Source organism: Opisthocomus hoazin, chromosome 9 (assembly GCF_030867145.1).
Source record: "Opisthocomus hoazin isolate bOpiHoa1 chromosome 9, bOpiHoa1.hap1, whole genome shotgun sequence".
Classification (NCBI taxonomy): Eukaryota; Metazoa; Chordata; class Aves; order Opisthocomiformes; family Opisthocomidae; genus Opisthocomus; species Opisthocomus hoazin.
In genome coordinates this window covers 17,997,455-18,141,633 of record NC_134422.1, presented here as the reverse complement: position 1 = coordinate 18,141,633, position 144,179 = coordinate 17,997,455, and positions in this window count along the sequence as shown.

Sequence of the window (144,179 nt, the reverse complement as noted above, 5' to 3'; positions counted from 1 at the left end):
CTGGGCTCAGAGGACTGCAGCACCTTGGACGCTGTGGGGAGCATGGTTTGGTTTTGGCTTGTTGCATATTAGCGCTCTCTACTCTTTGATCAAAGCTGTGACCATTGGGCAGCCTGGCCTTGGAGCATAAATGTAATAAGTAATGGTGCACCTGTATGTGGATTGGTATGGCTGAGTTCATCTCTCACCCTACTGTGCTGCAGGATCCCTAATGCAGGCTGTATCCTCCTTCTCAACACTTCTTTTCACCAGTGTGGCAGTAGTTTCCGATCTTTGAGATCTCTTCCCTTTGAGCACACTCAGTGGAAAGGACCTAAGGCTTTTGGAGATGCTAAGGATGGGGCAGATGGTGAGAGTGTGACGCACAGACAGGCAGATTGTGTAAGCTCGTTCATTTAGGGAACCACGTTTAAAATAAAAGGCACTTTGTAAAATAGGAGGGACTGGAAGGTGGGGTTTGTAGGACCCACATCTGGGTCCTTGATTGCTTGGTTTCAGAAATACAAAGCAAAGCTGTTAGCAAACAATAGACTATGAGCCCTTGTCACTCACCCCTCTGTTTATCCTGAGAACAGAGACATGGAAACTTTCCCTTTCTGTTATTGTTCCAGTGGAAACACTTTGCCCCTTTAGCTTTCATCAGAAAGGATGCAGCAGGCATCTAATTAAACCTCCACACAAGCTCTTTTCTTTCCTAGCCAAAGCTTTTCCACTGCAGCTTGACTTGACTGGAAGGAGCCTTTCTGTCCTGCCTCCATGAAGCCCTTGGGCTGAGCCACTTGAGGGAAGGCTGAATATCTCTCATGAAGGGCTTTTTTCTGTTTGGGTGTGCTCTGGTGCTACTGCTGCTTCCCATGCTTGGCCTCATCCCACTTCCTTCTAAAAGGTGGTTCTGCTCTGTGTCAGAAGGGGACAGGGAAGGGCAGGATGATGGGTGCTTGACCACTGGCAGACTACTTTGGTTTCTCAGAAGGCATAGGTTCCTGGTGATACTTCTTCTTCAAAGGACATGTGGTGTAGATGCTCTGATGGCTATTTAGGGTTGAACTCCCCTCAGACATGTTTCCCTTTTAAGAGTAGGATTCAGTTGAAGATGAACACTCCCAGCTGTTGGTGTCTAGATATGATGGAGCTTCCATTATGGAAGCTGGCTGAAAGTGACTAGCAGGGTTAAAAATTACCTGTGGCAAAGCAGGCATGCATGACACCAGTCATGTTTCTTGGGAAGTCAAGGTAACAGAAGATGGCAGGCAAGTCCTGGCTATGATCTATGGCTGCATGGCAGAGGTAAGGATCATTGTCTGAGATGCCTTTACCACCGTCCTGCAGGCTTGGAGGTGATGTACTCTGCCCAAGCAGAGCAAAATCATGGAGATCTTTTACTCTGTGTCCACAGGGACACAAGGGTTGTTCTGGTTCCCAACTCAATGATTGCACAAGTGGTTTGGCTGATGCAGTTAGTCATGAGAGTTGGGGCTGTGTTTGCATTGCATGCAGGACAGAGTGGACACCCGAAACTTTCAGGAAGGTGGTGGCTTGCAACGCAGCGAAGTGCAGATGTCCAAGTTTGTCATGTCTCCTGACGGGGCTTGCAATTATACTGCAGCACATCTGTATTTGTAACCTCAAGTCTATCTGCGATTGTGGATCAGCTGATGCCTGTGTTATGTGACCACTGGGATGGAGTGTGCTTGGGAGAAGCAGATGGCGAATACTCAGTACATAAGGAGGACTGGAGTTTGTACTGACAACCTTGGCAGGTTCTTGAGACAGGTTTTGACTATACGTGTAGAAACAGGAAGCTGTAAAATTTTTTGGCTACAGAACTGGACTGTGGAGGCTCTGGAGAGCTGGGTTGTGTTCTTGGTCTGGCTGTTCCTCCTGTCTTGTTGGAGACACTTCTTTTTAAACGTGCTTTGCCTCAGTTTGCCCTGGTCTACTCTCACAGTCAAATTGCAACCATTTTGACAGCCTTCCTCACTGGTGGTTGTGATCAAGATAGAGACGTCTGCCAGCACACACCAGCTGTGGCACTCAAACCAGATGGCCTCTGTTTGTGTCCTTAAATCAGCAAACATTTTTAGAAGGAAATAGGCAACACATTATCCTTCAGAGAGACTACTGGACCCCTTCCAGGTGTAGCCAAAAGCCATTCCCCAAATCCTTGCACATCTCAAGGGCTAGCTGGCTGACTTTCATTGCTCCTCAGATGATCTGACGGTTCCTGGGTCTCATCTGATCACACGTGCTTCCTCTGCCTTTGCTGGGATCCTATCCAAGACTGGATGACTGCAACATCACAAGGACATTGATAGGAAACCTTGTCATGGGTCTGGAGAGTACCAGCCTTAGTTTTAAATGGGGCTGACGTATCTAGATGGAGGCACAGCTGGGTCAGAATCTGACCCCTCTGAGAGGCTCCCATGCTTGGAGCAAAGGTGAACATTCATTTCATTCAACCCAACACTCCTGCTGTGAGTTCAGCAGTGTGGCAGGATAAACAGTGAATCAGAAACATTTGGAGCCAGGCAAGGAATAAGGAAAGTAATGAGATCTCAGGCATCAGTGGAGGGATCATCCTGGGAGCCAGGGAGGAATTAGCCCCTTCCTCCATTCCTTTTAGCCACACGAAATTGGCCAGGTGCAGTGTGGCAGTTTATTGCTTTCCTCTGAGGCATTAAGTTTTGGCTGCCATCAGAGAAAGGATATCAGCACACTGGTTTGGGATGGAAATCTCCATTCCTGTCAGTGGAAGCACCAATATTTCATTGAGTAAGAATGTACTGGGTCCAGAAGAGCTTTTGCCTCAATGAATTTGCTTTTCCCAGGAAAGGTCAGTCTGAGGGGAACAACCATTTCCATCCCATCACTTTATACCTGGCTTTCTGCTGGATGAGTGGCTGTCAAGCACAGGGGCAAGCAATCCCAAACCTCAGTCGTCATCTGATCCTAGTTAGCCACCTTAGCTATGAAACTGATCCCCTTCGGCTCCTGGTGAGGGCTGTATAGACACAGCTAAGCTCAGTCGCCAAAGATTCCAATGCTTTGAAATACCTCTATCATAATGAAAGATGTCTGTGCTTATATTCTGGACTCAGGGTTCAGGCCAATGAGAAGTTCAGGACATAAGGGAAACCACTGACTGGGTTTCCCGTTCTACTCTTCTCGCTTTCTTTGGCTGTTTGACCTTCCTGGAGTTTGTTTGTTTGTTTTTCTTCTGTTCTGTGAATCACATTCAGACTTGGTGTGACTGTAGGAGCTGATAGAGTTACTCCCAGGTTGAACGTTAATTTCTTTAGTTTTATGTAAAGAAAGCAGTTCATATGCCCCTAAGTCGAGGCTATGTATCTTGCTTATGTGTTTTAGTTCAGTGCTTTAAAAAAAAAGGCTTTGCTGGAAAATGCAAGATGAGTCAGATGAGTGCTCAGATGATTCATTTTCACTGCAAAATCCACAGCTCTTGACTTTTCCTCCCAATTCTGAGCTCCCCTTTTTCTTGGTTCAGCCTTCCCCAAAATGCATGGCAGAAAAATCCCATTATGTGAGGTGTCCTTCCTCTCATCCTGGAGCTATCTGTGCTAAAATCTCACAGCAGACCTAGAGGGAAGAGGAGGAGGAGGTCTTGTGTAGAAGCTGTGATTTCTGAAGCCAGATTTGACCACACCACATCCATTTGGTCACATAAATCAATTCTACAACAGTCCTGCCATATCACTGCAGCTGAAGTTTGACAATCTAAATTGGTATGATGTTGTGGTATTCTCTCAGAAGCACAGTACACTAATGGAGGAGTTTAACCTGTTCAAATGCATTCTGTGGGAGCAGCAGTAAGAGGATGGAGACCCTAGAATAAAGAAGGGGTTGTTTTTTCTTCTTTTCCCTAAAGTAACTGGATCTGCCTTGCTATCACCAGGAGTATGGACTTAGAAGGAATTACGGAGACATGGTAAGACTCAGTGGTATGTGTCCTGTGCATAACATGGAAGATTTCTCTGGTGCTTTGGGAAAAACTGAATAATTCTGACCTGAAAAAAATTGGAAAGTAACCCTGAAAAAAGCTGTGTAGCTGCAATCTCCGCTTTTCAGCACTGGGGGACAGATCAGTTCCAGGCAATCTTGCCCAGAGAAGGAGCCAAACCTCAAAGGCTATCGGCCACATGGTTCTGGAAAGCCACAGAAGTAGTATTGATGCTACCATTTTGCAATGAGGGGAGGGAGGAAATAAAAATATTTTGGGAGATGGGTTGTGAAAGCTGAAGGAGGCTTTTTCAAGCAAGAAATTGCCTGACCGTGAGTAAAGATGGAAGACTATCTCACATTCAGAATCCTTTTTGCAGAACTACTATGTTCAGGCTTCCTGAGAGAAAGGGAGTAAATTCCTAATTGTTGAGTTAGAGGTTAGGACTCAAGAATTTGATATGAACTGGCTCAAATGCAAAATATGTTTTCAACAGCATGTTTTCAACAGCAAGTCTGAAAACCAAGTATCAATTCAATAGCCAGTTCTACAGGACTGCACCAACCAGCGTTGTGCTGCTTGTATTACCCTCTGCCCCGACAGATTTCATTACGTTTCCAAAGTAGTATAGCTCAGGAGCCTGGTTTTCCACTTAGGCAAACAGGATGTTGAGGTGTCCCAACAGTTATGAACAATGAAGCACATACTGTCTACAGACCCTGCATAAGACAGCGGTAGTCTCTGCATCAGGTCTCATCTGGTCTCCGGTTGTCGATCAGGCCACCACATCGTCCCTGCAGATGTGGTAGGTATTTGGGAGGGGAATGTGAATATTTGAACTTCTTGCCCAGGGTGAAGGGTACACGTGTGATTTAACAGGGAACCACAGGTGCATTTTTTGCAAAGTGACATTTGAGAGACTGTTGTTTGCCAACAACAACAGACCATGATCTGGTCCAGCTTTGCCCTTGTCATTCCCTGCTGTTCAGATGCTGGGGAAAGCAAGACCTTCCAAGTGAGGATTCAGTAAAGACAACAGTGAGGCAATTGTGAAATGAAATGCACCAGTGTTTCTGCAGTGAGGACAACACAACTGCTTCCATAAAAACCCAGGAGGTGTGCCGCTGCTGAATGCTCTGGCCAGCTGCCGCTAATGAATCATCCAGCTCCTGGATCAGTCCCATGAAGGGGAAGGAAAATGGATCCAATCCAGAGAGATCTTGGGAGTTCATTGCAATGTGATAACCCTGTTTACTACTCTAAGAACTCCAGAAGTTCAGGAGGTGCTGGCAGAACATCTGCTTATTGCAGGATCTTGCCAGCCACTCTTTGGAGATACTAGCTCTGTGCTTCATTTCTCCATTGAGAAGCCTCAGAAACAGTACATTATTATATCCTAAGGAAGACTAAATGGGTCTAGGAAGAAGTAACTCTGCTTCTCTTCCCAATAGAAACTCAAAGCTCTGCTAAACTTTCAACAAGTTTTAGCTCAAGTAATTCTTCCAGGGCAGACCAGGTGGATGCTGTAGGCCATATTGCCCTTATGGTTCCTCTTTTTCTTTTTTTTTTTTTTTTTTTTTTTTTTTCTTGCTGGTCCACCTACAGAACATCTGAAATTAGTGCAGAAAACACACGTGGAAGGTCCCCGACTGGACCTGAAAACCTTCCCAAGCACAAGTAAAAAGTTTCTGGTGCACGTTTTCTGCAGGAAACAGATATGGAGAGGAGGTGAATAGGGGTGAAAATAATCCTGTGGTTAACCAAAAGAAGGTAATACAGATGCCCTGGAAATAAATGAAAATCTTGGTTGCACAGTTACTGTTTTACAGCTACCCAAGGGTAGGTGACCACCCCACCATGCCAGGCAGCTTCCTTTACAGATGTCTCTGCACGCTAGGCTGGGGAAAAGGTCTTTCTGGGGCCTTGGCTCTAGCTTCACATTCCTGCTTTGCTGCAGACAGCCTGCAGGTCCTCCAGCTCCTCTTTTGAATCTGTATGGATACTAAAATGGGCTGGGGAATGGAATTGAACCCTGCAGCCAGATGACACAGTACGTGTTTGTGCAACCAAGATCTTTTATCTCCAGAGATGAGGGGGCTGTATCCAGCCTTTCTCCTGGGAATACTCCTGGTTTGTGGCTGACATTGTCTGGGCAGGTGTCAGTGCTGGGAGCTGGGCCCTTTGGGGTTAACTGTGCAGTGTCTAACCTGCCCCAGCAGCGTGCAGCACCTGCAGGCAACACTGCCTAAGAGCCTTGCTCTGGCCTCATGCAGGACTGGTCAGCTGCCTGCACACTGCTGTTGTGGTGGAATCTCTTTCTAAGTTGCTGGCCTTTAATTTGCGACTAGGAGCTGAGAGGTACAGGCTAGGACCCTGGCTGGGGACCATCCTCAAGGTGTTATTATGAGCTGTGTTGCCTGCTGCAGCCATGCAGTGACCAGAGAGACATTACCCTGCTCCCAGGGAGATGCTGGTGCAGAAACAGAGCTGGGACCAGAAAGCGAGCTGCCTTTTTGTCTCTGTCCTACTCTTGACCACTGCTCATTCCCCAGGGATTGTGGGGACAGGATGAGCCCACAAAAGAAGAGCTGCAAAAGAGGCATCATCCCCCATGCCCTGAGAAGCAGAGCTGCAGTGGAAGCCCCTGGAGGGGCAGGGAGAGCCTGGTGCCACGGTGATGGGGAAAGGCAAGGGCTGGTTAGACAGGGCTTGACCCCAGTCTCATGTCCTGTAAGCCTCAAGCCAGAGGGGATGCCATGCTTCACCAATAATGTGTATCCCCTTACCCTACTGCCAATGGCCAAGGTCTTGCTTACTCCCAGTCTGCTGAGGGTCTGGACTCCTGCCAGCCATGGCTGCAATGCCAACCCAATGCCTGTGGGCACTTTTTCTCTCTTGGGGAACTTCCGGCTGGAGGCAGGGACCCCACAGGAAGTTTCACAAAACCCAGGGTGACACAGGCCGGCATGCGCTCCTCCCTGCCCTGCAGCCCCGGAATGGGATGCTGGAAGCCTTGTGGCTCTGTGGCTGTTTTGGGGAGCTAACATATCATTTAAGGTCAGCCCTGGTGCCATTTGGAGAGGAGCTCGTATTTCCTAAACTGAAACAGCGAGTTCTCAACATAATTACAGGATTAAAGGCATGTTCTGGGGCCGAACACATGATTTATAAGCAAAGGTTGCACTTTCAGTCTGTTTACAAGGTGCCTTTGGCCCTGCTTAACCCTTTCTTTGCTGAAGACAGGCAGTGATTGTGTTAGTCTTATGGTGCTCATGCATGATGGAGAGATAGAGTAGAGGGGTGGTCCCCAGTGGGGATGGATCAGTGAGCTGTTAGATGTGTTCATGCCACTAAAGTGAGAAGAATCCGTTCTGATTTTCTCCCCTACCTGTAATAGCTGACTGAAAATCCAAAGCTGTAGCCCCAGCAGAAAGTCCCCAAACAGATCAAGTTTTAGCTGAATGTCATTTATTTTGCTGAAAATCTCTATGGTGTTCCTCGGTTCTTCCTGAAGGCTTTCTATGTGGTGGTCCCTGAGCAGTAAGGTTGGAAAGGACGCTTATGAAATGAGTCCTGACATGTGGCAGAGAAGCCAACCCTGGAGAATTTTCTCTGATTCTTTTGTTCAGTCCACCTGTTTGAGGTGAAACCAAAGCCTGTCACACAGGAAGACACCCACAAGCAACTGCAGGCCAACAATTCTAGGAAGCTAACTTCATAGTCATGACTATCTCTCTTCACTAACAGCATAAGGATCTACTGATCCTATAGCTCTGCAGAGAAAATGACCATGATTTTTTGTTGGTTTTTTAGTGCATAGCATGTGCAATGATTAAATGAGGCATCAAGAGCAGGCCATCTGAACATGGGCCCAGTTTTGATCTGAAGACTTCAAAGGATGGAAAATCTGTTGCAGTCCTAATGAAGTTATTCCAAAAGTGAGGGTACAGTATTCAAAATTTACTTTTTATATCCAGAAAGGTGTCAGATTTAATTTCCTGCTGCTGGCTCTAGGGATAACTGTCCCAATTCGCTGCTTACTATAGCATTTCTTTAAGAGCTCTGGTGGATTCAGAGCTACCCACAGCCTACATCACTGTTACTTTAGGTGGAGCTGCACTTGTTGAAGACCTATGGGTTATATTTTTCCAAGCATGTACGTGGACTAGAACTGACAGTGTTCTTTATGTCTAGTTTGTAATTTTCTATTTCCAGCTGGTATGAGATACCAAAGCTGGTATCAAGTATTTTGCTGCAAGTCCGGGGCTGTGAGTTCAAATTTTGTTTCACAGTTGCGACAAAGTCTTCCTGCCAAACTGTGAGCAGAAACGTACCTTGTTGCTCTGACTGGGCAGTCAGAGGTGGTGGAGGATGATGTGTCTCGTGAATTGGGCATGCATGGTGTGGAGTACTCTATGGACATAGTACTGGCCATAAATGGATTATAAATTTAATAGGCAAAGAAGGTCTGAAAAGAAATATTATCCACAGTTTCCAAGTGGAAAGGGGATTTCTTTACATTCCACAAAATGAATTGTGGCCCAGTGAGGAATGGACCAGATTAAACTCAGTCTTGTGTCACCATAACCAGATGACCCATGATCCAGGACTGCAGCACATGGTGTGTGCAGACAGACAATGAAATGTTCTGACAGGAAAGTCCTGTCCAGGCCAGGTAGGCCGGACACCAGATGGCAAGCAAAGAACAGCTATGCCAGGATTTTCCCCAGCAATTGCTTGCTTGCTTCTTTCTGTCTCTTCAAGATGGACTTGCCAATTCTACATTGCACTTCTGGAGCTGCCTCTAGCCTCATGGAAGAAACATCCCTGCCCTTGCTCTGGCTTCCTCTGCAGTATTTGAGGAACGGGGACAATGTGAGATTGTGTATAAGCAATGACCCAAGAATCAAAAAGGAGAGAAGAGATGCAGGCCTGGGAATTCATGTGAGCACTGGACCAAATCGATGTCATGCTCCAAATGTGAGAATTTTTGTGTGGAATCAATGCCTACTGCATTTTATAGTCTGCTTAATGTGTGTTATTTTCATTGTGTCCATGCAAATGGAAAGGATTTATGGAGCTGGGAATCCTTCACATTTTTATCCAAGATAAAGAGCATTGTCAACATGAGAGAGGGGACTGTCTCTTTCACTTTCTCTATTTAGATTGTTTAAGGTTGACTAACAGACAACCCAAAAGTTGGATGCAGGCCCCAGCATCCAGTTCACAGGTGGACCTACCATCTTGGGGGTGTGTTTGTTGTGGGAGCAATATAGACCTAGATCAGGTCACGTAGGACTTTATTTGGAAAGTTGCAGCATTAAGCTGCATCTGTCTGGTCCCTGAACACCTGGCTGGGGATACAAGAGTTTCTCAAGAATTCGGAATTTGTCCATTCTTGGCTTAAGCTGTGGCACTGCTCAGCTATTTTTGTTGGCTTGGCAAGCCTTCACCACCTAGCCACCCATCTGTTTTGTTTCTATAGTACCAATGCCCCTAGTAACTTAGAGTACCAGGTTGCAATGTGGAAGATCTAGACTTCTAGGGAACCATGAAGCAGAGCAGATGAGAAACCCTATCATTTGTGTGCCATGGCAATGTTGTCATTACCACAAGTTTGCAGTAATGTGTCCATCTGGCTCAACTCCTTGGCTGCTGATAATCAGCTGAACTGTGATAGCTGGTTGCATGTGGAAATGGGTTTTAACAGGGTGGCATGTGTGTATCTATGCACATATTCTCTATGAATAAAAAGGAAAGTCAAACTGAAAAAAATGAAAAGTTGTTCTCCCAAAGGTGGTGAGTATGCAAAAGACATAGGTTTTACAGTGAATGTCCAGCTGCATACACATTCCTAGTGCAATGATGTGGTTAGAAGAGCTGACAGAATCCTTTGAGTAACAGAGGCATGAAGGAACTCTGCTGATATTACACCAAATAAAAATGAATTGAGTGCTCTGCTTGCAAACTCAAGGTCAGGAGATCAGAAATACCTGGAAACAGACTTCCTATGCAACATTCATTTGGACATGGTGGAGTACACTTTTAATTTTTTCTTTGTTTTGTGAGGTCCCGGAACTACTTGGTGCAGAGTGGACATTGCTCAGTGGTGTACATTTAGTGCCCACCTCCCCTTGGGTTCAGCTATAGGGTGAGTGTTTGGCAATGCATTAACCCAGCACCTGAGTGTTGCCAAGGGATTGCCAGGAACCAAAGAGAACACATGATGATCACTGGTGAAAGCTCTTTTTGATGGACTTACCCAGCTTGAAGCTTTCCTATCCAGGGTGCCATGCATTTCAGCTTCCAATTACACATTTCTTACTCCATGATGTTGACAACGTGATGTTGTACAGGGCCAATATGTTCATTCTCTGAACATGAGAATGAAATGGAATGGCTGCAGTTTTTAGTGGTGTGGGAAGAATCTTTCTACAGGATAGAGGAACCCAGACTCCCTGAGTTTCTTGTGTCTGAGAAAGGAAGCTTCCTACCTGGAAGGTGAAAGCTACTACAGCTTTCCAAGATTCCTTGGCAGGAAGGGCCCTGCCAGCAAGCATGGCACAGAGGTGCAGAATGATTATGTCCTGGATAGCAGCGAGACCTGCTATGCCATGGGGACAAGCCCCAGTGCCACTTCAGTCTTTCTGGCAGGGACGTTTCGGAAGCCTGCTCTGCCTGCAGGGTCCTGATATGCTGGGGAGCTTGCAGGCTCTCGGGTGGGGTAGTTGCTGTGATTGTAGGAGGGGCAGAGAAATGATTCTGTGGCTCAGCTGCTAGTCTGGGTCTTGGCAGCGGTGGGTTTATTTCCTGGCTCTGCTGCTGGCTCCCAGCAGGCAAGGCTTGCAGTGGCACACTCTATAGCTCTGTTCCCCAACTGCTCATTGCATGGTATCACGTTATTTTAAAACCCCAACCCGGCTGCAGTAAAATACCTCATATTACATGACAGCCCACAGCTTTGCTTGTGTCTTCAGAGGGTAATTTGCAAGGGGACATAGCCCCCAACCAAACCCCGAAGTCCCTGGCCTCTCGATGTGGGAGTCTGAATCCTGCAGCTTTCATGCAATCAAAAATGAGGTGCTGCAGCAGTCGAGTCAGCAATCCTTGATAATGCCTTTGTGGTAAAACTTTCCTCTTTGCCCAGAGTTTGCATAAAGCCTGCTCAGTACTGAAGTCCCATTTAATGCCACAAAGTATAGCTTGAATTAGACTCAAAATGAAGCTTAGCCCCTGCTGGGATGGGGTACACAAGATCTGGGCTGGTGAGGTGGGATTCTCACTGTAAGTGCGAGAGAGATGGCCAGTTTAGAGGTTCTTATTAGTAATCATCGATCTGGAGGGGACACTGAGGAACCTGATTCGTTCCATTCCCTGCTCCTTTGTCCTTTTGCCTGGTACTGTTTAAATCCAAAAGCTAAGAGTAACATCCCATACCAGCAAGTTTACAGTCTCAGCGAGATACAATAGGTGGATATGGAGAAATAAAAAAAGGCACAAGACTAAGTGATCTCAAGGTTTCTTGACAATCATTGTGATCATCTCAGTCTTGGAGGAATTTAGGGTAGGATTTGTCAGGGCTGCTGGTACAGCCACACCTGGATCACAACGCTTGGCCATGGACGTTCTTTTGGCAAAGGTATGTAGCCAAAGTGAGAGGGCAGGCAATCAAAAAAATCTGGAAGTGAGCAGAAGAAACTGGAACAACGAGGAGAAAAATCACTAGATTGCAGGACAGCTGGCTGGGGAGAGATAAGACAGAAAGCTGTGCTGTGAACGAAGGACATAACCTTATTCAGGAGGTACTGAGCGTCCAGAGGAAAAGAATATATTTGAAGGAAGAGGTGGCATAGAAATGTGCCCTGGTGGCACAGAAAATCTTCCTCCACTATGAACAACCATATGTTGAGACAAGGATATTTTTGCACCATGGCAGTACCTGTAAACCCTAAATGGAACCAGGGGCACTTTGCAGCTTACACTGGAACATACTAAGGCTCTGATACTCCCACGTGTGAGATGTAGCCCCATCAGTGTGGAAGAAGGATTTGGGAGGGAGCAGGCTAGGTCTTCCCGACACGCACCCCAAAAACCTGGCCCTACCACACTGAGTCATAAAGAAGCTGAGAGGTCTGAAGGTGAGTAAAAGAGTTACAAAACTTTAGCCCAAGAGACAGAATCAGAAAACAAGTCTTCAGCCATTACACTTTCTGCAGAAACTCTCTCTTTTTCAGGGAACCACCATCATTTGAGTTATTTTAAGACAAGACTGGATTGAGCTCTAGGAAATACACAGTAAGAAACTGCCCCAGGACTGGCAGGGAAAGATGCCAGCATGTAAAAGACTTTTTAGTAAAGTTGCTGTTTGTATGGATGTTTATATTTCCTTGCCAGCCCTGTGGACAATTAAGAAAAGGCTTGGCTGAGATGTGGGCTATCATTATTGGTCTAGACGCTGGACTGGCTCCACATCATAAAAATCTTAAAGATGGAGAGAGCTGTATGAAGTAGTCATTTGCAAACTGTAGAGAGTGTACTGTAAATTTATAAATATGACCGTTGAAAGAAAAGAAGGAAACAACCCTTGTGCCTCCATGGCCAATGGCTTCTTCAAGTGGTCACATGTCAGTCACTGGGAGATCAGTTAGCAGCTTCACTCTCAATACATGTGCTTCCACTGAAAAAGATAAAAAAGACAGCAGTAGCTCATTTTTTTTCCTCTGGCTTGGTTTTGAAAGCTTGTTGAGTCTCTCTGATTCCTGTTGCTGTCAAATAGTGCTTAACACTTCCAAAAAATTGCTAGTACATTTGCTGGAGCCTTGGCAAATGTCAGGACTGTTAGGTCTGACCACTAGAGAGGGGGTTGTGTCTTACCTCCATGAGCCCAACATCTAACTACACAAGGTGGAGGAAAGTTGGAAGGAGAGGCTGGAGGGAAGTGACTCATCAGAAGCCACTCAACCATGTTAAAGCACTGCTGGGGACCAGCAGATAGATCTGAGATAACTGGGAACCTGATCTTTTCTCCCCCACTTGGCCTCTTATATGGCTTTGGGGAGAGAGTTTTGTTAGCACTTAATGGTGAAATTCTTGGTTCAGAGGCTTTTTTTTAATTTCCTATTTCCACTGGGCTGGTTAGTGAAACTTCCGCTTGGAGAGACATCCAAAATTTGCCTGGGGTGAATGACGTCAGCCTGATCTCATCTCTGCTCATTTATTTGTACAGGTTATCTCTGGCTTTGGTCTTAAGTCATTCAGATAATTGCACACATTCTCCTTCAGGACTCAGGAGTTCTGCTACCAGCCTTGCCAGCAACCCTACTTGTGTTATCTCCTCATTATTCATGCTAACAAGGAGTGGGAAGAAATAAACTAGGGCAGACTTAAGCTCATGAACTGCTTTCTCGCTGTCAGACTCTCTCTAGGTCCTGTCCTGGTGCCACTTTGTCCCAAACAGCTTTTACAGTGCTTGTTTGCCTACACACTCTTAACACGATACTTGGATCAGGGAAATGGCCTTGGTGGGTGGCTCCATTAATGTTAGGATCATGTATCTTAGGTATATGTTTCATTAACCTACCCTGTAAATGGACTTTGAAGTCACCAGGTTATCTGAAAATATCTTGCCCTCTGCATTATGATTTGTGTCTTGCCTTGTTCCCTCAAGTTCCTATCGATGTTATAAAACCACTGGGGTAGAGATCCCCTTTTTAGATTGGTTTGTGCTAGACAGAGATGTGTTGTGTATGTATAGATGCAAGCTCTGCCACAGTGGAAGTACGAACAGCCTTGACCCACTTCTCAGACCCATCAGGTGGTAGGACTTACTCAAGGATTTCATACCAGTGTCTTATGCTCCTTTGACAGGGATGGTTAGAAGCAGGGGAAGAGATTTCGTAAGAGAAATAAGCAGACTGGAACTCTCCAGCTGGGAAACAAGGTGGCCAAGGGAGGATTTTATAGATATCTGTAAAGGCAGAAAAAGTATGAAGGGAGCAAACAAGTAAGCAAACAAATATAAACCCAAAAAGCTCCCAAAGTTAACCAAAGGAGCTCATTGCCACAGGAGACTATGAAGGCTAAAACTTGGCATGGGTTCAGAAACTAACTGGGTAAATTAAGGGCTTTTGAGCACAAAGCCACTGTCATTAGTCATTAGAGAGTGGTAGAGTGTTCCAGGGAAGCATCACTGTGCACTTGCCTTTCCCTTATATTCTTCCCTGGGCACCTGTTACTGCCTAACTTCGAAGAAAAGATATTGGGCCCTTTGGGCTGATCGGATCTGGCTGTACTCGTGCACTAATGAAATCAGTACAGTCCCAACCATGCAGCGACTGCTGAGGGTCTGGCCCAAAGCGTGGTCTGCAAGGTAGCTTGGAGCAAAGCAGGGAAATCAGATCTTGCTTGCTTAAAATCAAAACCAGGCTTAGAAAGCAATCCCAGAGTAGGAGCTCTGTTCTCCAGGAAAGTTTCCAAAACCAACTCCTGGCCTTGGAGAATAACATGGCAAACCACCAATAAATAAATAAATAGATAAATAAGTAAATGCAAAACCTGTGAAGAAAGCTCCTTGAACAAATGGCAAAAATATTTCCAGTTTTCAGGCCACCTGCTTGTCATCTATCACTTAAAAAAAAATGAATATTCTTTAAATATTTATATGGAGAAAACAGACCCACCTTCCTGGGTTTTCATGGTGATTTATACTGCGGCATTTTCAAGGTCATCCATTGCCTAAATCCCCTGTCTGTCTGAGGCCTGTGTCCTGCAAGGAACTCAATCCCCATGATCGTCTAGATTAGAAGGGGTAGGGCTTGTTTCCATATGTGTTTTAGTGCTGGCATCTGAATTTCAAATGAATTTGCTGATTCCTCAGTCTGTACTCAGACACCAGCATTCTCCTTTGGCTGCTTCAGTGAAGGTTTTTATGTGAAGGGTTTTCAGTTGAGGGGCTTTCAGTGGCAATATTCTCAAACACACATCTTGGAGTCACATTTCAGGCTTTTACGGCTGGCTCATAAACTCTCACTGTGGGTTGGAACTTGATACGTTCAAGTTGTGCTTCTCTTCCACAAGGAAAGGGGGCTATATTAAAGGAGTCTTGCCACTTCGGGGAATCAGGAATATTTGCATCCACTGGTGGTTTACTTGTTTGTTTGGTTTTTGACCCCAAATTAAGAACATATAGAGGTACATAGAGACATGTGATGCTTAGCATAGGAAAGCTTGGGATTAGTTAATAGGGAATAGAATGTTTAGACTGGAAAGATTCATCACCTTTCAGGAATGAAGCAAGAAAGTTTGGGTAAATTGATCTCTTGAGATGACTGCAAGCACAGCTTTGGCAACCAGGTATAATACTAATAAGTTCTGCTGTCGTCCATGGTAGGTCTGCAGAGTCCTAACATGGTCATGGACCTAGAACAGGTCTAATCAGTTTAAATGTCTCTCGTATTCAGCCTCTACTGGAAAATCTAGAGGTTCCTCCTTCTCTAGCATGCACAGGGTGTTCACAGACCAGGCTTTACCCTGGAGCTCTCAGCAAATGGGGAGAAGGGCATGGCCAAATTCAACTGTATGCTTAAAACCCTCTGTTGCTTGTAGGATTTGAGGTCGACACATGGAATGTTGAAGACAAAACGGAAACCGTATCTGCATTGGTTTCAGACAGCACTTATCATCTTGATTAGAAAAAACCCAAACACTGTACCAAAAGTTACCTTGTTTCATTCACTCAGGTAGAAAACCTAATGGAAGTGTAATAGAAGGGGACTCCCTAGGATTTTTTTCTTCATCTCTTTCTTCCTCTCATTAGGAGAAATTCTGCCTCATCGGTATTTTTTCTGAGCACCCTAACGAGAGACAGAATATACCTGTCAGCGACAGGCCTCTCAACATAGGCTCTTGTGTTTTGCTGTGTATGGGGAAAAACCCCACAACAACATGGCAGAGCTATTAACTCTTTTGGGACTAACGCATCAGGTTGTGATGAGGTGCAAAGCAAGGGAACCTGCACACCGCGTTCCAAGGAACTGATTATGGACAGGGCAAGCACAGCATTAAGGTGGCCTGAAGAGCAGCTGGGAACTGGGCAGCTCTGGAAATTGCCCACTGCAGCTACAGCTTGCTTTGCCTTCAGCATGGAGGGTGGGGCCAGAGCAGGCATGTGCCTACAGACATAGTCTTCCCAGGGCAATTTTTTTGGACGAGTAGGAAAGATCCTCCTTTGAGTTCTATACATTGACTCTGCACCTCTGCATCCTCCAGCAGAAGGCACACCACAGACATGGAGGAGCGACAACGTGCTTTCTGTATTAGTGTGCTCTTTGAATTATTTTTCCTCCTTTATAAAATTCAGCTTTAGAAAAATTGGCTTATTTAGCTGAGTTCAGACCTTAGAGTCTTCCAGCTGAAGCTGGCAAAAATAAAGGAATTTCTTTTTTCTCAGCGTTGCTTCCCTTAGCAGAGCTGAAGCAAGTTGAGAGAACAGGAAGGGAAACACTGTTCTTGCTGATACTGTACCTGCTTGTGATGACCACGTAAATGGACTTAGTCTCCTAGACTTCAAGTCTATCTGCTGCCATGGAATTTCCCACATAAAACATGAAGCCACAATTGAATCCTGATTTATATTGTCTGAAATGAATGTATGTCCTTGTCTACCAGGCTACCTGTGTGCTGGTGGAGGAACTTTTACCCTCTTTACGCTTGATACACGATGGTCTCCCCACCAGATTGCCTGTTTCTTCCCATGGTTCTGTCCTCGGCTGGATTCATGATAGCAACCATCCAATCTGCCTTCAAAGTTGCAGATATGTCAAAAGAGAAAGGAACAATATTGAGCTGTAAACAAGAGTGTGCAAGGGGGGTAAATCAGCAAAGGTCAAACAGAGCTGGCAGTGACACCTCTGTCCCCCCATGACTTAAAGAAACACAGATTGCTGTTCCCACCATGTTGAAGAGCTAAGAATCTTACTGTAGATTGGAATTACAAAGGCCAGAGTCCATTGGGAGCGTGAGCTGTAGGCATCAGACACTGCAAAATCAGTCTTCTCTCCCAGCTCCAGGTTAGGAGGACAGAGATTCTGCTGCTGTTCCTCTGAAATGTACTTTAGTCTGAACCATCTGCAAATGAAGGAATGGTCTGTTGCAGTTGAAATTAATTGAGAAAGCTGAGATGGGATAAGATTGTGGTTGTGCTGCCTGCCTTGCAAGACTCTGAAACCCCAATTAGAGTAGCAAAACAACACATTAACTGCCTGCCTGCTGTCTTTGTCTCTTTGTCTTTCTGTGGAACAGAGCAGAAGCCAAAGAAAATAATCCAAAAGCTTTCTCCACAATTTTTTTTTTTTACTTTTCTCCACCAAGGATACACCTAGAAAGACTGTTCCTGGTTTCTGTAATATTTGGTGGAAATCTGAACTGAGAACTCATATTGGGCTATAAATCATGCACATATTTTCTCCATAGATTCCTCTGGTATGGCATTATCTTTCATTACGAACACAACTATCAGGGAAAAAAACAAAGTGAAAGCCAGTCCATATTTTCTTCTACACCAAACCATTTTCTTTGGCTTCCTCACTTGTTTGAGTTTGAGATTTTAAAACAGATGTCTAGAGCATGGTATTGATCCAGCCAGGCCAACATGGAACAGAATGTGGCCTAGAAAACCCACCTCAGAAGTAGGGTGAGTTACCTTATGCTGAGGTCTGCACTGGCGCACAGGCAGCTGCCGCTGGGCACCCTACCTCTACACAACACTGCAGTGACTGTAGCAGTGTCACTTTAGGAAGCTGATGTCCATCCCTCCAGAGCAATGTCAGCAAAGACAGACTGCTTCCTCAGGGCACCACACCAACTTCAGGTCAGTGTGTAAAGTGCATGGCCCATATTGTTCTCTGTCAGGTGCTGTGCTCTTTCCAATGGCTAAAAAAGGTGCCTGAAGGTGGGACATGACTGAGCACTGGAGTTAGAGGGAACATTCCTCTCCTGGGAGCAGAAGTGCCTGTCCATGTCTTGGTGGGGCTGTGTGGTCTCTCAAAGCACCCAGGATGCACTGGAAAGCGTGATCCAGAGAAACAGGAGATCAGTCTTGGAAGGCTGGAAAAGATCAAGGCTTGAAAGGTGCCAATATGGAGTTTGAGACTGGGACACCAAGTCCTTGTTGAGGACAGAAGGAAAGCAGCCCATGAGTTAGCCCCTTTGCGCTGAGGAGGGGGATCTCTGGAGATGGCAAAGACACACAGCGTTGGGTCAGCAGACAGGTGTGTATCTTCACCCCACAGCACTCCCATCACATGCTGAGAGAAGAGCCGAGATATCAGAGGTAAGTCCCCAATGTGCCTCAGTGAACCTCGCTCTGCTGACTTCCCGGGCTCCCTGGTTTGTTTTCCCTCCAATCTGGGACTTGGCCCAGATTGTGCTTGGACTGTGAATGTTTCCAGATGTTCTCAGCCCTTGGGGCAACAGAGGCGCGCCAGGCTGTAATTGGTATGCAAGCAAGCCCCATGCAAGGGGCATATAAAACATTACCTATCCTTTGGCCAACGCCTCCAGCCTGGAAGCCTGCTAGTTGCCAGTGGCAAAGGGGAAGGAAAACATCACAGCCTGGTGGAATAGTTTCTTTTATTGCCATGTCCCTGGGCAAAATGGTCAGTGTGCTGAGTGGTACCTGGATGGAAAGGCAGGAGAATGCAATAGGAAGAAGCAACGAGAATGCAGTCCAAGCCAAATGCATTAAAAACCCAAAGTAAAACATTGCTTCTCTCACCACTGCCAAGTTTATTTCAGTATGTGGCAACCTGGTGAAGTACGTTCCTTTATAGGGGAGGAATTAGAGAGGACAAGACCTTAAATTCCTCCCATTTGCTGAAGAACTCTAGCAAACACCTCCTCCTTCTTCCCTCTCCTGCTGGTCCAATTTTAAGGAGATTTTAAGTTGAGCCCAAAGTGCTGGAACATAGACAGGAAACGGCTTATAATTTGCAAAAGTGTATATAGTTTCATGGAAAAGCAACTTATATACCAAAACCTATGCCTTTCAATTTCTTCCCAGCATCCATCTCTTCTGGCCTAGGGACAATGAAGTCTCTGTGTTCAGGTCTGTTTTCAGTCGAAACGGTCCATGACTGCTCTTTTGTGACCAAACAGAATGCGAGAGCAAGCCGGCTGGGCGCTCGGTGCCTTAATTACTTTGGGTCATGTGGCTGCCTCCACTGCTGCAAGTGGCAGAGCACATGCGACTGAGGAGCAGCGTTTCTGCTAAGGGAAGACTTGAAAGAAACCATAGAAGGGAAATTCAGGCATCTCCTGGAAATCAGAGGCAAGGCTCCCATCAGCTTAGACGGGACCAGGACTTCAGCCTTTGTGCCAGGCTGGATGCATGCGCACTTGCATTCACTGTGATAAGGTCATTGTGAGTTAGAAATGTGTTTGGCTTCGGCTGCTAAGAAAATTTGGAGTCCCAAAGGCTCTTCTGTCTAGTCTTTGCATATGCCCTAGAATTTCTGCAGGCACAAAGACAGGCTAAGCAGACAATGGCTTGCTTGACTGGCAAGCACAAATGCGAGCTTTTGCATGTACAAAGGATTGTTTGTGCAAGCAAAAATGTCATGCAAAATGAGGAGCATGTGGCCATAACAGGAGGGTCTTCAGACTGAAGAAATCGTACCCAAACCCATCACCAGTTTGATTAAGGAAATGAGGGCAAAATTTTGAGGCATAGAAGTTGGCTTCGGAGTGAGAGAGGCTTCTTGCCTTGGGTGACCAGAAGACACATTGGCTCTTGGACAGCTGGGGCTGCAGGGATCTGACGAAGCTGCTGTTTGGTTGGAGACATTTAAAAAAAACATCCATATAGAAGTGAGACATATCATTTGAATATGGGCCACATTGCATCCTGCTCAAACACTGATACTATTGGCAAGAAACAGCCTGGTACCAGATTCTCAGACAGTACAGATGTTCAATTGTGCATGCAAAATGCATGTTTAATTGCTCAACTAATTGCTGTGAATCTATGAGAATTGCATAAAATGGGGAACAGAGACTCTACTTACTCTTTGTCATTGCATTTGTGGTAGTGGCTCAACTATGCTAGATGTTCAATCATCCCCGACATTAGACATCTCAGACAAGATCTGGTTGGCCCAAAGCATTGTGCTACTGGTCAGGAGTGAGAAGGACTGGACTGATGTTCTGGGCTGTGACGTTCTTTGGTTTGCCAAAGATGCTTGCCTGGAAACCCTTTCAAATTCCAATTTTGACACCAGTGCTTTAGAGTCGAAACTCAAAATGCTGGTCTTTGAAACACTATGTAACAGAAAGTGCCCTCGGGTAGAAAAACTTAACCTCCATATTTTCCTCCCTTCTTTTGGGAATTGAGGGTAATTATGCCTAACTATCCTCATCAATTAGGCACAGCCTAAACATGGGTGGAATCACAGGTTTTCCCTTTGGAAGGGGTCCATTTCTCTTCAATTTACAATCCCCTCTTGTTGCAACTGAGGTTCATGTGGCCACTGTTTAGCTACAGCCACCCATGATTTTAAGCTGCTTTCTGTGACCCCAAGCAGCTGCTGCTGAGGCCACACAGGCAGCACCTTCATTTCGGGCTTATTTGAAGGCATGTACTGAAACTCAGATAGAGGATGCTTGGTGTTTGCAAATGACATTTTGTGGATGAGCATTCAGGACTGCTGTCTCACCTTGACTAGCGGGTGATGGCATTGGGATTCTATGGCTTTGCTTGGAAGTGCTCCTCCACCTAACCGTGAACAGAGCATCACCAATTCATGAGCCCCAGTTTAGGAATTTAAAGTATACATCAAGAAGTACTCGCCCTGTGAATTGTTCAAGGTCATCTGCTGAGGATGCCTTTGACTTTAATGAGGAGGAACAGAGAGCTGGATCAGGAATATCATAACTCCTTATGGGCCTTGAAAAAGACACTGGGACATATTGGCAATTCTCCATCTAATTACCTGCAAGAAGAAAGTCTAGGGCTTGGCTTTTGAAATGCAAAATGAGGCATTATGCAAAAAGAACACAGAATTTAACCAAAAGAAAAGTCAGATCCCTGTGGTTTGAGGGGCACTTTGCTTGGGTTGTCTGGACTGCTCCCTGCTAGGATGAGAGGCTTTGTCTGGCTGGGGCTGTGACCAGAACACCTGCTTAAGGGATAAGTTGCGTAGAAAACTAGCTAGGCATGAGCAGCTAGCTGTGTGTGCAAGACATGAGCAGGGCACCTATGAACCTGGCTTGAATAAAACAGCTCCACACTCTCTGCAGCACTGAAAAACCTCAGGATTCTTTTCTTGTAGCACCCCGGTGGTAGTGGCCTCATGACTTTCCTAGTAGCACCGGACACTGTGTTCGGTTGGAAAACCTGGTGCTTTTGCCTGAGCAAGCAGAAGACTGCCACCAGGTTATTTTTTTTGTTCCTTCTGGCTTGACTCCTGCATTTCTGGGGGCTGCTGTTGGAGAGGAACAAGAGCACCTCCAGGACGTGGGTGAAGCAGTGGTAAAGTTCCTGGCCTTAACGGGATGTAGAGATGTTGCAATGTTCTGCAGATGCACCCATGTATCACGGCACTACCACAGGAGTGTCTTTTAAATGCAACCATACTGCAGGGAGCACATACCATATTCCAAGACCTGTCACAAAGGCAAAATGTGTGTATGGAGGCAAGCTGCAAAAGGAGTTACAAGGGCCTTTCAGTACATGCTGAGATCCAGAGGTTCTGCAGCTGGGAGCGAAGAAAGATGCCAGTAGTTTGGGTTTGCTGATATACAGGATGAAAATCAATGGGACCTAATGAATCTTGTCCATTTTCAAGTTAACCTGTCCTTTCAGCTGGGAGGAAGCAAGGGTTGTTCATAGTTTTGGACATGACATCTGCCAACTCGTGAGTTGGGTCTGATTCCAGAATTTAGACACTTTGGAGTCCCTGGGTGCAGCTGTGTCATTTCTAGTTGTTATAATATGGTTCAGATCTCCAAAGAAGCTAAATGGGCCCCAGCTCTCATCGAAATTCAGCTTATATTTCTGCTGAAGAAAGTCTGGGGACAATTAGTCCATTTGCAAATTTCTATTACAACAAGAGACAAAAACTGGATCAAATCCTAGATCTGGAAAGCCACAGAGTGGGTTTCCTGGTTATTACTTCATTAGCCTGCCTGACCCTCAGAAATAGATCTGAAATGATAAAAAGTTTAACAAGGAATAGTTCATTGACTTCTATGCGACTATTGCACAAGTCACCAGGTGCAACAATATGCTGGTATTTGCTGACAAAAAATATGGCTTCTTTTTGATGGTTTAGTAACATGTAGCTGATTGTGGAGATGTTGGATGACTGAGCGACTGTCCTTGAAAACAACGGCAAAATGGCTTTGGTCCTTTCATAGTGGGGAGCTGGAGTTTTGGAAAGTGCCCTTTTACCACTTTTTGTTGTTGGCAAATGGAAAAACATACAAATTCTTTTCTAAGCCAGAAGTTACTTGTTGTCCGTTCTTTTCTCACCCACTCCACATCATTTAATTCTTGGTATTCAACAGGAAAAGGCAAGCTATTTTAATGAATATACATGCCAAGGAGTCTTTGTTTAAGCTCTCTAGATTTCTGTAGGAGGATTTCCTTTCAACCTTCTCTAGCAGCAAGAGTTGAATCAAGAGGTTGAACATCAGCTTCTTGGAGACCTGTCCTGTGAAGTGTTTTAAATGCAAATAAGGAGGTCTTCTGCTACTTTCCTATTGTAGTGTCATTAGCCATATCTACAGTGCCATATAGTTCAAATATTAAAGGATGTAACTTTCTCTGCTGCCCCCCACATTTAAATAAATAGTCTTCTCTAGTCATCCTTATCTCCTGTTGGCCACACTCCACCCTAGTCTGTTTTGTTAACTGCCCTATACTCAGGGAAGTTGTCAGGAAAAGTGGTAGAAAGGGTTGCACTAGAGTCATAACAAGTTTTATCTCCCTCATCACAGCTAGGATATTCTTGTTTGATAATTTTACGGAGAAGGTATGACTCGGTGGCCTGGCGTGGCAGAGATCTGGATTCTGCAACACAATAGGTCCCTCCTCATCCTTGTTCTATTGCAGATATCCAGGGTGGCCCTGCTTGTGAAATTCACAAGATTTTGTTGGGATGAGCAACCGAGGCTCTGTGGACCTGCAGGGAGGGAAGTTCCTCATTGTCTCTAAGGTCAGATATAAGATGGAGGAAGGGCTTTTTGTTTCTAAGCACAAAGTTGTCTACTCTTTAATACAAGCAGTTACTAAACTATATTAATAAGTGAAGATGGGAAGGGGTGGGGGGAGACTAATAGCTATGTTCCTCGTTCCTCATTCTAACAGTTTTTGGTTGTTGCCATGAAGCTGCAACTTTGAGATTCATGTGATTTTCATAAGACAGGGCTCTTTGCTTTCACTTTCTGAGAAAGAGAACAAACTTCTAACTTCTGCAATAACGAAGAAAAACTTGAGTTAATGACAAAAAGCACCCAGAGTCCAATAAACAAATGAAACATCGTTTTCATTCTTGTGAAGTCTCATGACATCCAAGACAACCCTGGGATTTTCTGCTCCTTTTGGTGTAGGAGAGCCCACCTCGTGGTGCTCCAACACTTATGTCTGGAAACACTGCAACAATTGAAGTGTCAGACCAGCCTTGGTTTGATCTCAGCTCTTGAAACTGGTACAAATGCCTTTCCAGATCAAAACTAAAATGAACCAAAGTGACCTTCACCCTCCCCCTGAACCCCAGGTCCTCTGGCTGTGGAGACACTTAGAAGATTTCATGTGCCTTGGGCAGGCTAAGCTGGTCTGCTTAACAGGTCTGAGAACACTGCGAAGGGCCTGGAGGCCATGAGGAGCCAGGAAACACCTGCCATCTGAGGGTCAGTTAGTGCTTTCCCTTTTTCCGTCCCTTCTCCCCGAGACAGTACAAGGCTAGAGGCGATCTGCTCTCCTCTCCCCAGCCCGTCTGTGCTCTGAGCAGTAAGCTGTAGAGGGTGCTCTTGCTCTGCCTGAAAACAAAAAGTTTGTGCACCTCTCCTGTCCCATCTCCTCCTCCTCCTTTCCTCCCTTCCACCCCCTCCTTTTAAATACAAACAAGTGAGTCTGCTGCGACTGAACTCTGCTTTGAAACCAAGGAGTCAACGGTGAAGAGCCATTTCAAAACATCCCCCTCCCCTGCCTGGCTGGGGGAGGCTGGGGTTTACGGCTGAACTTCGAGGGGCTGCGCAGATAAGAACCAGGCAGGGAGGGCAAGAGGCTGCTTGTTGTAATCCGCACTGGAGAGAAAACTGTCAGCAGCTGTGGCAGACGGAAGAAGAGCTGCCGTTCCCTCACTTCTGGCCTGGGACAGAAGGGGTATGCTGGGAGACCTTGAGCTGGCAGCTCAGACTTGGGGCTAAGGGTTTCTGGTAGTGCTGCCATTGTATTGCTGCTGTGTCCCGGTGACGTCCAGCATGCCATTCTACAGGAGACACAGCCGGTTTGTTAGCCAGAGTTGGGCCAGAATATTTATTAAAGCAGCTCGGGGTTGCATCTGCGTTTCTACTTGCTGGGCATAGAGGTGACATGCATCCTACTGCCGTGTGCCTGGTGGGAGAGCTGCTGTCTGTTCCCTACGCTGGGACTGGTGTCAGTGCACTGGGCTTTTGTCTCCTCAAGAGAAGGAAGTAAGAAGACACTCACAGGGATTCATCCCCATCAAAATCTTATCCTAGCTAATCACACCTGTTCTGTAGATATTCACTTCAAGGAGAGCTGCAGTAGCCAAAAACTGTACCTGTGGTGGATTTTGCTGCTTCCTTCATGATAATGTCTGTGTTTCAGTCACCAGAAAACCATGCAGCTTTCCAGTCAGGCAAGGCAATCTGTCAAGAAAGTGTTTACTCGATGTGCTGCTTGCCTCTGGAACACGTCAGTGCATGGCAGCTCTTTTGTGCAAATACACCTCAAATGCTTCAGAGCAAAAGGAATTTTTAGAGCCACAGAAAACAGATAGGAGGGATCCTAAGCAGCAGTTCACTGCACTGACCTTCCCCAAGACAATAGCAACTCAACTGAAAGCAGTCTTTGCCTGGACTGCTCTTAAAATCCCGCTGAGATGGAGATTTCACAGACTTTCCAGGCCATCTGTTCCAGAATTTCACTCTTCTTGCTTTGGTGGTAGTATCTAGATTACATTTCTCATTCCTCGTGACTCTTGGCTGATGAGCCACCAAAGATAGGATTTCCTCTCCTCCTTTATGTGAATCTGCACAATAACTAGTAAATAAGAAATCAGTGTTGTGCTTTGCATCTATAATGCTGATTTGGAGACATGCTTAATACCCTTTGTGTAGCTACTTGCATTCCTCCATGTGGAAATGGACATGCCACTGAAATGCAATGCTGCTGGCAGCGAGGACACTGGCTAGTGAACGGGCCTAGGTGGTGAGGTGCTTTGGATTTCCCTGAGAGTCGTGGAGGCTCAGCCTCTCTTGGAAAGGTGCTCCACAAAGATCTCAAATCGGTGAGGGGCAATCATGTTTGATGATTGCTACAAAGTATAACTAACTTTCAGCGCATATCCAATTGTGGCTAAGAGTGAGAAGATGCAGCATAGGATATTAGAGGTAGAATTTGTTTCACAACATTTTACCCAAAGATTTAAACAGATATAATCTTTTGTAGTTCTCTAGGCTCATACTGTATTCAGAGGTGAAGGACTGGTGCCTCTAGAAGATCTGTTTCTCCCTTCCAAAGTGAATGTTTAAGCAGGATTGTAATGGGAGCAAAATGAAGTCACTTCCCATCTATTTGCTTTTGTTTTGCTATACAGACTTGCAAAATTCGTAAGGCTTCCCATACACTAATGTCAGGCTAGCCAAACTGTCAAAAACTATGTCTAGAACAGTTGGAGATATTAATAATTTGTGGAACAGAATTTACTTGCTTAAGAAAGTCACAAATAAATCTCCCATACTGAACAATTCTGGGAATAATGAAGTCTTGGTCATGACCATTTGCGAAGAGAAAAAGCCGCAGTCACCAAGTAAATCTCTTGTGCATCATTTGAACTACTATTATATGTAGCTAGCCTTTGAAAGCAAGCTGCTTTCTGCCATCCCCTGAAGACCTGTGGTCATGGAACATTTATCCATTTTTCTACATGATTTCAAAACGCATTATTATTTACTTTGATGAACACTCAACATGAGTACCATGTTTATGAAATTACAGATGTCAAAGTAGAGATGTTATAAAGCTGTTAATCTTCTCTCTGTCCACTGAAAGGATAAATCATTAATTATCACAGCTATATGATTAATTTAGTTTGGAATGTTTTCAAAAATGGGACCAGTGGTTTTTTTCCCTCCTGGGAGACTAATCTAAGGCCAAGTCGTTAAGTCTAAGGATGTTTGTCTTAGATCTTTTACCAGGAGGCACACACTATGCTACTTCTGGTTAATCCATTTTGTAAGTAAGTGGGACAGACGAAAACATTCCTTCCAGAGAAGGGGATTCTTATGAAGGCCAACATTACACTTTTGAATCTTCCACTAGTCCTTTGCATGCTCTCAACCTGGTTTTATTTGAACAAATACGGAATCAAAAAACCAACAGAACCATTTTTTCTTCTCCAAAATTTTCCTTGTCAGTTGTGATCAGCTGGCAATTTCCATTTGGATTTATTTCTATGTATTTCCATCCTGGTGCAGAGATTATGGCAAAATATTCTTTTATATCCTTTTATACTGCAGAAAAAATGTGATTTTCTTGCCAAGTCAGACACAAATTTATGGCAGAAACAGTCACACCTACCTTCTCTCAGCAACTTTCAGTCCATCATGTGAGCTGTAGCCAGTATCACAGAATCACAGAATCACAGAATAGTAGGGGTTGGAAGGGACCTCTGTGGGTCATCTAGTCCAACCCCCCCGCCGAAGCAGGGTCACCTACAGCAGGCTGCACAGGACCTTGTCCAGGCGGGTCTTGAATATCTCCAGAGAAGGAGACTCCACAACCTCCCTGGGCAGCCTGTTCCAGGGCTCCGTCACCCTCAGAGGGAAGAAGTTCCTCCTCATGTTCAGACGGAACTTCCTGTGCCTCAGTTTGTGCCCATTACCCCTTGTCCTGTAACTGGGCACCACTGAAAAGAGCTTGGCCCCATCCTCCTGACACCCACCCTTCAGATATTTGTAGGCATTTATAAGGTCCCCTCGCAGCCTTCTCTTCTTCAGGCTGAACAAGCCCAGTTCCCTCAACCTCTCCTCGTAGTGGAGATGTTCCAGTCCCCTCACCATCCTTGTAGCCCTCCGCTGGACTCTCTCCAGTAGCTCTTCATCCTTCTTGAACTGGGGAGCCCAGAACTGGACACAGTACTCCAGATGAGGCCTCACCAGGGTAGTGTAGAGGGGAAGGAGAACCTCCCTCGTCCTGCTGGCCACACTCTTCTTGATGCACCCCAGGATCCCATTGGCCTTCTTGGCAGCCAGGGCACACTGCTGGCTCATAGTTAACCTGTCGTCCACCAGGACACCCAGGTCCCTCTCCGCAGAGCTGCTCTCCAGCAGGTCCACCCCAAGCCTGTACTGGTGCATGAGGTTGTTCCTCCCCAGGTGCAGGACCCTGCACTTGCCCTTGTTGAACCTCATCAGGTTCCTCTCTGCCCAGCTCTCCAGCCTATCCAGGTCACGCTGAATGGCAGCACAGCCTTCTGGTGTATCTACCACACCTCCCAGTTTGGTGTCGTCAGCAAACTTGCTGAGGGTACATTCTAACTCTTCATCCAGGTCGTTGATGAAGAAGTTAAACAAGACTGGGCCCAGTACTGACCCCTGAGGGACACCACTTGTCACCAGCCTCCAACTAGACTCAGCGCCGCTGATGACAACCCTCTGAGTTCTGCCATTCAGCCAGTTCTCTATCCACTTCACCGACCACTCGTCCAGCCCACACTTCCTCAGCTTCCCCAGGAGGATATCATGGGAGACTGTGTCGAAAGCCTTGCTGAAGTCAAGGTAGATAACATCCACAGCTCTCCCTTCGTCTACCCAGCCAGTCATGTCATCGTAGAAAGCTATCAGATTGGTCAGGCATGATTTCCCCTTGGTGAATCCATGCTGACTACTCCTGATAACCTTCTTTTCTTCCACTTGCTTGATGATGGCCTCCAGGATAAGCTGCTCCATCACCTTTCCCGGGATGGAGGTGAGGCTGACCGGCCTGTAGTTCCCTGGGTCCTCCTTCTTGCCCTTTTTGAAGATTGGAGTGACATTGGCCTTTCTCCAGTCCTCGGGCACCTCTCCAGTCCTCCAGGACCTCTCAAAGATGATGGAGAGTGGCTCAGCAATGACATCCGCCAGCTCCCTCAGCACTCGTGGGTGCATTCCATCGGGGCCCATGGATTTGTGGACATCCAGATCGCTTAAGCGATCCCTCACACAGTCCTCCTCAACCAAGGGAAAGTCGTCCTCTCTGTAGGCTTCTTCTCTTACCTCCCGGGCCTGGGATTCCTGAGGGCCAGTCTTAGCACTGAAGACTGAAGCAAAGAAGGCATTCATTATCTCTGCCTTCTCCGCATCCTCCGTCACCAGGACACCCGCCTCATTCAGCAGCGGCCCCACGTTGTCCCTAGCCTTCCTTTTGCTGCTGATGTAGTTGAAGAAGCCCTTCTTGTTGTTTTTGACATCCCTTGCCAGCTTCAATTCCAGGTGAGCCTACACAGGGCAAACACCTCCTTTGTATTGTCAAATTTTATATACCAAAGTCTTCAGCTGGAAAGTCTTAATCTAGCACCCTGAGACAGGACCTGAAATACAAATTTGCCATGGATATCTACTCAAGTAGTAGCTCAGTCCTGTTCAGTGTCCCTTCTAATAACAAGTAAATGTTTGGACGGCCTACGCAGAGACCTGAGAAAAAAGTAGGGTGGCATTTTTGATGGATGGATGGGTGGATGGATGAATGGGTAAGATCCCACGTTCTAGTGGGATGCTAACTGCTTAAGGATGTAATGACATAACTATGTCTGTTGTATCTGTCTATTTGTCTAGAATATTTGAGTGTGGGAGAGTCACATCTGGGACCTGACACAGGCTTTATCCTCTCTAGTTTGGGGATTGGAAAACAGGTGGAAGAAGCATCAGAACAACATATTGGAATCTGGTCCTGGCCAAGACCAGGACTTTTTATAAACCTGACTTAGCTTTGATCTCAGTCAAGAGGTTTCTTGTAATTAAAGACATCCCACAAAATTCTGAGACTGTAGGAAGGTGAAGATAAGGACATGCTTCCTATCCTTTTCCTTCAAGACCTCTGTTCCCTGGGTCTGTAGACACACCATACCAAAGTGGTGTCTTCCCCCCACATTCATGTCACCACTTTGCCAGTTTTGGCCAACAACAGATGCTTCTTCAGAAGGCAAAATAATTTCCAGGTGAACTGGTCAGTGGGAAGTCAGAAAGGCTTTGAAGAACTGAAGCCTGGTGACTGCTCTTGCAACACAAAGTACTGTAAGTACTTTAAACTTGAATATTGCAAAGCAAATAGAAGGAAGGTGGGGATGGGCTATACAAGTTTACCTGCTTTCTTATCTCTTCAGTGTTAGTGTAGCCCTTCTAACAAGAAGAATTCAGTACACCTCACATTTATAGCTCAAGCTTTTTTTTTTTTGTCGAGTCAATTATGTCTCAGTCAACAACTTCCTCCCTGCAGCTTTCCAAAAGTAAAGATCCCCCCTGAACTCCAAACTCTGTTAAGGAAACACGGGGCAGATGTCAACATCTCTGAAGTTATTCACCCGCTGCCAAAGCACACAGGTGGCTTGGGCAACAGAACTGTAGCAGTAAAATCCAGTGAGGTCAACAAAAAAAAGCAACACAAAGTCGGTGTCTTTTACTAAGTCTTCTGGCACAGGGACAGGTGAAAGTTCAATAGACGTTGGTCAGGTTCAGCTCTCTCCCATGGGAAACATTTGAACAAATCTTGTTAGTCTGGGTTGCTAAAGATCCTCCTCAGTGTGTTTGCAGTGTTGAGATAGAGCTGGAATTGTGACAGAACATACATGGTCTTAAACTGTAGGTGGACCAACTTTTTAAATAAAATGTTCCTAGAATAACTTTTCCATCTTTTTCTCTGTAGAAAGTTCTGAATCCTGCCCCATCCATCCTGTCTCAGCTGCAGTTTCTGTGCAATGCTTCCTCAGACATCTCTGTAGCTGGCCTCCAAACTGCGGTGTTTCTATGTCCTCCACAGCAATGGGACATGAGAGAAGGACAAGCCCTGCAGGTGAGAAAATCTCTGCCCAAGATTTTCTGGGCCAGGATGTCCCTAAGCAAAAGGGATGAAGGAAAACTGGAGAAAGCATGGTAATTCTTAAAAGAAAGGAGCGAGGGGACATGAAGTGTTGGTCATGGGTCTGTCATCTGCTGAGAGAATTTTCTCACTTGTCAGGCAAATCTCCTATGGGCAGATTCCTGCCTGCTCCCAGCTCTCTTTAAACTTCGTATCTTTTCCTCCAGATGTTGTGTCCTTCCTCCCTTATGATCCTTGCACATAGTGGGCCTACTCTGGTCTGTTTTATTCAGGTCCTCATGTTCCCTTTTCTCTTAGCAGCCTGTGTCAGTGAATGATAAGAAACAAACTAAGCAGGGAATTTTCCCCTCTCCTTGCCCTTCTGACAGTTTAATATATTGCTGAGGGCTGGGCGCAAAGATAAGAAATAAATAAAAGAATATTTAGCAATAAGGCATTTATTTTACTGAAGGACCTTCCACTCTGGATGCAGAAATTGCTTCGCACAGTGGAGAACTACTGCCTGGTGGAATGTGTCAGCTGCTTTCCAGGTCTTGGGCACGTTACACAGCCATTGGAGAAGCACGCTGAGGCGGTGGTATGTACGCAGCCATATGCTTAGCGTTAAGCCAGTGAGAAATTCCGCTGAAGTCAAGGGGGTTTTTGCACGTGCTTAAGGGCTTTACTGGATTGGGGCCTATGGAGGGAAGAATGGACTGTTGGTCCGTCAGATGGGATTGGACCAAGAATCTTGCACCCCTCCTCTTGCCAAATCCTGAAGGATGCTTCTGATTCACAAGTAATAGGAGTGAATTGGGTCATTGAAAAGTAGGGAATTCAGCTGACCAGCTGGCCAGAAGCTCCCTGGTTGGATGCCGCTGTGAAAAACAGTGACTTTCTCTTACAGCCACGTAGGTGCTTGCTGTAGGGTTTTTGTGTATGTGTATTTTTTTTTTTGGTCCAGCTATCCAAACTCAGGTAACTCACGTGATGGAACAGGATCCCTGCTTATGGTTGTTTGGCTGTCATTATAGACAAAAATCCATCAAATCATGATTAAGAACAATATTTGCAGAGTCAGCAGCTAAGTTCCCTGACCTGCTATAGTTGCAGAGCAACAACATTGCAGCGGGCAAAAGATTAACCACAAAGATTGTTGAAAAGAAAAGAAAAGAAGAGCCTGGATTTGTCAGATCAAAGATAATAAACTTGATGATACTTAGAGATTAAATTGTCTCAGGATGATATATGTAGCCATAAAAGTCTATAGGAATAAACTGGAACTCAGCTGCTGAGCAACTGTCAGCAGCCTAAGGACATTGTGTGGTCTTGACTGAGTAAGGCAAGAGGCCAAGAGAAGAAGGGGCATTTGTAGTCTCAGGTCTGGAGCTGAGCCGCTCAATGGCTACAGACACATCACTTGTGGCTCCCATTCTCTCCCAGCCAAACCAGTAAATCATGGAGATGGGAAAACTGATTTCAACAGGAAAACTGCTTCATGCTTCCTACGCCTTTTGGGTCCAAGTCCTCATGTGATAAGTCTTGATTTCAGTGACACTGCTGTGCATAGAGAAAAGGCTCACTAATTACCTTCTGGGTGCTTGCAAACCTCTTAAGTCCCTGTAAGGCAAACCTTGTTTTCCCTTCCAGAGGTCAGTTAGAAAAAGAGAGAGATATTAATCCCAACAGCGAGATTTCAGCCAATATCCTAAACCAGGAGGACAGTCTAGGGTCAAAGCTAGCAAATGAGGTTGGAAGAAATAAGTTCACGGTCAGTGTGTTCTTTCATGAGCAGATTACGAAGCTTTTGGAAACTCTCTCATCGCAGAGGTAGTAAAATACTGCTAGTTTGCTATAGGCAATGTCTAATCTCCACCCCCTCCATCCTCTTGTGAAATGAAAACTACAATCATCAAGGTTTCAAATAACCGATGAAGAAACAGTCTTCCTTTTCCAGCAGTTTTGAACAAAAGGAGAAGGGCAAAGTGTTGGCACTGTGAGCAGAAACACAGACTGTGTGAGCTCAGCTTTTGGAGGGTGGAAACCAGCCATGAAGACAGAACTAGCAGAAGTTCAGCAAGCCTTTTAACTCCTGGTATTAGCCATTTGTGTGGGACTGACTTCCATCCTGTGGGGACACTGTGGTGTTTAAAGAGACAGGGCTTTGAATGCTAAAGTTTTGTTAGTTTTCAAGAAACTTTGACTGAAATGGCAAATTCAAGTGGTGGGGGAGGGATAGATAGATTTGAAAAGGGATGGAAAAGAGGGGTCCAGTTCCTGATTCAGCCAGGGACCTCATTTGAGATTAGGAAAGTCATGGAATTTGCTGTCTATAGACTACGTGCCTAACCTGAGCCAGTATTGGGGACTCCTTATAGAATTGTAGGATGGCCGAGGTTGGAAGGGACCTCTGAGGTTCAAGCTAATATGGAGAGACAGGTACTTCCAGAACCTGCCCTCACTGCTGTTCCTACGGCAAGGCATTTTCCTTGGGGAAATACTACCCTCTTCTTATTGTACTATCCTCTCTTTATTCTTGTAATCTCTTCAGTGCAAGAATAGTGTCTCAGTGGGTCTACTCAGTGCATGACTCATTTGGAACCTGGATCTTTGATGGCATTTCACTGTTACTTCTCTAGAATCTATTAGAGGCAAGAGTGCTAAATCTGGCTGGCTGGACTGTCCTGTAGATCTATATATCACTGGCTTAGTGGTTTGGAAAAAAGAAGATGCTATCTCCAAAGAATTTTGTAGTACAGTATCTGTATGGCAATGCAAATGGCCTGAGCATCCCAAGCTGAACAAATATTTTCAGAGTAGACTGCAAGGAAAGCAGTCAAGTCTTCATTTGGATATTGAAGAGGAGGCATCTATAGGAACTCTGAGCTTAGTTTGTTGTTTTTCTGCATCCAGTTCATCCAAATGAGTGCTCAGCATCTCACTGCAGCACTGAGAGCTCTGCAGTTTGGGTTGATATGGCCTCCCAGTGCAGACTCGGATGCTCATGCAGTGCATGAACAACTGATGAGGTGTTGAGAAAGAGAGATGGATCTTTGCCTTAGAGGCACACACGGGTACATAGCAAATGGACACAGAGCTCCTTTCAGTCACTAAAAACATCGTGGAAAAGTGTTGCAGGAAAGGCTTCTGTTGCTTTTACCTAATTCCTGTCTGGGTAACTGCATGCTGCTCTTCCCAAAGACATCTTGCTTGTTTGGCTGGAGGAAGGACTTCTGGTCCCTTGGGTTAATCTGCTGTATAAGGTTGAGATGATGTTTAAATAGCCACCACATTTCACCACCATGAGATAACTGGTATCCAGCAGGGAGAAGAACATTGCTATCAAAAATATGTGTAGGATCTCTTGGGAGGGAGGTTGTTGTGTGAGCTCAGTTCATTCTCCAACCTGGAAGAAGAAGGGAAAGGGAGAGGAAGACACATCCTGCCATATGGTTAACTTGGCTGTGAGTGCACAGAACATAAAGCAATCTTGGACTCCACTGGACTTACCTAATAAGCTCTGTGCTGTGGTATCCTGCAACGATTGGGTCTCGAAGATGATACCTATTAGATCTTATCTGGGAAGATATCTTCCTGAGTGTCCCATATCCTGACTAGATTTTTCCAGATTTAGCCTTTGATACATGTGAAGGCATAAACAACTGGAAATGACTCAGATGCAGAGCTGTAGAAACCCATTGCCTCTCTGCTTCACACAATAGTCCCCTGAAGCTTCACATTAGCAAAAATCCATGTGATTTCTTGGGATGTGGTGTCACATGGAAAGACATGTCCCCCGGTGCTGTTCTGGAAATACAATAGTCGTTTTTGTTTTATCTGCTGTGCCATCAGCCCCCCCAGCTGGGGACTCAAACATGCATTAATTCTGCTTATGACTGCGAGGAGAGTTTATTATAGCCAACAGCAAGAAGCATGTAGGAGTCTGTGAGGTGTGTGCATTTCTGCAGAAAAAGAGCCTTGGTCCCTCTTTGCTGTCAGCTTTCATTACAGCAGTAGAAACTTCTTGCTGGAGAGGGGATCATGTAGTAGGCAAACATTGCACAAGTGGGAGAGAGATGCCAGAACTGGCTCAAATGCTGTGCTGTTGTAATGGGAGCTGGAGGGGGGGGGGAGAAATCCAGAATTTGAAAGGCAAAAGGAGAGATGAGATACAAGGTAGCCCTCAGGAGCTTCAAGCTTTGGACTGACAGGATGGTTAGCTCCTTGAATGAGGGCTTGGCTCCTTGAATGAGGGCTTATTTAATTTTCTTTCTTTCTTTCTTTCTTTCTTTCCTTTTTTTTTTTTTTTTTTCCCTGCTGAGAGAAGCCCTTTTGTGTTGATTGGCACAAGTTTGGGAAGGATTAAACAAGCCCAAGAAATGGAGACTGCCTTTTCCACCTTTGCTGGAGGCAGCTGTCTTTCAACAATCAAACCAGTGCGTTGCTGTGGAGGCTTAGCATATCACTGCCTGATTGCATCCAGACAGCAGGAACGTTTTGGCACATCTCCAGTGGTGGTTGCACCCTTGGAGGAGCATAGTTTACCTTAGGACAGTTTAGGCTGAAAGGCACTGCAGGAGGTCTCTAATCCAAGCCGCTGCTCAAAGCAGGGCTATCTTCAAAGTTAGATAAGGTTGCTCAGGGCTTTATCCAGTCCAGTCTTATGTTTTCTTCCTAAGGTGAGCACGATAATGCTGAAACCTTACAAGATGCTAGGAAAGGCTGGGAAAGAGTCAGCTGGGGGAGTCCCTAAGAGCAGGACAGGGTTGTTAGAGTTGCCTCTGTCTCAGATGCAGACAAGGAGCGGGTGACTTCTCAGAGGCAGTTGTTTCAGAGAGGGCTGTTACCTTGTTCACCCTGCTTCCTAAAGCAACAAGACTACACTATGTGGGTTTGTCTTGCTTACCCCATAACATCATCTCATTGGAACATATTATGAGATGAGCAGCTGGCTGAGGAGGGAAACTCCTTCAATGCCTATGTCCGGGGAAAACCAGGGCATGGGCTCAGCCTTTTCTAACACCAGCTAATGGGTGATGACTCACGAGACACAAAGCCATAGTAACCCAGGATTCATCAGTCATTCTGGCTGCCAAATGACCTGCTTAGGTACTCAGCACCTGCTGGCTAAGCGAGCCTGAGTCCATCCAGCAGTGTCAGCGATAAGACACTTGCTGGGATCTGAAAATCCACAGAGTTGTGTTGTTTGGTTTTGCCTGATCAGAACTGGCACAAGGTAGATAATTGTGACTGAGTCCAACAGCACTGTATCAGACCTAACCTGTTCTCTTCCACCACGTATATAACACCTTTCCGTCTGAAACTCTGGCCACTGGTCTCACTGATGCTGACAAGATTTCAACAATTTAAAGCCCTGCAGTAGATGCAAACAGTCAAACTGTGCTGATTTCCACATCATTCAGTGCTGAAGTCCACAGAGTTGCAGAAGGTGCATTTTTCCTCTGTTTCCTAAACATTATCTTCACTCAACTCCTTTGCGGAGCAAAGAATTTATCAGTGGGAACCCATGGATTCAGGCACCCCCGTTGCTTTTTGGACCAGGCCTTTACTGGAAGCTTACTCTCAGTATCCCAGTAGTCAGCCCTGGAGGTACAGCTCACACCCCCACAGTGCTGTTGCCTTTTCTCTCTTGGTAACTGCCCTGCATCTTTGCAATTTCTCCTCCTGCAGACGTGGTTTCAGTCTCATCTTTGTCCTGACTTGCTGCTGTGGAATGTAAGGCTTTTATTATTTTTTTTGCTCTCTAAAACGAAAATATGAATCTGTCAAGACTTCAAGCTTGCATTTTCTGTCTGTATCCTTTATAGAAAATAACAGCTGCACCTTGTTTTTCCTCTTCTTTTTACCTTCCCATTGTCCTCCTGCTCTCAGAGAAGATTTATGCCCTGTTGTGAAAGCGCTGCACCTAACACAGCCAGCTCTCACAGTTTCACTTGCTGTGCAATTCCAGTATGATCTTGCTTCAATGCGTACTTGATTCAGGAACAGTGGAGTGTGTTGAGATGGATAGAGCTGATCAAACATGAGCCAGACTCTTATTTTATTACAGTTTATTTCTTTAGGAAGAGCCAGGGTTGAACTAGGAGTTCATTGAGTTTTAAGCTGACACATTTTCTCTCTCAGCAGGAGCAGGCCATCAACATATATGGATATTTACAGCAGCTCAGCTGAGGGAGGGTAACCCATAAATAGCAACTTCTTGTGTTCACTCACTGGCACATATGCTTAGAGAAGGCAGAAACCTCACGTTCCAACCCATTCGTTAACATTCAGCAATAGGATTTTTGAAGGAAAATGTCTCCCTAGGTAGGATATCCTATAACTCCTGACCACAGGGGTTTCCTGCAGCTTCACCTCCAGCATCTGGTGGTGTCTGTTCTCAGAGACTTGCAGATGGGGTAGACGGACTCCTGATCTGATTTGGGAGGACAGCAATTCCCATGAGCCAAATGCAACACCGGAGAAATATGTCAGATGCATTCCAGATGTATATCCCTGGAGAGCAGCGTCTTAATTCATAGACCAGGCAAAGAGACTCAAAAAGCAAATGGCTTTCCTCCATTGCAGTGAGAAGCCTTGAGAAACCAAGGGTAGATCACCTTCCTGGGCTGAGCTCGCAGGCTTGCTCTGGTAGCTTTGGTGATAAAGGTGTCGCTAATCTGGACTGAGCACTCGCTTCCATCTGCTCCCTGGCGTATTCCACAGGGGTGCCTACAAATGGCCCTTACTGGTGTCCTCTTTACATTACTGCTTAATTCAGAGCAGTGACTTAGCACCCTCTGCTATGAGTGAACAGTCTCCCCAGTGAACTCTGCCTGTCCAGCCTTTTCTAATCAACGATACAGCTGATTATTGAGGTGCATTGAGCTAAGGGCAAATATATAGGCAAAATAATCTTATTCCAGGATGTCTCATTTTTCCCTTATTTACAACGACAGTACCTCATCTTCTATCTCAGATGAATCAGCTCTTCTATGGGAAAGATTTCTTCTCCTGCCATCACTCTATCTAGCCAATATTTTTGTTTTACATATCTGTGAGATATCGCAGACGTCCCCGCTTTCTTCTCTCTAAGCTATGCATTTGTATGTTTTGTAAACAGATAGAGTAGACACCTGTCCTGGGTTTGGCCAGGACAGGGTTAATTTTCACGGGACTCCAGGAAGGGGCACAGCCGGGGGGTGGGGGCTGACCCCACCTGGCCAAACAGAGCCCGGTATTCCATACCATGTGACGTCACGCTGGGTTCCGGTGGGGGGGGGGCGGGGCGGCAGGGACTCACTCTCACGGCTCGGGAGCGTGCGGCGCCGGTGCGGTCCGAGAGAGCGGGTCTGTTTTTGTCGTGTTTTCTCCTTATTTGTATCGTTGTTGTTACTGTTCCCTCTGTTTGCTGTTCTGTTAAACTGCCCTTATCCCGACCCACCAGTTTCTGCCTGTTTTCTTTTCATTCTCCTCCGCACCGTGGCGGGGGGAGGGGTGGCCGCGTGGCGCTTTTGTTGCTGGCGGCAGCCGAAACCAAAACATTTAACTGGCGCCCAGACGTGGAGCGGGGATAACGGCAGGGCTGAGCATCGGGTGTTAAAACTGCTTTCATAGATTTTGTCAAAATTTATTATACGCATTTACTGTGTTAAAGTCACCAGTAAAAATGTTTCTGACTTTGATCAAATATCTCTGCTATGTAAATCCTTACTTGCTGTACGTGTTTGCCGCCGTGCTGTTTGTTACCTCGGGAAAAAAGATCAGGACGATGATTTTGCTGTACTGTATGATATCGACTTACGATATGATAACATCACTGTGCATGAAATTAGGCTTGTGTTTGCATGCGGCACTGCGGTCATTTCCGTACCTCGGATCCTATGTCTTAGAATTTGTTAGTAATCAAACCCAATCTGTGGGGAAAACCGGAGGGGATGCCTTCCCCCACTCTTTCGTCCCCCCTCTCTCCCTCAGGCTGGTCCTAACGGCTTTTGAGAATTTCGAGTACCCGTGGGATGCTCAGGCCAGCACTCTCCTTTTGTTTTGCCTCTTGAATGGGTTTCAGCTTTTGTTTAGGGTTAAGCAAGTAGTTAAGAACATCGTGCAGAGACCTGCCCCGGGGCCGGATAGCTGTGAGTGGCTGGGTGTGTGGGACAGCATGGGCAGGTGTCTAGAGCAGTGGGCACCCCCGTTGTGTTTTAAACTCACCCCTGAACAAATACAGAATCCGGACAATCTGGTAAAATATCTGAAAAAAGTGTGCTGCCACCCTGGGAACTCCAGAGAGACACAAATCACAGCAATGTACTGGGGTCTGGCCCATGCCTACCGAGCCCTGTTCAACATTGTTCAGTGCCTTAAAGGGGAAAGGGGGGGAAGTGAAGCGGCAGGTGCTGCGACTGGCACTGCCCCCCCAGCCGGACCTGCAGCCCCTCCAGCCCAGCAGGCAGTCACAGCCCCCCCCCCAGACCGGCACCGCCGCTGCCACAGCTGCAGGGTCTGCCTCGGTTTCCCTGGCAGGCACAGCAGCTGCTCCAGCCCCAGCTCCAGCTGCAGGCATCGCAGCTGAGCCCAATGACCAACCTGTGCCGGTAGCAGTCGCCCCCGTAAAACTAAAGAAAGACGCAAAGAGAGCAGATCGCTCCGGGAGGGATGACGATGAGCCAGGGTCATCACGGGAGATAGAGACAGAGATCATCACCCGGTCCCTGTCCCTGGGCGAGCTTCGAGACATGCCGAAAGACTTCAGCCGCCACCCAGGAGAGCACATTGCCACCTGGCTGCTGCGGTGCTGGGATAACGGGGCCAGCAGCTTGGAATTAGAGGGCAAGGAAGCCAAGCAGCTGGGATCCCCGGCCAGGGATGGGGGCATTGACAAGGCCATTGGGAAAAAGGAACAAGTCCTCAGCCTCTGGAGGAGACTTCTGTCAGGCGTGAGGGAGAGATACCCCTTCAGTGACGATTTTGTATGCTATCCTGGCAAGTGGACCAATATGGAAAGGGGTATTCAGTACTTGAGGGAATTAGCTGTGTGGAAGCTGGTTTACTGTGACACAGACGATGAGCAGGTACCCACAGACCCAGATGAACTCCAGTGCTCACAATCCATGTGGAGGAAGTTTGTGCGGAGCGCACACTCCTCACATGCCAACTCACTGGCAGTTGTAAACTGAAAAGGTAAAGACGCACCAACAGTGGGTGAGGTGGCTGTCAGACTCTGCCAATATGAGGAAAGTCTCTCTTCCTCCCTTGTCTCAGCTGTGAATAAATTGTCCCGGCAGTTCCAGCAATTCAAAGAGGATATGTCCTACTCCCCACCTGTGCGGGCCCGCATCTCAGCTATTAGGGGCAAGCGTTTCTCTGCTCAGGAGAGGGAATACAGAGCCTACACACCACGGGGCACCCTGTGGTTTTACCTGCGTGACCACGGAGAGGACATGAGGAAGTGGGATGGAAAACCCACCTCAAGTCTAGAGGCACGAGTGCGTGAGTTGCGAGGTAAAACAATCACAAAAGGGGATTCTGTTAGGAAAAATGCTGCTCCAGTTTCCAGAAGCCAGCTCTCCAGACCAGGTAGACAGTTTGACCTTGATTCCGATCCTCTGGAGGGGACCTCCAAGTCATTTTTACAGCAGGTGAGCAGCAGATTCTCTGACGAGGATTAGAGGGGCCCTGCCTCCAGCCAGGTGGAGGAAAGGGACAACCGTGTTTATTGGACGGTGTGGATTCGGTGGCCTGGCACGTCCGAACCACAAGAGTATAAAGCTCTAGTGGACACTGGTGCACAGTGTACTTTAATGCCATCAGAGTTCAAAGGGTCAGAGTCCATTTGCATTTCAGGAGTGACAGGGGGGTCCCAAGAGCTGAGTGTACTGGAGGCTGAAGTGAGCCTCACTGGGCAGGACTGGCAGAAGCACCCCATTGTAACTGGCCCCAAGGCTCCGTGCATCCTTGAGATAGACTATCTTAGGAGAGGGTATTTCAAGGACCCAAGGGGGTATCGGTGGGCTTTTGGCATAGCTGCTGTGGAGACGGAAGAAATTAAACAGCTGTCCATCTTGCCTGGTCTCTCGGAGGATCCTTCCGTTGTGGGGTTGCTGAGGGTTGAAGAACAACAGGTACCCATCGCAACCACAACGGTGCACCGGCGACAGTATCGTACCAATCGAGACTCCCTTCTCCCCATTCATCAGCTGATCCACCAGCTGGAGAGTCAAGGAGTGATCACCAAAACTCGCTCACCCTTTAATAGCCCCGTATGGCCAGTAAGAAAATCTACTGGAGAGTGGAGACTGACAATAGACTACCGTGGCCTGAATGAAGTCACACCACCGCTGAGTGCTGCCGTGCCAGACATGCTAGAACTTCAATATCAGCTGGAGTCAAAGGCAGCCAAGTGGTATGCTACAATTGACATCGCTAATGCATTCTTCTCCATCCCTTTGGCAGCAGAGTGCAGGCCACAGTTTGCTTTCACCTGGAGGGGCATCCAGTACACCTGGAATCGACTGCCCCAGGGGTGGAAACACAGTGCCCACCATTTGCCATGGACTAATCCAGACTGCACTGGAAAAGGGTGAAGCCCCAGAACATCTGCAGTACATCGATGACATCATTATATGGGGCGACACAGCGGAGGAAGTTTTTGAGAAAGGGGAGAAAATAGTTCAGATCCTTCTGAAAGCCGGTTTCGCCATTAAGCGAAGTAAAGTCAAGGGACCTGCTCAAGAGATCCAGTTTTTGGGAATAAAATGGCAGGATGGGCGCCGTCAAATCCCAATGGATGTCATCAACAAAATAGCAGCTATATCTCCACCAACCAGCAAAAAGGAAGCACAGACCTTCCTGGGTGTTGTGGGTTTTTGGAGGATGCACATCCCAAATTACAGCCAGATTGTGAGTCCTCTGTACCACGTGACCCGGAAGAAGAATGATTTTGAATGGGGCCCTGAGCAACAACAGGCATTTGAACAGATTAAACGGGAGATAGTTCATGCCGTAGCCCTTGGTCCAGTCCGGTCAGGGCAAGATGTTAAAAACGTGCTCTACACCGCAGCCGGGGAGAATGGCCCAACCTGGAGTCTCTGGCAGAAAGCACCAGGGGAGACTCGAGGTCGACCCCTGGGGTTCTGGAGCCGGAGATACAAAGGATCCGAGGCCCGCTATACTCCCACTGAAAAAGAGATTCTGGCAGCATATGAAGGCGTTCGAGCTGCTTCAGAAGTGGTCGGCACTGAAGCACAGATCCTCCTAGCTCCACGATTGCCAGTCCTGGGCTGGATGTTCAAAGAAAGAGTCCCCTCTACGCATCATGCCACCGATGCTACGTGGAGTAAGTGGGTCGCTCTGATCACCCAGTGCGCCCGAATGGGAAACCCCAGTCGCCCAGGAATTCTGGAGGTAATCATGGACTGGCCAGAAGGCAAAGATTTTGGAGCATCGCCAGAGGAGGAGGTGACACGTGCTGAAGAGGCCCCACTGTATAACCAGTTGCCAGAAGATAAGAAACAGTATGCCCTGTTCACGGATGGGTCCTGTCGCATTGTGGGGAAGCAGCGGAGGTGGAAGGCTGCTGTATGGAGCCCTACACGACAAGTTGCAGAAATTGCCGAGGGAGAAGGTGAGTCCAGCCAGTTTGCAGAGGTGAAAGCCATCCAGCTGGCTTTAGACATTGCCAGTCAAGAGAAGTGGCCAGTGCTCTATCTTTACACCGACTCTTGGATGGTGGCCAATGCCTTGTGGGGGTGGCTGCAGCAATGGAAGAAGAACAACTGGCAGCACAGAGGCAAACCTATCTGGGCTGCCCCATTGTGGCAAGATATTGCTGCCCGGCTGGAGCAGTTGGCTGTAAAAGTCCGTCATGTGGACGCCCACGTCCCTAAGAGTCGGGCCACTGAAGAACATCAAAACAACCACCAGGTAGATCAGACTGCTAAGATTGAAGTGGCTCAGGTGGATCTGGACTGGCAACATAAGGGTGAACTCTTTATAGCTCGGTGAGCCCGTGACACCTCGGGCCACCAAGGAAGAGACGCGACATACCGATGGGCTCGTGACCGAGGGGTGGACTTGACCATGGATACCATCACACAGGTTATCCATGAATGTGAAACATGCGCTGCAATCAAGCAAGCCAAGCGGGTAAAGCCTCAGTGGTATGGAGGACGATGGCTAAACTATAAATATGGGGAGGCTTGGCAGATTGACTACATCACACTGCCACAAACCCGCCGAGGCAAGCGCTATGTGCTCACAATGGTGGAGGCCACCACCGGATGGCTGGAAACCTACCCTGTGCCCCATGCCACCGCCCGGAATACCATCCTGGGCCTGGAAAAACAAGTCCTGTGGCGACATGGCACTCCCGAAAGAATCGAGTCGGACAATGGGACTCACTTTCTCAACAGCCTCATAGACACCTGGGCCAAAGAACACGGTATTGAGTGGGTGTATCACATCCCCTACCATGCACCAGCCTCTGGAAAGATTGAACGTTACAATGGGCTGCTAAAAACCACTTTGAGGGCAATGGGGGGTGGGACTCGGATACCCATTTAGCAAAGACCACCTGGTTGGTTAACACCAGAGGGTCCACCAACCGGGCTGGTCCTGCCCAGTCAAAACCTCAGCGCCCCGTGGAAGGGGATAAAGTTCCTGTAGTGCACATGCGGAACATGTTAGGGAAGACGGTTTGGGTTAGTCCTGCCTCGGGCAAAGGCAAGCCCGTCCGCGGGATTGCTTTTGCTCAAGGACCTGGGTGTACCTGGTGGGTAATGCGGAAGGATGGGGAAGTCTGATGTGTACCTCATGGGGATTTAATTTTGGGCGAGAATCGTCCATAAATAAATTGTATAAAGTTAATTGTTAAATAACCCTGTCACTGTCTGTTATCACTGTTATAATTGTTATATTTTGTACCAGTAGTAGCATAGTAAGAATTCTCCAGATTAAAGAAGGATGGACTTTTTCGATGAAAACCTAGCAGAGCACAGCAATGATGGAACTGGACCTGGTTTTCAACAACTGGCATCCAGCAACTTCATCAAGATCAACATCTCCTGCAGACTGTGGGCACGGGCCACACCAGATACATCAGCCGTGAGCTCCGGATGCAGCAAGTGACCTCCCATCACCACACATCACCTCTCCTGCCACGGAAGACCATTACGACAGATGGAGCCTGAAGTCATGGATTAAATGAACTCAACGGACACTTTAGAGTGATGATCCATAGACTAAAGGAATGATATCTGGAGACAGGAGAAGTGGTGGTGATCAACTGGACAATGGGGGACCTGGACATGACGTAGATGGTATGGAATAAGGGGTGGATAATGTCCTGGGTTTGGCCAGGACAGGGTTAATTTTCACGGGACTCCAGGAAGGGGCACAGCCGGGGGGTGGGGGCTGACCCCACCTGGCCAAACAGAGCCCGGTATTCCATACCATGTGACGTCACGCTGGGTTCCGGGGGGGGGGGGGGGGGGGCGGCAGGGACTCACTCTCACGGCTCGGGAGTGTGCGGCGCCGGTGCGGTCTGAGAGAGCGGGTCTGTTTTTTGTCGTGTTTTCTCCTTATTTGTATCGTTGTTGTTACTGTTCCCTCTGTTTGCTGTTCTGTTAAACTGCCCTTATCCCGACCCACCAGTTTCTGCCTCTTTCTTTCCATTCTCCTCCGCACCGTGGCGGGGGGAGGGGCGGCCGCGTGGCGCTTTTGTTGCCGGCGGCAGCCGAAACCAAAACAACACCTAAGTCTGGTCATCTGACCAACTCTCTGGTCATGTATTGGCAGTACTTATTATATTTCCATTGATCTTTTGGGAGCTTAGTCCCATGGCTTGCATGCAGACAGTCTACTTAGGCTCCACATCTGTGAGCAGCATCTCAGCCGGAAAATACCCAGACCATTCCCGAAAGCAATCACCGACATGGTAAAGTATTACAGTATTTGCAACTGACACAATACTTAGAAGCTGTTGTGATCAGCAAAGCCCCACTGTGCTAGACACCTGGACATAACTAGGGAAAGAAACCAAAGTCTTTATCTCAGCATTTGTTAATTAAACTGGTGGAGCTGGAAAGAAAAAAGTTCAGAGTGGGACAGTAAAATTATACCACTCTGACCAGAACAGCACCTATCCGGGGAACAGAAAGGTTGTAAAAGATATGATCTATTGCAAAAATCCATCTCCATCCAGTGACGAATGCAGAAAAACTCCCACACAAATGAACTGCCCCTGGTAACCTCATTGCTGTCTTCCAGAGAATTAGGTCATGATCCTAGCAGCTGACGATTGACGTCCATCCCAACAGAAAGGCAAGGCAAAGCATAGGCTTGCCTTAACAGTGTGCCATTGATGAAGAACAGATTTTGCACTGGCAGTATTGATTCAAGCCCTGCCGAATGCTTATGGTGGAAAGGATTGAGGGCTCTTAGAAGGCCCCTACTTTGGAGACCCTCTTGCTGCTGGCTAGCCTCAAACACATTTTTGTCCTCTCTCCTAATGGAGGGGTGTTTTTATATGTAGTAACAATACATTTTCTTTCCTACAGTGTATTTACAGATACGTGCTGTTTTCTGACAGATTGGTTGTGGATAACAGATTGGGAAGGATTTCACTTTGCCTGTGTTTTCTCTGTGGGGTTAGACAGCATGTGGGTGTGGTGTTAGATTCCCCATCTCTTCACATAGACGTTGCGTTACAGGATCAGGAGGATCTTTGACAGGTGCTACAAGACAGTCCTCTAAAGGGGATTCTGTTTGTGTGGTTGTTGGGTCAAGTGGTATTATTTAAGCATATGTACCATGGTTGGTGTTTCAAACAGGTTCCTCTAAGATGTTCACAGCCTTGAAACCATTTCAACTGACTTGGTAGTGCTGCAGTCGAGCCTTCTGCTCGCTCAAAGCTCTTGACTAGGCTACGAATATTTCGTAGGTTGTTTAACACAGAGTCTTTCTCTCTGTGTTAAAGTGACACTTTGGCCTGAAAATGCCCATGCTCAATGGCCTTGTGGAGGTCACAATTCCCCTACCTTGACCAGATGGCTGTTCCATTCAGAAGAAAAAGGGCCAAGTGGTTATCTCCAGCCATACGGAATCACACTCTTCACAACTGGTGAGGATCTGTAAATGGCTAAGTTAATACCTAGAATAACTGGTGATTTAGTGAGCTGAATCTCCAAAGCTTTGTGTAGCATAATGACAATTTGTGATGTGTGTTAAGGTCGCTGGAAGATCCATGTCTTAACTCAGGATGCCATTTTATCAGTGGCACAGCAGGTAAGTTCACGATTCAGTTAAATTCACAGGCTAACAAACTGCATGTCTGTGGTGGGGAGGGGGTGCCCATCTCTTTGTAATCATCTGAAAACATGACAGTTTACTGTTAAGTAAGACGAAAGACTGAGGAAGTTGAATATGCCTGTCTAGTGTCGTTGTACCAGGAATTGACTTTTTGTCCATATAAATTCCCAAAGAAGCTGACAATTTGTGCGTATGACTTTGCCAATATAAAAGTACAGAGAAGTTTGCTCTGTCTAAATGGACCTTGTCAAAACATCTCGATAAATACACAGAATGGGATCCTTGTAGCCTCTGAGATTACTAGGTTAAGGTGTGAGAGCTTAAAGCAAGTGAAGGAAATAATTACTGGCTTTACAAAACAGAAAAATCAACAGGAAAAGCCCATTTTTTTTGCAGTCCTGATGACAGCCACGAAAATTTCATTAGCGTTAAGAGCTTTGCTTTACCCTTTTTTTTCTACCAGGAAGCTGAATTCCCCCATCTCACCCGTGGTTCGATTTCTTTACCGAAACTACACTGTGCTTGTGATATTTTATTATTTCTAATAATGTTGAGCTAGTGGCTCTGAGCTCTGGATGGAGAATGGCTTTAGCTAGGTGTTGTACAAGCACAGAGCAAACCCATGATCTTCTGCCTAAAGATCTCACATATAATACGACGCTTGGGACACAGGGCAGTTGTGGAAGACAGGGGCAAGCAGAACAAGTGGTGAAAGGGGCACCTGCAGCAGCCCAGTCTTTTTCACGCATCAGGGAGCCCTTTCACCACCCTGGGGAAAGCACAAGGGAAAGGCTAGAAATTAGCCTTGGTATTCAGGGGGCTCCTGTAATCCCTGTGGACCTCTTCTGCCACTCTACAGAAAGGAGTAATGATACCATCCTGTCTTTCCCCGACAGTGCTGGAAATACAAATGCAATGTGTTTAGATACAACTGTCTTGCAGCCACCTTCAGCAATCCTGCTGCTTCAAGACTTGGAGATCCCAGACCCGTGCTCCAAGCAGCCTGTTATATGGTTTTTGATGGTGAGCCAACACTGGATATTTCAAAAGACGGAGCCCTTTTACCTTACACTACTCAGCATCATAATTCAGGTCCTTGGCACCAGTGCTACATGATGCAGGGGAGGAAACTCTTGCCTGATCCCAGCTGATGGGCTGCCCAGACCTAGAAACATGAGGATTGATGGTCTCTGTTAACACCTTTGCTGCTAGTGCTGCTGTCTATTCTTGCTGAATGATCTCCGCCTGTTGCCCCAGAGCCTGCTTCTCCCCTTCCTTGCTTTGTGCTGACGCCTTTTAGCAGCTGATAGATCACCATCTCTCTGCCTCTCACCCCAGGTGAGACATATTTCACTTGCGAAGGGTTTCAGCATGCGGAAGGCTCTGAGACCCAAACCTAATCCCACAGGGCACTGCTCTGCATCTGGGGTTATTTTTTTTTCCCCTTCTATTCTTTTAACTAGTGTTTTTAAGAGGGATAGGAGATGAGCCCAGAATGTTTTTATTGAACCCAGGGGAGGTGTGTGCATCTGTTAAATATTATTAAGATATCATTGATGAGTTGGTTTCACCTAGAGGCTGGAAGAAGTATGATGTTTACATGGTTCCTGTGGGATGGCCCAGAGCAGGGGAAAGGGCTCTTGCTCAGTGACAGCCTTCCATATCCAAGAGAGGGAAGGCACACAGGGAGGCTCCAGGTCTCAAAATACTGAGTCTTCTATGTCTTCCGGTAGCACTAGGTGGGAGGAAAGACTGTATACCAGTCTCATCAGCATCACTCATGGCAAAATTTCAGTCACTCTTCCTCTCAGATAATGGATTTGTGTTTTCCCCATCCCTCTTGTGCCTCCTACAGAGTTCTGCCTGCTCGCTAAAGTTGTCAGCTGCCAAGCTTTTTTCCTAGGGATTTAAAAGCACATTTAGATTCTCTCTTTTTCTGCTGCTCCCTTTCCAGCTGTTATCTTCCTGAGCATGACAGCAAGCCTTGCTGGTCCTGCCTCTCAGACAGCCTTGGTTAAGTGGGAGGAATCCATCACCCCTCATTGTTCGTGCTCATCCCAGATGATTTTCCAGGCCAGGTACAGCTGACCCATGCCAGTTCCAGAGACCAGTCACTGGCCAAACCACTGCTCCACCTTCAGGTAAGAGCACAGAGGGGTCCTGGATCCCAGGTTAAGATATGAGACAAGTTTCTCTTGGCTGAGACCGTCCTCTGACATTGATATTTTCAACCACTCCTTTGAAAGTGAAATAAACAATGACTACAGTCCTGTTGTGACAGGAAACAACTCCAGTCCCCTCCTTAGGAGAAGAGAAAGTGTTGTCCTCCTTTGTGCTTTGAATCTCTTTATGTTTATGTAATGACTGAAGATCCTGACAATAAAGTGTAATATCAAAACCAGAGAGAGGTAGGAAAGGGGAAAGAAATTCATTTTTCAAAACAGTCTTAATATTCACTCCATCCTTTCGATCCTTGCAGGGGGGGACCTATATCCTATCACACACCTGACAGTGCCCCTAGCAAAATTAGTCACAATGGCTCCATGCAGGTTTTGAATTTATTGTCTGCAAATTTTGCTGGTCCAACCACTGGTTTGAACACCTGCGGAGCCTCAGAGTCCAGACTATTAGATTAATCTGTCAGTCACTCTATATAACAGCCTGTCCTCCTTTCCCTCCAGGTCCGACACTCCCTTCCCAAGCTTGGTGTATAGCTCCAAGATCCAGTTTCACTGGAATGTAAACAGTGTCTGAATCCCCCAACTTCCCTGCTTTGCTTCCGCTGTGAGTGCATGTCGGGTATATCGTCTGCTTGAAAAGTAATTATCCTCACTTCCCACCTGATAAATTAAAGACCCCCAGGTTCTTTGCTTAATGGTGCAGAGCGATTCAGAAGTGATTCTCCTGCAGAAGCTGTTAGGAGAATGTCCTAGCAACCCCACACCCCTCTGGACCTCATTGTGCTGGGTCGACAGCCCATTAATCAGCACGACCTGGCTTGGAGATGGCAAAGGTCATGCTGCGTGAAGTCTAATCGGAAAAACAAATTCCGCCCCTCTGGAGCCCTTCCTGGCAGGAGCGAAGCGGGAGACTCGCTTGGTTTCACACTTAAGTACCTTAAGTATTTTTCCAAGGCTAGAAGACAACTGATGTGAAGGGTTTGTACTTCAGAGTTGCACAGGTCCCAAGGGCTGTGTCTACACTGCTCTGAAGTGCGTTTTTGGGAACGATTGGGAGAATGAAGAGCTCCCAGATCAACCCACTTCGTGTCATTCAGCCGATTCCTGGGGAAGCCTGCTGGCGCATGTGCAGCCCCAGATTCAGTGAAGTATGACCTTGGACCACTCTGGCAGATCCACTCCCTACAGGCACAGAAGAAAAGACTGGTCTCAAGCTCAGTATAGTCTTGAAAATTCAGTGTGGCCTGTCAGTGGTTTCCATATAAGAGAGACTGAGCCACATCAAACCAAAAGTCCAGCTGTCCTAAACCCCCTCTCTGACAGATGCCAAAGGTGGATGCCTGGGGAAGGATGATGCCTCACAGGTAACTCTCCCAGCACCTGGTGGCTCAGAGGTAGTGTATCTGTATTTAGGAGCCCTTGATGGATTTTTGTTCCATTAATCTGTCCATTCAGGTTTTAAGTCCATACAAACTTTCTTATTCCTCAGCTTCTGGTGTCAGACTTGAACTGTTCAGTGACGCATTATGTGAAGTGCTTTGTTTTCCTTGTTATGAGCCCATCTCCTTTCAGCCTTACGTTATGAGGGCCAAGCTACAATCAACTCCTATTCATCTTCTCTGTTTAGATCTCTGTAATATCCTCCTGCAGTGGTAGAGATGTGCTCTTGTCCTACTTTTAATGATATTGAACTTTTACACCCTTCTTGATTCTAGTCTGTACTATTTGTGAAACTGGAATAGTTCATTGCAGTGGTCCTAAAATCCATGAACCTCGGAAATAATAATGTAAATTAGATGACCTACTTGTGAAAACATCTCCTCTATCCTGGCAGGTGGTGATATTCACAATCTGATAAGCCAACGTAAAGTCAAGCTGGGAAAAACAATGCATAAGCTGCAATATATTCTTGTGTTGGCTTAGTACTAGGAAAAAAAACCCCAACATCTCTGGTTGCCTCATATTGTGCTTGAACTTTCTGGCTCAAGAAAGCAGTCTTGTAGATGTAGGACTGAATGCATCAGCAAGCAAAGAAGTTGCTGCCGTTTGGCTCCACGGCAAGAATAGCATTGTGCCATAGTTTGTTGTTTTCTTGTGGACTCTGCAATAACTGTAGGCAGTTAATCTTCTCTTCCTTTGGTGTAAAATGTCATGCTCCTTCATAGATGAGAAAAAGCTGTGTGGCACTGGCACCACCACAGGTACATCACTCTACAGCACCACCTTTACCTCCCGGAAGGGTTTGCACATATTTAGCAGTGACCCTAGTGGTGATGTTTTCATCATTGCTGTAGGGAACGCAGATCAGCAGCATGTGACTTGTGCTGATAGATTCAGTTTACACTTTTCCTTTAGTAGTTTCAGTCTCTTGTCTTTGCTGTAGGCATAATGCTATTGTGTTTGTATCACCAACATCTCTGTTGCTAGTTTGTGATACTGGGTTGTGTTTTATCCACATACACTCCAGTAGTATAAAGACAATTTTAAAATAAGCAGCAGATGCCACTACTCACTTTGTTTTCTGGCATGTGCAAAATCCTCCACCCAGCCTTTTAGCCCAGAAGAGCTTCCAACTAATTCTGACTGATTTTATATTTCTTTTCCACCTCTGTTTGTACCAGAGGTGCTTCTGTTTGGCTTTGTGGCCATCTTGAAATTATGCCTCTCCTTGTGCACTTGAATATAACAATGTTCAGGAGATGGTAATAACCTTCCAGCTCTAGCATTTTTGAGAGAGCAGGGTGAGGTATGAGGGCCTTGAATGCAACCCTCAGCCCTTCCAGTGATCCCAGGTATGATTCAAGTTCCCCCAGACCCTTGATGGCAGAACCTTTCAATTGCTGTCTTGAACTTTGACATCACTGTAGGCTTTTAAGTCTATTTTTAGGTGCTGTGGGAGGCAGTTTGGATAGGTCCTACTGTGCCTCACCTTTCCTGCATGAGCAAAAGCCCTGTCCTATTTCACAGAGGGGTTGAGAAGTCCTATCTCTATGCAAGCAGTGACATATTCATATAATAGTGCTGAGAAGCAGAGACAAATGTTCTCAGACATAGCCATGTCTAAGTGTCTTGGCACAGCATTATCTTTGGAGTTTAGGGCTTTGCCACCCATCTTGCAGGGGATCGAACAGAGGTGAGTGAAGTAAACAAGGAGAAGACTTTGTAGAGGTATTACATGAACGAATAATGAGTAGGAGGAGGCTGCACTGATTCACTGGGTGAGAAGCTCATGTGGCGATTTCCCAAGGACTGGCTCTGGCTAGGCACGGGTTTCCTCTTCCTACTGCAGAAATTTGGTGGACTGGGTTTTAGCGATACTTGTAGGTGGTGGAGAGCTAAGTGTGGAGTGCCCATGTGTGACTCCTGGTTCTGTTCCTGCCTTGTTTGCCCTCTTCCTTGTTCCTGAAGGCTAGGAACATGCTTGTACCTCTGGCTTACAGCTGTACTTTGGGCTATCCCAACAGTCTCTCCTTTTTAACTTGATGTGAATTTCTCTCCCATCCACAAAGAAATGTCCCCTTTGTTACAGACTAAAGTACACACAGGCTGTCCTCTTCTGCCCTGTTCTGGCTTAAGGACAGAAGTGAAGCACAGGGAACATGGTGATAAGAAATCCTGCTCTCATGAAAAGAAAGTTATATTCTTCCATTCTGGATAACTGGATCCTCACCACACATTATTTCTGTGGGTTGCCACCCCACTGCTTGGGGATGGCAATCCTTCTTGGCCAGCATGATGGTCCTTGTTGGGCTTCCAGCAATTTAGAGCATGTTCCAGGTGCACAGAGCTTAGACCTTGGTTTGACCCTGCTGTAGAGTTTTGTTTCTCTGCTACGTGTCCTGGCATAGGGATCATCTGAGCAAAGTCTGCTTCTGGGCCTAGGGAACTGCAGTGGGACCTATTCCATGGGCCAAGATGAAGATCCTCTTGCTTGTCTCCCATCAACCTGTGCTGAGGCCAGCAACAGCTTTCATGAGAGTCTGCTACAAAGTGTGCCCTAAGCGTCCTGATTATAGGCTGATCTTTCAGCAGACTGGGGATATTTATCCATGGAAATGGCCACACACCTTCTGGGGAGAAGCAGATGAGGCTCTGTGAGGCTTAACTGATGAGCTTTATGGGTGAGGCTGGGGTGAACGGCTGAGTGGAGGGTCCTTGGAGGCAGCTGTGGAAAACAGCCCATCCGGAGGGAAGTGGAAGCAGAGGCAGTCTATTGGCTACAGGAAAGGGGCTGTGGCAGATGCTTCTCAGCTGGAAAAGGTGTACTTATGTTCTCCTGCTGTCAGTGAAGAAAAGCTCCTGCTAGATATAGTGGCTTCAACTCTGCTGTACTTGCCATGCTCTTGGCCTCCTCACCATACTGGGGTGTTTCTCCATGCCAATAGCATCACTGTGCACATCTTGTGAGCAGGATGCGGAGCTCTGGAGCTTGTAATATCGATGCTGGTTAGTACTGGCATGAAAGGAATTGGGCTGTGGGAAACCAAGGCATAGCCTATATTCCCTGCTGTTGACTCTCCCAGGTGATGGCTCACGGACCACTGCTGGTCCATGAGAACTCAGAAATGACCTGTGAAACAGCAGAGAAAAATAAAATGTGGCAAACCCACAGATGCCTTCTTGCACGGCCAACGTCCAGTTTCTGTCCTGGGAAAAAGCAAAGAAGGCTTCAGACTAACCAGACCCTGCTGGATACAAGGGGAAGCAGTGAATGTATCAAGGTGCCCTTCTTTGCGGAGGGCATTGGCACCAGCTGACTGCAAGAGAGAAAGGAGAGGGATGTGGGGAAGAGCCTGCCAATGGGTGAGGGAGCCAGAGGGAGATTCCTGAGAAGCCCAGAAAGTATTTTGAAAATGGGGACCCAACCCAGCGTTGCAAATGCAGCATGACTCTCCCTAACACAGCATGGGGAAAGAAAAGAGCAGCCCAGCTGCTTGGATACTTGACACCAGGATCACACTCAGCAGCTCTGTTCCCTGGTGCTGCTTGCAGTTGATGACTGAGGGTCATTTCCAGCATGGGATTTCATGTGTGAAGCCTGTCCAGTGTATGGCAATGGCTGAGAATTTCGGAGGGGGTGACTCAGTTATGGGCTGGGAATGAACACAAGCAACTGTTGCTAGAAACCAAGCCGAAGCATGTGAAAGTAATAAAATGGACGTCCAAACTGGGACCTCCCCTGGGGCTGCACAGTGCTGACAAGCTGACCCTGGATGTGTCGCATCTCTCAGCTTCACAGCTCCTGATGCACGGCACCAGCTCTCCCACATGTCAGGAGTTACAATCCCCATTGCTGGAATGCAGCCACCTCTGGAGCAGAACCCAGCAGCTGTTTAAAGAATTGACAGAAACAAACCAGGGACAGGATGCAAAGACACAGCCAAAGTGCAGAAGAAAACAAGGGAGGGAAAAATGGCAACCAAGTCCATAGGGTGAATGTGATGGTCATAATTAAATGGTAAAGAGCACAGCAAGTTACTGGGCATCGGCAGAGCTAGAGGAACCAGCTGAATGTTTCCTGTTGGCCTGAAGCAAGCACAGAGTAACGCAACATAGCTTAGACCCTTCTTTTACATATTATGCCCTGCCATACTTCCTTGGGTGTAAGCAGCTAAGACTGCTGATGTAGGCTGATATAATAGCTTAGCTGGTGCTTAGTAACCCATGAAGCTGTGATAACCTGTGAAGAAGCATGACCCCTTTGTCTCTAGCGGATAAAGAATGTGACGTTCGGTTTCTCTCTTCAAGCCAGTCTCACCATTAGGTCAAGTTGTTAACCTGTTTTCTGCTCTTCCAGTGCTGTGCCTCAGATCCTCTTGAACACTACGAGAGGGATAATCTAGAAAATAACCTAGACCCACCTTAAAATGGCATCAGAAGAGTCAGGAATGGTTGAAAGGTCCAGGGTATTCATCTGAGTTAGTCGAGTATCTGGACTGGCAATTACCTCCTGACTTCAGCTCAAAAGGAATTAATTAGGATGAGCCACCAACTGAATCCACCAGTAAGACTGCTGTGCGGAGACATCCGGGGCTTTGTGTGGTGGCACCCATCTGAACAAGCTGGCCCTTGAAAGAAGGCAGAGTAGGGGAAGAGAAGATGAAGGTTTTAGGGTGGATAATGGAAGAATGAAGAGACAGGAGGCTCTGAATGCCCACACTGCCATTGCCTCTGCCATTTCAGTCCAGGGAAAGCCCTCTGCTCCCCACACATGAACTGCCCCTCACCACCATTTTGTATGGCTACTTGGAAAATCATTTGCAAGCCTCCCCCCGTTGCATTCAGCATGCAGCCACAAGAACCAGCAGCCATCTGGATTCCCTCCAGCTGTCCAGTGAGAGAAAGGGAAAAGGATTTAGTAGTAGCAGAAAAAAGGGAAAAAAAAAGAAAAAGAAAAAGATAAAGAAAAAGAAAAAGAAAAAGAAAAAGAAAAAGAAAAAGAAAAAGAAAAAGAAAAAGAAAAAGAAAAAGAAAAAGAAAAAGAAAAAGAAAAAGCCAGAAATCAATTTTCCTGGCACACTATGACACACAGATTCGGGAATGAGGGTTGTGAAAGCTTTTTGTTTAGCTTTTTCTTTTCTGGTCTGACAGCTGATAAGTCCCACAGCTCAGAAACATCTGACAGGACTGGCTGAAGTAAATTCATCGTTCATCTGCCCATCATACTCCTGAAGTGGAGAGTGACAGAGCTGTTTCTCCTCCATCTGAACGTTGCTCTCCCTCCTCCTCCCTCTTTCACGTGCTGTTGTTTGGAACTTGGGAAAACTGGTTTCCTTCCTGCCTACAGCCTTCTCCCCAGGTTCAGGGCAGCGTCTGTCTGCCCTTGCACCTGCTCCCTGCAGCTGCGAGCTGCCTCTGCTGAAAACATTTGCACCCGACCCGGCAGCAGACTGATGGGGCCCCTCCAGCTTCCCCTCAGCTCCTTTCCCTGTCATATTTTCCTTGCTGCTCTTGCAATTAGCACGCTTGTTCACTGCTCCTCTTACTAACTCCTTCTACTTTCCTGGCACGCTCCCCTTTTAACCTCTCCTGACTCCTCATGCACTCACTATACAACGGGGCTTCTCAGATGCAGCTTTCGAGACACAGCTTGTTTTCTTTGCTCCGTGACCTGTCCCCAGAACTGCTGGGTATCCACCTCCCAGCTGCAGACACGTAGTCCTCATGTCCTGCTGATTCAAAAGGCATTTAACATCTTCCATGGACTGATTAGATCTTCACTGGCTTTGGCCCTGCCTAACTTGTCACATAGTTGCTTCTCAGTGAGGAGATCTCCCTGATGTCGACCAGCCACAGCCTCCACGGTGGCTCAGAAAAAGCAGATCCAAATCATACGCACCAGGTAGTTACCACAGCTCAGCTGGAGAGGAATAACTTACAATGCTGTGCAAATTACCAGCCCGGGTTATCACTTGTGATGTGTGACATGTATTCTGACACACCCATCGGCTTGGTGTGCTATGCCGATTGGTGTGCTACAAGCATTGCCCTTTGGGGACATCAAGCCAATGTACCTTTGGCAAATCAGCAGTTGCCATGGGATGGGAAATCTGAGTGTTTTCATTGTACATACTGTGGTGACAGCAGTGAAGGACAGCAAGGAGAGGTGTCTGAAATTGGATGACCCGAGTGTCTTTCCATGTGGAGTACTATTTCCATGTGTGTTTTACTTTGTTGGTGCCCACTCATAGAGCCCTGTTTTGTGTGGGTAGGCAGCAATCTCTCTGAGGCAGGGACTACCTTTTCAGTTGAGGTCATGTATCATCTAGAATGAGGTGTAGGTTCTTGATGGGGCGGTGGCCATGCAACCTGTTGATAGGTGACAGAGAAGTATTAAAGGTGGCAAAAGAAGAGACTAAGACCACAAACTACAGAATGGGGATGTTTTATCCAAAGATGGAGTTCTTGCCCACAGAGTGGTAAGAAAAAAAACAAAGGGAACAATTAAAAACAAAAGAGACTGCAAATTATTTGGATTACAAATAACACTATAATTTGACGTAAATTTTAACAGCCAGGAAAAAAAATAAATGATAATAATAAAAAAAAGCCCAAACAAACCACTCTCCAGGCTGCCAGGAAATCTTGCTTTTCTTCCTGCAGCAGAAAATCAATGATCTGATTTCACTTGAACTTGACAGGCTGCATCTCCCAATAAGGCACACCATTGGACACACTTGAAAATGCAAAGCTGTTTTGGCAAACTCCCTCCTTTGCATCACAAGGCTGTCGTTTTGGTCCCAGTGATTTGTTTTCTCATGCATGTGTCTTGCTGGAGAAAAACAAGCACCTGTTTTGCAGAATAGGTCCTGTAATATTTAATATACTCATCTCTTTTAATAGGCACCACGTCGTGAATTTTTCTTCTGTGGGTTCTGCAGTCTTTGTTCCCACGGCTCCCCCACTCATCCCTTCCCAGATTCAAAACTATGTGGCTGCGTTATATCTGGCCACCAGCTGGGCCCCAAAGTCCATGTAAGAAACTTAGCTGTATCCTCCCCGTATCTCATGGTTGGTCTCACAATATCTGTTTATATCCTGTAAATTACTGCAATGTGGCCCCTAACCAAGATCCTCACAGTTTTACAAGCAGCAAAACAACTCTTGCCAGGCCAGCCGAGAACCTGGATGAGCTGATAAATCTCTGGTAAAATTTCTCTCAGCTTAATATCCTAAAGGTTGTGCCTTTGCAATGCGGGTTGAACAACAGAGCAAAAGAGGGAAAGAAAGAGGGGGGGAGAGACAGAGAAAGTGTCCCAAGTATTTTTTTGAGTTGCCAGATCTGGTTCAGTGCCATTAAAAAAGAGGATATTAAAGAGTGCTTTTCATTCCACCATTTTGCAGTGGGTAATTGCTTTCCACATGGTGCACTGGGTTTTGATGTGAGTCCAGCTGCACTAACGCAAGTTATGGCAAGGGCTGTTCCAGTGCAAATGTGTTATTGGAGTGTCTCTTTGCTCACACTATGACTAAACAGAAGCAGCTGTGGCCAGAGGGCCATCAGTGCTTTGTATCACACAATCTGGCATTTAATGGAACGTTTTTGTGTTTTCAGTTGGAAAAACTTTCCTTCTTCCATGGCTGGAAGTTTTGAAGAAATTTGTATTTTGCATGATGCAAAGAAGTGCCCTGAGAAACAATTGTCTTTTCTACTGGAGATACAAGCCTGGCACCATCTCAGCTTCCAATGTGACTCTCACATATTATGGGCCTCATCATGCCCAAGAGCCAGCACTGTATGTTGGTCGGGCAAGCCACCTGTATGTTTCTGGAGGCCATCAGTTTCAAGAAAGTAAGGTAAAACTGGAGTAAGGACAGCTTGGAATAAGACTACATTGCTAAGCCAGGGCCAGAGGATCCCATCAGTCTGCATCCCTATAATCTGCGAGGATGAATATTCCTTACCGCTCAGCTATTTCAAAACTAGCCTGGAATAAGCACTGAGAGGGAACAGGCTTGCCTTAGCAGAGAAGTGTAATAGATGTCTCTTACCTTTCTTCAACTGGGACTTACACAAGGTTTTAGCCATTAGCAACAAGATGCCCAGGACTTTGGGTGAGTAGCTCTGATTGTCTCCAGCAGAGTCAGGCAAGTAGAGCAAACATAGAAGTCTGCAGTAGCTGTGAGATCTGGAGCTGGCTCACAGGGAGCAGCAGCCAAATATTCAGGGAGAATTTTTATATATGAACTGGGCATCTCTTAAAATCTTTTTAAATTTTTTTTTTTTTAATTTTTTGAGATTATTCTCAGGCCCTCAGGAGCAAGGTCATTCTTAATGGGTCTACTTGCAGCCTGGACCATTTGGCAAAGCGAGCAAACAGGTGAATGAATGGAAACATAAAGATGGACCATCTAAATAGTCCCATTTTACATTTACTACCCTCCTTAGAAAGAAGCAAGGAAACAAGAATGATCTACTCAATAGAAAACACGGTTCCCCAAAGGTCTCGTATTGCTTAATTGAAGCTAGAAGCAAGTTTGGTGCAATGAGCCTTTGGGAGCCACTGGGATTAAAACTCAGGATCTTGAATCCAACTTTTATTTCCCCCTTGAAATCCTAGACCACACAGCTTTCTGCTTATAAGTGTATGGGCACATCTATGCATGTGGAGTGGAACCTCAGCATCACATAGGTGGTCTGCTCTCTTTCTGAGAGGATGCATGTGGTAACCAAGATAAAAACCATGAGTCATTGTGGGGAACAAGCATGCAGGTTCTGACAAGCCCATCATCGACCTGTAGCTTTCACCCTCTGAACCTTACGTCTTTCATTTTCTCATTCAATCTGGTTTTTTTTGACTGGCCTTGATGCTTAAACCATAATTTATTAATGGCTTTCCTTGGGAATTAATTTCACACATTCATTACAGTCCATTTGGCTATAAACACATGTGGATTTCCTTTTTAACTCTTCGTTTCCTAAGTTTTCGATAGAGAGGTTCTAAAGCTAAACCACAGGAATGGTCTATGCAGCTCCAGTTTATTAAATCTACCCCACTGTGTCAAGCGTCTACAGAGCATACAATTATTTGGGCTAAGCTACAGTTATGAGAGAATTCATTTCACCCAAGGGCAGATTAAGTCTGTAGGTGTTTTGTATCAGAATGGTGATACTCGTGTTACAAGACGAGATGGAAACGCTAAATTCTTAGGGTCTCCTCAGATCCCAGTACAAGTTGTGGAGTTCATGACTTCCAAACCCAGGTTCAGCCAACTACTTCCTCTCCATACATAGTGCATAATCCATGTGCATAAGACTACACTAAAAAAGTTGTATAAGCACCAAAGGTCAAGGTCCTTTGGGTCCTTTATGAGAAGCAAAGCCAAGGTACAATTAATTCCAAACAGGCAGAATGTCTGAGTGCAAGAAACAACAACAGATGGAAATATGTACAGTCAGCTTTATCAGCAACCATTTTTATACCCTCAGGTGATGGACATTTCAGACTACTTAGATAAAATTAGACAGGAAAGTGAAGGATGGGAACACTTTTAGTATCTCGGTCTGGTCATATACAGGATTAAGAACCCAGCAGGCAATCGCAACTACAGGTTAGAGAAAGTCCAAAACTCCAAGAGAATTCCTGTGGTTTATGCCTGGAGGTGAGTTTGAGTAAAATACTGAGAGATTCACAGCCTGAAAGATTTCCTAGTCTGATACTTCTGCTATTAAATGTAACTGTATAAACAAGCATTCAAAAGTCAATAGATTCCCCTGTCTCCCTCATCCTGGGCTTCATCATGTTTCTCATTCTTTCCACTTTGGGACACCTGCCTTGTAAAATAAAGTGACAATAAAACAGCTTCTTACAGTGGATAGTATCTATCATCAGATGAAAAACACTTGTTTTCCTCATTTAGGTTAGTTTTGTTTTCTGAGGAATGTTGCTGATCAGCGTTTTATCCTAGTCAAAGAAATGTACATAGGACAGTTTCTGAGAGGACACTTTTGCAAGTGCCTTCTGAAAGGAGACCCACTGTAGTTTTTGAAATCAGAGTGGACGGCAAGTCTAGAGAGATGACTGCTGGCTAAACACAAGACTGAGAGCTAGGAGATCTAGACTCTGTGAGGGCCTGTCATGAGAGAGAAGGAAAACAGAACCAGATCACCAGACTCCTCTTTTTTTGGCAGTTGTGCAGTGGAATCCAGCACAATCTGTCCAATGGGAGCTTTGGGGTCTGGGAAGACAAATTCCTCCTGCAAGCACGTTCACCCATCTTCCTCAGGCCCTACCTCCTGCCTCAGTCCTTCCTTGAACATTGTGTTCATGCCCTTTAAACATTGTGTTCATACCCTATGGCTATCATAGTGGCTCTCTGCTGACTCCTTGTCACCTGCCCTAAATTTCTCTTATACCAGGGGAGGGCGCATTAACTGTCCAAAGGAGTTCATATGGAGCTTCTTGAGTAGAGAATGAAAGGAAACTATCACTTTCTCTAATAATTTAAAGTCCACTGCCTCACTGTCTCCTTGGCTGTTGCTCTTTTCCATAGTCACTTAGAGCTGCTAAGCACTGCGCAAATCTCTTCTGATTTGCCCGAGAACTGGGCTGCCAAAGAGTTTCTGTCCATCATTGTTACAGGCTGACAACACCAGTGCAAAGACCTGAGGATTTCCCAGTGGTTCCAATGGTTTTGGCTGGGCTGACTTTTGCTGTTTGCATGCTGTGTTAAAGCTCATTAAATCAATAGCAGTGATTCACCAGGGAGGAGGGACACTAGCCAGTTTTCTACAACCTAACCTGTAAATATCATGGGGTGCATTTTGCTTAGCTTTTGGCTGGCAGACAAGACAAGTAAAAGGATTTTTTCTCTTATGTCACTGGAGGGAGAGAGATTCTTATAGGCAATGCATGCCACATAAGAGTTAACCTTCCCCCCTCAGTCTGGGCAAGGTTTTGTGATAGCCAGAAATCATCTTAACAGATCCTTCTGCCCGTAACAGCCACAGACCCCTCCCATTCACAGCTCTGATTCTTCTTGAGAGCCTATCCCTCTTGCAGGAACTGTTCCATTGTCTGACAAGCAGATACAAGACAGCATTAAAGAGACAACATGTTCTCAGATAAAATGTTCCAAGTATAACAAGTCTATTTTTATAGACTTTTATTAGGAAGCCTCCCTGCTTCCTAATCAGAGAACCTGATTTGCTGACTCTCCCAGACCTAGCTACCCTGGCTGACTACAGCTGTATCGTGAGATACAGTTACATTTTCATAATGACTCAAATCTTTTCCCCAAGTCTGTAAGTATTTTCGCAAAAAGGAAAAAAATAAGGAAAGAAGTTTAAAAAAAAGGGAAGAAAACCCCCACACACCCTCCTGTAGACTCCAGCCACCAACCCTGAGTTGTGTGTGGTCTTTTTTTTGTCTTTTCTTTTGGCTTCCCTCAAGACATGGCTTATTGCATCGGTCTGGATGCTGTCCTACCAGCACAGTTTGCTGGCCAAGCCCTGATCCCAACAACAAAGTCACCTTTGCAGATGCCAAAATAAACATCAGCCTCCAGCTACCTGTACTGACTGCTGACGCTCCTGTGTGTGTCGTGGGCCGCAAGGCTAGAAAGGCAGCGGCTTCTCCCTCCATTCCTCTGATGTGTATCAGTCCTTGGACCTGGTCTTTTTTTATTCGGGGGAGCCTTCAGGCACTGCAACCTGGAGAGCTATTTTTAAATGCCCTTTATTTAAAAAGTGTGAAGTTGTCCAGAAAGAACTGGCTGTGAAATGGACTGAGGCTGAAAAATGTGCATGTATGATATGGAAGCTGCACACGCACACTCACGGTTCACACCTGTAACTTCAGCTTTCTCGGTAGCTTTTGCTCATATGGGTGTGTGAGTGAGTGTGTCCTCACGTACAGAGCGTATGGGGTGTGTTCCTGCGGGTTTATTCCAAAGGGACCCATTTTTGATGCCAGCTGTATTGCTCATGACTGGAGTAGCTCCTCTGGGAGCCAGTCCAAGGCTTTTCGATCACACAATCACTTCCATTGGATTTACAAGGTGCTAAAATTAGCAGACATTCAGATTCATGAATGATATAAAACGGGAAGTTACAGCTTGTGCTTAAATTGGTCAGAAAATTACAGAGGTCAAATGTGGAAGGGGTGCAGTCCGGCCAGTTGCAGGCACAGAAGGGGCTGGGGAAGCCGGGGCGGCAGGCGCACAGGAGCGTTGCTTTGTTCCCATCCGTTTTTTCAAGCCGGGGTGGCGGTTTTTCCACATTCCACCATATAAAACAGACTGGGTCTCAAAGACCTGCTTCAAAGTCTGTTGAAAGACTGCTAATGACTTGCTTGGGCTCCAGAGCCTTCTCTGCTAAATATGGCTTCAATTTGACTCCTGCTTTTGCATTTCGTGAGAGGACACACCTGACTGGCTCAGCAGCCTTCTCCTGCCCTGGGTGCATGCCACACCTGCCCAGCTGTGTCCTTCAGTGTCCACTAGAATTATTCCCTGTAGAAGATGAATTTCAGTTAAAACAAATGAGTGCATAAGGTCTAGAAGAGCCCAGCCCTTTCTCTCCCTGCACTGCAGCAGATCTATTTAAGGTTGCCACATTTCAACAAGCGAGGACAAAGCTAAACTTTGGAGATGACTTCCAAAACATATGCAGATGTTAAAGCACAGAGTACAAATAATTAAAGATAAAAGTGAATGAATAATAGTTCAAAAATACAAAATCAAAAAGGGAGGGAGGAAAGAGAAGGGAAGAAACAGCAGTCCTTTTTTTCCCCCAAAGACTTGTGGAACAGCTGACTGAAATGTCAAAGGGAAACAGGTTTTGGAAGTTGTATTTCAGCTCCATAAACTTGTTTCTGTGCCCTTTCCTGGTTCAACATCTGCAACCCATATTTCATCCCTGCAGCGCTTGTTGGAGGACTTCATTTCTCAAGAGTGGGGAAGGTGACACTTTGTGTTCAGGGTACACGGGTTCAGATGTTGATTAGAGTTCACAGGGGGAACACTTAATGGATTCGGATGAGCAACAAGACCCTCAGCTAATGCTGGGCCCAAGCATAATGCTCTAAAAAGGGATTCAGAAATCCTAGCATGAGTGGAAGTTGTTGTATGATTTACACTGGTTACATGGGTTTTTCTGGTTGTTTTAAGGCTTGTTTCCTAAAAAAGCAAAGCCCATGCTTGCTACCCAGATCTGTGTCTGTGCATGCATGGCTGTGTGTGTTCCGGTCTGTCTGTGCCATTCCCAGGACTTTCTGAGTCCTGATTTGCCTCCTGTCCACGAGAGGAGCACAGCTACCAGCGATGTTACATTCCTAAAAGTTTTGAGAAAACTGGGCAGCTGGTGAGACCAGGGCTCTCATGCGGTGCAGGCAGGAGCATGAGGATGGCTCTTGTTACACACCAAAAAACATTTTATTTCATCCTCAGGGAAAACTGTGATGGGAACTTGCACCTTAAGGGACAGCAATGAAGATAGACAAAAATTATATGAAATCAGCACTAGTGTCACATCTTACAGAGCTGCTGTGAACAACACTTAGAAGGAATTTCAAGAATATAAGGAAAATGGTCAAAATGGCACTCTGGCTACTCAGCCCAGGGATTGGGTGGAGGGCTTAGGTTCCCAGGCCACCAAGATGGTTTGGAAAGTTTTATTGCCGGTCCCTAGAAGCCCAGAAGCAAAACTGTCAGGATTTATTTTCTTCCTGGAGAGATGCAAAAGAGCAAAGTCCAGAAGCAGTTAACCTGGAGACACTTAAAAAAGATAAATCTGTCGAAAGTCAGTATTTCCCTAAATCAAAGAACTTGAGAGAGGGACTTTTCTTTAAAAAGAAAAAAAAATCAATTGTTCCAAAGAATGCAACTTTTTGTTTTAAAAAATGAAGCACTTACCTTGATTTTTACCACACTTTTTTTCCCAGCATAATAGAAAAAATTTAGGGTTTAAAGCTGTGTTTTAATTTTCTGAAGTATAAAGGAAGAAATAATTCAGTGTTCTGTGGCAGGAAACCACAATTTTAGGGGCAATCAGTTTTCTCCCTAAACTAAAATATATCACATAAACATAATAAAATGATGCACGTTTTTCACATAAGAAAGCCCCAGATCACTTCCTGGTCAGGCTGAACATACAGCTTTTCTGGTGGAGAGAAAACAGTATAGCAAATTTTTGGGTTTCTCTCCTGTCGTGCCTTCAGCTCAGATACTGGGTCCTTCGTAAGGAAGCAGAGTCACCCTGGCAGGTGGATGTGGTTAGCTGCAGTCACATCCTAAGCAAACTTGGTGTGTCTCTGAGGAGCAGCAGGAAGGAGAGTTATTTCTGAGACAGAAGGCAGCTGGCAGGAAAAATCCAAGAATAGCCATACTGTCTTCTCCAGGAGAAAGTTCAGGCTCTCTCTTCGCTTGGCTCATTGGGTTTGTTGTTGTTGTTCTTGTTTGAGAGACCAGGAAAGTCCCAGAAGGACACAGCGGAACTGTGATCAGATGCCAAAGCTAAAAGCGATGGTAAAAAGTCCTGCAGAATGGAGAGAAGTTTACAGGGATGTCCAGGTTTCAGAAGTGCACTCAAAGGTTCCTGTTTTGGGACTTGGGTTTTGGGAGCTCAGCCTGGCAGCCGTGCATCCTGCATGAGCTGGCAGTTTCATTTCTCTACCCAAACATGGGATTGTCTGCATTTCTGCAGTGAAAGTTGATATTGCAAGAGAGGAAAAAACAAATCAAATGAGGGAAGTGTGTTTTGTTTGACAATGGGTCTTTAGAGCCTGCATTTTGTAGAGCTAGACTCTTGGAGTTAAAAAAAAGAGAACAACCCACATCTGAGATATGTGCAAAATATAGCTCAAATCTAAAGGCTGTAACTGTGTGAGAGAAGTCAGATGTTAAACAATCACAGTTTTATTCCTCGCACCAAGACAGCCTGTGCACCTGTAGCCATTATTGTCTCTACTGTATAAAGTGAAAATGAATATCACATTGTATTGAAAACCCTTATGGAATACAATTACTCAACAGGAACTGTCCGAAATCCATCAGCTGTAACTCGCTTGTAATTTTATGGGACTAATGCAGAGAAATGTTTATCCATGCATGGTTTGCCCCCAGCTTTTCCTCCCATTAATACATTTCATCCACTTTTGCTTACGATGGCTAAGTTACTTGTACAAGATTAGTTACCTATGGGAAGTGTCTGTCTTGGTCTGTAGGAATGGCATTATACTGAACATTAAATGCTGACACTATTAAACTCTGCTGGACATGTTTTGATATAATAACTCTGCAGACCACAAGTGAAATGGGTCCCTCATCAATTCATTACCTCATTGTTTTTCTGTCATCAGAAAACTTTGGGGTATAGTCTCAGCCGACGTAGCTCAGTGTTTCATTCATGTCAGTGGAGTAGCTTATTATGGCTTTTTATTTCCCTGGAAGTTCTGCTGAGTTTCCAGCTGCAGATGGGAATCTTTGTTCACCTGTAACCTTTACCTGAGATACAGAAGCTGGCATTTACCAGGCAGATGTGTGAGCTGGGTGGGAAACTGAGGCTCTATCAATTTAAATCAACTGTTGAAGACAGAACACATTTTTCTTGCTGAGTTTCAAAATTAATTTTTTGCCACCTTAGAAAGTAGAAAGTTGTTTTGCTTTGGTGAACAGAAACTGCAAATGTGGTGGGTGGCAGTTTGGGGAACTTCTGCCCCCTTTTCCCACTGGAAAGAAAAGTAGAAGAGAGCTGAAAGAACTGAGATACAGCAGTGGTGAAGGGAGTCTAACTTACTCCTCCTCCCACCCCCCCCATCCACCCGTCCCCCCCCCCGGTGGGAATAATATCTTGAAAAAGTCTGAGATTTAAAAAACTGATTTCTTTCCCCCTAGTCACCCATTTTTATTTATCTGTTGCTTATCTTTCACTTAGAGGAATTGATTTCAACCTGCTGTTGATTTGCTGGCTTCTCAACACTTTCAGTGAAGGAGCAAACCTAGCAGAGCAGCTTTAGCCCACTGGATTTTGGCTTGTCTCTATTGCTGTTCATGGTAAGATGCACACATGGGTCACAGGTTGACTGACTTACTCCTGAAAGAAGAGACTCCCCCCTCCCACACCTGTTTGTATGGCTCACTCACTGCTGACCCCATCCTGGCCCTCCTCCTGTGCTGTATTCTGCAGCTTTATCCCTTTGAGCTGGTGGAAGCTGCTCTGGTACCCAGTAGGTGCGGATGTGTTTGACTGTCTCACCACACCAGCACGGTAGACATCACCCTGCGTTGCTGGGCCCGCAATCACTGTCTGCTGACATGTCCTTGTTGTGTGCAAGGGTTTGCAGGCTTGATGGTACTTAAAACCAATCCTTCTGACCCTCCCCCCAAGGAGATTATACTAGGATTCCTTGGCTGCAGATGTATATGTGTAGAGCAAGGAGAGGAGAAAAGAACATGGTGCATCTTCCAGGGATCAGCATTTTCAACTGCGAACCTTTTTGTTCTGTAATCTGGGATATTTCCTAGCAGTACACACGGAGAAGAAAAGGGACATTGTCTGGTGAGTGGCTTCATTACTAATCTCTCCTGGATGCATTTTAATTCATTTTAATGAGTCTGCCTCCTGACAGACCTTTCATTTGTTAAAGGGGTTTGTTAAAGAGATTAACTGCATGGGGAATATGAACCTCAAAACACTACATCCCTTCCCCCCACCCCTCCTCCCTTCCCCCCAAGATTAATATTACACCAAAAGGAAGAGAAAAGGTACTTTCTGTGAAACACATTACAAGGCTTTTAGGAAGAGAGGGAAGGAGGAGGAGCAATGGAGCGTGCTGGACTCTTTAACCCATGGAGGAGCTGGAAGGTGGCAGTATTGATATGATGCCTTTGCAGCTGTATTGTTCTGCTTCCATGTGTCTATTGAAGCTTCATGCTAACACAGCTGTTTGGTAGGAATGCCAGCTGAGGGAAACAAACCATCTGCTTCAGTTTGCTTCTACTCCTGTCTTCTGCTTATGTGGGAGCTTGGAACAACCTGCCCCACCCCTGAAAAACAAACGTACATGTACCAAAAAAACCTTTCAACTGAAATCCAGGCCTTCAGCCAGCTGAAGGAATAAGAGAATTTCTTGGTTTCCCACATCAAATTCCTACCAAGGGATCTCAAAGCCCTTTGCACAGTGTGGGAAGTGGCAAAGTCAACAGAATCCCTATGTGGAACTATGAGTTTATTTTCAAAATTTATGGTCTCAATAGATGTCCTTTGAGACACACGTTTTGCGGATTTTCTAGCGAGATTCCCTCAACTAGCTCAAGGGACTATTTCAGTCCCTCTTGCAGTCCGCAAGACCCGAAAGAAACTTCCTTGTATACCTGTGGACTCTTAATCTCCCTGCAGCTGGATCAGGCTTCAGAAGTTAATGAGAAGGATAACAGAATGAAGTGCCGTGCAATTGCAGAGTGGTGTATCCAGGTCAAGGACCTGGCTTTCTTGCCTACATCGGGATGTTGCCCTTAAGCAGAATGATTGGCTGAGTTGCCAGAGGATGGAGTAGGATTGCCTAGAGCAAGTCGGATATTGGGCATAATCCAACACAATCATGCTGCTGGGGAAGAGACAAGTGCCATGTTATGATGGATAAGTGGGAGAAATGGCTGTAAGTATGAAGCAATTCTTCCACTCTTCTTGCCATTAGTAGGGACTCAATTTTAATACTGTGTGTAGTTTTGGTTACTGCTTTTCAGGAAAGATGTAGAACAGCTGGAAAGTAACAGGAATGATTGAAGACCTGACTTAGCGAGAAAGATTGAAAGAAGTGAGCCTGTTTAGTCTAGAGAAGAGAAACTGAAGGGATCTATGACGATGTCTTTGTGCACACACAAAGCTGCAAAGAAAAATGAACAACCTGTTTTGCCTGTCAATGCAGACAGGGTGAGAGGTAATGGGTTAAAACAGAAGTGAAGAAGAGTAGGTTGGAAATAAGGAAACCCTTCTGATATTAAGGGTAGAGAGGCAAAGGACAGCATTAACAACTTGGGGTAGATGTGTCCATCACATGGGGAGATGAATCTGTCAGGACTTGTGGAATCGCCAGACCTAAAAGCTGGAAGAGGAGGTTAGAAATGGCACAGGTATAACCATCCTGCATTGGAGTGACTTTTCCTGGTGACTTTTGGAGGTCCTGGCAGTCTTATTTGCTGTTATCCTTTGTGTTTTCCACATAGCGACTCCAGTGAGTCTGATTTGACCACAACTGTTCTAGCTCTAAAGGGTGCACACACTTCTGAAAAAGGACATACATGACTGTGGATTGATTTGGGGTGAAATGGTAAATATTCAACAAACAAACCACAACCATAAAAAGCCTGATGGAGAAAAAGAAAAAGCTCCTGTCTATTATATTTCCTTGCTGTATTTTAATTTACAGGGACAAATCCATCCTGCCATCATGCAAGAAAGATCCACACCCTCATAAAACCAACATAATGAGCGGAACATGGTAGCAAATCCTCTAGGTTTTGTTTTAGTTTAGAAGGCATTAAAGTGTTGTGCAGAGGGAATGGAAATGTTGCCTGGGTGCCAATTCCACAAGGGTGTGTTCTTCTAGAGCCAGGTATGTCACTCAATGAAAAGCAGTGTTCAGCTCCTGCCATGGTTTGGGGCTTAGCCAAAGAGGTTGGAGAGGGGTGGCTGGAAGGAGAAAGGAGACTGGTATATTTTGTTGCCAACTTTCTGCTTTTTGTCCAGCTTCCCCTACAAAAATGACATCTGAAATGCAAGCTGGCCCCTTTCCGGTTACGGAAACCTCAAACCAAATTTAATAGTAGGGGCTTATATTTGAGTGTCCCATAAAGAGTTGCAGAGAATTGTATCATCACTGGAGCATTTTGTGGTGTGGTCCAATCTCTTCAACCTGAAACCTTCCCCAACCTAGAATTTTGGACTAGTCAAAGTGATTTGGACACACCTTCTATTCACTCGTATAGGAATTTATTAATTTGTATTACTTCACTGCTTTACATCCTCTGAATAGAGTAAGAATCCATTATTGTAGATGGTGGCTGAGCAGTGACTACATTCCACAAGGCTGTAAGATGAAGTACGCAGCAATGGATAGATGAATGATGATAAACTGATGGGGAACCCAGAGAAAATGTGCCTATGTTCACCCTGCAAGAGAAAGACGAACTGGCAGAGAAAGATCGACTCAGCACCTTCCCAACTTGGGCCATTTATAGCTTGAACTCAAACAAGCAGAACATACTTGATACACAGTGTCTGCTGCTGGACTGGGTTGTAGTTTGACCTTAGTAGCAGTGATCTTAGCTTACTAGGGCCATGGATGCATCTCTGTGCTCTCGTCAGCTTTGCAAAACTCAAGTACTGGGGCACTTTCTCTCCCTCTTGACATCCATAGGATCTGAGAGCAATTTTCTTACCATACCACTCAATCCTGACGGAATCTCACTGCTTTCACCCCTATTAAGTGCCACAAGACTTTCCCACAAGAGTTTAATCTTTTGCTGCCTCAACTGAGAAATCTGTGGAAGCTGAAAGAGAACGAGACAGACTAAAGAAGAAAGAAAACACAGTTAAGAATTGTTCAGCTTTGTTCCAAGATGCCCTGTCTCCCTGCAGCTGAGATTCTTATGAAATTCACTGGTACTAACTAGCATTCATCACTCTAACCCACAGCAATTTACTGGTGGCGATTTTCTGCTTCCAGATGGTGACTTCCTGACCTCAAAGGTTAAGACAATTTTTATTCATGCTACTGAACTTGGCATCTGAATTTTAATGTCATGCTTTTTTGCCTCCCTTCCCCCCCCCCCCCCCGTTTTCCTGGTGGAGGCTTAGAGCCTGTGGAATGTTTTCAGGGGAAATGGAGAAGTAATATGCCACCCCCAAAGCATGACAGCAGAACATGGCACAAGTGTTGCTGCATGGCAGTGTAAGCCTCGTATTTTTAGGTGAGTGGTGTGCTGGGAGACAACGCTCATTGGCCAGCTCATTTGTCTGGTGTCTTAGGCATGGGTCATGCCATGCGGAAGAGAAGTGACCGTATCTAAACACTCAGCAGGTGCTAAGAAAAAGTTGTAATAAAAGACAGAAACATCAAGACAATCGGATATATTTTTAATGAACTCTTTCAATGAGCTTGTTCAGCCATCAGGGAACAATTAACAACAGTGGAAGTTAGATGGCCGTCATACCGTCATTCAGGCTCTGGGTAGCAAAACCAAGGGAGACTCAAGCACTGATTGAAATGGGAGCTAGATGACTAAATATCTTTGCTGACCTTCAGCTGAGGGTTTCAGAATTCTGTATCAGATCAGTGTCCTCCCAAAGCCCTTTGAAAACACTGGGAAAAAGAAACCAAAACATTTCAATGATCTCCCTGTGACTCATCTTCAGTTACACCTACCGTTGTCCACAGTCCCTTTTATATAAGATCTTAATCACACGAGATTAAGTCAGAAAGAACCTTAGGAGCTCCCACTAGAGAAATAGAAGGCTGTGTGTATTTTCATTTGTTCATTTAACACTCAGTAATGGGGCTGGAGATTGCTACCTGATGGAGTGTCACAGCATACATTGTCGCCATCACACCAAGAGACTATGAAACTTCTCTTTTGCCACTGCTGTCTGCTATTTAATGCTTTTGTGTTGTTTATTAATTGGCGTCACGGTCTTTAGCATCCAGAGTTCCTACTTGGGAATGTAGCAGTGTTTCTGGAACCAAAGGCAAAGGTATTTACCCTGTCTCCTTTCATTTAAGTGTAACAAAGTATAAAGAATTGGGGTCTTTTTGACAATCTCCTCCTTCTCCTAAGATGCCCACACTGTTCACCCCACTTGCCCAGCCACAAGTGATGCTCAAGACCAGCACTTTCTGAATTCAGCAGTTATTCATGAAAACGAAAAACTGAGCAACAACAGCAACAACAACATTTACTAATTTTTTTTCACACTCAGCAGAAGATTCCCTTTCTGCATTAAAACAGAATCTCTAAAGCTGTGAATCTGAAATAAAAACCTCCATCTGTGTCTCCGTGTGTTCCCCTGGTCTCCCTACCGTGCTCCGGTGTAGCCGAATATCAGAGCAGATCAGCACTGGCAAAAGAAATGAATGCGTTATTTCCCCACAGTGTTAGGACGGGGTTTGTCCAAATGTTGCCAATACTGGTAAAGTCAAGAACAACACAAACAAGCAGGTGAACCCATGTTTCTGCTCGGGGAGCTGAGTAAGCTGGCCCTGGAGAGGTCTTCAGCTATTTTCTTACTCACTGTAAGTATCCCTAGTTTATTCATTCCTCAAAACATTTTCTTCACTGTGGACAAGTTTGGTGGCCAGTCTCAAGGATGGAACCAGGGATTTTGGTGACATGGTGAAGTGAAAGCCAAGCTAGAGCTGAGACTGAAGGGTAATCTAGCAAAAGATCCTCACAAAGGTTCCTCAATGTCAGCAATAGGGCAGACCCTTCCCCATAATTTCTTTCTCTGTTGTTACATTTCTGTCCTGCGAGCAGGAATCTTCTGAGTTTCCATTATTTTGAAAATGGCTAGCTGTGGACATGCTTTGTTACTAACTTCCATCTGGTGCTGTCACTTAAGCTAGAGCTAAATGGGTTGTCACGCGCTCAGAGATCAGCATAAATGCCTTGGCATCAAAGGTTCACAGCCATAATACACCAGACTGCTTCTGAAAAGATGCAAGGATCAAGTCCATTGCGACGCAAATGCGGCCGATTCCCTAGCTGGTGTTTAGTTTCTGTCTGGGCTTAGAGAGGGGAGGCTGAGGACAAGAAAGGAAATGTTCTGTGGGAAGATGATCTGGCATTTTTTCTCATTCTCCCCCCACACGCATTCCAAAGAGTTATACACCAGATAAGCAGCAAGTGATGTTTGGCTGGCTAACTACTACACAAACATAATGGACCATCTGGGGACTTATAAAGCCTGCAGGATATGAGTTGAGGTTGTACTGGAAGTAGAGGCTGAGCTGGTATCCTGTGTCTAAATACCAGCACAGCTGCTTGGAGCAGGAAAGAGGAACCCTCCAAAGGAACAGCAGTAGGGGCTCTTCTTTACGAAGGAAATTTCTCTTGAGTAATTGAATTGGCTGTGACTCCTCCATTTCAACCCATGAAATTAGATTCCCCTCAACAGTGGGAGCTGCAGGGGAGTACAGCAGCAGACTCAAAGACTGTTATTATTATTATCTCTATCATCATCACCATCATCATCGTAATCATCATCATCATTGTTATAATTTTATTTCATAAAGACCTTCTGAAAAAGTTTTCCAGTGTTTTGACATGTGTGAACTCAGTATTGTATGCCGGACCTGGAAAGGAGTCCTGTGTGCTTCAGATGAAGGGAGGGCTGAATGACAGCATTTTGCCATAGTTTAAGGAGAACCAGCTTGCTGGCTTTCACCATGTGCCAGTGTTATGAGGACAGGAATGCTATGGCTACAATATCTCACAGGCTTTTAACAGGTGAACCAGACTGAGCCGGGAGGAGGACTCACCCCTGAAAACAAACAAATATCCAAGCCTGTGATATTTTATGAACAAGAGACATACTCAGGGCTCTGGGGTGGAGGGATTTTGATCTAAAACAAACAGCGTCTTTAGTCACGTCTGGAGACCTTGTTAAAATTCTTTCTGCTTGCAAATCCCTCTGATATAAGGGAAGCACGCTTACCTCCAATGTGACCCCGGGCCGGGGTTTTGCCAAGGGTGAATTTGCCCCTCTGTGACTATTTTCTGAATCCTGAGCCCACACTGGCTTTTAAAAGACATTTTCTCAAAACACTGGACTCTCTACTTTGCTCCAGCTGTTCAGCTTCATGCTGCAGCCCAGCTTCCACTGATGGCTGCTCTTCACCAATATGTCACTCATTCAAATGCTGTAGTCTAATACCATTTCTAAATTGTCGGTACCTACAATTGATCCCAATGAGAGCTGAGGGCTCCCTGTTCCAGGTGCTGTTGTGAGAACAAGGCAGAACGAATCCCTGACTTGAAGAGGCTTCAGACAAGGAGAGAAGGAAGGGCTCCAGGGAAATGAAGGGAGGCTCCCAAGATTACTTGAATCATCAAAGATTACTGACCCCACCAGTCTGCTGATTCTCAGCTCATACCCTTCTCCCCTCAGTTAACAGCTGTATTAGAGAGCAGTTATTTAACTAGCTAATGCAGACAACTGGCATAACAAGATTTAGTATAGGCTTTACAGGCAGTCTGCTTTTGACTTGGACAAGTTGCTTGGTAGACATGCACCCTGAAACCACTGGGGTTCAGGTGAAACTATGTGACACACCGAATAACCTTCTGCTGTCTTTTGTTCTTTGTAAATGTTGAGTGATTTTTTCAGCAGAGACATGCCTCAAGTTCCAGGGAAACCCTCAGCCAAGAAGGGATGAAAAAAAAAAACAGATCAGTCATCCATCATCTCATTTCTAAGTAATATTTGAAAAGTAAACATTGCAGGGCATACGTCTTTGCAGACAAATTTCCAAACACCTAATGTGTGAGATTCAGCTATATCCAATGCCAGGGCACTTTAGAGACAGTTTCTGCAGAACGATTTCAGATGGAGAGGAGAATTTGGTCTCTCTGCCCCACAAAAATGATTATGGGTTAGAGCCATTGTAAGTTTTTGGAAAGTACTTCAAAAGGCACTTCAGTTGAAGAAATAATTATTATATAAGTTACAGCTGAGCATTTATAGGATAATTGCCTTTCCAGAAGTGTACCTCTAACACACCCTGGCATAGATGTTTTCAATTCTAGGGTGAAGACCAAAACTAAATAAGATCAGCAGGAAATCCATATTCATTTCAAATTCATTTAGCTACCCCAGGATACAAAAATAAAGTTTTCTACAGTCAAAGACAGAAAATCATTATAATAAGAAAAATATGATCTAGATGAAGGTAAGTGATTAGGTACATTTGGGCAACCATGGGCTTTTCAGAAGGAAATAATTCCAGATCTTGTCTTTATGTGCAACTTCTGTGTTCAAATAAAGCTTATCATTCTATACAAACTAATTAAGAAGATCTTCTGCCACCCATTTGGGTCAAGCATCACAAGTAAAAGACGAGTTATTCAAAAGGTGGAAAAATTGGAAAGCACCATAGAAGAATCAAAGGCAAGTATAAACAAACAACAGAAGATTTTTGTTCACATGAAGTTGCTAAGCTGTGGAATTTCTTGCTGCATGATGCTCTGTCCTAAAGATTTTTCTTCCAATAATTTCTTCAACAGGTCTCTGAATCCATCAAAAGCTGTTCAGTGTGAAGGGACCAAAGGTGGCTCAGGAAGTCCACAAGCCTGAAATGTCAGTGGCCTGAGGTGATGTTCTGGGAAACTGTCAGTAAATGCTTGCTCTCTGCTTGTAACTCTTCCTTGGGCTTCTTCATTGCTCATGGCCTGCTGGAGAGTGGCCCGCAGCTGGCAGTGGACAGCTCCAGCCATTCCCACAAAAGCTCCACAAAAGAAAACGCTCTTTTAGGCTCCGTACCTTGGTACTGTCCTCAACCCTGATGTCCTCACCCCAGCTCTGGATCCTCTTGCCTATGTTTTCCTTTCTTCTGAGTTGTTGCAAGTGGACTGGTTCAACAGAGAACCACCAAATGGAGACACATGGGCAAGGAGGCCAATAACTGTTTCTGCCCAGTGTAGTGGAGGTCAAGAACATGTCCTTAATATCCATAAGCAGTACATGGTAGGAAGAAGGTGTCAGTCCTCTGCACTGGTCCCAAGATAGCCATGTGCATTGAAGATATCAAGCTTTCAGCAAAAGGCAAAAAGTGGTCCAGAACAGTGCTGGGTGAATGCAGTTGTGACAGGATCTTAATCTTCACAATATTTTTTGTGCAACCAGAATATCCTCAAAGCAAAACTGTTGAGTTCCTTTATGTGGTGAGAGGGAGCAAGAACTCTGCTTGGAGGCTTTGTTGGATGACAGCACTTAACCAAACACTGGGAGCTGGTGTGTTCCCCATAAGGCAAAACTCTCCCTTGGCGAGCTCATTTTGCTACAAAGAGAATCGCTGCCCTTGCCTGGATAGAAGGGCAGGGGATTATGAGAGTTTATGGAGGATGAGAAGGCAGTGTAATCGCTGTTACGCAGATGGGGAAAACCTCTTGGCTCCAGATGGATTCCCCAGAGAATCAGATAAGCCATTTAGCGTACTTGTTGGCTCCCCATCCATTTAAATTGCTTTGCAGCTGGGTGCCTCTCCCAAGGACTTTGGAAAGGCAAAGTATGCAGATAGGTCAATGCCATGAGTTCAACAAGGGTGGAAGATCTGCTCCTGACACATGGGTGGTGCTTGCTCTCAAAAAGAAATGAACTGAGTCAAGGACTGACAATGTTTGTTAGGCAGGGGAGAGTGTGGGGGTGGTGGTGCCTGCTTGGAGGTAGCAGCACAACAGCTTGGGAGTGTTTCTCAGGGCCTGCTCTGCAGCAGGTGGTGAAAAACACTCTTAGCTCAAGTTGCAGTGGTATCTGGTGTTATGAGATGGAGGCAGGCTAAATAACATCTACAAAGACTTCCTTCTGGGCAGCAGATTTCACACATCAATGGCAGCAGTTGCTGCTGTTTCTACTTTCAGACTCCGACAGACCCAGAGGAATTCTTCTTCCATTACCTTGGTTCTGCCTTTAGGCAGAAATGCTGCGAGGAAGGGCAGAGTTTGACAAACAACATGAAGGAAGCAGGCAGGTACAGTGGTGCCCTGGGCCTGGAGAATGCACACCATTACACTGTGTCCACCACAGCTACTACAGGTAGGCTGGGTGGTTTCTGTTGGTCTTGAAATGTTACAAAACAGACAGCATCACAAGCAAGAACCTATATTCAAGGGATGCTATCTAATTGCTATATGCAATGAGCAAAGTATTATTTGGGAGCAGGAAGTCTGAGAAAACTTGAAGACTCCAAAGTTTAGGATCAGTAAGTGGCTGTTTATACTAAGCAAGCAAGGGAAAGATGCACTGATAAACAGCCCATCAGAGTGAAAGCTGACAGCTTTGTGTTCTGTTTTCTGTCCCTGTGAATCACATCAACCTGCTGACGTGATGTTTCCTCTCGTTTTGAAGTAGGGAGAAGACTCCAGTGACCAAGGGGGAATGTGCAGGTCAAAGGTATTGTTCTACTGGAAGTTGCACTTGCTAATATTGTGATGGGAGCCTAATAACATGTTGATTTGCCCCCCAGCTCACTCACTTTTCTTTTAGCCTTTGTGCAGCCTTAAAAAGGAAACATAAAAAATGCTGCTTCTTATGCATGAACAATCACTTTCAAACGCCAGATCTCAGTCCAGAGACTCCTGGAACGGAGTCAAGCTCTAAGGAGTCTGTTTTCATATATTTTCTCTTATCAGTCCCCATCACAGATTGGGGTTTGTGGTTTTACAGCTGATGGCAGGTTGCCTGCATATCTCAGGGCTGAAATGCAAAAATAAGCCAAGCATGAAGACAGTATCAGCTTGACGCTACATGCCTTTCTGGGGGTATTAGATAAGAGATACTATTTGCACAGAGCAAGCCTGTTACCTCAAGGAAACAAATCTGCTTTTAGCTGTGGTTTGCTTTAACTCTCTTCTTAAACAAATCTGCAAAATATATGAGTCAAAGAAATGGACAGCCAGATCGTCTGCTTTATACCACTGACCCCAGTGTGGCAGGAACAAGCTGAAAATATGGTCTAGGCCTGAGCCACTCTGTAGATGACCTCAACATGTATCATCTGAGGGACTCACTATGAGTCTGCAGAAGACCAACCTTCATTTGATCTTAAGCTGAAAGACCCTTTAGCAGTGAAGCATTTCCAGAGAGTGGTCTTGGTGCTGTACACAGTGTGGGTACTGTGGGGCACTCAGTGTGAGTACACACAGGGGTCCTTGTTCTTTGATGGTCCATCCTGAGAACACTGTGGCTCCCTTCTAGCCCACATGCCTGCTTTCCTTCCTGTGGAAGCGATGGCACCGGAGTTGCAGTGAGGACTGATGCACACACAATACCTCTCTCCAAACCACATCGTCCAGATTTGTTCAAGCACGCTTTTGCATGCTCCGATTTAAATATAGCCTGAGTACACTTCTGCTCTGAGTCACACTTGCAGACAGTGCCTCTCTCTCCCCCGCAAATCATTCACTGTAGACAACATGGAGACCTCCAAAATGTAATACAAGACTTTTTGTGTATTCAGTGTTCTTGCCTATTACTGGTTTGGTAGATTACATGTGTCTATTTGCCACAGTTAGCTACTGTTTGAGGAGTCATCACATCCCACTAAACCACAGGAGATTTTCTTATCCCAGGTGAGCCCATTTCTATGGGAAAATTTGGATTCTATGTTCTTTTGCGTGTCCCCACCCCTGCACAAGAAAGGTCAGCTCTGATACTGTAAATATGGAACCTGTATATGCAGGGGAAAGGTAGTTTGTTGTCATGAACCTTTCTGCTGAAAGGTCGATTTGCTGGACTGGTGTTTGCTGAAGAATCAAACTGATTTCCTATCTACCCCACCCTCTCCTTCCATTCTTAAAACCTAATTGTATAAGTACTGCTTCAGTTGCAAAAGCATAGCAAGAGCCTTCTCTTAAAATGTCTTGCAGTCAGGCTTCTTTCTTAGGGTGTTACAGCTGATCTGGCTATGATCTTCTATTTGTATTTATCATCAGAAAATTTTGGCATGCACTCTTATATGCATTACTCAATGTACTCTTATACCACATCAAAAACATCTGCAGAGAGAGATAAGCTTTACAGATTAAGACTGACTGATATGAACAAAAGCTCTTGGAAGACGAGTCAAGTGATTTGGCAAAGCAGGCAATGAGTCAAAGGAGGCATTCAGCCCCAAGTCTCTCGGCCTGGTGTGGTGTGATGCTGTTGGATGCTGAACATCTGAATTGACACCAGGCAAGAATGTGGGCACTACGCTTGATCCTGAATTTGGCTTATAATGTGAAAAGTATCTTAAGAGTTTAAACTCTTAAGTTGGTATGACTCTGGTGTACTAAGCTCTCAGCTCCTCCATCAGACTTTAGGTGGTTTAAGAATTTAGTGTCTTAAAAACAGCATGATCTGCTAAACTGCTTTCAAGATTTAAGAGGACTTCATTCTTTAAACCAGTTTAATATCTTAAAGTGGCTGAGCCACTTTTGCTGGCTTAAAAAAGTTAGCAGAGTCGAGACTAGGTGACATTGGAGGGATACTGTTGTGCCGAGGATCAGATCAGACCAGTGCAGTGTGGCCTTCTGGCTTCCCAGTCACTGAATCTGCTGTATGTTTTTCAAGGTCATTGCTCAAACAATTTCAAGCAGTTGGCAAATAGAGACTGGGACTGTTTGCCAGTCAAATCTAGTTCAAGTATTCTTTGAGTCAATATCCAGCCATTGTGTTACTTATTTGTTCTTCTAATCTTCCAAATACCCCATAAAACCTATATATTTTTTGCTCTGCCCTCCTCCTCTTACATTTAGTGACAGCATGTCTGCTATTTCTGGAGCCCCTTGAAAATCCACACAAAATTTTCTGTTGATGCCAGGTTCGTCTCCCACCCTTATGCCTTCCTGTAGAAGATACTGCCCTTTTTTACTTGCTTTTGCACTCTGGGAACATGATCCCAACTTTAGGATCTGGTGCCTGACAATAAAAACGTGGTGACTGTTGGGCGGGAAAACAGGGGCATCTGAAAGTCTCTTTTAGAGCTTTTCTCCCTATGTCTGTCTGACAAGTCATTTGTGCATGCCTTCTGCTGAAATCAGGGACCCCTGGTCCATTTGAACATGAGGTTGTCTCTGGTGATGATTGCATGACCTCTCCTCTGAAACCACTGTTTCAGAAGAGAGGTCAGACAATCCAAAGCAGAGAGCTGTCGGATAGTCTGCACAGCCTTTTCCTCCCTTTGTACTGGGAAAATTCCCATCTGCTCATAACTATGCAATGGCTTAAACTTCCAGCTCTCAGCACCCCAGTCTTCCTGTGGCAATGAGTAACGCTGTCCCATAAAACAGAACAGCCATTTCTTTTCATTAAGATGGAATTTGTCACTTTTCTGTTTCCCTGGCTGAGCCTTTCCTTATCATCAGAAAGGGAGACGGATTGTCTTTTCTTAGATTTGTCCTACTTTTAAAAAGTATCATATAATTCACCTCCTCTTTGTGGTAAGCAACCCTATTCTCTTCACTTTCTTTTTGCGTAATCTCTGTGAGACCCAGATGTTCTCAGTATTTTTGAACCTTATGTCTAGACACGGAAATAGGGGCCCCAGGTTAGGTACCTTGTATTGGAAATGTAGGCCACAACTCTACTGTCCAAAAGATCTCCTAAATGTAATGTAGTTATATTTGTCATCAAACTTATATTTCAGACAACATTAGTTCCACAGTCCTGGTACCTAGAGTAGATGTATGCACCCAATAATGCATACATCTATGTATGTAGATACATACATCCCAATATACACTTCAGCCACCTAAAATAAGGTGGCACTGTTTTTAGCAAGTCAATGGAAAGTGGTGTTTCATTTTCTTTGGATAGCTCCAGGTGGGATGAATTGCTTTCAGAGGTACTCATGCTAGGCTAAAATCCTGATTTTTAGTTGCTAAACTGGGGGAGAAGAAATCTATCCTGAGGGCACTCTGGCTCTGGGGAAAGGGTTAAATGCAGGATCTTCTGTTGGCCAAGTGTGACAAATGTTCCTGTTCAGCAGAGGGGTTGTTTGGGATGATTCTTAAGGTTGTGTGAAACACTGTGAGCACCTATACATAGGGATCTTGCATAAAGCCCGATCTAAGTCAAGAGTAAGGAAAAAAAAATTGGTAAAATAGTTTAAAATGTGTCTTTGATACTTGTTGCTTAGTTATCACTGGGGGTTGTTTATCAGCTCTGGAGAAAGCCAGAATAGGCTGTTGGGATCAGTCAACTGTGTATCCTCTCACTGTCCCAAGCTATGCTCATGGTCCCTGAGTCCATTATCACATGCTTTCCTCTGCCCTGGACACACTGATAAATTGTCCAAATTGTAGCTCTCTAAAGAATGGCCAACAACCGGATCTTCTTTCAGGGAAAACAAAACAAACTCTGGCTTTTTTGTTTTATTATAATCAGAGGCTCCCTTTTTAATCATTCCAGTTTCTAGTCACATGGAACATGAACTGTCTAAGAGAGCTGGAGGAGAGAGCACGAGAGAAAGGAGAGGAGCTTAGACAAAAAGCTCCCTCACTAGGGACAGGAAAGCTCCACAGCAAGGCAACGGAACAGGGACCTTTCTCCTGAAGGTCAGGGTTTCAAATGCATCCATCAGTTAGTAGCTTTGGGAGGTTATTCCCTTAGATTGAGAAGAATATGGGAGGGATGACACCTGCCCTTATACTCCAGCTGGGTCCAGTCTCTGTATCTTGATCCAATCACTTACACTGAGATCCTAGAACACAGTTCCAGGTTTCAGTCATCATCTACATAAAACTTCCCAGTTTGCTGCTGCTGGGTGATTTGTCTGCAGAGACCAACACAGATTTTAACATTACCTGTGAGAACAGGGGACAGGGAAGAGCATACAGATCTCAGAATAAACTCTAGACTATTTTTTGAGTCTGGGAATTTACTTTCCTTTGTATTTCCCTAATATAAAGAATTCTTTCCCTCATCCTCAGGCACAATCAAATCCTGGGGTCAAAACCTGGCTCCACACGAGTCAGCTTTTCCTGAATGCCCCTGGAATTTCACACTTTTTTTTAAAGGCTGAGCAAGCTTTGCAACCATGCTGGATGTAAAGTTTTCCTAAAGATGGAAGGCCCTCTCCAGAACTTGAAGGATGTGCGTGAGAGACAAGTCTGCGGTAGCTACTGGTCTTTTGCAGCATGACCTTTACAAAGCATGAGATCTAATGAAAACATTAGTGAAAGCTCTCTCAGAGAACAGAAAGAACTGAGAAAGCTCAATTTGATGCTTTTTCCTGCTTGAAAATCACTGTCTTATACATGTGGCTATATGCTTAAAACCTCCCTTGTTCTAGCATTCACCTTGAGCCTGCTAACTTCTTTCTGCACATTAACCCCCTGGAGCTGAAAGATGACTCTCATTTCCTTCAGCAGGGTCCCAAACCCATGCAAATCACTATGTGAGGCCAAAGACGTCTACCAAACCAGCACAGGATCTCACTTGAACAGTGCCTCAGGTCCCTTCTCTGTGAGCCAAGGACCTCAAGCTTAGCCATGTTTAGCAGCTACCAGGAAGGCTTTACATGTAGTTTCTCTCTTTACAGCCTCCCATTTGGCCTCTGTGCCTGACAAATGTTTGTGAAGCTTCCTCAGGCCCAGTCAGCCATGCTGGTGTGCAGGTGAGATCCAGCTGTGACCCGTTCAGGATAGAGGCAGTACCTGAGGAATCTCGGTCACTTCCCTCTGTTCACATATGCAGAAATCCCTTTCTGTCCATACATGTAGAAAACAACTTTGCTCTAGCATTGGAGAAGTCACATAGTCGGGACACCAGGACACCAGGGCAGTGACAGTTACTTCCCAGAAGACCTTTCAGGCTGATGATCTGGAAGACATCTCTTTCTCTCTCTCACCAGTTTATCTGGCCCTACGTTTAGCATGGGATGTAATATTTCATGTTCATTTGGGCTGGGACCAGGGATGTCATCCCATGGCTCCAACTGATGCTAAATCCACCCTGTCCCTTGGGGTGCAGCTCTCCCTGCATCGCATTACTCTTCTGCGCAGAAACATGCCGCATATTTCATCTGTGGGCTTTGCTGATTACCAAATTGCAGCCCATGGAGTCTCTCATGCCTCTGGCTGCTGGATCAAAGATCCATTTTATAATCAGAGTTTTTCACTCCATAAGTTCCCTAATCACTTATTAACCTGTTAGCCCACACGCAATCTCACAAGTTGCTCTGCTTTCCTCTCTCGCTGGTAAGCACATTTGCCAGTCTACAAATCTTCCTGGCAGCTCTTCTTTGAGCTTTCTTCAAGTCTTCTTTTAAAAGTGCCAGCTCCAGGACTGGACACAGGATTTTATTCTCACGTGTTTGCCAGAGGTTGGTTTCACATGCGCGTTTGTAAATACATATCCCTTCTGTTTATTTCTGCCAGTTCTGGGTGACAAAAGGGAGAGGGGAAAGGAAAGTGATAGCGTATGATGTTGTTTCTTTTAACTGTGTGATCCTAACATGGAGGAATCTTTCATGATTTTCTGGGAACTACCCAGTGACTCTTGGTGTAACAGCAGGTGGTGGTTGCTGTCTTATCTTTACGAGACTTGACAGCAGATGTCCAGAAAGAAATTGTTTTTGAACTGAATCAGCACCAGTCCCACCTATTTCTCCCACCCTGGCCAAAAGAAAGGTTACTACAGCATCCCCTCCCTCAAGTATTAACATGACGTGACCATGCTGAGCAAGGCTGGGTTGAACCGCCAACCTCCCAGTTCCCCTGCCACAGCTTTCATCGTGGGACACCTCTTTCAGCCCCCATGAATTGGAGAAAGGCTCCATCGATGTCTCTGCGTGGATGCACCATAGCCTGGTCAGAGATGCACTTGCCAAGCCTCCACGCTGGCACGTGCCCGCTGCTGCTCCAGAGACTGTAACAAGACCACTGCGATAGATGGACCCTGTGTCTCCCGTAGTGTCTGGGGGAAGAGTTGCTTCACCCACCACAGTCTTTCAAGAGAGGATGTTGAAAAAACCCCAGCAAGCTCATAAGGTCAGGCTAGGCTGAGGACAGCAGTTGAGTCTCAGACATGGTGGGGAGGAGACTGTTTGCTTTAGAATTTTTTTTTTAAACTTAAACAGAAAAGAGAATTGGAAATGTTTCTAGTAGTATCAATTTCTCTCCCTCTCTCTCACATACGTATACATATCTATATGCATATATATGTATTTGAAAAACGCAACCCACAGCTTTTGGTTTAAATCTGATCTGACAACATCCCTTTAACGTGAAACTCTAAAGCTGTAATTGATACCCCAGTTGGACATTATCACAGATTATTTCCTGTCTGTGTTTTGACTGTCCTGGTCGAATGGCTTCCAAACCTAACACAGAGTCAATGAAGAGAAATAACCCTCAGCTACTATTATTCCTGTTACTCATTCTACCAAAATAATAAAAATAATGAAACCACAGCCTGCCTTGAAAAGTAAAGATCTCTTAAAAGCCCTTCCTAAGCTGAGCCTTGATTTATCATGCATATCTTAGGGAAAAAAATAAAGCTGGTAGGTTGGAAGGAGGAATTACCAGTGAAGTTCCTTGGCTGGGCTTGTGCCCATGCTGTTCATAAAGCTCAGGCTTGGGTGCAGATGTGAGAGCTGGGAACTCCCTGTCCCATCCCGGGCTGACCACCCAGCTGCCGTGTGCCTGGCCATGCACCGGTTGTGCCGCGCTGCTGCTGGCATCCTGGCAGGCGGGAGGCCACATGTGGTAGCCGTCTGTGCAGCCCCGTGGTCTGCACTGGCGACAGTAAACCTGGTCTTCAGGGGGGCCGGGCAGTGACTTGCCAAGGAGAGTTATGCACTTCCCCTCCTGGCTCTCAGCGTGGGTAAACATGGTGGGTAATGATCGAGGTACAAACCCCAGCAAATACTAGACAGCCATGGTGCCAAAACTGAGCTGGGTGATATTTTTCTTTGAATGTTTTTTATACCAGGAGAGAAAAGAAAAAAAATTCCCCTTTTGGTTTAGTAGTACCAAAATGTTTTGTGAATTCTTGCCTTTTACCCTGAGCAGTTCATTTAGGGAGGGAAAAAGTACCCAATAATAATACCAAAGCCCCTTCCCGTCCAATCATTTCATTCCAATAGGTTGGAAAATAAATGTTTTCCATTATTTGCCTTGGAAAAGGGTCTTAATTTAAAAATAAATTAGTTAATTTACCTTTCTGTGTTTTTACTTGTGTTTAACGATGGCTGAAACTGAATTCAAAATGTCGGTATAAAAATGTCTATCGATTTTCATTCTCATTTGGTAAAAATCTTCTTAAAAATTAATTTAAACAGAAAATGAACTCTTTCCCCCTCCTTGTTTTGTTTTGTTTTGTCAATCTCAAAAAAAGACAAAAAAGCAGAAAGGGGAAAGTAAAATACAGTCTAAATCTTCTCACCTATTTGTGAAGCCTGTCTATGAGGTTTCCGGTGGGATCTCTGCGTGATGTTGCTTTCCCCAGCTCCCATTGGCACGTTTTCTCTCTCAGCCTGGGACCAGCCCAGTGGGGTTGCCTGGGCACGGGTGTCTCAGCTGAACTGCTTGAGAGCTGTACACAGCCGTTCCTGATCCTAGCTCGGTTCGAAATACGAAGCGCAAGAAATGAGAGTATCAAGGAACCAAAGAGACTTAGGAACATGGATAAAAAATTGATCTGTTTTGTTAGTTTTACCCCAGCAACTTCACAGACTAATTCCTATTTTCAAAAGAGATGTAAATGCTATGCTTTTCGGTGAGATATTTAGCTCTTTCTTCTCTTCTACTTCAGACTTGGATTTCTAAACTACTCACAGACTCTCTTGAGAATCTTGTTTAGACATGGCATGGAGTCTTAGATTTTCCTTCATAAAGAGCATCTCTCCATACTGGGAGAGCAAAACCATACAAACTGAATGGATTTCTTTGGCTCAGTGTGATCAGGTGGAAGGGGCAGGGACTGCTCCCCTCTGATGCCACTCATGCTTCACTGTGATATCAACATCTGGCAAAGGTTAACAACTATCTTAAACCAGAGCAGCTTTTAGTGCAAGCGGACTCAAGACACACCTGAATAAATATTAAGTAGTTTTTTTGTACTGTTTTGCACATGCCCTACCAAGTTAACCCCAGGATATCCAGGTGAGGAACTTCTAGCTACTGTTTCATACAGTATTTTTGGCTCCTGCGTGCTAGGTTTCCCTGGGTTCATCTTTCTTTCTTTCAGGAGAGGTTCCTCTCAGGAACTGGGTTATACTCAATCATATTCTGAGGGCACAAAACCAAAAGGCCATGTTCATGTCTGGTGAAATGCCGAGGAAGTGATGTTACAGTGGGTAGAATTGGTCCCCAAGAACTTAAAAGTGGGAAAAATACTCAGAGATTGTTGAGCTTGTAATCCTTCATGGGAAAGATCAGTGGTGACCAAGCAGGAAGAACCTCTGGGCAACAGAATGAAAGGGAAAAATGTTTTCAGCTCTCATAATCTTAAGGCAGGGAGAGAGGGCAGTTGTGGAAAATTAAATAAAAATAAATAAAATGAATAAAATAAATAAAATAAACTTGTTTAACTTCTTCATCAACGACCTGGATGAAGAGTTAGAATGTACCCTCAGCAACTTTGCTGATGACACCAAACTGGGAGGTGTGGTAGACACACCGGAAGGCTGTGCTGCCATTCAGCATGACCTGGATAGGTTGGAAAGCTGGGCAGAGAGGAACCTGATGAGGTTCAAAAAAGGCAAATGCAGGGTCCTGCAGCTGGGGAGGAAAAACCTCATGCATCAATACAGGCTTGGGACGGACCTGCTGGAGAGCAGCTCTGCGGAGAGGGACCTGGGTGTCCTGGTGGACGACAGGTTGACCATGAGCCAGCAGTGTGCCCTGGCTGCCAAGAAAGCCAATGGAATCCTGGGGTGCATCAAGAAGAGTGTGGCCAGCAGGACGAGGGAGGTTCTTCTTCCCCTCTACACTGCCCTAGTGAGGCCTCATCTGGAGTACTGTGTCCAGTTCTGGGCTCCCCACTTCAAGAAGGATGAAGAGCTACTGGAGAGAGTCCAGCAGAGGGCTACAAGGATGATGAGGGGACTGGAGCATCTCCCCTACGAGGAGAGGCTGAGGGAGCTGGGCTTGTTCAGCCTGAAGAAGAGAAGGCTGTGAGGGGACCTAATAAATGCTTATAAATATCTTCAGGGAGGGTGTCAGGAGGATGGGGCCAAGCTCTTTTCAGTGGTTCCCAGTGACAGGACAAGGGGCAATGGGCACAAACTGAGGCACAGGAAGTTCCCTCTGAACATGAGGAAGAACTTCTTCCCTCTGAGGGTGACGGAGCACTGGAACAGGCTGCCCAGGGAGGTTGTGGAGTCTCCTTCTCTGGAGATATTCAAGACCCGCCTGGACAAGGTCCTGTGCAGCCTGCTGTAGGTGAGCCTGCTTCGGCAGGAGGGTTGGACTAGATGACCCACAGAGGTCCCTTCCAACCCCTACTATTCTGTGATTCTGTGATTCTGTGAAACAGGCATCACACGAGGTACAGTAAGAAGAAGGCTGAAAGAAGGTAAGATGGATAATTAAGCAATAAGACATGACAGGCTCTGCATTTCTGGGTGATTATTGCATGCCTGCTATGATGTTCTTTAGGAACTAACTTTTACTGCACAAGAACTAGAATCAGCCCCCAGGGACTGCTGGCAGGAGGGTCTAATTGCAGTTATTACAAAATTAATTTTGAAATTAAAATAATAATAATAATAGGAAGAAAAAGGAACAACCTTGCTATGCACCATGTTGTTTGTTAGAACATGTTATGGGAAAAGAGATGACATCACCCACAGTCGGTCGTCGGAGGGAGGGCAGTGACATCACTGCCAGCCAATCCCTGGCTGCATCCTGGCAGTGTGCTGGCTTTCGTATGGATCTTCTTCTTTCTCTTTTTCTCGTTACTTGGCCCGGGTTGTCCGCCTTCAGGTCAATGTGCCCAATTAACTTTTTCCTTTTGTCAAGAACTTCCGTCTTTTATGCCTTTATGAAAAATCCTAGTTTTGCCCCTTGCCTTATCCTATCTCCTCCTTTCGGCAAAAAAATTGTAATTGTTTGAGATGTGGAAAGTAATACATACTACATCTGTCATCCAGAAGCATGGTATTTCTTTGGGGTTTCCTCTACAAAGATAAATTTTTCCTGTAAATCTGCTGGCCCCAGCTCCTACCTACTCACCTTCTTCAGTGAACCTGTAAGTAATTGGGATTCCATACCATTTCTCCATTGAATGGGAAGGAAGATGATATACCAGAAGAGAGGGGTTTCTTTTCTTTGTCTGTGTAGCAGTGGATAGCAACAAAACAGTCATTTGAGTAGGTGTTCTTAGCATACAAGGCGTTTCATTAGCACTGAGTGGATTTTTTTTTAATGCACAGAAATCCTCTGTTTAAGTTAGTTTGGTTGGGAAATATTCTATATGAATTATTTAATGTTTTCAGAACCAGATCTCCTTTTGCTATGTTTCTGAACCAAATGCCTTCAGGAATCCTCATTCTAGACAAATTCAGTAATGCCTTTAAAAAATTTTTTTTTTTGCTTTTTGCAAAGGAAAAGAGATTCTGGGATTTCCCTGGGAATGGAGTTCCTCTTCTTTGTAGTCCTGGTTGGTTTTAGTTTATTCCCAAGTAATCTGCTCGCCTAAAAAAGGCTTTTGGTCAGATAATGACCCAAGAACATCAAGTTGCCTTAGATATATGTACCTGAGCAGCTCTAGATTTAGAGTGTTTGCACGCCTTGAATTTTCCCTTACAGGCACAAATGGTTCAAGCAAAGCAAATAGACTCCCTCAAACTGGTCTCCAGGCTCCACTGTCATTCATCCCAACTGAGACTCCAGTATCTATCAGGAAGATCTATACCATTATCTGTTGAGTGGTGATATCAGGACTCTGCTCTTGATAGCTGCTGTCCAAAACAGGAGACAGGCTAAGACTAGATGAACTGAGGTCATCAGGAAAAGAAGATGCACATAGAACTGAAATGGCATACCCATGTTCACACCAGAAATAGTAGCAAGATCAGGATTGGATTTCAGGACTTCTGAAACTCAACCCAGAACCGTGCCATTAGGGGATATTTTGGTTTGTTGTCAGGGGATGTGGATGTAGGGGAGGACAAATCTAGCTCACCTCCCTCCCCAAAATCAGTCATGTTCATGTAAGTTATATTTATCAAATTGAAAAATTGACCAATAGAGCTGTGTTATCAAAAATGGGTCTTTGTTCAACCAAAAAAATCAAACCCAAAAAGTAATTTAAGCTCTACATCTTTGTTGTACTTGCTACATTAGGAGATGAGATGTTTTTCACATGCCATTGTATATCACCAAAATCTTCTCAAAGGGATGAACCTGTGACCTTTAACATTAAAGCCTGGGCTCTGTTGTTAGAATTAAGGAATGATCTGCAATACTTGTTTTCCTTAGGTGACCCAAACAGCGTAATGGAAACATGATGTTATATACATGTTTTTGATATATATATATACACACACACTCATATATATATACTGCTATAGAGAGAGGGGAAAACGTGTCTCAGGAGAGAAGGAGTTAAATGAACCACGAGAAGGTGATTGTAAAGTTACTTGTGCTTATGTAAAGGTCTGGTCTCTGTCAATGCATTAAGTACAAGCAGAGACTCGCTGTATCCAGGTTGACGGCTCTGGTGTTATACATCTGTGGGGAAAGGTTAGACAGCATCATGGCAGCCCCTGCAAAGACTTAATAGACGGAATTGTACCTTCTTAGACTCCCACATTTTCTAAGGTAAACTGAAGTGGGAAATTCCACAGGGCTAATAAACAAATTTATACCTCGTGAACAGTATTAAGCCATTGGGTTAAAAGGCTGGGAGTAGGAACTGATACTCCCAATTTGAAGGAAGGAAAGAAAAGTAGGCAATATATATATCAAACAAGGCAAATATTTTCCTTTTCTGTGGCCGTGAAGAAGTTCTCTTGACCACATAGCTCATTCACAAGGAATCAGAAGCAGCAGCTCTGAAGGAAATAAAAATCAAGAAAGAGACAGAGTTTGGTCAAGTATGGGAGAGAAAGAGAAGGAAAGTTTTCTAAATATTGGTTAGGATAGTTGGAGACATGAGTGCAGACAGATAATATTTGTCATCCTCTTCCGAAGACAGCTTTACATATACTGAATGCAAAGAGTTTCTTTCTAGTGGGACAGGATCACTCATCGGTTGAAACATTCATTTTCCATTTTGCAGGTACAGTTCCCTGCTCTGTTGCAGACTTGCTGCGCCAAATGGCCCTGTGCATCTGACAAGGTCGGTGCTACAAGATGTGGCTTTCAATGCGTCCAACTCATGACCAGGGTCTTGCTCTCTTCCTCTGTCATTGGCCTCCCACTCTCCACGCCTAACCCCACTTGGACTTCTTAGAAAGCGCTGGCTCTTGGGCTCAGGCATGTCCTTAAGGCAGGCTTAAAGGTTTGCAAAATGTTAGGGCAGATGAATTTGGATTTGAAAGGTTTTAGAACCTGCTGGATCTGCAGGGGTCACAGTTCACCAGCTGCCTCATATTACCAAGAAGGTCCTGCTCAGCACTGTGCGGCAGGAAGCTTAAAAGAGAGCTGCATGGGAGGATTATGAAATGGATGAATGTGGAGGCTGTTCCACACAGAAGAGCAGGGGGGGTAGACACTGTGAATTTGTATATATATTTCCAAAACCTGATTTTATTTCCATTATCTTCTGTTGTAAAACAATGGTCTCACAGCATCTGAGAGCAAACAAATAAAGCCCAAGTATCTAAATCAAGTTCAGTGTATAAACCCTTTTCCTGCTCCATTTTTTCTAGGACAATTGCCTTCAGACAGCTGGACAAGGGAATGGGCACACCCAGAGACCAAGGTCTTCAGGGTGCCCATCGAAGGCTGTCTTACCTGTTTGTGGTGTTTGTGCAGCAGGTGGTATACAGGTTTACTCCATCAGATCACCTGACAGATGTGTCTTTGCTCGTTGGGGAAGGTGGGGCAGAAAGAAAAAGGATTTGAGGCCCAACCTCGGTTCATTGAAGAGGTGCTGGAGATGAAATGCTGTGATTCAGTTGTACTTGGGCTCTGTAGATGGGCAATGCTACCAGAGTGCCCACTGCTATTCCTGGTGCACTGGGCATGATGGCACCAGCAGGCTCTGGCTGGGAGACAGAGTAAGAGATCAGGAAAACATTACAGGAGGGGACTGCAGGCTCATCTTGTTACAGAAACCTGGCAAGACAGACCCAAAGTCAGAGACATCGCTTCTGATCAGGCTTACTAACACCTCAGAGTAGTCTCTCCCTCCAGAATTTCCTTGGAAGAAAAGTAACCCTAACATCTGCAAATCAACATAGTAGTTGATGGCTCATTTCAATTCCCATGGAACAAATTGTTCTTGAAAACAGCTTTTGCTTTTTCCCCCTCTTCACCTTTTTTGGTTTCTCCTGCTGTCACTTGCATGTCCACTGACATGTTCCCCCTACCGCCTTTTTTCTACAGTTTTATAAAATTGTTTAATCTGATTTTCTTTTTTCCTCACTTCTTAAGGCTGGAGATATACTCATTAAATTTTTACTGGGGAGAAAAATAATAAAAAGTAGTCCCCAAGGTAGTGGAATTCTAATCCACCAAAAAGACAACCAACAGCAGACAATCCTCCCTGACCGGCCCCCATCAAATGTTTCACATGATTTTCAGGTCAACCATGTATTTGGGAGCTTCCATGCAACAACTTTTCATTTTACTCATTCAAGTAAATTTTCTTTGCAAGCTTTCCGTGTAGCCTGAAGCATACAGCTATTTTTGAATCTTTCTATCTTTTTGAGGGTGAGGCAGAGTCAAGTTACCTTGTCATCAAATTCTCATTTTGGCAAGGAGGGTGGTGGGGGTGAAGAAACAGAGGACTTCATAGCAATAATCATAACCAAAACACTTTAGAGTGCCTAAACTTGTTACTGCGTCTGTTCAGTTCTTCGACAATATGTCAAGCAGAAAGAAAACAGCTTAATTTTTCACAAGCCTGGTTGCTTTCTGAAGCTAACAACAACACGGCAACTTGTTTGAACTAGTGAATGGAGGGAACATGCTATTAATACCAGAGTCACAGCACCCCGTTCCCCACAACCCACCAGATGTCTGAAGTTAAATTGTCACCTCACGTATCACATCAGTTTCTATGGGCAAAATCTTGGTCTGTGTTCCAAATGCCCTAGAGGCACTGAGCTGTTCTTGCAAGGTCTTTGATATGGTCTGTTAGTAATATGGTTGTAAAAAACCATGTGCATTCATGGTGCACTATTATTAATATAGCTCCTGTTCCCATCATTGTTTCGTTATTATTTATGCATTATTTCATCTCGGGCAACTAGAATGTTCTGGGGTCTGATACGTTGTACAAGTGCTTTCACCTTTCTGGCAGCCCGTGTTGGTGTCCTGCCTGCTTGCGGGTAGATTGTATGGCCTAGCTATGTATTCACATCAAACACTAAAGTTTCTCAGAAAACAGAGAGGAATTCTGGGAAAGCTCTGAAGGAAACCAAAATAAATCCATTCCCCCTGGAATATGGTTGTGGCAATTTTTGAAAGTCTTGCTTTCCATATCCTCCAAAAAAAGACTCAAAACCCCCAAATGTTTGGGCCAAAACTTTTTTGGTCTTCATCAAAAAGTCAAAATTCCTGTGGAAAGAAGACACTTTTCAAGAAAATGTACATTTAATCACAACTCCAGTTTCCCAGCAAAGCCAGTGCTGACTACAGCTGTGCCAAATCTAGGAGACACTGCTGGGCAATACCATGTCCTCTTGCTAGGGGACTGCCCTGGGCCACTTGACCTGATGCATGGGCCTCACTTGGTGGAGAGAAGAAAGTCAAGAGCTTTGCTCATCTGAGCCACCAGGTAATACAAAAGAGCATAGCGTGTGTACGGAGGAAGAAGCTGAGAAGTAATTGGAGACTCATTAGAGTCAATGGGCAATGGAGAAATTGAAGAGAGGCAAGAAGCCAAGGGATGAAAAAGGGTTTGTATGGAAGGAAACTGACCTGCATGCTGTCCTGGGTCTGTGCATGGTCATCCCAATGTTTTGGGTCAGAGTAACCTCCTAAACAGGTCTTCTGTTCCCACGGTGTACAGCTCCTCCAGGACCTGTGCTCTGGTAAAGTAACCCATTGCAATCCCAGGAGCCTTTTCTCCAAGGCATCCAAGAGCCTGAGGAAAGGTGAAGCCACTGGCTTTGGTTCCAGAGACCTTATGCATGCACATACCTGTACGTGAGGGTAAGCGCAACTCCCACATACACTGGATTTCTTCATTCTTGATGGTTTCTTTTTTCTTTCTTTTTTTTTCTTTTTTTCCCTGAGATCTAAAATTAAGAAATCGTGCAGATGGAAAACATCTGCCTGTTCTTTGTGCATGGAAAAAACATAACACATGGCAGGGAAGATAAATAATAATAAATAACGGTGATGATGAAAGCATTTTGAGAGGCGCAATGGTTTGATTTGTCCAGAGCAAGCATCATACACTCTCTGTCTGGGCTAAGGATAAATAAACTGATGTGGTTTGAAATTTTGCAAATGGCAACGCAATTTTGAGACTTTTAGGAAGAGCAGACGCTGAGCATGGCTCGGCGTTTCATGGGTCTGCTCCCTAGTGCCTAGTCAGAGGCTCTTCAGGTGTACAAAAGGAACCTGGCCTCTCCTGACTGCAGGTCTCTTTACGTATGAGTCACAAATCACTGTCCCTCCTAAAACTGACACAGCTAGGTCAAGGGATGACATAGTCTCCAGTGATGTAATATTCCTCTTTTCTACCTTCTCACCTAATACAGGGTTATGAATTCGAATCCGTGTGACTAGTCATCTATTTGCTTCCTTATGTCACAAAAAAGTATACCTTTTCACCCAGAAAACATAATTCTTGGTATCTCCCAAACATCCATGCAGAAATCAGCTTTAATTGTATCCCCATGGATTTCACTGAGACCTTCATCAGGGTCCACCTAAAAACTTCTTCCAGGGTTTGGGTTGTGTCTGGTCATCTCAGACTGTAGGTAATGATATAAAACTCAGTGAGTGTTTTCTGATGGAGAGAGACAAAGGGGATTATTTAATGAGTTGTTTGGTCTCAGCTGAGTTTCCAGACTGCAGATGTTCTATTTAATATCTGCCAGGAGGCTGTTGCTCTCCCTGCCTTTTTAGGTAACTAAGCACAAATGACTCCTGATTTTGAAAACTTTTGAAGTTGTGACATCTCTGTAGACAGAATAGACAGGGGTGATGGAGAAGGAGTACCATGTACTGTCAAAGGAAGGTCCACATCTACATGAGGAAAAGCGTTCAGATAACAGAGAAGGTGATTCATATACACATATGCACACAGATCTGAACACTGGCAGTGGAAACGTGCCAGGACTGGGCGTATTTACAGCTGGCTGAACAATTTGACACCAAACGTTTTAAAGGACAGTGACAGTCTTGCCCACCTTCAGAGTTCAGCTGTTTACAGGAGGTACCTCTAAAAGCCCGAGATCTCAGCTCCCAGGGCAGCCATCCTGTAATGTCTCTGGCAGGATGATTCACAAATGGAAATATCACTGAATAAAGCCCAACACTAACACTCATGACAAGCCTTGCTGTGTGCGTGTGTCTCTGCGCACTTTGCTGGCATATTTGTGTGAGCACTCAGAGTGTAAACACAGTGTAGCATTTACTTTTTTTGTGTGTGTCTGCTGGAATGATTGAAACTTAAGACTTGAAAAAAAAAAAGAAAAAAATTGCAATGGAATTGGAGCTGAGCAACAGGAGAATGATGATGCAATGATATTGCAGCAGCAAAAGCAAAATGATCTGCTAAAAATACACCAGAGGGATCTAAATATTTCCATAAACAGATGGAGGTTGGAGCCCAAATGGAAGAAAAAAATGCAAGGAAAGGAAATTGTATTTGACAACCATAAGGGTCTTATAGTTCTTATGCGTCTTTTATCCCAAAAGAGTTTTTTACAGATGCTCACAGTTGGGCAAAAGAGGAGTCTGATCCCACAATGCTTTACTCACATGAGTAACCCTGATTTATGTTCATAGACTCAAAGGGGCCAATGGAACTGGCATGTGAGCAATACCTTGTATGAGTTCTTTTAGAGGAGGCATCTGGCAGTGCTTTACAGTGAAGACTACACAGCAGTTTCAATGCTAAACCTCTCTTTTATTCATTCTCATAATTTTTTTTTTTCTGTTTCAGAGAATTTACATTTTCAGCTGAAGTTTTCCAAATGTAGTCCATGCCTGAATATGAATTTTATTGGGATGCATGAGGAAGAACAGCTTCAGCCTGGCTGGAAAAATATGTTTTCCGTTAAACAAAAAAGTCCAAGCCTCTTCCTGCCTCTTTCTTGCCCATTTATCTAAACAAATGAGAAAGGGCTAGAGTTTCATTTGCTGAATAGTCCTATGGGGAGTCAGGAATAGTGAGATTTGGTGAAGTTTCCATATCAAAAACACCCTAGAAATATTTTAAATTTGTAGGTACCTGAAATTCTGAATATATTCTGCAGGGGTGAAATTTGGCTGCTAGAGAAAGGGTACCAGAGAGCTGTATGGCATGTCCTCCTTTGAAGCCAGATGCCTGTGCCTGTGCTCAAGCCTTGCTTTGATCTTTCCCAGGTCCACCCAACTTTGAGTGGGAACCTGAGTTTCTGACTGGGAAACCAAAACCAGGTGTGATGCTTTGGGTTATTTTTGTTTGTTTTATTTCCAGCTCTCAGTCATGGTTAATAATCAGCATACAAAGAGAGGGGTAAAATGTTTCAAAATGTAAAAAAAACCCCAAACCAAACACACTGAAAAGGTATATTTTAAGAATACTTGGCTTTAAAGTTCCACATTTCACACTCTTCTTTCTAAACAAGCATCTGTCCAAACCAACACATTTCTAGGAAAATGAATTTCTTTCAAATTAAGTTTTTCAACAGGAAAATATCTTCTTGGAAAATATGTCTTGATCTTTTATTCAGACAAACAAGAGCGACCATTTCATACAGCATTAGGAAGGCCAGGCTCTCTATCCATCCATTCATATGGATCCCTCCAGACAGCTTAGCAATTACGGTATTACACAGTTTAATCTCTGCTTTGTACATTGCACAATTCTTCCTTGGCACATTGCATGAATGTCCTAAGCTACAGGAGCTGGACCAGAAGACGCGTCAGGTCTCTTCCAATCTATATGACTCTGTCATTCTAAGCATGGCATACCATACACAACATCTAGTAAATCCATCAAACTCCCTTTATCCTACTGTAATTTAACTATATTCATGATGGTGAGAACTAAGCATCTGTAATTGTACACCCAAAGATGAAGCTAAGATTATCAGAGATGAGGCTTGAGGGGCTGATTATAAGACACTCATGTTAAAAAGATCTCAAGCACTGTTCTAAAATCATGAATGATCAGTATGGTGCTCTGTGGAGATACAAGAGGAACTGAAGTTTCTTTTGTCCCTTCAGATGTTGTCTAATGCCAAACTGGACATTTCTGTTTGGCTGCTGTGGAAACAGCAGATTCAAAGTCTAGCTTCTTGGGTTTTGCTTTTTTTTTCCTTTCAAGAATGTGTCCTTGCAGAAATAAAAACTACGCCTCCTGCTCTGTGCAAAGGCAGGAGAGGTTTTCTTCCATGGCTCTCGACAGCAGTGGTCAGACCCTCTGTGTTACCCAAACCAAACTCTTTCTGAGCCTCTACTTGGTATTTTTGCTGTTGTATAGCTGAAAGTAATTTTTGCTTCACCTGTTCTACACTCTGGCTGCCATGCCTCCATCTGGTGATACACACCACATTGTTGCTGTAACTTCAGGCAGCACAAATAACATCAGGAAAGAAGCTACATGAAAACACAGAAAAAACAGGTTAGTGATGCCCTAAACTTGGCTTCGGGAAAGTCACGATTTGCTGCAGACAGATCTTCTTCCTTCGTTATGCACTGAGGTAAACTCCCAGCCTGGGCTTGGCTCACTCTGCCTTGTGAAGAGTCACTGCTGATGTTGATTTATTTAGCGGTTGAATGGTAGGTTTTGGAAGAGGCAGGAGGAAGCTCTCCCTTCCTGTTCACACACAGCTGTTCTCCTCTGAGACCCATCTGGATTCACTGGAGGACCACTGGCCTGTTTGCCAGAGCTTTATCGCAGGCAGTGTTTACAGCTGCCCTGCATGGACGACCAGTGTGTGGTCTGAAGCTATCGATGGAGAAACAAGACAAGTGCATTCCATGGAATTTATTTTCTCCGCATCTTCCGGAGCTCCGCTGACTCCCTGGTATCAGCTGTCATGAGCTCCTCAGACCTGGCTGAGGCAGGATAACAGAAGACTGGCTGTGCAGAGCTACCGGTACTCCTCACAGGAGCCGTCATACTGCACACAAGCTGTATCTGTTGGGAAGGACTGCAAACCAGCCCTTGCCTTTGGAAGCAGCCAGCTCCTGTGGTATTCGGAGCTGTATAAAAAAAATCCACGCCAGAGGGGAAGTTGTGTGCGTACGCAAGCTCTCTGTTTCTGTGCCTGGAGAGGTACAGTAAGGATTACACGAGCTTCAGGATTATGCCTTTTTTAAGGAACCTGCCAAGCAAAAAAGGGCTCTGCAAAGTTCATGTCTTTTAAACACAAGAACAAAATAAAAGTATCATCTCCAAAGCTTCTGATCTGTGCAGATGAGGAAAGGCTGGGAGCAAGAAATTCACCTGTGGTAATGCCACAGAGGAGTAATGCCCTCTCTCATCCCAAAGCAGACAGCAGCCCGACCTCTTGGCCCACTCCAGAGGCTAGAATGGACCTGGTTTCAAAGCCCTTCACAAGCAGAAATATCCAAACATTGCTGCTAACAGCAGTCAGGAAACATGGAGCCAGATGCAATGGGTGAATGCCGGCCTTCTGCTATTAGTGTTGGCATTGCTACACAGGTGGATTCAAAGCCTTCCAGAAGAGCACCAAAACCTACTAACTCTCCAGGTCAGTGAGGCCAGGCCACCATTATAGGTAGCAGCTTGTCCCCAGTAACTTCTGCAGCAAACCACCTCATGTAATGCTTGCTGTCACCAAAGACAGTAGGCGTGGTCTGACCAAAGTGGGTAGGCATGCACTGTAAGCCAAATCACCAAATTGGTCATGTTTCCTTAGGACCTTCTGGTCCCAAGGGAGTCCAGTACTGGGAGTTGGACATATTACAAGAACTCTGCTATCCTTCTGATTCAGTTTCCACCTTCGCTCTGTGTGTTTATGCTTCTTGGACCAAAGGAAAGCTTGTATGATGAAGGCTGAAGAGCTGGGGAAAAGATTTCCGTTTCCTGGATTGTTGCAATGTCAGGACCTGGGACAACTGCAAAAGTTCATCAGTGTTCTCAAAGTCCTTCACGGAACCGCACCCTACATTACTTTATTTTCAGTAAAGGACCGAAGAGTCCTTTACTGGTGCTCTCAGAGGAAGACAAGGGCAGATTTCAGGATAAACTGGGAGATTTGTGGAGGTGAGCTCAGGCCGCAGTAGCATAGAGTTGCAGTAGAGAAACTTTGTCAGCTCTGACTAAGTGTATTTTTGGTTTGTTTTAACTCAGTGAATTCCACGCTGTGTTGAAGGCACCTGAAGCACAGTGATGGTATAAGCCTATGTGAGTCTGTATGATGGAGCTCAATGGATAGTCCTTCTACCAATCCAGAATCCTGAAGAACTTCACTTCTAGCTCTCAGGAGACTATGCTTATGGCTCCTCTGGAGGTGCATCCATCTCCAGTTTAAACCACTCATTTTCATACAAATATGTCCCTGTTCTGCTTTGAGGTACACCCACTGACTCGAGCAGAATCATATGAATGTTAACAACAAAAATAAAGCAGAATTTAACCCTATTTCTTTTCCTCATACCCTCCTCAAGGTAAGTTACAAATGTGAAATCCAAGAAACATTAATTCTGCAAATATCTCTGCATGTTAGACAACACAGTTCACCAAATGGAAAGATGGAGATTCTCCAGGATTAATAACATGGAAAAGTACGTTATTTGATGTGATAAATATTTGGAAGGCAACTTTATTGTCAGGAGTATAAAGACCCACCCGTTACTTGGAAAATCAGGACAAAGCAACAGAATATCTCACTTTAAGAAAAACATTAAGGAGAAAAGAGGAAGTTATCCAAGAACTGGAGAAGCTTGACCAGGGCCTGTAGGGATTTTAAATTGCAAGACTGTTTGTTGTTTGAACTGAGTCACACCGATGCAACAGAGAATTTGTCCTTGGCAGCAGAACTGTTAGAATGGAGAGTTAATGCTCCCTTGTGTCAACCCACTGAATCCAGGTCATCATGTCTTAATTAAAGTGTACATGCTATGAAATACCATTGAATGTCAATCCAGTTTCTTAGTGTATAGAATACTATGTTTATTTATGGGGTTTGGCAACCACTTCTGGGAAAAAAACACCCAACAAACTATTAAAATATAAAGATTACCCATTAATGGGAGTAAAACACTGTCATGCGCTAGATTCTCTTTTCTTATGGTTTTGTTGAGATTCCTGCCTATGGGTCATCTTTTCACACATTAAAGAATTTATACACTACCTCAGCTGGGATCAATCCAGTCTTATTGGGATGATGATGCATACGTAGATAAGGCAGAATTTTGGTTTAGAATCAGCTCCCTATGGTGGGCCAACTAGGCAGGATAAAGTATGAAAGTATTTTCAGATTCTCCTCTATGAAATCTCAGATATACCTCTGGAGTGTCCATCAAGTGTCTGACAGCTCAAATGCCTGAGACACATGAAGTAAAACTCTCCCCTCCTTTCTCATGCAAAGTCTAGAAGAACCTCTGCTCTGGGTGTCCGTTCAGTCCTGGAGCAGAATTCCAGCAAACCCTGGAAATTCATCACACTCAAAATCATTCCCTGAACTTTGCTTCACAAAGCATTGACAAAACAGAAACTGCACTAGCTGTATATGTTAAATTATTACATATATCTATGGAATAACTAGTCTAGTGATCCAGCCAAGAAAAACAACAGAGCAAGTCAGATTGGTAAAGATGGGACAGATAAAGTGCCAAACTAAACAAGGTTTGATTATGGCTACACACTGTCTTCTGCCTCTAATTTTCTCTTGCAGGGAATTTCCTAGAAGAAGGCCAGCATAAATGGTCCTGCCTAGCTCAATAGTTCTCTAAAGTTAACCCTTTCCTGCGTTGTGGGGTTGTGTCCCCAGTTGGCTTTCAAACATACACTTCTATATGTCAGCTAAGTTCTACTAATGTTTTTGAACAAATAGAGAGTGGCTTTATTTTTCCTTCAGAAAAAAAATTGCAATTAATAGAAAGGCACTTTTACCTGCCCTCTTGATGTTCTGCACATGGGATATTTAAAACCAAGATGAGTTAACCCTACAGAACGCAGAAGTTACTACAATGACCACAGAGTTGTCTTCCTTCTCTGGATCACAGAATCACAGAATCACAGAATAGTAGGGGTTGGAAGGGACCTCTGTGGGTCATCTAGTCCAACCCCCCTGCCGAAGCAGGGTCACCTACAGTAGGCTGCACAGGATCTTGTCCAGGCGGGTCTTGAATATCTCCAGAGAAGGAGACTCCACAACCTCCCTGGGCAGCCTGTTCCAGTGCTCCATCACCCTCAGAGGGAAGAAGTTCCTCCTCATGTTCAGACGGAACTTCCTGTGCCTCAGTTTGTGCCCATTGCCCCTTGTCCTGTCACTGGGCACCACTGAAAAGAGCTTGGCCCCATCCTCCTGACACTCACCCTTCAGATATTTGTAGGCATTTATAAGGTCCCCTCGCAGCCTTCTCTTCTTCAGGCTGAACAAGCCCAGCTCCCTCAACCTCTCCTCGTAGTGGAGATGCTCCAGTCCCCTCACCATCCTTGTAGCCCTCCGCTGGACTCTCTCCAGTAGCTCTTCATCCTTCTTGAACTGGGGAGCCCAGAACTGGACACAGTACTCCAGATGAGGCCTCACCAGGGCAGTGTAGAGGGGAAGGAGAACCTCCCTTGTCCTGCTGGCCACACTCTTCTTGATGCACCCCAGGATCCCATTGGCTTTCTTGGCAGCCAGGGCACACTGCTGGCTCATGGTTAACCTGTCGTCCACCAGGACACCCAGGTCCCTCTCCACAGAGCTGCTCTCCAGCAGGTCCACCCCAAGCCTGTACTGGTGCATGAGGTTGTTCCTCCCCAGCTGCAGGACCCTGCACTTGCCCTTGTTGAACCTCATCAGGTTCCTCTCTGCCCAGCTTTCCAGCCTATCCAGGTCACGATGAATGGCAGCACAGCCTTCTGGTGTATCTACCACACCTCCCAGCCTGGTGTCATCAGCAAACTTGCTGAGGGTACATTCTAACTCTTCATCCAGGTCGTTGATGAAGAAGTTAAACAAGACTGGGCCCAGTACTGACCCCTGAGGGACACCACTTGTCACCAGCCTCCAACTAGACTCAGCGCCGCTGATGACAACCCTCTGAGTTCTGCCATTCTGCCAGTTCTCTATCCACTTCACCGACCACTCATCCAGCCCACACTTCCTCAGCTTCCCCAGGAGGATATCATGGGAGACAGTGTCGAAAGCCTTGCTGAAGTCAAGGTAGATAACATCCACGGCTCTCCCTTCGTCTACCCAGCCAGTCATGTCATCGTAGAAAGCTATCAGATTGGTCAGGCATGATTTCCCCTTGGTGAATCCATGCTGACTACTCCTGATAACCTTCTTTTCTTCCACTTGCTTGATGATGGCCTCCAGGATAAGCTGCTCCATCACCTTTCCCGGGATGGAGGTGAGGCTGACCGGCCTGTAGTTCCCTGGGTCCTCCTTCTTGCCCTTTTTGAAGATTGGAGTGACATTGGCCTTTCTCCAGTCCTCGGGCACATCCTTGTCACAGTAATCCAAGATGGAAGCGGCGACACAGAGGTTCTCATGTGTACCATGCTCCCAGAAGACCTAGGGAAAACCCAGGTACCTTGCCTCATCACCAAAGCGCCTAGTTTATTTTTCAGCTGCCTTAGCTTATATATATATTTTTTTTTTTTTTTTGACTTGCAAGAAAATAGAACTTTTGCCATAAGGCCTTGTTTGAATCAGTTTCATTGCATTTATGGGCCAGAAATGAGGCAAGCAATTCCCAGGACAAGGTAAAGAGAAGGCACTTCTGCACTGTACCCTGTTGGAATAGTCATATTTGCAAATCCTTGCAGGGTGCATTCAAAAGTGGGATGTCTAGGTGACAGCAAAGGAAAACACCTCTGGGACCCCTGCAGCATTATAGCTTCATAGTGTCCTGTGAATTTAGAGGTAAGCTGTGAACTGCCTTGAAAGCAAGCTTAAACTCGTACTGGACAAGAAGGTAGTCAGTTAATAAATAGCACACTGTCCATCTTCCCTCTGTCTCTGGCCAACCAGATTAAACACATAAAAACAGACTGTGCTCCATCTTCTAAAGAGTCCTCTTCTGAACAGTCTGAACTGGAATTATGAGAACAGTGGAAGGGCAGGCTCAGGAATGATTCATTAAGTGCTAAACAGAGGAAAATTCATACCAAATGTTCCTTGTAACTGCCCTGCTACTTCCAACAGCCTTTCTTGTCTCCGATTACTGAAGGGTCAAAGCTGAAGTTAAACTTTCACATGAGGTCTATATACACAAGCATGGAGACTGTGTGCATGCAAGATGCTCCCCGCAAGCGTAGAAAGCCTGCTGTGCATTGCTTTAGTAGCCAGCTCCTGTGGTTGCCAGATCTCCTTGGGAACATAAGAACAGCCGTGCAGATTCAGGCAAGCATCCGTGTAGGCAGATAACTAGAACATGTGAGGGAAGAGTACACGACTATGGTAAACATACATTGAAACATCCCAAAGGCACTCCACAAGTTCCAGAAATCCACATCTTAGGGAAAGCACCACAGATTCACACCTGGGAATTTCCATGCTAAATGGTGGATTTAGCTCACAAAGTAAGCTGCAGAGCCATTAAAGACTGTGAGATGCTGAACTCTCAAGGCCTTTAAAATTGTGGTCAGGAGAGCTATATCTTAACACCTAAGCTAGGCATTGTAGCAGCTGAAAAGTCTGAGTTGAAGGGAACCATGAAAGAAACAGTCCCTAACATCTATGCCTGCTTCTCAATAGTCTATATAGAAAAGTGACCCACATTAAAAGAGCACATTCATAAACCTCATTTTTGAGTCCATCCTCAAAAAAGTGTGGTGACAGAGGATATCTCCACGGCATACGCAATACTTGCAGCCCCAGCCCCTTTGAGTGTAGCAACACCAGAACTGCTGACACGTCTTCAGAGCTGGGGCTGCTAATAGAGACCTTATGCAACAGTGTAACTTTTTTATGCAAAAATCCATAAAATTATTAAAAGCTTCTGCAGAGTCAAAGAAAACTCAAGATGAGAAGGGCCAACAGTTTCTTGGATCACACAGTATCATCAGCTCCAATCAAGCTGCAAGGCTTGACTGCTTCTCTGCTCTCTCTGTTAATTTGTTCGGGCCAGTTTGAAATCAGTTAGCGATGCTGCTTCCCTCAAGCCTGTTCTGTGGCTTCGTAGCTGTTGCTGCAAGAAAAGTCATCCTCATGTTTGGCCTGCCTTTTATTTAATTATTAACCCAAACCTGTCCCCCTCCATTTTCCTAGCTCTCACTGAACACATCAAAGATCCCACCTTCTCTTTTCTAATGCCTCCAAGTAGCTTCTGGGTTTTTATTACCTTTTCCCATCACTTAGGGCATTTCTACACAGAGACATCTGAACAGCTTTACTCCTAGTCCAAGCAGTTTGGGCACATAGTGGTTCTATTCCAGAAACCATGTATCTGTGTTGCTGAACCAGAGTCTGGGGTAAGAAGCCAAGCTAGGAGGCAGGATAAGGTTTAGTTTGAAAGCAATACTGTGTTAATGCATATATACAGCTTTAGAAATGTAGCTGGGCTGTTACAGTGACATCTAAATTTTCCCTAGACATTCCTGCTCTTTCCACGGTGTAATTTTATGTAGTGAGCCAGTAAAATAAACGAACAGCAGACGTAGCAATCTGCCCGGAAGTACAGTGCTCCCAATACTGAGGATCTGGACACAGCTATCGGTCTTGCTTAGAGACAGATCTTCAACTTTTGTGGCCTCATGAGCCATCCTGACTTTGTATCTGCTGAAAATACTACTACTTTTTTTATATTACTATTTGTAGACCTCTTACAAGTAGTCCACAAGTTGGAAAAGCTACCTACACAGTGGTAGCTCATCACTTAGCTGCTCAGTCTATTTCCTTCTTGTTCTTCTCCTTTTGTGCTGAAGACTTCACAGGGTTTTAAGCTGGCAATTAAAAACACTGCAGCAGTTTTATTAGCCCTGCATGCCATCTTGTTCTACCCATGTTATTTACTTATGCTAATCGGTCAGGTATTAAAGAACAAACACAGCAATTAATTAGTGGTCTGATAGGAATTATGAAGAAATAAAGGCCTTTCATGGGTGTCAGACTTGAGTCACTCACAAAAGCTTACAGAGTGAAAAAAATGAAGAGGGATGAATCATGGTCAAAAGAAGCATTTTCAGCCAAGCAGTATGGCATCCAGATGTGTGGGGACTGACTACACTTTTAGCTCAGGGCACAGTCAGTCTTTGAACAGGCACTTATGCTCTATAAGGGCTTAGTGCTAGATTTAATAGGGAGCAGCGAGCCATGGAAAGACCATGGTGTTCATGGAAGCAGGCTTGATGTGGTGAGCTCAGGTGTGCAGGCAGGTCACCTTGGGCAAAGGAAAAACACCTTGCCCTTGAGGCAGGACATGCTCCAAGGACAGCAAGAGCTGCAACATGGCCTCGTGTCTCAAATGTTCCTGGATGAGTTTGGATGTGTCCTCTTGGCACTGCTCCCTCTATTTCCCTGTTATAAAACAGGAAGGTCTTCTATACTGTGCCCATTTTGTCCTGCTTGTCAATAAGCTCTTCAGAATCAGGCAATTTTATTTCCCTAGTGTGGAGAGTAGAAATTGCAATTGCCGTGGAAACAATTAGGTCTGTCCCACCTGGCAGCGGCCATAGTCCAAAGCTGTCTCTCCTCTTTGTAATCCAGACCATTTTATCTCTAAGGGCTAAGTCACCAATGGGACAACACAACCAGCTAACTGGGGACATTCTCCACAGGCAAAATCTCTCACTGGAAACATTGAAAAGAGCTTGTCCCATGGATGGGGGAGGTGGGAGCATGGCTGGGAGAGTGGTTTGTGTCTGCTGTTTCTTCCAGTGTTATAACATACTTGACTTGATGCCCAGTGAAATATTGGATGAAAGATATCCCTGTCCTGCCACGGCATGCTACCACTTTCGTTCACCTTTGGGTTAGGTCTACTGGTTTTGCTGCTCTGTTTGCAAGTGAGTAAGGATCACTGGGTGACCTAGGACCAGTCAGGTATCCTCTTTGAATTTAGTTTACCTGTATGAATCAGTGCTCAGTTCACTTCTGGTCCACGGCATCCTTAGCTTCCACGGGATCCCATGTGAACTCCAATAACTGGAGGCTAGAAGGGTAGAGGGGAAAGGATGATGCTTCTCCTGTTCTAATATCTTTCCCTAGGAACCTACTTTTGAATATAATCAGAGACAATGTATTTAAAAAGACCAATAGTCTGATCCAATATGTCCGGTGTGATATTCTTATGGACAGATCTTCTCTCCTGTCCCACTACACTGTCCATTTGGAACTCTTACTATATGCTCTCATTCTCCAAGGACTTCTGCCTTAAATAGGAGTATTAATCGCATGGGTATCAAGCTCTCATGTAATGGTAGGGAGGGAACTTCTTTGTCCCAGAGAAGGCTGCAAAGAGAAGCAAAGTTCTTTGGGGCATTTCTAAACTGATTAATAACATCTGGTGATAAATAACAAGAATAAAGGAACCTGGATTCAGAAATAGATGAAAAATTTTGGATGGACCATTACTGAAAAGCTAGACTTAGAATTCTGGGAGTGACTTTGTGCTATTAAGGCAGTTTATGAAAAGGCAATAGTTCTGTGGTGCCTTATGCTGTGTGGATGTCATGTTTGGGGGCCCTAATCAAAGCATCTCTGTCCTTCACTTATTTGTACAATGTAGACATCATCTTAAGCTGACTTCTTTTAGAACCAAAGCCATTCAAAGTCCATGACAGTTTTAATGTTTATTATCCACTGTCTTTGATGACCATTTGGGAAAAGGACTTCCACTCCATAATTGTTGAGCCACAGAAGGACTGTTAGGATGCATCTCATTATGAAAACATGGAAAGTGTTACAGACTCTTTAGGAAAGACAGACAAACAAGGAGAGGTGAGGGAGTTGCTCTATATGTGAGGGAGCAAGTAGAATGCATTGAGCTTGGCCTAGGGGCAAATGAGGAACAAGTTGAAAGCTTGTGGGTTAGAATTAAGGGACAGGCTCATAAGGGTGACATTATGGTGGGTGTGTACTACAGGCCACCTGACCAGTAGGAGGAGGTTGATGAGGCCTTCTACAGGCAGCTGCAAGCAGCCTCACAGTCACAGGCCCTGGTTGTCATGGGGGACTTCAACCACCCTGACATCAGCTGGGAAGACCACACAGCCAGGCAGGCGCAATCCAGGAGGTTCCTACAGAGCATCAATGATAACTTTCTGATGCAAGTGGTGGAGGAACCAACAAGGAAAGGCGCTCTGCTGGGCCTTGTATTAACAAACAAGGAGGGACTGGTGGAGGATGTGAAGGTCGGAGGTAGACTCGGCTGCAGTGACCATGAAATGGTCGAGTTCAGGATCCTGCATGGAGGAAGCAGGGCGATAAGCAGGATCGAAACCTTGGACATCAGGAGGGCTAACTTTGCCCTCTTCAAGGAGCTACTGGGAGGAATCCTGTGGGCCAGGGTTCTCGAAGGCAGGGGGGTCCATGAGTGCTGGTCGCTCTTTAAACGACACTTCTTCCATGCACAGGAACAAGGCATCCCCCTGGGAAAGAAATCGAGCAAAGGAGGCAGGAGACCTTCGTGGTTAAACAAGGAGCTTCTAGCGGAGATCAGGCAGAAGAGAAAGGTCCATGGAATGTGGAAAGAGGGGCAGGCCACTTGGGAAGAGTACAGGAAAGGGGTGAGGGCATGCAGGGATGCGACGAGGAAGGCCAAGGCCCACCTGGAATTGAAGCTGGCAAGGGATGTCAAAAACAACAAGAAGGGCTTCTTCAACTACATCAGCAGCAAAAGGAAGGCTAGGGACAATGTGGGGCCGCTGCTGAATGAGGCGGGTGTCCTGGTGACGGAGGATGCAGAGAAGGCAGAGCTACTGAATGCCTTCTTTGCTTCAGTCTTCAGTGCCAGGGCAGGCCCTCAGGAATCCCAGGCCGCGGAGGTAAGAGAAGAAGCCTACAAAGAGGATGACTTTCCCTTGGTCGAGGAGGACTGTGTGAGGGATCGCTTAAGCGATCTGGACTCCACAAATCCATGGGCCCTGATGGAATGCACCCACAAGTGCTGAGAGAGCTGGCGGATGTCATTGTTGAGCCACTCTCCATCATCTTTGAGAGGTCCTGGAGGACAGGAGAGGTGCCCGAGGACTGGAGAAAGGCCAATGTCACTCCAATCTTCAAAAAGGGCAAGAAGGAGGACCCAGGGAACTACAGGCCGGTCAGCCTCACCTCCATCCCGGGAAAGGTGATGGAGCAGCTTATCCTGGAGGCCATCATCAAGCAAGTGGAAGAAAAGAAGGTTATCAGGAGTAGTCAGCATGGATTCACCAAGGGGAAATCATGCCTGACCAATCTAATAGCTTTCTACGATGACATGACTGGCTGGGTAGACGAAGGGAGAGCCGTGGATGTTGTCTACCTCGACTTCAGCAAGGCTTTCGACACTGTCTCCCATGATATCCTCCTAGGGAAGCTGAGGAAGTGTGGGCTGGATGAGTGGTCGGTGAAGTGGATAGAGAACTGGCAGAATGGCAGAACTCAGAGGGTTGTCATCAGCGGCGCTGAGTCTAGTTGGAGGCTAGTAACTAGTGGTGTCCCTCAGGAGTCAGCACTGGGCCCAGTCTTGTTTAACTTCTTCATCAACGACCTGGATGAAGAGTTAGAATGTACCCTCAGCAAGTTTGCTGATGACACCAAACTGGGAGGTGTGGTAGACACACCGGAAGGCTGTGCTGCCATTCATCGTGACCTGGACAGGCTGGAAAGCTGGGCAGAGAGGAACCTGACGAGGTTCAACAAGGGCAAGTGCAGGGTCCTGCAGCTGGGGAGGAACAACCCCATGCATCAGTACAGGCTTGGGGTGGACCTGCTGGAGAGCAGCTCTGTGGAGAGGGACCTGGGTGTCCTGGTGGACAACAAGTTAACCATGAGCCAGCAGTGTGCCCTGGCTGCCAAGAAAGCCAATGGGATCCTGGGGTGCATCAAGAAGAGTGTGGCCAGCAGGACGAGGGAGGTTCTTCTTCCCCTCTACACTGCCCTAGTGAGGCCTCATCTGGATTACTGTGTCCAGTTCTGGGCTCCCCAGTTCAAGAAAGATGAAGAGCTACTGGAGAGAGTCCAGCAGAGGGCTACAAGGATGATGAGGGGACTGGAGCATCTCTCCTACGAGGAGAGGCTGAGGGAGCTGGGCTTGTTCAGCCTGAAGAAGAGAAGGCTGCGAGGGGACCTTATAAATGCTTATAAATATCTTCAGGGAGGGTGTCAGGAGGATGGGGCAAAGCTCTTTTCAGTGGTGCCCAGTGACAGGACAAGGGGCAATGGGCACAAACTGAGGCACAGGAAGTTCCCTCTGAGCATGAGGAAGAAGTTCTTCCCTCTGAGGGTGATGGAGCACTGGAACAGGCTGCCCAGGGAGGTTGTGGAGTCTCCTTCCCTGGAGATATTCAAGACCCGCCTGGACAAGGTCCTGTGCAGCCTGCTGTAGGTGACCCTGCTTCGGCAGTAGGGTTGGACTAGATGACCCACAGAGGTCCCTTCCAACCCCTGCTATTCTGTGATTCTGTGATACTGAGGGAAGGCAGACAAGTGCAAACCTGCCCTGAAAATGAAAGCATTAATTTCTGTATGCAAACCCCTTACAGTCACCAGCCAACACTTGCAGCTCATTACATGAACTGCTCAGAGGTTATTTTAGGTGATCTGGAATGGCTCTTCTTGGCCTTGTAGTCCATGACTCCACTATAGAAAGATTTCACACCATAGAAAACCCTCTGGTAACCAATCCAGAGAGATAATGAGTCATCCCTGAGATAACAACCAATGATGCCCAGGAGAAAGCAGGATTTCAAGTAGAGGCTTCTGAAGGCTGCAGACAGCAGGAGCCAAAGCCAAATGATAAGAAATTGCTCAGTATACATGCATACATGTCTGTGAAAAGAACAAGTCATTTCAAACTTTAGGATGTTATATTTTTTGGCTGCTCCAACTCAGAATCTGCAAAATCTCTGCGGAGCGTTTGAGCACGCTGCTGTCTCTCTAAAGCAAAGCACTGAGGAGAACCAGAGGAATCTGGCATATACGTTGCCGGGCCAGAGCAAAGTGCAAACATCACTGGATACGCAACCCAGCAGTGACCTGCCAAACAGCTGAGAAGAGTAACAGATCTGATACTCACCCAGGGAAAGGTTGCTAGCCCCATCTGTTGCTACTGTTGCTGCTACTGGTATTTTTCAACATCCCTTCTTGCCAGGGTGTTCTCCAGCCAAACACCACGTCCTAGAGAACAGCATGGCATCTGTGGAGCTGCCAAAGAGACAACAGTGAGCACATCAAGCAAAAGTTCGAGTGGTCCCTTCCTCTTGCCTCTGCTGCACATGCTGCTTGGGAAGACAGATCGGTTGAGGAGCTGAAAAAGATCCAAAATTTAGACTAACCTCAGAACAGAAACACTCTTCCACTTAGCAGAGAAGAAGCCTGAGGGAGGAGCTCTCAGATGTTAGAGGATGGCATGAGTCAAGCAAGAGTTGCAGTGTCAAGGTCAGAGGTGGAGCTGAAGCTGCCCATGTCTGGAGGAAACACCCCCCTTGTGTTCACAGCCATTCCCTATGCTGACAGCTCTAATAGAAATCACCTCTGGTATAGTGTGGAGTTCCCATTACTAACCTTAGGAGCTGAGGGCACTCACTGTGATGCAGCAAAGAACCCAAATAACGGCTCTCAACTCTGTGAGTGACTTCAGAGGATGTGGGCCAGAAAGCAGTCAGAGGAATGGTACTTCTCTAAGTAGGACAGCTGTCACAATGGATGAAATACATGCTTATATGGGTGAGAGCGACACTAAGAAAGTTTGCAAACTTTCTATTCCCTGTTTTAACATTGACGTGGCTATTAACAGCACAATTGGCATGAATTTAGGGCAGACATGAAACTGAACTGAACATGTAACTTTTTTTTTTTTCAGACAGGACTCCAAAAATCTCTTCTATCAGCCAGCTCCTGGGGCATATTTCTTCCCTTTTATTTCTGTTTAGCTTGTTAGCAGAAGAACAGGACTGAATCAGGTCCTCCAGTGCAGGCATACCCAGTTCAACCCAAGAGAAGCACGTGGCTTGCGCTGTAGTAGAGGGACTCAGGCATTCTGCGTGACATGTTTGAGATGGATGCAAGAAGCTCTCTAGAGTAGGGAGAACCGCAAGAATCAATGATGCTGCAATTTAGCTGGAACACCAAAACTAATATTCTTATCATTGTGAAAAGCAGCAAAAAAGGTATGAAATGAACATGGGAGAAATGAGGATTTTTGAGTGTCTCCTCCAAAAAGGCAAAATAGCTCCCTTCTCTGTGCTGGGCCAACCCCCCCAAAATCTACCACAGGAAGACAATCTACAGAATCATAGGTAATTTGTTGATGGTCCTGGATCCAGTCATTAAATGGGCCTGACATCGTTTGTGTATAAGAGCTGATGTTTTTGCAGCTTGTAGTGGCATGGCTGGGAGCCATGTATAGAATTATATAGACAGGATGAAATATTTCCAAGGGAAAACATGCACAATGAGAATATGCTCTGTTCTTCCCTAAAGCAACAGGCACAGTTGCCAAGCTGTGCTCAGTCAAGCTGCTGTATGTACCAGGAAACAGGCTTCCTTCCAACGTAAAGCTATAAGACAGATAAAAGGGTTTGAAATAAAAATAAAGGGAAAGTGGAAAACTTTTCCTCACTTATATTTCTCTCTAGACATGGCTAGCATTTGGAAGATGCTTCCATTACTATCTGCACCACAGGATCCATAAGCTTCCACTATGCCAAGTTCTGGCTTAAGGCTTCAGGCATCTTGCCTGTCTCCTGCAGCTCAGTAGGTGACCACCCACTCCATGTACCTGTGTAGCACTTTGCAGGTGGTTCAGAGCAGCACCTCTGAGCTGATATGCAGTGCCTAGCTAAAAGGGAATGAGAAATGAGCTGGCCAGTGGAAAAGGACTTGGGGATGTTGGTTGACAGCCGGCTGAACATGACCCAGCAGTATGCCCAGGTGGTCAAGAAGGCCAATGGCATCCTGGCTTGTATCAGGAACAGGGTGGCCAGGAGGAGCAGGGAGGTGATCGTGCCCCTGTACTTGGCCCTGGTGAGGCCGCACCTTGAGTACTATGCTCAGTTTTGAGCCCCTCACTACAAGAAGGACACTGAGGTGCTGCAGTGTGTCCAGAGAAGAGCGGCGAGGCTGGTGAAGGGTCTAGAACACAGGTCTTCTGAGGAGTGACTGAGGGACCTGGGTTTGTTCAGTCTGGAGAAGAGAAGGCTGAGGGGAGACCTTAATCGCTCTCTACAACTCCCTGGAAGGAGGTTGTAGTGAGGCAGGTGTTGGTCTCTTCTCCCAAGTAACTAGCGATAGGATGAGATGAAATGGCCTCAAGTTGCATCAGGGAAGGTTTAGATTAGATATTAGGAAAATTTTATTTACTGAAAGAGTGGTCAGGCATTGGAACAGGCTGTCCAGGGCAGTGGTGGAGTCACCATCCCTGGAGGTGTTCAAAAAATGTGCAGATATGCCACTTCAGGACATGGTTTAGCAGACATGGTGGTGTTGAATTGATGGTTGGACTTTATGATCTTAGAGGTCTTTTCCAACCTTAATGATTCTATGATTCTGTGACTCCCCTTAAGCAGACCTCTTTTTTTCCATCGCCTTTCATGAAGTTTTGAATGGAAAAAGGGAAGATATTGCAGTGTAACTACAGAAAAATCACTTCCCCTCCCTGTGCTTCAAGTCCCCCATTATCTGTTGGGGTTGAGTATTTCACCCCAGAGCACCATATGGATATAAAGTCAGAACTGCACAGCACTCTCATCATTGCAGGTTACTAACATGTCATTGCAAATATTTCTGTGTCTTCCTTTCCCCTAGTCTTGGTTGAGATGCAGGACAAAGTGAAGGGAGGCACGTGCTGCACCCAGACACTCACTCGCTTCCCTGTAAAGCCCTTCCAAGCTTAAGCTTGACAAAGGAATTATTCACTATTAAGCGTAACACATTCAGGATAGAGAAGCTGTCTTTGTATGGATGGTGATGCTATTAACAACAGGGAGGCAGAATGGATGAGGAATATCTTCTGCATTTGAGGGGAAAAGTTGGAATGAAGTTGTTCTGCCCTGCAGAAATCTCTGGCATTTAGACATTTGTGTTCCACCATTAATCAGTCCAAAAATGTCAACATATCTCTGTTTTTCCCCCTAGAATAAAAACTTCAATTTGAAAACAGCAAAATGACACAGTTTAGCAATGCCAAAATATTATACTAATGCATTAAATATAGCAATGTAAATATTGCACAGAAAGTATCCAATATGCATGGCACCCTCTGCCCAAATATGAATTTGAGCTGGACAAACCAAGCTGGGGCTCAGCGACTTGAGAAACTTGGAAGAAAGTAAGTCTTTCTTGCTGTTGTAGCAGCCCAACATTCTTCAGTCACAAATTTACTCAGTGTCACACGTTCCCAAGAAACATTTTGCTTGAAACATTCCTTTCCAATGGAAAACAGCTTCTGGCACAAATTTTTTCAACCAGCTTTGACTGTGGCCAGCAAGGCCCCATGGGGATCCTCTGGGGAGAGCTCAATGTATTTGCTTGGGAGTACAGTATCCCCTCAAAAGATGGTGCTACAGATTAAGAATAGACAGCATGGAACCCAACATATCTGCTGCAAAAATGAGGAGGAGGATGATTTTTTTTTTTTTGGCTTTGTTTCAGTACAATGCCAGAGTGCTGTGAGAACATTTGTCAGCACTGCTCTCTAAAACCTGAAGCACTTGCACGCATGGGCTGATACTGAGGTCTGACACCTCAAGAACCAGCGAAATCCTGGTGGAACTGGACTGTGTAACAAAGCTTTGGAGGACATGAAATGAAAGAGGTTTTGAGCAGTGGAATTAGCAAACTCAAGGACATGAAGCCTTGGTGAGGGACACTCCTTGAATTGTTTTGTTTAAGGAAGTGCACACCTGTGTTGGTCTGATCTGTGTTTGGGACTTTCCCGAAGTCTTGTCTCATGTAGATTTTCTGATGTCTAATAAGGGTTGTGCTCCCTTACAACTGGTCTTGGGAAATGACTAAGAGCATATTCCCGATCTTGTTCTGTAAAAAGTCATAAACATGTGGACACTTCCACTCCTTGTTCCTCTCCACCATGGCACTAAGAAATTCTCTGGAGAGGGAGGATAGACAGACTCATGTCATACATCCACAGAAAAATCAAGCACAGAAGCAGATCAAAGTATTTGGAATAACACATGAGGTATGTTTACATCAGTAGCACACCTCAACTAATAATGAAAGCATTTATCATGATTTGAAGTCATATTCACCCCTGAATATATAAATTTAAAAAGCCTTGGTCCTAACTAGTCTGCGGTGTACAGCCTGCCTTAGATGCAGGGTCACCTCTCACCCCTGGTGATGCACCTTCTGGGTGCAAAAAGTTCCCAACCCTGACAAAGCCAGTTCTACTGGACTGAAACCAGCTCCTCAATAAGCCTGACACACAGGACACAGGTAGGACTTATCCTTTGCTTGCTCAGGGTGACCCAAGAGGTAGGATGGAGTACCTTGGCAGGTCTTGCATGTTCTTGTCTGTAAACCCCAAACAGACAACCACACATGGAAGGAATGGGGGAAAGCAGAGATACAAAGCCCATTTGCAGGACTGCACATGGCTTTCTTGTTTAATAATTATTTTTCCAGTGGTGGATTTGTGGACAGGAAAGAGGACACCAAACCAGCCCTTTGACTTATCAGAGTTAGGGTAGTTGCGTGGGTGTGCAGACTTTTCCCTTTAAAATCAGTGGTGATTTGAGTTTATGTACGCGCGTGTGTGTCTGTGTCTGTGTACATGTGCATACATCTGTATATATACATACATACCTACAGCTGCAGCTGGTGGAAGGCTACAGAAGGCTGCTAGGAGAGTCCTTAAGTGGAAAACTGCCTGATATTGCCCTGACTGATTTGCATTAGACTGAGTCAGAGGGAAAGCAAGTTGCAACATGGAGAGTGTTCCTTTCAGCAGCCAGTTCCTCACCCCACAGCAAGGACCTGCTGGAGCATGCCCCCAGGCAGAGCAGAAGAGCAAGCCATGCTCTCCTTTGCCTCTTGGTAACCTCCCTGCAGCTGTGTAAGGGGCCAGGATGTGCAGAGCCATGACTTAGCGCTGGAGCGGCCAGCGGAGGGAGGCCAAATTGAGGCTGTTTCAACAGCAGAAGCACCAGGTAGTCCAAACCCAGTGAGTCTCTTTGCAGGGGTAAATGATGGGGGGAAATCAGGCCTGCCACCTCTGCCCAGGAGGGCTTCCTCTGCTCTGGTCCACGTCAGGCACATGGGAGGTGAGGAGAGGTGGGGTTGCTTCTTCAGAAGTTGAGGGCATTTTCAAGAGCCTCAAAGCTTCCCAACTTTTTCATCTTGGAAGCAGAGGAAAGGGGGTGACCCAGGTGCTTTGATCAAAGTCTTCATGTGAAGGTTACTCTTGTAAATCCTGCTCCACCTGGGAACAGCCAAGGTGGCCCCAGGTGCCTGCTCTGCAGGTGGGGGGAAATTGGGCAAGAACCCATCCCAAATCTCTAACAAATGTCCCTACTGTAGTGAGCACTGTGATGTGACCTCTCTGAGGTTATGCCAAGGGTGGTTGAAAGCAATGGAAAGTGCACACAGGAGGAGGTGTAAAGCTGAGGGATCCTGTATGCTGACAGTGCAGACAGAGTGGTAAGCACAGCAAAAGGCATTCTTTCTTGGTAGCTACTATAGGCTTGGGCCTGGGGTTATTACAAAGATATGATTTACACTTGGAAAATAAGAAATGCACATGCCTGAGGTTTTCTTACTTGCACCTGTGCTATGCTACATAGCAAGTAGTATGGTACTGTTTTAAAAGGCTTGTGAACCCTTTACCAGTGCTCACCATCTCTCATTTTTGAAGCTGCTGGGAGCAGGACAGGAAAAGGGAGCTGGGGAGGTGGTTTCTGGGTTAGATACATACCTGGTTTTTCCTTCTTGTTGATTTTGCTATGTAAAGCCCCAGGACGCACATGTAGATATGGTAGGGCTGTGGAATGGAACCAGTATAAGCAGGTCAGAAGCAAGATTTTAGGCGTGGAAGCTGAGGTTTGCTCCCTGAGAGTTTGGCTTGTAGTCTGATGCCATCATGAAGCTTGATCCAGTTTGTTAATCAGAAGTTCTGCATCTTTAATCTGCCAACCGCCCCTCCCGAAAACGCCCCCAGTCCCCCAAATCTGCCTACTGTTGCAAAATCAGAGTTTGCTGCGATACCGAGCGACTACAGAAACAGACGTGAGCCTGTTATGAGGGAAGAGGGAGTGACAGGGTTTCAATTAGGAGTGAATGAATCGGAAAAAAAGAAAAGAAGTAGGGCTTTAAGAAAATGCAACCAATAATTAATACAAGAATTGGGCTTGCCTGAGGCCAACATGGAATCCCAGTGTTTAGGAGAGATGAAAGAGGATTAGGTACTTCACTTGTAAGAACAGCATCCCTCAGCTCCAGCAGATAAGATGACAGTTACAAGGGCTGTCAAGCCTTGTGTCTCCTGTGCTGGTGGCGTTGACTGGGCAACGTGAGTCGTTACTTCCACACACCCACGTGTGCACAATTAGCGAGCTGCTGCTGGCAGGGCTGCTCTCCTTGGAAAACAGAGCTGATCGCTGCAGCTGGAGGCCAGGAACCGGGAGGTGAGTCTGTTCCAGCAGGGTAATTGCTGCCATTGAAGGGTACGGGACTGATCCTGCCTCCGCGCCTGCACAGACTGAAGGAGCTCAGAGTCCGGGAACACCAGTGAATTCGTCCTTTCAGTGACATTAAGTAGCAACACAAACTCAGAACTGGGACACAGTAAATATATGTGTGTGTTTATGTTTTAACACATCATATAGTCAAACTGCAGAACTCTCTGCCTTGTGATATATCTACAAAAAAATTAGCAAATTTAAAGGGAAAACAAAATGTTGCTGCTTTTTCTGTTGAATACAATCTTTTTCACAGCTACTGGAATGAATTATTGTGATTTTGAAAGGGATGTTAGACCCACTGCTACCTAGTGCAGGCCAATTTGATTGTTCTAGATCTGACAAAGTCCTAACTTAGGATCTGGGGGTTTTTTCATCCCATTAGAGTGATTCTAACATTTTACTCCTTTCTGGGGCTCTGGTGGTGCTGCTGACTGTTTGAACAAGAACATGGCATTAGACTGACCTTGGTTCTGACCTTATCTGTGATCCTGTGAAATAATCTTCCCTAACTCTCTAAAGAAATCTGAACTGCATTTTCTAGGGTTGTATGACATCATTTTTCAAGAGTTTCTCCCCAGAACTTCTACCATTTACCTGGCTCTGCATCCCCAAGACACGTCACCGGTGGGAATTCTTTGTCCCACTGACACAAGCTTTCCTCGATGTCACGGTTCTTGCTCATTGCTTGGAAACCTGCACGTGCTTTGCCCTCCGAATCAATTTTTAGAAGCGGCTTGGTGCCACTTGCCCTCCTTTGAGCCTTCCAAAAAAAGAGATTCCTTCCAAGCTGGAAAATGCTGTCGCCCTTTGTCCAGCAAATTATTTATCTGTATTTTTTTGAGGACATGAAATCTCTCCATCCAGATCCCCAGAGCTATATATATACTCAGTGTGCCTTGTTCTCATATTAGGGCTTGCAAAGCAGGAAAACATCTCACTATGCTGGATCAAGCATTTCACAGCATCGTGCCCTGGCTCCCAAGACAGTTTCTCTCACTGGCCAGCTGCCTCTGCGTATGGGTTCAATTGCATCAGCCCCTACTCCCTCTCAGTCGTCAGCGGGCCAGACTCTGTCCTTACTTGGATCCAGGGACAGTCTTAGCAGAGTTGCAAAGGTAAAAACAAAGTTAGAATTGGGCGTCCTCTTCCATCCTTCTTCCCTCCCTGGAGAGGCAGAAGATTAATGGGAGCTTGCTTTGCCCAGTGTTTTCTGTCTGTGAAAAGCTATTCACTTTCTGCGACTGTCAGCCCAGGACTGTTCAGATCAGCGTGGCTGTACCAACGCTTCTCTGCAGCCTGGAAAATTTTATTTTGTACCTGTAAGCTAAAATACCAGTCTTTTAAAAAAGCATATCCCAAAATGTTGGGGGTACTGCTAGGTCACATAAAACACTGGAAAGGATTGTGAGATTTGGATGTTTATTTCAATAAATTGCTCCTGAAGGCAGGCATTTAATCAGGAATGTCCATTTTTTATTGGTAGTCTGCATAGCTTCAGAGGAAACCTTCAGGGAAAAAATAAACCCCTCGCAACTCCAACACTAGAAGGAAAATACATCTCTCTCTGTCAAATATATTACTTTTTGAAGTCTTACAGTTACTCTGAAGAGACACTCAAAGAGTTAACCGTGAAATAATTTTGGTGTCCAATCTCCTTAGTTAAGAATTTACTAGCATTGCATAAGCTTCCCGTAACAAGGTAACCAGATATAAAATGACTGCTAAAAATAGCTTTACTATGTTAGTCAATCCCTAATTAACTTGCTTCAGCTGTCTTTAAAGATGCTATTTAAATCCATCCATCTTCTGGAGGCGTGGAGGATACTGATACACAGACAGAGGTGCATGTCAGCTCATGATAGTTTGTGTTAGTTACTGGACTATATGTGTGTTTGAACATAATTCTGGGAGTGGTGAAAATCAGCCTGAAGGGAAGAGTTTGACATTAGGCTTGTCTGTGATTCTTAAGAAAAAAAGAAAGACAAACTGAGATACTGAAGGGAAATCGTTGGAGGGGCCTCCTGGTCTTCTCAATGGCAGTGAACAGGCAGAAAAAGGAGTGCTGTGCATCTTACTGGAACTGTACTGCTTTGCAAGGAAAGGTTTGTTCAAGTAAACTGTGTTCTGATCGAGGCAAGTGAAATATGCCCTGGACACAGGAAGTCATGAAAACTGTTTCGCTGTGGATTTGTGCCCAGTAACTCCCCTGTCATTCCCTACCACGCAACAACACTCTCTCCTGTATGACCTCCTGCCATGTTCCTACATCCCGTAGCCCCTTCATCATCCTTTCTCCTGTTCCTGGATCTTCGTAACTGGTCACATACCCATAGCTTGTTCCAAACTCTGGACCTTCTGGCCTAGCACAATAGATAATCCCTGGGATCACACTGAAGATTTTCCCTTGTCAAAAGAACATTAGTCGTCCTCCAGCTCCTCTAACCTGCCATTATTTATTGAATAGCACAATATCTTTGAGATTGTAGTCCACTGGTTGAAGCTTCTTTGTGGAGTTAGATGGCCCACATGGAAGCATAGGCTGGAAGACAGTAATTTTGAAATATAGTTAATATTTCCATTTAGAAAGTAAGCATACAAGTATATGGCAAACTTGGGAGCTGGAAGACAAAAGCAAGGAAAGCAATGACTCTGGGAAGTGGTTTGGAACACTGATTTAACTAAAGGTATCTTTTATTTTTTTATGGTCAGGGGACTAAACCCAGGAGATGTTAGCAATACATATCATCAAGGCAGCCTAGGGGAAGGGTATGACCTGCTTACAAATCACTCTCATCTGCCACTGCTACAAGGACTGCTTTTGCTTCAGTTGTCCACACTTCAAAAAGGGCCTTAAAATACAGAAAGGAGAATTCAGAAAAGAGCCACTGTTTGTCTCAAAATCTGAGAAGCCTGCTCTAAGTGAGAGAGCAGATGGATGCTGTCTGATTAGGTGATCCATAAAACAGCAAACATGACTTTCAAATACCTGCATGACAACTATATTCCAGAGAGCAAATAGTTCTCTGATAAAGTAGAAACAGAGAAGAAAGAGACCTAGAAGCCACAAGACAAACTTAGACCAAATATTGACTGATACCGGAGCATACAGTGGAAAGAGTTGCCTGCTCTTCAACCCACCTGAATTTGCTTCTGACAGGACAGACTTTGCCACATCCTACATGTATGATCTAGAGGCAAAGCTGTCAACTGCCACCCAAAAAGAGAATATCTGTTGCTCCGTGTATTGTATATTACCTCCTCAAAGGTCCTATCATGTCAATATTTCTATGCAGCTTGAATCTGATCTATCTTATGAGTTAGTGGATTGGATGGGCAAAGCAAAATGCCAAGACTTTTTGAAAAAACCCCACTGTGAAACAAAACCATGTTTTTATCCCAGCATTTCAGGGTCACTCAGCTGTTGACTCAGAAGGCCTTGTTGTGGGCTCAGCACCAAGCCATTTACATGGTCACCTCTGGCATATTCATCCAGTACTTTGTTTTCACAGGACGGTTCCTGGCTGTCCTGACCCCTGTTTCAAGACAGGTTTGACTGTGGCAGCAGGAGGTGGACAAAGTGGCTTTTGGAAGGCTCTGCAGAGTGACTCAGCAGCTCAGCTCCGGTTACGTGACCCAGAATCCACTTGGCACAAAACCTGCCTCTTCTCACTTCTTGGCCACTGCTCTCCTTGCTGCAGCACAGCTCGTCCTCACCCTCACTCACCCTGGCTCTTACTCCCAGACGTTGCTTTGCCTTCCTTTCTGTGGCACCAAAGTGGTTCTTAGCTTGGCCAGGGCTCTTCCCTTCCAGCTCCTCTAGTCAGGATAGATCCAGACAAGTTTTGGTCCTATCTGAAGAAAATAGGTGGAAGGTACTCCCCGCCCCCTGCTGCCGGGTCCCCCTGCTCTTCTCACTCCTATGCTCCTGTTCTGTATCAGCCCTTTGGAATTCTTTTCATCTCCAACCCTTGCAACTCAATTGCCTCTTCCTGTCTGGATCACAGTTGAAAGCTCCATTTGTTTAATTTGGCTTTTAATCGACCTCATCCAATGCTTGCTGATGTCTCACCTAATCTGTGTTTCTCCTGTCCTTATCTGGTGCAGTCTTTTGAAGTCCCCAACACGATAAATTGTCCTGTAGGAAGGAGAACAAAAGATGACTGGGACAAAACTTCCCACCTAGCTCACTCTCCAGTCAGCGTTTTAGCTGTCCTTCAAATCTGAGGCAAGAAGGAGGAGGAGGGAGGCTTCCAAGGAAATATAAAATAATTTATATCAATTTCCACTTAGCTGGAGATTTTTGTGACAACCTTTGCTAAATAATTGCATCATTCAGCTCTCCATCTGTCAATAAGAGTAGGTCGTATAAACCTGCTCTCATCAGAGGTATTGTAAAGCCTGTATCCCTCAGCATTTATGAAGTGTTCAGATGCCATCAGGTAGAATGGGAGAAAATATGCTGCTGCCAGTGCTGTTTGCAACTACCAGTTTTGCCTAGGGCAGCTGGGCGATTAGATGTGAAAATGCCACTGAAATGGGAGTCAGGGAGAAAAAATGGATGAACGTTATGGAAAGAACCTAAGGCTATCTCTTACCTGACATGTCAGCTAAGCTATTCCCCTTCACCATGCCTATGTCTGCAGAGGTTAAAATGGGGTTTGTCAGCCTCCCTTCACTTGCCAAGAACAAGAAGTTCAAGCTAAAAAGCTGGGCCAAGTCTGGATTCTGAGCTGAATTCGGAATTTTCCATCAGGTAAATGCATTCCTGAGGTGGTGAGACCTGGCTGACACTTGGGGTCCCACCTTAAGGGAAGGTGCCACTATCTCAAGGCATTTGCTTTGCTGAGAACTCAAGTACTTCTACTGGAGGCAACACAAACTTAGCTGGAGAACTTGAATTTAAAAGGGAAGCTTAAACACCTTAGACTGTTGCTAGATATCTAAAAAACATTGTTAAGAATCTGTCTTTTGTACCTAATCTCCACAGAAAGCTAATGGGATTCGGGCTCCTAAGGGATAGTATGTGTTCTTGCCTTCAATGATGAATACTTTAAAGCTTCCAATTTTTGAAGTCCAAAACGGCAAGACAAATGTGTCCCTAGTGTAATGGATACAGCTCCCACTGATTTCAGCTTTTAGGAGATTATAGTTATGAAAGTGTTCCGTGCAAACTTTGCAAAGAAATAAAAGACTTTGCAGAGGCACAGTAGGGAACATTACAAATCAAAGGACATGTTCTGCAAAGCTGTTTGCTCATGAGTCATGGGATGAACAGAGTCCAGGACTCAGAGGAAATGAAAGGGTCTTACTAAAAGCAATATACCATTGAGTGTGTTTGTATGTGTGTACAAAGACCAATCTTTGGTCCAGAGGCATCACAAAGACTGAAAAAATCCATGGCAGGAATTTAACTTAGTTCTGTCAGATACAAGCCTGTTATTTTCATCCTGAGACAGTGAACTCCACTGTTCACCGTGCAACCCAATTCTAAGTTCAAGAACTTGACATTCTGAGCTGTTCATTGTTGATGTTATTTACTCATAAAAATCACTGTCTGAGAATGTAGAGAAATGCATTAAAATGTGTAATGCAATGGAAGCATAGGATCAAACTCAGATCTGTGCCAGGAAAGGCAAATGTTCCATCCCCAGGTACTCTCCAGATGTTGCAGAGATAGGCAGTTATAGATGGAGACATGAAGTTTTTTTCCTTAATCTTGCAGTTCCTCATGCAAACTTTTTGACAAAATCGCAGCATAAATTCCATTGCCAAAGGGCACAGTGAGAAATGTTTCTGCCGAAGTAAAATGTTCTAAAAGCTGGCGAGTCACCTTATGTCCATTTGAGGACTTAGAAAAATTAAAACAACTGTACGGAAAAAAAGGTGTACTAGTCACCTTTGGAGAATTAAAACTGGAATCTCCTGAAACAGGTCTTTTCTAAATGGTGCCCTTTTCAAACTTATTTGCAGTGTGGAAGAAAAAGACAGAGAAAAAATGATGCCTGTCTTTACCCCCCTCATAGATACCATCTGTATTGCAGACAACTCACCAAATGAAAATTGAGCTTGTCAGGAAAAAAAAAGCCCCTTGTGTATCTTTGCAAATTGATATTTCAGTATAACTGTTTTGCACCAACTCAAACAAGCCCAGATTTTCTGGTAGCGAGTGTGTGTTAACATGGCTTCTATTTTATTAAGAAGGAAAAAAAAATCATGGCAGTCATTTAGCTGTAATAGCCAAGATGTAAAATGTCAGTTTTATTTATGGTAAGTAGCTGGGTAGAAAATATGTCCTGGCGTTACTTGAGATTTCAAGAACTTTGTTTTCCTTTTTCTCTTACTACATTAAATAATGCAGTATTCTTAACAAACAAACAAAGCAAAACAAAGACAGAGACAGCCCTCCCCAGCAAGAGGGATCACGTTCTTCTTCCCAGATAACCACGTCCAGAGACATGACACCTGCTAGAAGTGCAGGGACATGAAAATCAAATCAGATGCAACAGGGACTTAAACCTAGGCTTTCCATCTCTGAGTTCACATGCTAATCACTGGAGAAATGAGCACTGTGGGGCTGCTGTTTTCTGCTCTGTTTTTGAATAAAAAATCCATGCTGGACCTGAAAACTGTTCTTGTCACAAAAAAAAAGAAAAAAAGTGTCACTGAAGTCAGTCCACTCTTGCCATGTGTACAGCTGTTGATGAACCCACATTTTCCGACAACAAACACTTCCATCGGAAAATTCCTCCCCAGTTCTCAATGATGAGCATTTATTTATTCCTTCTCTGAGTCCCCAGAGCTGCTCACAGAGCCAGCAATACCCAGAATGTGGCTGGTAAGACAACAGCCATGCTGAGACTCATGAACACCAGCAATCTGGTTTTGTGCTACCGGCAGGTGATGGTAACACTGCTGTTACTCCTGAGTTGCACCTCTGATGAGCTTACACAGAGGTAATTAAATAGTTAAAACACTACCTGAACCATCTTCTTAAACTGGTTACTAAACTCTAGCAGCCAGCATTTCTTTTATTTTTTAGCATATAGCTTTATTCTCTTCATTCTCCCTCCATTATAATCAATTATCCTGTGGTTCACTTTATTATATATCTCTTTAGCTAAGGAAACCTCCTTATGAGACCACTATGCCACTGATCACAGACAGCTAGAAAGCTGCCCTGGCATGTTCCTCTTATCTGGATGCGAAAAGTGACACCAGGCAGAGCCCTGCCTCTTCTTATGCTGGTAAATTAGACAAGCCAGGTTCTGTAAACATTTTTTTCTGCTTCAGAGAGACTTTATCTGTCCAAAAAGAGCCGAGTATGGATTTCTAAAAGCAGACTTAGATCTCTCAGCCAAGCACATGCTGAAGCCTTGGTTATTCTATCCCATGACAGCAGAATTATGAAAAGCAGGGCAGTCCCTGTTACGTTTTAGCTTCTGCTTCTACTGGCATCCCAGGGTTCCCTTCTCCACACCAGCAGAATTTTGGGTCAGGGTGCCAGCAAATGGATTCTCAAAGTCTGGATCTGCACAGTGTGCAGCCCCAGTTTAAACCATCTTTCCCCGTCTCTGGACTGGCTAGTCTGGGAGGTTATCGTCTCCTGGAAGCTTCTGAGTGAGCAGGGGCTTACTTCCAAAAATAACTTGCTTTTTCTTCTGTTAATTAATGTAGTGTTAATTGCAGTGTTTTCCTTAGAGTGAGAAACCTCATCATCTGTGTCATTTGCCAGGCCTCATTCACGAGGGCTGGGTGTGCCAGACATTTTCACCTCCTCTAAAATGAAGCAGTTTATGGAGTTTGATACCCAGGGCAAAACCACTGGGCTCTCCACAGGAGCCAGAAGCCCACCCGCTGTCAGAGGAAGTTATGAGCTGAAGGTTTCCAAACATTTTCTATGTAGGTGTCTGTCAGTGCCATTTAGAAGAATGGTTCTTGAAGAGGTGTCTCTGTGAGAAGGCAGACAAGCAAGCCCCAAAGAGCAACAAGCAGGAACCTCACTGCTTTAGACACCCAAAACAGACGCCCAGCACAGTACAGAGCTGCTGGGGCATCTACCATCTGAGGTAGGGCTTCCTCCTTGAAGAGCCACCATACCATCAGATTAGTTGAAACACATAAAACTCCCTGAAGGATTGTGACTGACATAGTAAAGAGAGATCTTGCTTACAGGCCTTGAGAGATGTCACAGTCATCACTGCAGGAAGTCTTAGGCTGGGCACAGGCAGAGTGGGTCTTACCTTAGGGCAGGGAGATGTGCTAGATGATCACTTGGATTTTCTTCCAGCTGTTTGCTAGAGTGCTTTATTTAATACAAGACTCTGATCTACTGAACGAAGACTTTACATAATGCAGACACTGTAAAACGAGTGACAAATTTAGGGCAGAAATAAATTGCACATTTTTTAACAGTGGAACTCTTTATCTAGGAATGGCCTGGTTTCTCTTTTCCCTGATGCTTAAGTCAAGATTAGATAGCATGCTAATAGTTCCATGTTAGCTCAACACAGTTATGAACTTGACACAGGATACATGAGGTCTGCTCTTCTTATGCACTGTTAGGTTTTAATTTTGATGAAGTAGATTGTTGTCCTGAATTAATTCATTGCTGATAATGGGACCATGAAGAGATTGTAGCAGAAAGACACTAGACAAATGGACTGTGGAAGGCAACTTGCCTTTACTACACAGCACAAGAGGAACAGGAAGGTTGGCTGGGAAATAAATGCTCCCCTTACCACTTTCTCAAAAGCAGGACTCTACATGTCACCCTTAAGCAGATAAACTGTTAACTGGCAATGGTGTTCTCCCAGATCCAGAGTAAGGGCATTTCTTTCAAGGCCATGCTTCAGTAATTATCCCAAACAGAGTAATCGTCTAGCAAAACAAAAAAAACCCAAATCCCCATATTTAAACCACAGCTGATGCCTAACATGAATGCCTGGAGTATTTACAAGAATTGAATTTGTGCTGCAGTCATGCTAGTTTCTTTCCTTGGTATTGCAGTTGCATTTACCATGGTAAATGACTGCTATTTACCACGGTAAATAAGTGAGAGAAGAATTTGTTAGATCATAAAAATCATGGATGTAGAAGTTACATGGTGAATGGTTGGGAAGGAGCAACCACATTCTCTGATGTTACCTCACCAAAACATCATGATGCCGACATGAGGACTGGTTCAAACTAATTAAAGACCTTTTCCATGTATCTGTGCATTATTTAAGTACAGAATATTAACGAATTCAGTGGCAACATATGGGAATGCATCTTGATACATAACACGAGTGACTTTTGTGTCTATGTGTTATGAGCTACACTGTGCCAAAAAATACTCTAGATTATATCATGTCAGTCTTGAGCAAGTGATGAAGCTACTCAGATTATGCTGCTGTAAGAATTGATCCTAATAAGCAAAGTGCAAAAAGTAATTTCAGGATACCTTGCTGTGCACATGTCTTAGGGAACATGTTAAACCAAATTGCAAAATACCTAGGTGAAATTATTGCTGTCAGTATTGAAGAGTCATCAGAGGTAATGTACTATCTCTTAACTGCTGAGGGAAGATATTTTCCTCCCATTGCTTTGCAGCTTGCGAAAGACCAGACTTATCTATACCCAAAAGCTGTAGCACAGGCCATGTTAAAACAGTCTTGTTTCTGGAGATCAAATGCCTAAGAAATATATTTTTAGTATCAGGAAAAAGGCTCTACTGTGTTCTTTCAGCTGAAGAATTGCCATAGTTTTAAGACGTTATTCTCCTCTTAGGTCTTAGTTCAGCAAAATGCTTCAGCACGTGGTTAATTTTAACCACTTAAGTCATCCCATTCAAGTCAGTGCTTAAACACTTTGCTGATTTGTGTTTAAAGCAGGGAATGAGTGCTTGAATTTTCAAAAGTCTCTAATTGCAATTATATATTAAAAAGGAAGTTTTTAATCTTATTTCTGTATTTGGTGGACAGTTTGGATTCGAAAAGAAATGGCTGCAACTCCTGTTTTATATACAAAACTCTTCTGACTACATGATGGGAGATCGCAATGCAGAACTTTGTTTTAGAATAGTTTTGCCCTGGAATTTATTCCAGCCTTCCAGAATAGAAGCCAAATTTACCTTAAAATCACAGTCTGTCTTATGACAGCCTTAGGTCTCAGACTTGTAATTAAGATACTGTGGCTTAACGAATTACCAAGCTTCAGCTAAGCTGAGGTAATTGTCTGGATGCAAACCTTACAGTAAATGCTTAGCCTAAATGCTGAGTCAATTTATCCCTGGGCAAATGCAGAATAATGTAATTTAACACTTCAGACTAAGCTAAAATGAATCACTGTGTGTTTGCCACAAGCAAAGAGAAGGGACGTAGGCAGGTCCCCCAGCTGAGGAGAGATGTGATAACTCACAACCCTGGTCACTTGAAGAGTTTGAGCCCTTTCACACTGCTGGGAATGTGAAAAAACTGGTGCTCAGCAGTTCTGCCACATCCTTTTGCAGGTGTTTAACGATTTACCAATCTAAGGACATAGTCCAAATCCAGCACACATTGGTAGTGACTGAAATGACCATTTAATGACATATGGTAAGGCTGATGGTTCTCAGTTCATTTCTGGAGGACAAGTGTTCATCACAGAAATTGTGCTGATGAAAGTAGAAGTAGAAAGGGAGCAATTTGTGCACCTCTATGAAGTTAATGAGATCCCCAGGAAAAGGTGATCGAGGAAAGTTATGTTAGAAATCTGTAGAGTTATGAATGTCTTTGAAAGGATAAGCAGCGAACGATTTCCCACTGTCTCTTTCCATTCAAGAACCAGGGAACATCAGAAGAAACTGAGTGGCAGGACAAAGAAAGGAAGAGAAGATGCTTTTTCACATATTTTGCAGTTCAGCTGTGGAACTTCTTGCTGCAGGTTTCTGTAGTTGTGGAAAGTTTAGTGGGATTCAAAAAATACATAGACATCTTCACAGGAGTAAAATCCATGAAAAAATGACATCTTGGCTCAGGAGGTTAGTGAGCCACAGATCGCTTGGTCTAGAAGTACCTAAAGAAGGAGTCAGACAGAACCTGGCTCCGTGGGCGAGTGTGCGTGTCCATTGAAGAGGGCACAGTGTACATGAAGTGTGGCTACGTCATGAAAGACAATCACAGAAGTTCTTGCAACCCTTACAGTCTTTGGAAGACATCATCTTGTGTATAAAATGTCAGCTTCAGCAGAGAATGAGGGCCAGGACTGAGCCGCAGGGTGAACTCATCTTTTGCTTTAAACCAGAGGCATTTTAAGGAAGTGATTCCTTCAAAGCATGGATAAAGTGCTCTGATGTTGCGCATGGGGAGGCTATTCTACTGGGAATTTGGCATGTGCAAGTATGTACAATCATCTCTCAAGCCTCTAGGGTTTGTATTTGATGGGGGAAGAGGCAGCTGTATGCAGATTCATGAGTAATGAGGTCAGGAACTGAAGAAATTCTTGCCAGATACCTCTGACTGGCAATTTTATTATTGCCATACAAGCAGCCAGGGAGACTTAAGATATTTATCAGGAATCATTAGGTTGGATCTGTAGACCGTAATAACTGCACACAAGTTACTGGAAGTAGCAGAATGCTCTTTAAATATTCATTTACTCTTCAAAAAAGGAAGAGAAATTGTCCAGCGTGGTTCAATAACAGACATAGAGGATCCTTTAATTTATCATTTTATTTAAGAGAAGGGACTGATCTGAACCCCATGGAAGCCAAGGACATGCTTAATAAAGTGAACGTGCCACATTTTTGAAGTCTATGGGAAGACAGCTGGAGAACCGAGCATGACATTCAAGCTTCTTTTCCAATGGTCAGAAGGTTAAAAATGAGTTTAGCTTAAACCTTGAGGGTTTGAAAACTCTCACACAACTGTCAATGATGAAATGGAGACTGGCATGGGAATTTGCAGGGGTCTTTCCTAGATGTAGCAGCAGACTGAAATAAATGTGATTTCCTTCCACAAAGACAGGCATAAAATTATCTGCTTATGAAGGGATATTCAATGGCTCAAAGGGGAAACACACAAGAAGGGAAATAAATGGCAAGGTAGGAGTTCTGCGTTCCCCAGTATGATTTTTTTGGGGGGGTCCAGAAAAAATTGGAGACAAGATTTCAGTCTGCTGTGAAAAATGGATGCATAAAGAGGAACACTATCTTGCAAGGTGTCCAAAACAATAATCTCTAACTCAGCATTAACAAAATCTTAGCTGAAGTACAGTGTCCTTTTATGGGCATCAGATTTTAAAAAAAGGAAAAAGAAGAGGCCAACCAAAGGCCTAGAAAACTCTAAAGGAAAGACTGAAGACTTTATGGTGTTCAACACGCATTCTGTCTTCGTGTTTTAAAGGGGAATGGATATAGAGGAAGATGACAAACAGCTCTTGGGGGTGAGCCAGAAAAGAAACTGCAGGCTTAAGCAGGCAAAGGAAATGTCTGCTTTGCACTGGGAAAATAGCAATGGCAGTGAAGCTATGAACTTCCTGCCTGGTAAGTCAGGGTGCCTCCATAGCTGAAGGCTTGTAAGGACAAATTAGACAGATATTCACAAGCAATGATACGGTCAAGACATGTGCACTTCAACAGCCAGCACATGGGGAGTTGCTGACAGCGACCCCAAGTTACTGCTATAGCATCGTTCCTTCCTGGAGTCCGTTCCCAACGCTCACACTTCTCTATTGTACTCTTTATAGTGGAGCAATGGGCACTTCCATTATTTAAGATGCATTTACACCATTCTTAGTCCAGAAACCATGCGTGTGCCAGGAGATGCCTCCTAAGATTTATGCAGCTTGTGGCTTGATACCAGGAAAGAGAAAAACAATTGCACAGTGGGAGAAAAGTACCATTTTTTCCAAGTTAATATTTTCAAACTTTGTAATCTTAACTTTCTGACATGTCAGAGGCCTTTTCACAGTATCTGATTAATAAAACACTTTTCTATTTACTTTTGTTTGTGTAACCTCCCTATTCATGTGGTTTGGTAAAGACATCAGAGGCGACATATTTAAACCATCCTCAGTGACAAATATCTGGATATTTATAAGTCCCTTTAAATCACCTCCTATCCGTGGGTGCTATATGTTCAGCTGCATAACCACTGTTCTGCTTTCTGCATTCTCCAACTATAAATATGCTGGTGTCCACGGATAACATTTTTTACTATTATTTCTCACACAGGGGCACTGATATCAACAAGACTATTAAGATGGGTTGTAGACACTCTGATGGAAACTCCTCAAAACTGGGGTTAGGAAAACACATCCAAATGTCCAGACTGACCCTCCACTAGCTCTGGGTGTTGATGTTAGGAGCAGAGTCACAATAGACACTCTGTGCGTGTATTTGAGAGCAAAACAGGGACACTTCTTAAGGGACACAGATGTAAAACAGACCAAATTTTTAATGTCACTCCACAGTCCAGGTAGGGTTCCCCACTTGATAAGAGTCATAACATGGGCATCTAGGTTTTAAGCATTTCAGAGACAACAGGCTGAATTGAAGTTCGTGAAATACTTTACGGAAGTTAGATTTCTGTGTGTTTCTTCCTACAACCTCCCCTGAAAAGATCATCTGTGTTGGTTCTTTGTCTCATGTGAGGAGCTTTCCCTTTAGACTTTGGATTTCTCTGCCTCCTTTGAGAACAGTACAAAAAGGCTTCCCAGAAACCCAACACTGCTTTCCACTGGGTTCCTGTCACACACCATTCCCATGAACAAAAATCTGTGGTTTCTACTTGGTCAGTAGAAAACCTACCTGTCTCTCCACAGTCAGTGATTTCAGAAGAATCATTGCTAGATGTAATTTTAATCTCTAGTGAGTGAGTTCAGGTAGACAGCAACACAAGGAACATAGTGTTGTGAGCAATTTCTCTTGAGAGCTGCCGAGGAAAGCAGAGCAAAGTCACATTTGCTCATGTCAAATGTCAGCAAGCTAAGACCTATGTGTTTTACTTCCTTTGTCAGGGAGAATGGGAAAGACCACTACAAATTTTCTTAAACCCATGGCTTAAATCCAGAATACCCCAAAACCAACCTTGGAGCATCTAGAGGGTGCCAAACCCTGTCTACGTCTTTTTGGGGTGTCCTGGTGTTAGGCTGTGACAGTAACATTTAGTTGGACCACCCAACAGGCTTTGTGGCATTCAGAAAGCAAAATAGTTGTTAAGTCTCCCATCTGTAGGGTTCCACCAGAGAAAAATGAGTGGTTACATGTTTCAAGAGGCTTAATAAAAATGTGTTTTATTTTCTGTCCTTTGGGAAACCATAGGGAGGTCATCATAAAGGTCCCTGGATCATTCAGTTTATGGCTATGATGGAAAACCTATTAAAAATTCCCTCTGTGATGATAACATTCATTGGGTTTTCCAGTGCTCTCTCTTCCCTGCTGTCAGTCTCTGGTGATGAGTTCAGGTGCAGCAGGCACTCGGAAAAAATAGTGTGACAGCAGGTTTAATTTCAGTTTGGGACTATGTGAAAGCAAGACCATTAAAGGTGATTTAAGGCAGGTGGGGTTGAACCTGTCATGAGTGTTTCATAATGCTCTGTTATTCTTAATGTATGATTACACTAGCCCCTGTGGATCATCCCTGGATTTATGCTGTTTGCATACATGCTTGGCTGTAAATTAGTAGATGTTTTTGAGTGGTGCTTCACTAGCTGGAAGTCGTAGATTTGCAGTCCCTGCTGAGCCATCAACCATCCTAGGGGAGATAAGCCAAGAAGACCTTGATTCGTGGGCTCAGCAGCAGTGGTGAAACATGCAGGACTGTCAGCCTTTCTGGAAAACATGATGTCTTTTTTGCAGATTAGTTGTGTTCCAGTGCTTGGGCAGGGACAAGGAAGGCAGGAGCCATTTGACTTCCCAGGTATCTGTTTTTGTGGTTAAAAGGACAGCACGAATAAGAGTGTATGGTATCTGGATTTGTGTCTTTGGAATTCAACCTCACTCTTCGCCTGCTGAGAGAAAACCTCCAGGCAGCATAATTTCAGGTGTGTTGCAGGTCCTGCAGGCTAGTGTGGCAGCTGCTGCTGGATGTGATGCTCGTTGCATCTGTCTCTCAGGCTACAGAAACTAATGCCTAACCATGACACCCCAGTCATGCCTCAGGCAAACCTTCAAGCTATTTGTTCAGCTGGGGCAAATTTTCCTTCTTAATCTTTTCAGCTTGGCAGGAGCACTGCTGAGAACACAAGGAAGCTCATCAGCTGCTGGCTGGATGTTTGGACAAGGGGATAACTCCTGCTGAGGCTGGTGAGCTCCAGTCCTGTCTAATTTACATTGTTATTTATTCTGCAGGCATTCCTGTGCTTCCTGAGTACAAGCTGGCTTTTCAGCACGTTTACAGCCACACTCCCACAGAGAGCACGGCAGTGACAGGCAGCTACACACAGAAGCAACGACCCCCTTGCATCATGGAGGACGGATGCTTGTAGGCCAGCAGTAAAATACCACCCCCTTCTGCGGAGAACAAAGAAGATTTGTTCACCAGGGGCCATCTACTTCAGGTTCTGGGACCTCGTATTTTGGTCAGATTGCTGCAGTTTTCAAGTCGCAGTTTTCAAGTCAAATTTTTCCAGGTATATGTTACTCCCAAGAAAACCTGGATACTAGGAAGTTGTTTGCTCTTCATCCTGCAGATGAGATTAAGGTGACTTGGTCAATGGCATGTAAGCAAGCGGCACAGCACATTGCCAGATGTGACCATTGGGTCACTCAGAAGGTCAGACCTGCTTGTCCACCCTGCAATATCAGCTGGAAAGGGCTGTTCAGGGCAGGCATGTACAGGCCTGCATGACAAAAACATGTACAGCATCGGAGTGGAGAACTTGGTGAGCTCTCCTCAGCTGGGGGGTGGCAGGAAGTCATCTGTGAGGACTGCCTCCAGAGGGGCACACAGCCAAAATCTCTAGTCCTTAGCCCTGAGAATGGGCACTTCATCTCTAGGGCTGATATCACATCTGAGCTTTGATTAAGTTGTAAGGAGTAAAAGTCATTTCTCCATGCTGGAGGGAACTATATGCACCACTGGTGGTGGATCTCACAAATAAGCAGCGGAAGAGACAGAAATTCTTCATGGCTTGAGCTGAAGGGCCCTGCCATGAGCTCTGTAACCTGGGACTCAAGAAAACAGGAGGAGAAAGGAACAGCTGCTCTGTAACTTCTGCTGGCTTTCTGTGGGTCTTGGTACTTGTTTCAGCCAGACCTGTGAGGTCATGGTTTTAGGAATTTGCACCCACCAGAACTGTGCATATAGTAGCAGGGGTTGGACACCTCCCTGCTGACCAGAAGAGACATGTTGATGATGGGTCCTGGGGTGATGGAAGACCAGCACCATGAGAGATCTTACTTTAGCTCATCATCTGTATCCAAGATCTCAAAGAGGCAGTCCTTGATTTCTCCTCCGTGTGGTGAAATGAATGTCTCCCTCCACCCCAAGGGGAGGACTGTTCTGGAGGTAAAATCCATTTGCAGTCTCAAAGTACTTGAAACCCTTTGGTGCTATGTGGTCATTTGAATGCCCATTCTGACCAAGACATTCTCCTGTAGGAACAAGCAGGAAGAAAACCTCACCGTACACTCCCTCAGCCAGTAAACTACATCCTGGAGAGTCTGATGGCTGTGACAAAATTTGCACTTTATTTTTTCACTGCCACTGCCTCCTTCTGGTGCACCCTGCCCTGCTCCTTCAAGTCAGAGATTAGTTTTAGGTGGCCACAACCCCTTGTCAGTGGGAACGGCAAACAAAATACACTTTTCACTTTGAGCATCACATCAAGACTGCTGTGATGGAGTCAAACCCTGGCAAGGGGAGAATGGCTTTGGTGTCTTTGTTGGCAGCCAGCTACACCTGTCTGAAACATTCCAAAGAGAATTAAGAACAGGTAAATGAAATATCACTGGATGGACACAAACTGCTGTAAGAAAACACCTGAACAAAAAGTTGTCTCTTGCAAGAGCAGCTGCCAATGTGGATTTTTTGCTTCGTGCTGATTGCCTCCTGGACTAGATCTGTCTGCCACATAGCGCTCATGACGGGCACAAGCCTCAGACCAGGAACTGCTGGTCTCAATGGAGTGTCACCTGGGAGGTGATGAACACAAACAAAGGCACCTCTTTAATTTTTATAGTGCTGCTAAGCCCTTTCTTTTGTAGGGTTGGATTTAGCTCAGAGCCCATGGCTGCCTGATGACGTGTGAACGGGATGTCAGCGAGGAACTGACCTTAGAGCTGATGACAAGTTGTACTGGCAAAAGCTGGTGTAGCTGAGTGAAGGCTGAAACCATGTAGCAGCAAAACCAAGGTGGGCTTGGCGCAGGGTGCAGGAAGCAGGCACAAATATGTGGCATGGCAGCTACTGACTAACACAGCAAACACCATGACACAGGAGTGATTAGGGCATGGATCACTTGGGAGATAACAGCATCTTAGGGAAAAAACCCCACCAAACCCAAATAAACAAGGTATGGGACTGTGAAAACCAAGCCGAGCTGCCACTGTTGCTGTCTCTGTATTGCACTCCTAATTTAAATGAAATTTACAGCAAGAATTATAGTTTTCCCCTGCCTCCTCCTTTTCTTGTGGAAGTACTTGTTTTCCTTTACCTGGGAACAGAGGACACTTTGTCTGTAAATCTTTATGGCTTTCCTGCTGTTTCATATTACTTGTGTAGCTCTGAACTACTTTGACTTGTACCTGCCTTCCCTCAGGCAAATTTCCCATGTTCAGATTTCTATTCAAAGTGACCCCAGCACTTCTGGAAAGCAAGGAGGATATAGCTGCTTACATCCTTCCTGTACTCTGCGCAAGGATTTTCATGTCACCTAGAGAATTCATTTAAGTGATTAGATATACATGTGCATAGATCCACACAGTCTTTTGCAAGCAGGCAGGACACGTTTTGCCCACAGTTCAAATTGGTCCAACAGCCATGGAAACGCAATCACAAGGGGCTGAGTGACAACTAATATAGCCTACTTCTCAAAAGCACTTATTAGCTAGGCTCAGCAATACACTAAAATGACTGCATTACTTCCCACATGGAGCTGGCTTGTGCTGGGTAAATTCAGAGCACAGTATTTCATGAAGACAGGCCTGAAATTTCGTCCCATAGGGTCCTGACTTCTTTTAATGAGGTTTATCAGATTCGGATAGAAGAAACAGAATCACAGGAATAGAAAAATCTCCACAGACCACCAGCCTGGAGATCATAGCTGAAGAATCTATCTGCAAGGACTAGCAAGACCCCAAAATGAAGTGAACACGACTGATGTTGGCAGTTTATTACAGTTGTTGGCTGGATTAGTGAACATACATACACTTTTTTTTTTGGTAAGGTATTGTATTTTAAGCCAAAACCTGCTGTGATTTATGTACTATTTTAAATTTAAACTAGAGTGCATTGGTGTATTTCCAAAATAAGGAAATTCACAGAAGAACATTGTTCTGGAGCCAGAGGACATTACAGACATGTGGCTGTCTGTGACTACTACCCTGAGTCAGGGTGCGCAAAGCCAGCATTAACCTGCAGGGGTAAATCCACCTGCTCCACATTTCTTCCATTCCCTTCTCCGCTCTTACAGCAGCAGTGGCATCCCTGTGGTCTCATGAGGAACAGGGTCAGGGAACTGATCTGGTTAAAAACTAGTGGAAGCATAAAAGCAGTTCAGTTTCAGCTGGCTGAGCTTTCCAGTCTTAATTAACTTGTGACTGGAGCAGGACTGTCTTCTTCACCGGCAGCAGAGTTTATGGTGGGTGACTCTGACTAGGTGTTAAGCTGAAGCTTTCCCTGTGGCTGCTGATGCTACATCAGCACAAGATCACAGGGAGCTGTATCCAACGCGACCTCAGACCTGGTGTACCAGGCAAAAGACACAAGTCAGAGACTGCAACTGACATGAAATCGTAATCTGCACTAGTTTCTTGAGGGCAACCCCTTGTTTCCTCCAAAGCCTTCTTGCTTTGTGCAGTGGTGTACAGACACCGGTATCCTTGTGCAATGGACCTTGAGTCCTCAAGGCTTTCTGACCATAATAATAATAACAAGATGAACCTAGGAAAAGGATTGATTTAATGTGTCTGAAACAACTGAGCTGGCTGCCTGTCTCTACCTTTCACCTGTATGTGAATTACAATCACTTTTGAGAGAACAAAGGAGAAAGGCACTACAGTCTCGGGAAGAGCACAGTTTGGTGGGAAGTGTATTAGAACAGGACCTACATAACCTACATGGAACATTCACATTCCAGCATCCAGCTACAGACATATAACTTATCTGCCTAGTTGCCCTCTTCTCTGTCAGATGCAGTGGGGAGATTGGTGATCCAGAGCACAAGAAATTAGGCTCCTTCTCTGACTTATCCTCTAGAGGAACTTCTGCTTTGGTTTTGAAGGATGGAGAGTCCTTATAGGTTTCTAAATTAAACCAAACCACATCTTTTGTGTTTGGAAGAGAAAGCAACTAGCTTTACTCAACTTTCCCCTGTGAAAAACCTTTCAACTGGCAGCATTTTCCTCACACATTAAAGAGATCTCATCTGAAACCTGCAAGATTTTGGGACCTCTTTCCAGCAGTTGGTTTGCCACGCCCAAAGCCATCCATCTACATGGGCAGGTGGCTGAGGCCCCAGCTGTACCACAGAAAGGTTTTTGTGGGTCCCATGAAGCTCCCCAAGACCCTCCACTGAGGTTCTGGATGTGTTTTTTTCCTCTGCCCCATTCCTGCGGAGTCACAGGATCCTGGAATTGAAGCTGGCAAGGGATGTCAAAAACAACCAAAAGGGCTTCTTCAAGTACATCAGTAGTAAAAGAAAGGCTAGGGACAACGTGGGGCTGCTGCTGAATGAAGTGGGTGTCCTGGTGATGGAGGATGCAGAGAAGGCAGAGCTACTGAATGCCTTCTTTGCTTCAGTCTTCAGGGCCAAGGCAGGCCCTCAGGATCCCAGGCCGCGGAGGTAAGAGAAGAAGCCTACAGAGAGGATGACTTTCCCTTGGTCGAGAAGGACTGTGTGAGGGATCGCTTAAGCGATCTGGACGTCCACAAATCCATGGGCCCTGATGCAATGCACCCATGGGTGCTGAGAGAGCTGGCAGATGCCATTGTTGAGCCACTCTCCATCATCTTTGAGAGGTCCTGGAGGACAGGAGAGGTGCCTGAGGACGGGAGAAAGGCCAATGTCACTCCAATCTTCAAAAAGGGCAAGAAAGAGGACCCAGGGAACTACAGGCCGGTCAGCCTCACCTCCATCCCGGGAAAGGTGATGGAGCAGCTTATCCTGGAGGTCATCAACAAGCAAGTGGAGGAAAAGAAGGTTATCAGGAGTAGTCAGCATGGATTCACCAAGGGGAAATCATGCCTGACCAACCTAATAGCTTTCTACGATGACATGACTGGCTAGGTAGACGAAGGGAGAGCCGTGGATGTTGTCTACCTCGACTTCAGCAAGGCTTTCGACACTGTCTCCCATAACATCCTCCTAGGGAAGCTCAGGAAGTGTGGGCTGAATGAGTGGTCGGTGAGGTGGTTGAGAACTGGCTGAATGGCAGAACTCAGAGGGTTGTCATCAGCGGCACTGAATCTAGTTGGAAGCTGGTAACTAGTGGTGTCCCCCAGGGGTCAGTACTGGTTGCAGTCTTGTTTAACTTCTTCATCAACGACCTGGATGAAGAGTTAGAATGTACCCTCAGCAAGTTTGCTGACGACACCAAACTGGGAGGAGTGGTAGATACACCAGAAGGCTATGCTGCCATTCAGCATGACCTGGATAGGCTGGAAAGTTGGGCAGAGAGGAACCTGATGAGGTTCAACAAAGAAAATGCAGGGTCCTGCAGCTGGGGAGGAACAACCCGATGCATCAATACAGGCTTGGGACAGACCTGCTGGAGAGCAGTTCTGTGGAAAGGGACCTGGGTGTCCTGGTGGACAACAGGTTGACCATGAGCCAGCAGTGTGCCCTGGCTGCCAAGAAAGCCAATGGGATCCTGGGATGCATTAGGAGGAGTGTGTCCAGAAGGACGAGGGAGGTTCTCCTTCCCCTTTACACTGCCCTAGTGAGGCCCCACCTGAAGTACTGTGTCCAGTTCTGGGCTCCCCACTTCAAGAAAGATGAGGAGCTACTGGAGAGAGCCCAGCGGAGGGCTACGAGGATGATGAGGGGACTGGAGCATCTCTCCTATGAGGAGAGGCTGAGGGAGCTGGGCTTGTTCAGCCTGAAGAAAAGAAGGCTGTGAGGGGACCTAATATATGCTTACAAATATCTCAAAGGTGGGTGTCAGGAGGATGGGGCCAAGCTCTTTTCAGTGGTGCCCAGTGACAGGACAAGGGGCAATGGGCACAAACCGAAGCATAGGAAGTTCCGTCTGAACATGAGGAAGAACTTCTTCCCTCTGAGGGTGACGGAGCCCTGGAACAGGCTGCCCAGGGAGGTTGTGGAGTCTCCTTCTCTGGAGATATTCAAGACCCGCCTGGACAAGGTCCTGTGCAGCCTGCTGTAGGTGACCCTGCTTCGGCAGGGGGATTGGACTAGATGACCCACAGAGGTCACTTCCAACCCCTACCATTCTGTGATTCTGTGATTCCTTGAAGGACTGCAAGGCCCGGTCTGAGCTGGCCATCCCCAGAACAAGGAGGAAGAGAAAGCAGGGCAAACGTGGGGTCCATATTATCAATTTTTCTGACCCAGCATAAACGTCTCTGGGCACTACTGACAGACATCTTGGAGCCCTTAATTGAGAGGTTCAGTGCTGTGTGGGGGCTCTGATCTGCTATCCTCATTCCACCCTCCTTTTTCTGTATTTGTCCTCTACCTGCTGCCAAGCCACTCTTTCCTGCGAAAGGGGTTTTATTATTTTTTCTTGCTTGGGCAGGCTCTGGACTCATCCCTGAGAAATTCAGCAGGGAGAATAGTTACCACAGATGTCTGTAGGGCACCAAATAAAAATGGTGTTAGTGTACAGAAATACAGTGGTGCGAGACATTTCTGACATAAGTCCTGCAAAGGAATCTCATTGTAGAATAAAGATCCCCTAATCGAACTGACCCAGAGCTTCTGAGTCCTCTGAACACCAGTCCCATCCTACCCTTGAAATCATGAATCCTATAGCAGAGGAGAAGAGGAGCAAACAGCCTGAGAGTTAAGACACAGTTCTTGGCTTGAGAAACCTGATAGCAATTCTTGGCTTCTCCAAGAACTTCCTTCCTGACATTTTCTAAGTGTTTTCATTCCTTCTGTGGAGCAATGCTTATTGACAGAGTCTCCTCAGTATTGCTCAGACCCAGGCCTAGAAAATGGGGACTGTATGACTTTTCTTCCTTCAGATATTTGTCGGGTCAACTTAGATGAGCAAGGTGATTGGAGGGTGGAAAACGGACAACAAAAAGTAATTCAGCCTGAAGGCGTACCTCCAGCATGGAAAGCTTGAACTCAAACATTCAGCTCTGTCAAAATCATAAGGAACTGAAAGCAGCAAGTGTTGTATTAGGAGGCACTGGGGAGCCTTGCAAGTGGCCAGTGCTCCCAAGTCAGCCTCTAAAAAGTCACTGAGTTTCAAGCACAGCATCACTCTGACTTTTGATGAGGTTTTTCAGTGATGGTGTGATGCCAGTCATCACAAACTACAACACACTGTGAACAGAAGAAAGCACACTGGGTGGCAAACCCCCTGCCCCCTCCCTCCAATCTTCATAGTCTCAAGCTCCCATGTAGAAACCTGTAGTCAAAAAGCATCCTCAGGATTGCTGGTTGTCTCCCATCCACATGTACACTTTTGAAGCTCAAGACCTGTTGTAAAACGCTGAAAGGGTATGTATACCATCAAACACTCAGGTGAGAGCTGACATAGAGTGTGCTCCTGGTTCCTTCACTGTCCGGGTTTCAGCTGGGATAGAGTTAATTTTCCTCCCAGTAGCTGCTGTGTTTTGCAGGGAGAAGTTTATTATGGTGGCAGTCCTAAGGATTACACCCCTACTTCATACGGAGAAGCAAAATCTCTGTAAAAAATCCATGACAGATCTGAGCAATGGGAAAAAAAAAAAAAAAGAAATTCCTTCCCAAAGCCAAATATCTGGATGGCGTGAGTATGTCACACCTGCTGTGCTCCAGGGGAAACTCACTACCTCTAGCAGCACCAGGATGCTTGCCCCACACCCTGTCTCCAGCTACAGCTCAGCCCCAAAGCACCAGGAGAAAAATGGGTAAATGAGGCAGAATTGTGTCTATGAATCCTGGGAAATAAACTCCACCCTTTCCCTCTGTCTAGCTGTTGTGAGATACCTACAACCTCTGTAAGCAGCAGTGCAAACAGGGTCAGCAACCCGTCAATAAAATACTCTCACCCACTCTTGCAGGAAGACGCAAGAGACCCATGTGTCTCCTCATCAAAACCTTTTTATTAACTCCCAGTTTGCCCTCCTCCTGCCGCAGATCCTAATTTCATCAGGGTCATTTCTGAAGCCATGCACCTTCCCTTCCAGAAGGCTGTTTCAGATAGGCATGCAGGCTTACAGCTGTAAAAGTCTCACTGCTTGTTTAGGCTGTCACTGACCAGGAAGCATCTGCAACAATTTTGTATGGAGGAAGCTTGGCAGCAGTAAAATACTATCTGACTTGATGTTGTGGCTGTTTAGCTTTTTCTTTGTGTTGTTTCTTTTTTTTCTTGCTTCTCAAGGAGATCTGGGATCCAGGATATGTTAAACATTATTTTGCTGACTTTAAATTGTTTTGCAACATTGCAATCAACATGAGTGCCAAAGTTTAGCCTGTAAAGTCTATTTTTAACCTTGACTTTGTCAGTGCAACGGATACTGTCATATCAAAGTATTTTAGGGTTTGTGGTAAATCTTCCTCAAAACAATTTTTTCTCTGATGAGAATAGTCTTACTGGAAGCCTATACAGATAGGAGCTATAAAAATTTGGTTTAAAATTGAATCAGGCTGAAGGAAGAAAACAATCCTTTTGTACCACAGCAGCATTAAAGTGGGCAGTTTTTGGAATAGGAACGGGTTCTGTTCATAGCATAGACATAAAACCAGCCTAAAACTCCAACACAGTCCTGAAAGTATGCTATGGATGAAAGGTCCTGTTCTGCAAAACAGCTGCAAAATAATGCTGTATTCGTGTAACAAAGTTACCCCTTGTCAGCTGAGCCAGCACGGTTATTTGCCTTCCCAGCCTTTGAGAGATGGACACACACCAAGTTAGATATTGAGCACCTTTGTGGTGAGAGGCCATTGCCCTGAGAATTACAAGACGGGATGCTTACCTCTAGGCACTTTCATTTCTGGTCTTGCCTGTGGGCAAAGACAGTGCTGGATATCACACACGGCTCATGTTGGGTGGCTGGTCAACAGCAGCTGGGCATGGTACCAGCAACATGGGACTCTGCATGTGTGAGCCACGCAGAAGAGTCGGTAACTTCTGCCTGTAAAACGAGGGAAAAGGCACCTAGTTTATATACATACAGAGTGTGGTCTTCCTGGAGGCATCCAGCTTTCATCTGCCGAAACGAGGGAGACAATTGCCTGTGGACCAGGGAGTTTGAGTGCAGATGCACATCTGGAACACTCCCATGCAGAGAGCCATCTCCATAGCACAGCAAACACACAGTCCAGTAATTTCTCTCCGGAGTTCAGGTCCACTCTCCAGGAACCAGCTGCCAGAACTGTGATGCCACATGAAATCCCTGAGCTGTCACTGCAGCAGCGTAAAGCTCACAAGTGCATTTGAGGCTACTACTGTTTTAGACAGAGACTAGAGGACCAGAGGGTTGGATGCTGTTCATTTCCATGAATATCACTGGGAAGGTTGTTTGGGGGTGGTGGTGTATTTTTGTTTCTTGGCTTGGTTCTTTATTTTGTTAACCCTTCTGCACTAAACTACAAACAAACTGTGGAATTAGAAAGTTGTGAAAGAGCAGATTTTACCTGAGAACCCAAAACCACTTTTGTGAAATTTGATGGACACTCTAGGACTTACCTGAAAAATAGGAAATTTTTGAAAGTAAACCCACCATATCTACCTTACAATAAAGAATATAAATAAGTCTCATATGATTACAGAAAGGCTTGGAAATAGTAGTGGTAAAAAGGTGAGACGTGAAGACGAGGAAAAAAGATATTACTGATGAAAAGCTGCCTTTGAATTTCACAACATTTTACTACCTACTTAAACTGCAGGAGCCTTTCAGGATATCCTAGCTAGACAAAAGGATACTGCAATGACTAGATTCTTGTTGATGATATTGTAAAAAAAGAAAAGACAAATTAAAGAAAAAATGCTGAGATCAGGAGTAACAGCCTAAAATGACTCTGAAGAGCATGTTAAGTGCTAATTCCCTCACTTCTCCATTAGGACAGACAGCTGATGGGTTGAGGTCTGGTTCAGCTTCTCTTGGTGCTGATGGGGCTGCAGATATCTCATCTTGGTATCTTAGGCAGCTTCTCATTCCGCACTGGGTGGTGGACATCTTTCAGATTGTCCCCCATCCTGTTTTGGCTATATCGGCACTGCTCTTATGCAGGAGCCCAGAGAGCAACCAGGAGGATAATGTCCTACCTTTCACCCACTTGGCTTCCTTAGGGACAAATTTCTTCTGCCTTCCAGCTTACTGAATCATCTCATGGACTGTGAAGGCATCTGTCACCCTCTGGTACACAATAGTGCATGGTCTAAAAAGCACTCAGGACTTGGCTTATCGTCTGAGAAGAGACTCTAGCCTTGCAACAAGCACATTGTTTCAGAACAGGACTCTGGCTGTGAGTTTGTAGGACAGATTCAAATGCTACTTGGGAAGCAACAGACCCATTAGAAGGAAATACAGCAATTAAAAGGTCTTGCCCTGAAAAGTCCCACGTGTTTAAGCAGAGCACATGTGCGTCCAACACAGTATGCCCAAAACACACATTTGTGCTTGCAAACTGTGCTTACGCAATGAAGTGTTCAAAACCTGGCCCAGGTCAAGTCTCAACTGGAAGGAATTTACTTAAGTGATCCATCTGGACGTGTTCAGCCACCAGACTCTGCTTCTGGGATATAAGCATTCCTGGCTTTGGGCACGCATTCACAGGCAAGCCTAATGGCGCGCAGCTGCATCACACCTCCATGAGAAGCAGCCTCACATCTCACATCTGGACACCAGCCTGTCAGACCCACCACTTTGCAACCTGACTGTACTAGATACACCTTTCCCTTGTTTGCCCTCACTCCTCGATAACTTCTTGACTCTGCCTTATAATGCTGCTCTCAAGTGATAAACTCCACAAAATGATGCATTTTCACATGTTTATGCAATGGTGTGTCTTCTGACCAGTGAAATCCCCAACACCAGTCTTCTGTCAAAAGGAGCGGAAAAATAACAATGGGAGATATGCCTGGCTCCTGCTCTGACAAGGTCATGTTTTGCTTTGGATTTGGGCTCACTGACTGGTGCTTCATCAGTTTTCAGGATGTGGCTGGTTTATAGCGTCTAGATTCACAACAGTAAAACAGGGTCACATCATGCATGATGCATGATAGACACATTCAATCTTTGTGCCAGCACCAGATGCCTTAGAAACTGGACAGTTTGTGTAAACGCTAAACCTCCTCTTTTCTTTAACCTCACCACAATTTCATCAGCACCAAACAGGCTGAAGCATTCCTGTGAAGTGACCAATTAAACCACATTAATAATTTTAAAACAAAAATAGACAAAGTCTATTTTTTCTGCTTGTGTCTCCTCAACCAAGTCCTAGAAGGAATTTCCACCCCACTCCCCAAATGAAGATTTATTCTTTGAAAAAGCTTAAATTAAAAAAGTAAAAGACAAAAATAAACTCTTTTCGTCTTTCTGACTAACATTGCCTTTGAGTAAACTGGAAATAATTTCGTCATTATAATTTTAATTGGAGGTGATGCTAGCCTGAGATGTCTTATTTGTTTGCATGGTCTCTGACTGCAGGGTGCAGAAGTCTGTATTGCAACTTTCCTATAGAAACGTGGCTTATTTTTATTTATGAAGGGAGAGGGCACAAACAAGCTATATGGACACCACTTTTATTGCTGTTACTTACTGTATTAGAGAGTTCGAGTAGGAACTCTAGTTCCTTCTCTTGTCAAAACAAGTTACAGTGATTTTTCTGGTGAAGAAAGTGACTTGCAAACAATGCTGTGAACACATTTGGCAGGAATGGGCAGTCTCCTTTGTATGACTGTGTAACTATTCGAGGGAATCCCTAGCAAGGGCTATTGCATTTAAGCTCTTCAGGTTAATACAGACTCACAAGAAAGTTAAAACCAAAGACAGATTCAGATTTTGGCGACCAGTTACAAAACTGAGAACAATTTTGGAAAATTTGTTATATGATTAAGCAGAATCTGAACATCTTTTCTCAGATTCACAGCAAAAATTTCCACAGAATCTGGGAATAATCTTTCTCTTCTTCAAACTTGGTGTCATATGGGAAAGTGGATGACTACCCACAGGACATTGACACCTTTGAGATCTTTAAGTATATGATCTTTATAAGGCACAATCACTCTTCCACAGCCTTGAATCCAAACCTTACTGCTAGAAATGCGGAGGAGTTCGGATCTGGTGCCCTAAAGCTGTGTGCTCTATGGGCTCCCAATAAGCTGCAGCTGATCTGAAAGTACCAGATTTTCAGATGATTCATTTCAGTTTCCATGAGCTCAAACTGCAGAGGGTTAAGATTCATGACTGCACTCCAAAGGTCACTCAGTTGTGCTTGCAAAGGCACACAAAGAGTTGGATACGGAACGGGCAAGCACATGAGATGTAAATAAACCTGGGCAAATATTTTACAACCCGGAGAGGTCTCATCTGGGCCACTTTGAAAATAGGCTACTAAAAGTGCTACTTTTGCCTTAAAGCTCAAAATGCTCCTCTCTTTTTCCTTTCCCACCATAATAAGTGAATATAGAATCATTGAATCATAAAGGTTGGAAAAGACCTCTAAGATCATCAAGTCCAACCTTCAACCCAACACCACCCATGCCTACTAAACCATGTCCTGAAGAGCCACATATACACATTTTTTGAACACCTCCAAGGATGGTGACTCCACCACTGCCCTGGACAGCCTGTTCCAATGCCTGACCACTCTTTCAGTAAATAAAATTTTCCTATTATCTAATCTAAACCTCCCCTGATGCAACTTGAGGCCATTTCATCTCATCCTATCGCTAGTTACTTGGGAGAAGAGACCAACACCTGCCTCACTACAATCTCCTTTCAGGTAGTTGTAGAGAGCAGTAAGGTTTCCCTTCAGCCTCCTCTTCTCCAGACTGAACAAACCCAGGTCCTTCAGCCGCTCCTCAGAAGATCTGTGTTCTAGACCCTTCACCAGCCTCACTGCTCTTCTCTGGACATGCTACAGCACCTCAATGTCCTTCTTGTAGTGAGTGGCCTGAAACTGAACACACTACTTGAGGTGTGGCCTCACCAGTTCTGAGTACAGGGGAATGATCACTTCCCTCCATAAGGAAGATATGTTTGCTTTCTTCCCTGAGCATAAGCCAATGGAAAATGAAAGAGCTCATTCAGCGAGCATCCCTAGCAGGAAGCATCAAGGGAAAGGGGGAGGTTATAGACAACAGCAGACTGTGCAGAACAGGACTGCTCCTGATGACCTTGCAAGATATATTGGAAGGCATCAACTGCTTTTACACACTCCCATTTTCCCATTTCTCCACTTCTCTTCCTTCATCTGGCTGCAGAGATCTCAATCCATCCTCTTCAATTAATTGCCTTTACTTTTCACCTCTCCCTGAGCTGGGTGCTGGGAATTTGCTTGATGAGGCATTTTCTATTATCCTGTTTCTGTTATTCCCAAGTTCTCCTCATTTTAGTGTGGAATGTGCTCTAGGTTATGGTGCTTACAGCCAGTTGCTAGTCTTTTATACAGGTCCCAGAGCTGTCTGCATTCACTCCGAGTACAAATGCTCAAGTTTTATGGGGAGGAGAAGAAAAACCCTGGCTCGTTTTTCTTTCTGTCCTTGCTGCAAGACAAATGTTTAGCTGCCTTCCTGCTAGCGGCATTAAGATAACCCTCAGAGGATAGGTTTTCAGCACAGACCGAGGAAAGAAGATGAGAGTACATATGGAAGGGTCTCCAGACTCCTATTAGCATGAATTGCAAGGCTAATACTCTGCAGTCCTTCCTAGAAGTTTGGCTCCAAATGTTCCTTTTTTTTTAAAAAAAAAAAGGAAGGAAAAAAACCCCCAACTTTATGGTTGTTAAATTGGCTCTAATTTTGCCAGTTCTGTCTCATGAATATTGTTTTGTCTCTTCATGTGTTCCCTAATAATGTAGGCAGATTGAAATTTTGCTCTCCCTGATCTACTTGGGAATTCCAGTCTTGTTTCTATTCCTGTTTCCTCATCAAGTTTACGAAGGGTCTTAGAGCACACTGCAAACTGGCCATGGACACAAAGGAATGCATTGAATAAGCAATTGCCCCAGCTATCCAAACAATCTCTCCCTTTCCCAATCCATCCTGGGAGCCTTTGGGTTTCCCCCTCAAGTGCAGGCACTCTCATGTACTATTCTGGTTGAATTTTCAGTGACCCAAAGACTTCTCTTCCAGTGAGAAATCATACAAAGATGCAAAGCTGGATGCAGTCATAGGTAATTTAGAAGATGACTGAGTGAGGACACGGTGCAATGTGGCATAACATGACTGTGCTTAAATCCCTGAAAAGTTCTTGGCTGGCTGAACCTCTTACCATGTATGTAGGTTCTTTTTGATTAACCCACCCTTGCATAGTTGTCTTGGTCTTTTTTTGGACCCATATTCCTAAAGCTCAGGATGCAGAATGGGCTTAATACCAGAATACCAAGGGGTACCATGTGAAGATACACCTCACAGGTGTTACTCCTTGGGGAAGCTGCAGCTGGACTTGATTAGAGCAACAGCACTAAGGTACCTCGTTAAATCCAAGTTGCTTTGCAAACTCCTCCTCTCCATGAGAAGTCAGAGCTCTGATCAAC